This window comes from Doryrhamphus excisus, chromosome 21 (assembly GCF_030265055.1).
Source record: "Doryrhamphus excisus isolate RoL2022-K1 chromosome 21, RoL_Dexc_1.0, whole genome shotgun sequence".
In the NCBI taxonomy this organism is placed as follows: Eukaryota; Metazoa; Chordata; class Actinopteri; order Syngnathiformes; family Syngnathidae; genus Doryrhamphus; species Doryrhamphus excisus.
Genome location: NC_080486.1, coordinates 1,215,550 through 1,359,728, shown reverse-complemented (window position 1 = coordinate 1,359,728; position 144,179 = coordinate 1,215,550). Strand labels below are relative to the sequence as shown.

General features: G+C 42.3%; 3 protein-coding genes across 14 annotated transcripts; 2 read left to right on the top strand and 1 right to left on the bottom strand.

The window, feature by feature from the left end:
• Window positions 1-50,840: 50,840 nt before the first annotated feature.
• rnpc3 (RNA-binding region (RNP1, RRM) containing 3) lies at window positions 50,841-58,292 on the bottom strand. 4 transcript variants are annotated; one of them, XM_058059998.1, is made up of 16 exons: window positions 58,230-58,292; window positions 57,820-57,977; window positions 57,705-57,752; window positions 57,515-57,624; window positions 57,348-57,440; window positions 56,698-56,809; window positions 56,121-56,189; window positions 55,905-56,047; window positions 55,543-55,668; window positions 55,098-55,234; window positions 53,941-54,120; window positions 53,766-53,860; window positions 53,538-53,596; window positions 52,578-52,710; window positions 51,978-52,055; window positions 50,841-51,137 (listed from the first exon to the last, which is right to left on the bottom strand). In XM_058059998.1, the coding sequence occupies exons 2-15, from the start codon at window positions 57,970-57,972 to the stop codon at window positions 51,987-51,989; spliced, it is 1,527 nt and encodes a 508-aa protein (XP_057915981.1). In that variant the 5' UTR covers window positions 57,973-57,977; window positions 58,230-58,292; the 3' UTR covers window positions 50,841-51,137; window positions 51,978-51,986. The 4 variants fall into 4 exon arrangements, with proteins under 4 accessions (XP_057915981.1, XP_057915980.1, XP_057915978.1 ...); XM_058059997.1 differs by having other exon boundaries at window positions 50,842-51,137; window positions 53,941-54,132; window positions 57,348-57,437; XM_058059995.1 differs by having other exon boundaries at window positions 50,845-51,137; window positions 53,941-54,132.
• A 10,110-nt stretch (window positions 58,293-68,402) lies between these two features.
• Window positions 68,403-122,102, top strand: col11a1a (collagen, type XI, alpha 1a). Of its 2 annotated transcripts, XM_058060306.1 has the most exons (67): window positions 68,403-68,893; window positions 74,376-74,540; window positions 75,361-75,574; window positions 80,227-80,389; window positions 86,740-86,865; window positions 88,977-89,072; window positions 90,465-90,560; window positions 92,654-92,938; window positions 94,009-94,074; window positions 95,152-95,193; window positions 95,280-95,342; window positions 97,052-97,126; window positions 97,197-97,280; window positions 98,183-98,239; window positions 98,912-98,965; window positions 99,205-99,258; window positions 99,706-99,759; window positions 99,834-99,887; window positions 100,432-100,485; window positions 100,666-100,710; window positions 100,854-100,907; window positions 100,999-101,043; window positions 102,017-102,070; window positions 102,523-102,567; window positions 102,652-102,705; window positions 102,955-102,999; window positions 103,081-103,134; window positions 103,218-103,262; window positions 104,066-104,119; window positions 104,201-104,308; window positions 104,384-104,437; window positions 104,737-104,790; window positions 104,884-104,928; window positions 105,012-105,065; window positions 105,150-105,194; window positions 105,411-105,464; window positions 105,548-105,601; window positions 106,677-106,730; window positions 107,246-107,353; window positions 108,231-108,320; window positions 108,456-108,509; window positions 109,433-109,540; window positions 109,618-109,725; window positions 109,800-109,853; window positions 109,922-109,975; window positions 110,462-110,569; window positions 110,734-110,787; window positions 110,883-110,936; window positions 111,064-111,117; window positions 111,247-111,300; window positions 111,421-111,528; window positions 111,608-111,661; window positions 111,774-111,827; window positions 111,973-112,026; window positions 114,514-114,567; window positions 114,635-114,742; window positions 114,876-114,929; window positions 115,033-115,086; window positions 116,473-116,580; window positions 116,859-116,912; window positions 116,999-117,034; window positions 117,105-117,158; window positions 117,244-117,490; window positions 118,763-118,875; window positions 119,301-119,369; window positions 119,961-120,194; window positions 120,960-122,102. In XM_058060306.1, exons 1-67 carry the CDS (start codon window positions 68,785-68,787, stop codon window positions 121,104-121,106), a joined length of 5,430 nt encoding a protein of 1,809 aa, XP_057916289.1. In that variant the 5' UTR covers window positions 68,403-68,784; the 3' UTR covers window positions 121,107-122,102. The 2 variants fall into 2 exon arrangements, with proteins under 2 accessions (XP_057916289.1, XP_057916290.1); XM_058060307.1 differs by lacking the exon at window positions 92,654-92,938.
• A 2,528-nt stretch (window positions 122,103-124,630) lies between these two features.
• On the top strand, window positions 124,631-136,778 carry olfm3a (olfactomedin 3a). Of its 8 annotated transcripts, XM_058060478.1 has the most exons (12): window positions 124,631-124,719; window positions 124,788-124,852; window positions 125,017-125,114; window positions 125,275-125,402; window positions 126,148-126,304; window positions 126,976-127,238; window positions 129,501-129,616; window positions 132,852-132,995; window positions 133,060-133,215; window positions 134,514-134,733; window positions 135,049-135,155; window positions 135,765-136,776. In XM_058060478.1, exons 5-12 carry the CDS (start codon window positions 126,285-126,287, stop codon window positions 136,440-136,442), a joined length of 1,704 nt encoding a protein of 567 aa, XP_057916461.1. In that variant the 5' UTR covers window positions 124,631-124,719; window positions 124,788-124,852; window positions 125,017-125,114; window positions 125,275-125,402; window positions 126,148-126,284; the 3' UTR covers window positions 136,443-136,776. The 8 variants fall into 8 exon arrangements, with proteins under 8 accessions (XP_057916461.1, XP_057916460.1, XP_057916463.1 ...); XM_058060477.1 differs by having other exon boundaries at window positions 125,017-125,402; XM_058060479.1 differs by lacking the exons at window positions 124,631-124,719; window positions 124,788-124,852; window positions 125,017-125,114; window positions 125,275-125,402; window positions 126,148-126,304 and adding exons at window positions 128,391-128,510; window positions 129,348-129,397 and having other exon boundaries at window positions 127,094-127,238; window positions 135,765-136,778.
• The last annotated feature ends 7,401 nt before the right edge of the window (window positions 136,779-144,179 follow it).

Sequence of the window (144,179 nt, the reverse complement as noted above, 5' to 3'; positions counted from 1 at the left end):
TGGCCGGGCCAAGATAATCATTTCTTCTTCTGTCTTCTCGCATGGAGCGAGGCGCGGGAGAGTTTGGCGAGCCGGGGTTTGGATATTACGCTGACTTTTGAAGAATGCATTGCAAACAAAAGGGTAATGGTGGAAGGACGGGAACTTGATCTTCTCTTTTTTTTTTTTTTTTTTTGTCTTATATCTGCAGTGGCGGTTATGTGCAGCATCTCCATGACACATTTCACACAGAACATTTACCTATTAGCCAGGTTATTCCACGAATTTCAAGTGGGGATTCATTAATAAATGTATTCCACTCCATTGTGGTTTATTGCTTATTGGTTATTCATATTGGGTTGCATTTAGGGCCCGGAAAACCAGACTCAGACCTGACAAAGGAGTCCAAATTTAAAGTTGAATCTCCGCCACATGATTAAAAAAAAAAAAAAAACATAACTTCTGGGTTTTTTAACCTGGAGTCATCTGGCTTAATTGATCTCTCCTAGAAGGTGTTCACGGTGTTAATTAATGCCATGCTAATTAACAAGCGTGACGGCGATGGACAACAAAAAGTAATGATTGTTATTGGATTTGCAAAGAAAAATAGTTGCAAATAAAATATTCCACTCTCCAAAACATGCCAATTAGAACAATTATGATGATCGGACATCACAGGGTTTTTAGATATCAATACATCATTAACTTAAGCTTCTATTCAAGGCGCTTGCCGTGCTAATTAACAGCCTGACGGCGCCGGGCACCGTGATTGTTATTGGAGTCCCAAAGTTGTGTAGCCGTAATTGTGTGCAGATTTTTGCAAAGAGCAAATCATTTAACAGAACCGGTTCATGTCAGCTACTCAATAAAAGGTGAGATTCCCGTCAGGTTTTTCTTCAATAAGAAGGTAAAAACAAGGTAAAAAGTTTACAGTACCGTGTTAAATTCCGGAAAAGTAGTGAAACCTCGCACATTGCAAAATAAAATAATGGCCAAAAAAATGTCATAGTACAGGGATAGGTATACAGGTATAGTATAGGTATACAGTATATACAGTATACAGTATATAGTATAGGATAGGTATACAGGTATATAATACAGGTATAGCTCACACCTTTCCTGGCAGAGCTAATCTGTTTAGCATCTAAGGGCATTTAGATCAACAAAAAAAAAACAAAAAAAGAAGTAAAAAAAAACATAACAGTTGTGATGGTTGGACACCACATGACTTTAACATATGGCTACATATGTTAACTTATGGCTTTATATATGTGGAGTCATTAGGCCCGATAACCATAGCCTAGCTGGTGTATGTTAGAAGCATACGCTAACGCGCATACCAGTGGACACCAAAGTTAATGATCCTGTCAGGTTTTTGGCATGTACGGCCATTTAGATCAACAACAAAAAAACAACAATACAAAAAAAAGAAGTTAAAAAAAACCCATAACAGTTGTGATGGTTGGACACCACATGACTTTAACATATCGCTACATATGTTAACTTACAGCTTTATCTACGTGGCGTCATTAGGCCCTATAACCATAGCCTAGCTGGTGTATATTAGAAGCATACGCTAACGCGCATACCAGTGGACACCAAAGTTAATGATCCTGTCAGGTTTTTGGCATGTACGGCCATTTAGATCAACAAAAAAAACAAAAAAAAGAAGTAAAAAAAAAACATAACAGTTGTGATGGTTGGACACCACATGACTTTAACATATCGCTACATATGTTAACTTACAGCTTTATCCACATGGAGTCATTAGGCCCTATAACTATAGCCTAGCTGGTGTATGTTAGAAGCATACGCTAACGCGCATACCAGTGGACACCAAAGTTAATGATCCTGTCAGGTTTTTGGCATGTACGGGCATTTAGATCAACAAAAAAAAAAACCAACAAAACAAAAAAAGAAGTAAAAAAAAAACACATAACAGTTGTGATGGTTGGACACCACATGACTTTAACATATCGCTACATATGTTAACTTACAGCTTTATCTATGTGGAGTCATTAGGCCCTATAACCATAGCCTAGCTGGTGTATGTTAGAAGCATACGCTAACGCGCATACCAGTGGACACCAAAGTTAATGATCCTGTCAGGTTTTTAGCATTTACGGCCATTTAGATCAACAAGAAAAAACAACAAAACAAAACAAAAGAAGTAAAAAAAAACCATAACAGTTGTGATGGTTGGACACCACATGACTTTAACATATCGCTACATATGTTAACTTACAGCTTTATCTACGTGGAGTCATTAGGCCCTATAACTATAGCCTAGCTGGTGTATATTAGAAGCATACGCTAACGCGCATACCAGTGGACACCAAAGTTAATGATCCTGTCAGGTTTTTGGCATCTAGAAGATACCTACTGGAATCTGGTGACCTACTGTGGTGAACTACCTACGTTCACCACAACAATTCAGCCCAAATGAAACTTAACATAATTGAAAGAAAGATATGTTTTTGGGTCGATATTTGATACAATATTTGAACATGATCGCAAAAAGGTGACCCGAACGCATCAGACTGAGAGCTACGAATTCCAACTGCCTTTAAATTGGTCCTTAACTTGAGTTCATGAATTGAAATCCTCTCATTTAAGGAATCATAACAATTTGACTTTTTCACCCCCATTCTGTCTACCCCCATTCTATTTTCGGTGAGCATTCTCCAGCTACGTTCCATCGAAATTCAGTGGGGGACCTGCTTCCCCGCAGACATTTTGATTTGTCATAGCGGGAAAAAGCACAGGCGAGACTAACAGCATTAACCTTGGCTGGGTTTGAAGGAAGCCATACTGATGAAGCATTATACACAATATCAGCGTCGGGAGTTCCGACGCCACCGTATCGCTCTCATTTGATACCGCCTGCTAACGGCTTGTTGATATCCTACGGGAAAAGATGATGAAATCTTCTTTAAAAATGAAAATTCCATCAAAGCCAACAATAGATTTGCTCACACATGGAAGTGCGTCCCGTGGATCTTGATGGAAAAGCGTTCGGACCGAGGTGAGCTCTGGTCAGGGTCTTTGTGCCAACTTAATCCCCTCTTCATACACAGGGATGAGAGGGCGGTCGGAGCAGAAACATTTTAATTTGGGAATGGTACAGGAGTAACACTGTTTTCATGTTTGCCAACCCCCTCCCTCCCTTTTTCCGAAAGGCTTTACAGGAAAATCATCTTCTAAGCTCGGACCACACAACAAGCGAGTCAATTTTGATTGTGAATTACGGTAAAAGCTTTCTTCCCATACTCACCACTGAAGACAATTACATTGCTTTCTCCGTGTATTCCCATTTTATGGAAGCTCGGGAATACCTGCTACTTATAATCATACCGACTTGCTACCAGACGTTTGCTTTCACATATCTAAGTCATGATGACACCTTCTGATATATCTCCGTCATTCACACGCAACCCTCGCTGTGATTGTGCTACGTGAGTGTGTGCCAAAAGGAGCGATTAGCTTGAATGTATTGGTGTAATAATATGGAAGATAACTGAATGTAGCTCATTGAGAGATGTTTTGGATGACTGGAGTGGTTCGTGCGGCGTAAATGTGCAGTAGGAGACGCAGCTGGAGAGGCGGGCCACGCTTCATGTTTTCCGTGTCCCGTTTTCCGTTCCTAACTTCATTATGCCTAATTACAGTCGCCGTGCCGCACCTCGTCTTTTGGTCGCGTCTGATGACTGGTTTTACTTCTTTTTTTTTTTTTTTTTTACGCTTAAATTTTGGGCTTTTAATCTTCCCACCATATGTTTTGCCAACAAGTTTGGCAATAATAAAGCTAATTAATTACAGGTGTCTACACTTTTTACAGCGAGGGCCACATCGTGAAAAAGGAAAGGAATCAAGGGCCACTTTCATATTTATTTTTTATTTATTTCAAGAAATATGAAAACGCATTAATATGATCTAAGATGCCCACATCCCATTTTTATTTGTTTTGTTTTATTTTTATTTCAACTTTCCAGAATATTTTCAATATAATATGTATATGTAATATGTATAATATAATGTGTATAATATGTATATAATATATTATAATTAAAAAATATAATACAATATATTAATTTATTATAAATAAAAATTATAATATAATATTACTATAAAAATATATTTTTTTATAAAACAAATATATAATATAATATAGAAAAAAGACTAATATAATATAATATTGTATTCTTTATTCCCATACATATGTATATAATATTATAATATATTATTATAATATATTATAATTAAAAATTATAATACAATATATTAATTTAAATATAATATATAAAAAGACTAATATAATATAATATTGTATTGACTTTATTCCCATATTTTCCCCCATAATCTAATTTCCCGTATTTTTTTTTATTTCTTCTCATTTGAGTTTATGCCCATAATATTTTGACTTTTTTTTATTTATTCTTGTAAAATGTCAATTTTTGCTGTTAAAAAGACCATGCCCCCCCCCAGGCCTGTTATGTAGCCTGCATGAAGTGTTGAGTTGAATTGTTTGACTGTATTTGGTCTCCATGATGGTTTTGTTTGCCCCCCCCCATGCACCTGTCAGGTGACGAGTGAAATGCAATAGGTGGCTTCGAAAAGGGAAATTATAATAATTTGTGTTTCTTCCCGTGTCTCCCCAGAGGTCCGTCTTTGTCGTGGCCTTTCCGCATCTCATTCCACGGACTGTCAAAAAGCATGGGCCCCCATTTTATCATTCTCTCATGAACCACTTTGAATTCTCATCTACCTTCCCAGCGTTTCACAAAACAGAATTAAAAAGCAGACAACAAGCGTTGCAATATTACTTCAAGGACTTTTTTTTTTTTTTCCACTTGGCCGGGCTTTTATCCAAATGATCTGTACATGTAAAAGTTGCAAAAGTATGAAATAATATTCCAAGTCTTCCTCACTCGGAGTGCAAGTAAGTGCAAGAATGCTTCGGGGAGGAAGGTCATATTCTTTTAGCCGGCTAGCCACGCTGTGACACTTCCTTGCGTTACTAATGAGGCAGGCCGGGCGAGGGGGGCTCGCTGCGGAGATAAACAACCTGGCAGCATTTGGCCCCCAGGGTTTCTCCCGGGGCCTTGGGTCCATTTTGCCCATTTCAAATAGCCTGCTGCTGTTTTATTGCATGAAGCTGAAAGTCTGCACCGTTTCCACAGGTTACACGCACTAAAGTGAAAGTGAAAAATCATTCCAGCTCCTAAAAAGGCTCGTCTCCTTGAAGCTGCGAGGATCATACGTAAGCACAACAACTTTCCCCCATCACCTAAAATACATTTAAACAGCCAAATATTTAAACTCTGGTTATTAATAATTTGTGATTTCTTTAAATTCGGTCTCTCGGTTGAGTGCATTTTCAGTCTAAAAGCTTCTCGCTGACACACACTCACATAGCACAACTAAAGTTGCTCAACTTAGCGGAGAAGATAGTAAACACAGACACTATAAGCATACTATTTTTAGACAGCCTCTCTCAGAAAAAGTTAACCTTCCCGAAGAGTTGGACCAAGTAGCCTGTGAAAGGGAAGTCTGCCCCCCCCCCACACTCCACAACCAATCCCAGATAAGTGGTAGAAGATGGATGGATGCAATTGTTAAATTACTGAGACGTAATAATGAGAAAATGAAAGCCGATAACGATAGCTACCTTTCGTGTCCTTCGCCATCGCACGTGTTATTCAGCGAGGGAAGCATCTCAAATGAGGCCAAAATGACTAAAATAAAATATTGATATCTAAAAATCATGTGTTATCACTTTTGTGAGTGGAAAGGTTTTTTTTGGCCAGTATTTTTTTCATAAACCTAACATTGTTATCTTTTAGCCGTGCCAAAAAAGAAGCAACTTTTGAGTGCAACTCAACTTTAAATTCAGACTGATAACATATCATGCTGTTCCATGCTTGAACGCAGCCTTTTTTTTAAACAAATTTTATGTACTTCGGGCCTGAATCAAGCAGAATTTTTAGCATAAAAAAATGGCAAAATGAACTGAATTTAACAGGACACAGAGACGTTGATGAAATGTAGTACTCAACAATGGCCACTAGGTGTCAGTAAAATTCAGTGAGACACAAGAGAGCCAGAGTTGATTGCCATAGGTTTCAATTACAGTATCTCAAGCGCAATAAATGCTACTGTTGCAATTGTTCTGTACACAAAGTTGACTCTGAACCCCCAATGTTACACACCAGCACTTATTATGTCTACTATAGGGGTGTTGTTTCATATTTACAGGACTCTAATAACATTAAAACCCGTATTTAGACCTTCATAAACAGGTTTCCAATGCTCTAACTGGGGAAATATTCCATTCCTAAGTAAGGACTATTACTTGGCTAATATTGACGTCTTAACGGTTGGTCTGGAACCAAGGTACGCATCAATACGAATCTTTTCTGTAGCTAAACTGGCATCATCTTCAGATTGTTGGTTCCTTTCAGTGCAACAACATAAAATAGCAAACATTTCCCGCCCACGCAACTACACGGAGAAACCTTTTTCTTAAATGTGCTGCAATGGCGCGCAGATGTTCACATGCGTCCTTCAAACCACGCGTGGCGATACGGCTCAGTAGGTCCGCCGTGTTTGAATCTACAGTGGACCAAAGCCGGTTTGCCACCGGTCTATAAATGCAGGTGGGTAGCGAGTGACCTCTACCCTGCCGTGGCGCCATTCTCCCACCTTCGGAGGGGGCATGTTGATGAGATGAAAAGGAAGGCCGGGCCGGGGCACTCAAGCAGCAGGGAACTAGGAGTTAAAGCTGTGGATAGAAAGGCCACCATTGATTTTCCTCCACTGCCAGCGCCATTTATTTTACATCCCATATTAGCAGAAAAACGACACAGCAACCCACTAAGAAATATTTCAGGAGATGAGAGTTCAGCGTGTGTCGTTTTTGGACTATTTAAAAAGCAAAGCACACCCGCTGCTTTATTTGCACACTTATTTTGTTTTCGCTTCGCTTTACTTCTGTCCGCTCTGCATGGGACAACCCCCCCTTATGGGCTGGCGGTAGTATATGTACAGTATTTATTATTTTGGCATGATTTCTAATTATTTGTATTGTATTTATTGAAAAATTACATGCTGGCTTTATTATGATAATTTTTTTAATTTGGGCAAATATATGAAACATTACAGTGCATTTCTTACATTAATCAAAATATAACTTTCCATTATTGACATTTGTATTCAACTATCTGATCACAAGCCCAAAAGGAGTAGGCTGAAGCAAAAGCTAATTAATGCCTTTTTGCAAGATATAATCATATTCATGCTACAGTCTTGTTTTCCCCTGTTATTATTATCATTGTAATATTATTATTGTTATTATCATTATCAATTTATGATTATAAATGATCAATTTGGTCATTTATATGTGCATGCGCATCCATCGCCTGAGAACAAGCAAGAAGAGAAAGTTTAGTCGGGTTTCAGCACCTTGGTGCGTTTATTGCCAAAAAACAACGACAAGAATTTCTCAGTCATACAGTCTCGATGGGTGTGGGCGGGTCTGCTCACATACACACAGCGTGTAGCCCCATAAGGAGCAAGGCAAGGTATATAATAACATATACAAAGTAGTATAGTATAGTACAATATAACAATAATGTAGTAGCGACAACCTTAATAAATAATGGTAATGGTTTTATTTCATCAGATTCCAATTGAGTGCATCCCATAATCAGTTCCCAGTTCCACATGTCCAAAAGGAGTAGGAAGAAGCAAAGCTTATTAAATCCTACCCCTCCATCTGGTACTTTTACAATCAGTAACTGTTACATTTGGTCACTTCCTGCTTTCCATAATACAGTTTAAGTTTTTTCTTAATACTTTTATAATATTTATACAAATATTATATTAATATTATATATAATAATTATAAATAATAATTTTAATATATTTTTTAATAATGTCATATCACCTCTTACTTTGGTATGAGGTGATATGACTATACAATGACATAATGGGTACCATAGTAACTGTCAATAATAGAACACTTGGGGAGGGGGGGGGGATCACAAAAAATGTAAGTAAACCAAAGAAGCCCCCCCAGACAGAGGTTAAGGTTAGGGTCACCCGTACCGTTGCACCCACTCCATAGTTTTCCGCATCTATAGGCCGGCAGCAGGGAGCCAATCACAAACATGGATGTCTTAGTACATCCGTACCAGCAAAAACTACAACTTGCAGTAAAACCACATGAATTTTTTTGTGTAAAACTTCAACAAAGCTTAAAATGCTGAGTTGTTCTGGAATCTGGTGACCTTGAGGCCAAATAATTACCCACGCAGAGTTTGTGTGTTTTGCTAGCATATTAAAGCAGCATGCAATAAAGTGGCGGAAGTCTTGAACAATCCAAGAGACGATGAGAGAGGCGGACTTTTTCCCAAGCAGAAAAAATCATCATCATCATCATAATTGCTTTTCATACGGCAAATTTGCTTTTACTTTTCCCTGGTAATGAAATTAAAGCTGAAGATTTTTCTGATTATCAGCAGGTAGAAATAAAAGTGGATGGCTGCTGGATTTCTTCATTCCATCTGAGCAAACAAGCAGGAGAAAGAGAGAGGGGAGGGGGGCGTGGGGGGGTTGGGGGGGTTATGTCATGAACTGATTGACAGAGTTCCATTACAGGGGCTTATCAGACCCCTGTCTGCAATTATCTCGGTTCAGTGTGGCGGCGGGATTTGATTTTGCGGCAGGATTATCGTCAGGGAGGACGTGTGCAAAAAAAGGGGTGCCGCTCCCCGGCGTGATGACCCCGCTATGATTCTCATTTGCATTCTCTTGTCTGGGGGGGGGGGGCGGGGGGGGCACTCACGGTGCTCTGGTTTGGAATTCATTTGCAAAGTTGGAGAGTTAGACGTTTGTGAAGCTATCTGGGAGGTTCAGAAGACTATCTGTGGATGCATGGCATTTGTATGTGCACACACACACACACACACACACACACACAAACATAGGCGAGGGGCGTGCCCGGGGACCCAAGAGGGTCGGGTACCATTTTCACTTTTTTTTTTCCCCCACAGAAAAAAATGAAGTGCTGCATGGTAACAAATAAAAGTGATGAAGGCTTCTTGCCAACTTGGTTTTATTGTACTGAGCCGCCAGGACAGAAACACGTGCCGCCGTTTCCAGGTCAACGGTCGCCATCAGCGCACTTTCCTTGACTCTTTTGGAGTTCTGACGTCTCCCAAGATTTTGTGACCTTTTGGTGCGACACCAAGCATGATGGCAGGTCCACCTCCATGTTTGTTTTTCCCCAGACAGACACTCTCCTTCAAACATGGAGTTCAAATATATCACCTTTGTGGGGTCACGTGCGATACCGAGGATTTTTTTTCAGAGTAAAATTCAAGCTGGTATTTTTGATATTGATACTTCAAAATTTAGCATATAAAAAAAAAAAAAAAATTTGCATATAAGACATAATTATTTTCTCTTATTATGTCTCCTATATTAGGTAATGGGAGCGTAAAGGTGACCCCAGGTGTGTTATTCCACATGCTCCAACTATGAAATATTATATTAGTACATGAATATGGAATTACCACACCACGGTCATGTCTGGAACCGTTTAAGCGACGTCAGCATCCTTCCAGCAGGCTGAGCGAATGACTGCTCGCCGAAGAACTGCCACTCAAACGGCGCAAAGAGGAGGGCGTGGATCGTTCCGACCCGTTTGGGTCAGCAACACGTCGCTCAGAACCCGCTTCTTCGCTTCCACAAAAGCGTTAATGTAAATGCAGCCAATCAGTCATGAACAGGAACATGTAACATGACATAGCTAGTTCCACATTAGCATGAATAAACAGTTGAAGTAAATCCACATTTGCAGCTTAAAGACGCGTCTCTGGGGGGTCTCCACGGAAACCAAGGACTACAAAGAGTAAAAAATGTAAATGTTTTTGTCTCGTAATATAAATATGCATTCAAAATGTATTTCCATAATGACTCCAGCTCGGTGTGCATATGGGATGTTTGCTTCCCTTCAGCTGGTACTGCATGTAAAATGAGCTGCCCCCCCCCCCCTGCTTCTTTTATGAACTCTCCGGGGCCGCTCTGTCCGCTAACGCTCGCTGACATTAAACGCGACGGCGCTAAGCCAGACAGGTGGGGAACTTGATTTCACATTCACGCTGTCTGGAAAGCCCAAGATGAGCGAGGAAGGTCGGAGTTAGTATGAGTGTTATGCTATGTTTATGCTATGCTATGCTATGTTAGCATGGTGATGGCTAATATAACATCTTCATGGGAGGATGGAGGATCCAACCAGCCTGAAGCCGACCGCTATACCACATGAGCCATGTGTCGTCTTATATTCATGTGTCGTCTTCTAGTCATGTATCGTCTTATATTCATGTATCGTCTTCTATTCATGTATCGTCTTCTATTCATGTGTCGTCTTATATTCATGTGTCGTCTTATATTCATGTGTCGTCTTATATTCATGTATCGTCTTGTATTCATGTATCGTCTTATATTCATGTGTCGACTTATATTCATGTATGGTCTTATATTCATGTGTTGTCTTATATTCATGTGTCGTCTTATATTCATGTGTCGTCTTATATTCATGTATCGTCTTATATTCATGTATCGTCTGATATTCATTTATCGACTTATATTCATGTATCATCTTATATTCATGCATCGACTAATATTAATGTATCGTCTTATATTCATGTATCGACTTATATTCATGTATCGACTTATATTCATGTATCATCTTATATTCATGTATCTTATATTCATGTATCGTCCTATATTCATGTATCGTCTTATATTCATGTATCGTCTTATATTCATTTATCGTCTTATATTCATGTATCGTCTTATATTCATGTATCGTCTTATATTCATGTGTCGTCTTATATTCATGTATCGTCTTATATTCATGTATCGTCTGATATTCATTTATCGACTTATATTCATGTATCATCTTATATTCATGCATCGACTAATATTAATGTATCGTCTTATATTCATGTATCGACTTATATTCATGTATCGACTTATATTCATGTATCATCTTATATTCATGTATCTTATATTCATGTATCGTCTTATATTCATGTATCGTCTTATATTCATGTATCGTCTTATATTCATTTATCGTCTTATATTCATGTATCGTCTTATATTCATGTATCGTCTTATATTCATGTGTCGTCTTATATTCATGTGTCGTCTTATATTCATGTGTCGTCTTATATTCATGTATCGTCTTATATTCATGTAACGTCTTATATTCATGTATCATCTTATATTCTGAAAAATGAAAGGATACAAATCACAAGAAGTTATATACACTATATTTAAAAAAAACTGCATTTAACTTTTGAGATATACATACGGGACATAGTCTGTTCCGATCGTCACCCCCCCAATTTATTGTGTTTTTTCTACCCAAATAGTCAACTTTTATTCTTGTAATTATGACTTTACTCCCGTATTATATAATTAATATTATATATTATATCCTGTTATATGACTTTCCATTTTCACCTTGTTGAATTAAAAAAAAAAAAATTAAAGCCTCAGGTCCCAAACGGCCCCCAGACCCGGGTTAAAGTTTAGTCATTCAGAACGAAGTTCCAAATCCGTTTCCCATCATGCCACGGTTTTTCATTTAAAGCGACACAATATGGATTTCTGTATTCATACACAAACGCTGCTTTTTTAATTCCTGCCTTACAGGAAAAGTCAATAGCGTTTCCTGGCTCATCAATAAAGACATTTCCACCGGAGCGCCAGCTTACGTTACAAAGGAATGGCGACTAATTATCCCAGGTTGATGATATTGACAAGACGCTTGTGCTGCAGATGACGCAGACACGCCAGCAAAGCGATATACGTCTGAATTATTAATGACGACAAATTAAAAATATGAAATATCTTTGTAGGTTAACTTACGAGTAAAAACAGCAAAAGTTGGTAAAGAAACGAAAAATGCTCTTCAAAATAAAGGCTGCTAATGAGCTGGTCAGAGATTTCCATCGCTTGATGACAAAGCATTGTGGGTAAACCCGCCCCCCGCGGCTCAAGGTTCCATCTGTGATGAGTTTAGGTCCCAATCAATCCCAGTCTGGGAGGTCAACAGGAACGCCATGGTGTCAACCAGTTCACCAAAAGCTGCTGTTGTGTCCTTGAGCAAGACACAAGACACACGTTTATGTCAGGGTGTCACCAAGCGTCCCGCTAATCCTAATCCAGTTTTTCAGACGTACAGGATGACAATGTAATTACGTCATACAGTAAAAACCTTGGCTAAAAAAGCTGGCTTTCACTTCCGAGCCCCCACCCCCACTACACTCCCACCCCCCCACCGTGACATTACCAAAGCCATTCAAGGACTTTGCTTCATTTTGAGTGAAAGCATGTCACATTTGATTGATTGAGATGAGATAATGCTTGCCTCCGCTTCCACACGACGGTCATGAAAGTAGGATGACAGCTGGGCCGATACTTCATCGGACTTACACAAACAGATTTATCTGCCGCACCGAGTCCGACATCGTATTAAAAATATGTAGCGAGGCTTTAAAGGGACACGGGACGCACGCCGCACCGCGAAGATGGTTCACTTCTGAGCAGGGGACAACGCCGTGGATCGGCGCTGAGGTAGAACATCATTGACTGACCAATCAGAGCCTAAAAAGCCGACAAAATATAGCCTCCTCCAACCCCCCTAAAAAAAACCTAACCGTCCTTGAGACCCATCTGTCCCCCGACCACGATTCTTTGTGCTCAGCACTGACACCGGGGGGGTCAAAGAGGTCACCAGGTGATGACAGGGGAAATAAAGCAAGAGAAGCCCAGAGGAACGGAACACTTAGAAAAGCTCACGCCTCATCTCCTGCCGGATGAGAATCAACGCCATCAACGCCATTAATCCCACGCACCTTCAGACAAACACAAGGGCGCGCGATTGAAACTAATTCCGTTTGGAAACTCATCTATTGGCAACAGCGAGCTGGTTAATTGTCTATTACTTGGCACTGGTAGCGCTTTTCCATGACATTTAACATTGAGGAAGTTCACCTGCAGCCGGGATTCGTACGTAAGACTCACAACTCGGTCAAAGTAATGCATGACAAAAAAGTAGGGCTGTAAAATCTAGCATTTATGTGGCAAAATTTTGTATTGTAATGGTAAAATCTGTTGTATTTTAATGGTAAAATATTTTCTCTATAGAAAATATGAGAAAATATCTAACTTTTACTGATAGAATGTGTAGTTTTTGTTGCATAATCAAGCACTGATGAAGCTAAATGTTGCATTTAAGGACCAAAATGTGGACTAATGGTTCAAATGATAGGATTTCCAGGCCAAAATGCATCATTTTAGTGACAATTTGTGGCATAAAAATTATTTTAATTATTTAATTAAATTATATTTTTTAATAATTAATTTAATAATAAATAATATATAATTTTTAAAATTTAATTAATTAATTATTTAATTATTTTAATTAATTTACAGTGACAAGATATCCCATTTATTCAGGTTACTGCCTTTGATGCGATGACCTACATCAACACCGGGAGGCATTCCTCGAAAGAAAGACTTTGGCAAACTCCTTGATGCCGTCAGCCTTTGCTTTTTCCCGATGACGCGGGGTGTCAGTCATCACAAGTTAGCACATGAAAAGGTGTAATGGGGTAATTATGTAAACAATGATTGGCAGCCTAAATAGTATCATTTCTTGCAGGAGAACCTTTGAAAAGGGTGCTGATTTGCATAAGCGCTGCCTAAGAGGCTGGATTAACACGGCGGCAGAGCAGCTGCTCTCACCGGGACGTCTTCGGGATAACTTTTACTGATTTGGTGTAATCAGTCAAAGTTGGGGGGCGGGCGGGGGGGTTGGATTTTAGAAAATGTGAAAATAGGAAAACTTGGGAGGAAAAAAAGTAAATCTCGACAATGACTTCTGTATGTGCATAAGTCTTGGGTCGTCTTTAGGTGGGGGTTTTTTGTTAATTTTCTTGTCATGATGACATTATGATTATTATTATTATTATTATTAACATTTGACTTCATTCGGGTAACATTTCACAAGCTTTCCTGTTTTAACTTTGTGCTATTATAATACATTTTCCCCCTAATATTACTACTTTTTAAAAGTTTTCATCCAGAATTAAAATTATAATGTACCATGGGTCAAAGTAATGCACGACAAAATGTAGGGCTGTAAAATCTAGAATTTATGTGGCAAAATGTTGTATTTTAATGGTAAAATCTGTTGTATTTTAATGGTAAAATCTGTTGTATTTTAATGGTAAAATCTGTTGTATTTTAATGGTAAAATCTGTGGCAAAATGGGGCTCTATAGAAAATATTAGAAAATATCTATTAAAATACATTTTCCCCCTAAGATTACTATTTTTTTAAAAGTTTTCATCCAGAATTCAAATTTTAGAATGTACCATGGTTCAATAAAAACAAAAAACAGTAAATATCAAGGCTCAGTTTCAGATCGGGTAGGATAGGTTTTTCCTGTGTCGAATGTATTTAGAGGTGAAAACAACATGAAAACCAGGAAGCTGTAAAACTGGAAAAGAAGTGATACCTTCACTCCTGTCCTCTGATGTCACCATGTGGTGTTCATGGAGAGCTTCCTGAGGACGAGTACAGTGGCTACATGTATGTCACATGACATAACTGATAAGCTGATGGGATTGGATCAACGGGATACGCCAGTCGAGGGAAAGTTTTCTGAAAGTAAGATTCGGTCAAAAGAAAGCATCCTTTAAACACAGAGTTGCTTTTTTTTTTTTTTTTGCGTAAAGCAAAACATGAGACCTCCCCAAGATTGAACCCCCCCCCCATCCATCCATCCATCCTATACGCGTATCAGACCAGTAAAGTGTGTGACATATTGCCATTTGACACGTTCTTCCTTTCTTTTGGCATTTCTAATTTGAAGTAACGGAAGCAGGTGTCACTCTCCGCCGGTCCCGACTCCCCATCTGGCTTTTCATTACGGGTCGGGATTGCACCGCAGTGGGAGATAAATTGGTTATGTCTAAAGTCAAATTATATCCAGGACTTTGCAATTCACTTCACTTATCGAAGAGGCGAGCGAAATCTGTTAAAAGGCGTGTTCCAATCCGGCCCCTCGAGTAAAAGATACATTTACAAAAGAGCTAAGCGGAAAAAAAAATTCCTTGGACTCGAACGCCTGAATGGAGCGTTTTACCGCCATTTATGCCGCCTTTGATGGGAAGCGGGATGTTTTCAAAATAGAACAGTCAAGTTCCTTTCTAGTAATTCTTTGACGCCTACAAAGCTGCCGTTGAATGGCGGCGACGTGACGCTGTCATTTTCTCTGTGTGCCGTTCAGGCGGGAGCGCTTCCTTTTCCATTTTATCCGTGCTACTCATCTTGTGACCCAGATCGGGATGAAGAGGAACACCTCGTCTGTGTTCAGCCGGTAAAAAAGTGATGATTCATATGATTAATAATCATCTTATAGAAACATAAAGACTGGAGGTGCTGAATCAACACTTAACTCATCAAACGAGGATGAATGACAATAGAACCAAAGTCTCCACGGCCCTCGGACTGGGTAGGATCCGCCCGGAGCTCCTTAAGGCCTGGATGCTGAGGGGGAGTCGTGGTTGATGTGTTCAAATGCTGTTGTGCCATAAAAATGTCACATTTGTCATGAAAATGTGTTATTTTTTCACCATAAAGCTCAGTTTTGCTACAGATTATCGCTATTATGTTGTAGTTTACCACAAAAATTTGATTTTATGCCTGACTTTTTTTGGACATTTTGTCACTAAAATTACATTTTCCCATAAGAGGTTGGTGTTTTGACAATATAAAGTTCCGTATAACCATATATTCTGACAAAAAACTGCAACACATTGTCACAAAAAATTTTGTGCCACAAAAAAACGTTACATTTGGCTTAAAAATGTGCTATTTTGTCCCAAAAGGCTCAGGTTTGCCACAGATTGTCACTAAAATGACATTTTGCCATAAGAAGTTGGCGTTTTGACAATATAAAGTTCCATATAAACAAATATTCTGACAAAAAACAGCAACACATTGTCACAAAAATTGATGTGCCACAAAAAAAAACGTTACATTTCGCTTAAAAATGTGCTATTTTGTCCCAAAAGGCTCAGGTTTGCCACAGATTGTCACTAAAATGACATTTTGCCATAAGAAGTTGGCGTTTTGACAATATAAAGTTCCATATAAACAAATATTCTGACAAAAAACAGCAACACATTGTCACAAAAATTGATGTGCCACAAAAAAAAACGTTACATTTCGCTTAAAAATGTGCTATTTTGTCCCAAAAGGCTCAGGTTTGCCACAGATTGTCACTAAAATGACAATTTTCCATAAGAAGTTGGTGTTTTGACAATATAAAGTTCCAAATAACCATATATTCTGACAAAAAACAGCAACATATTGTCACAAAAATTGATGTGCCACAAAAAAAAAACGTTACATTTGGCTTAAAAATGTGTTATTTTGTCACAAAAGGCCCAGGTTTGCCACAGATTGTCACTAAAATGACATTCTGCAATAAGAGGTTGGCGTTTTGACAATATAAAGTTCCGTATGACCAAATATTCTGACAAAAAACTGCAACATATTGTCACAAATTTTTTTGTACCACAAAAAAAAACGTTACATTTGGCTTAAAAATGTGCTATTTTGTCCCAAAAGGCTCAGGTTTGCCACAGATTGTCACTAAAATGACATTTTGCCATAAGAAGTTTATGTTTTGACAATATAAAGTTCCGAATAACCATATATTCTGACAAAAAACAGCAACACGTTGTCACAAAAATTTTTGTACCACAAAAAAAACGTTACATTTGGCTTAAAAATGTGCTATTTTGTCCCAAAAGGCTCAGGTTTGCCACAGATTGTCACTGAAATGTTGCATTTTACCACCAAAAATTGAATATTTTTGCCTAAAAATGGTAGCTTTCCTTCAAGTTTATCACTAAAACACAACATTTTGCCAGAAAAACTACCCAGCATTCAAGCCTGTGTACGCCATGATTCACCGATGCCCATCACTCATGGACTCGAGCATCTCCAGGGCCCAAGTGGAGGAAAGCTGCCAGCCGACGTACGACCCGCTCATGCTAGCGGCCTACAATGAGTTGTGGGGCTCGGCGCTCCTTAAAAGGCTTCACTAAAACACGGAAGTAGCGCCTGGGGTTGGGGAAAGACAAGAGCGAGCGTCGATGGCGAGATCCGTGGGACTTCCAGCAGAGGAATGCTTTCTGCTGGGCCAAAACCGAAGCTCCACCTCCAACCTGTCATCTATTGTCAGAGCCCGGGCAGCCTATTGATAGGGCGCATCGATTTCCTGATTAATGGACCTCTCCGCCATTGGTGTTTACCGCTGCCGACATCATTTTAATGTGTGCGTGATCGATAGCTCCATCAGCGCTAAGAATATCCTGCCGTCAAGCTACGGGGGTTTTTGTGTGGCCCGTGTTCCCGTCACAATGATCATGGGGAGATGCGAAAGGCCACGCCGTTTCCACTCTTATTATTTATGCAAAGGGAATTGAACTTGAACTTTTGAGCTTAGCGGCCACACAAATCAGTCAAATTTGATTACAGGATGTTTTTTTCCTCATATTATTTGTTAATATTTTTGATTATTCTCTTAAATCTCAATTTCTGCTGAATATTTTTGAAAATTTCTAATTTTGCCTTTATTCCTTGCTACCCATGTTACCCCCAAATCCAAATCCATCAGTCAAATCTTATTAATGTTCCTCCCAGGCTAGGATCCTGCTTTATTTCTTCACACCCACTTTTTTTCCACACTTAAAACCAAGCGTGTTTATGCTTCCATCCTTTCATTGGGGTTTTAAGCCCAGCAAATGAAAAGGTTCTTTATGGACGGAGCCAATAGCGGGACGCCAAGTCGGCGGGGAGCTTTTCAAGCATAAAGCGACGCTCCCTTGAAGCTGCCCGGGTTGTTGAGCTGACTATTCATGGAGGCCTGGGCCTGAGGACATTCGTCTGAACGGCTCTCATCCCTGGATTGTGGAGAGGAGGGGATGCTGACTGCATGGCGGAAAGCTTCCAGAGGGGGGCGGGGCGAGGGGGGGTTTGGGCAGCAAAGACACAAAAAAGGGACTGGCCCGTTGCGATATCGCCCTGCACCATCTGGTTCTGTGCGCCCATACATAAAATAACTACAGTATTATGACGTGTTTTTGAGGTACAATGATGATGCAAATGCATAATCATAATCATGAGCGGGGACATCACCTGTGAGCAACAGGTACTCAAGGTCAGAGGTCAACAAGGGTCCTACTGGCCCATTCCAAATGTCCTCAGATCTCATGAGCTAAAATTGCAATTCCGGTGAGGCCTTCGTTTGAAGCCTCACCCCAACCGTCTTTGGTTCCGTTCCAAAAGTACAGTCGGTTCTGCCGAAGTCATCGATTGGCCGTGTCAAGCGGCGAGCATGCAAAGAGAGCTTGAGAAAAGATCTATATTCTCCATTAGGAGGAATTTCTGGTCTGATCATTTGCTGAGTAAACACGGAGTCCTTCCAAGGAGCCCATTAAAAAAAAGGAACTCCCAAATGCAAAGAGTTTTGCAGGCAAAAAATATGCAAATGTACTGTACTTCGTTCTTAGTTAACGCCAATGCATTTAAGAAAGACGGACTACGCTATAAACGTTCTCCTTTTTTTTTTATCTAATGGCTCCATGACATGCTTTATAGGCCATAATTATAGGCGGATTATTGCGTGCCTGCGCTGTTCTACTGGAAGTCCGGGGTGTCGACAAGCACAGTCAGCTCTTTCCGCTCCACGTCTCTGAATCACGACTTCATTGGTTGTTAAGTGGAGCATATGGATCGCCTCCCGTCACAAAATACAGAGTCTGGCAAAAAAAAAAAAAACAGTGGCATGTGCAAGCTGGTAAAAACATTTACACATGCCAAGCAGCCCATACCAAATGACAGCAGATATGCACGGCTGTAGGCAACCGCGTTCATATTTCCGTGGATAATAATAAACGGAGAAGGTTTTTCTGTTGTACGTATTCAAGGTTGATCCTCCGCAGTGGGGGCCATTAGTAACAACCTTTCAGCAGGACTGATTGGAAGAAGCGGTGCTCTGCATATCAACAGGAAGTAGAATCCCCCGAGGGGGGTAGTCTGGTGGCAAAAGGTGTGGAGGCAAGCTGACCGAGAGGGGGGGGGGCACAAAAGGAATGAGACGAGACGACAGGAAGAGGTAAAACAAGATAAAGGACGTTGATGATAATTAAGACGTAATCTTTTTTTTTTTGTCTAACAAGGTTAAAGGGAGAGTGGGCGTGGAACTCCGAAATAATCAGAAGTGACCCCCCCCCATGAATTTGTTAATGACTATATTACATTTTGTGTGCATGGATAGCACATTGGAAACAAGAAGCTATTATTTTATTTTCAAATTATACACATAAAAATTTGTTTGTCCCACAGTCCTTGAACGCACCATCTGACCAGCTAGATGACTATACCATATGTTTTCATATTTGGTCCCAAATGCTGATGTTGGAATATATAAGGGTAAGGTTACTGAGTGAATGTAAATATTTGTCCGATTCACATCACAGTTAATTCAACTAATTAATTAGTTAATTTTACAATTGTGTGTCATTTCCGGTGTCTCTATTATCAATGAATGAGATTACAAGATTACAAGATCTCATGTCATAAGATTCAAATGTGACAAAAAAAATTGTGGCCGCTAGGTTTTGGATGACAAAGAACGATTTAATTAATCACACAATAAATGAAAATTAACTCGATTTTGCCGGCCTGTTTTCCTCGTCTTACGCCTCCAAACAGACAGGAAGAGGGTTCGCTCTGGTTTTAGCAACTTCTCAGTGGGCGGAGGCGGGGCCCCTTGCATACACACAGAGTGCAGAAGACTAATGTAGGAGAAATTAAATATATTGCAATATATTGTCACTTGATCTAAAAAAAAAATCCAAACACTGACACTAAAGATTGAATTTAATATCTGTATATCTTTTAACCTCGTGCAGCCGCCATGTCCGTAATGAAGCTTAGTCAAAGTAAGTTTGGCTGGATGGAATGAAAGTGCTGATTCTTCCAGGGTCGACCCCCCGGGGCCCGCCTGCCCACGGATGTCAAATCCTGAGGTAACGCTCGCACGTATTAACGCCGCCCCGCCGCGCTATAGGAGGCATCGATTCAAAGCCGGAGAAGATGTCGGCGGGAAGGGAGTCACGAGTCACCGAGGTTAATACTTTGCTTTGTGTCCGTGGAAAGGACCCGTAGCCGGCGTGTACAGTACACAGTACACTCAGCACGCTTTGTACTCTCTGGACCCGACCGGAGCCGCCACGCTCGCTTTACAACACTTTGCATCGGAGTGCATCGCTACCATAGATGACAAATCCGAGCTAAAAAGACCCCCCCGCCCCCTCACGCTCTCAGCCACTGCAAAGCAGGGAGCTGACAGGCAGGATGAATTGACATGCCTCCAACAGGTTGTTCTCTAATAACATATCGATCCGACAGGCCTGATATGCAAAGCATCTGCCAGCGTGCGTTCCCGGCGAGGTGAGACGAATGCCCTCGGAATACTTTCAGCCCGGCCGTGTTGATTAAAGGCGGTATTAGAGTCGTGATGGCGTGGAGCGACTGTCGGGCCTTTGCACGCCGAACCATGCCGGAGCATGTCTTCATTAGCCGATAACGTATTCCACGGGCAGCGGCAGCGGTGACATATTCACACAGGATGTCCATAAATTACCAGAAATCAATGGCCAGCTTCTTGTTTTCTGCTTTGTCATTGATCTCTTGAATTCAATCCAAAGAAAATGTTTTCTTTTTCACATTAGATGCATGTTGGATGTTTAAGTATCGCAGATGTGCGGGTCCTCATGAAGGTTACCATCACGTTCCGCATCAAGTCACTCACACTGTACACAAAACACATCTAATAGTCATAAAAACAATAAGAACAGGAATGACAATAAAAATTTAGTTTTGGCTCATTTTTGTTTTGGGTATAAAGCACCGATTTTCAAATAGTGTAGCTAGGACCCCTGGGGAGGGGAAGCAGGGAGGACTGTCAATATTGGGGTGGCAGGGAGGGGTCCCTTAACCCCCAAAAAAGCACATAGTGTATTCTTCCACTGTGAGTTTCGTGTTAATGGAGAAAATAATTTTTTTAATTTATGGGAGTGAATTTGTAACCACTAAAGGTAACACTGGTTCGTAACACAGAACCAGGTAAACTGAGAAACAAGTGCAATAGCAAAACATTTAATGCATAATTCACCTATTATTAATAATATTATACATGACTAACATTTTAATGTTACACTAATTTCATAACAAAAAATAATAAAACTGTTTTTTTAAATCATTGGCATGGTTGCCCCTATTTGTACATGTGTTGTGTTTGAATGAAATTATGGTAATGGTTTTATTTCATTTGAACATACATCAGATGACAATTAAGTACATCCCATAATCAGTTCCCAGTTCCACATGTCCAAAAGGAGTAGGAAGAAGCAAAGCTTATTAAATCCTACCCCTCCATCTGGTACTTTTACAATCAGTAACTGTTACATTTGTTCACTTCCTGCTTTCCATGATACAGTTTAAGGTTTTTTTTTGTTTTTTTTTAAATATTGCACCTCATACAATTCAATGAGGTGAATTATGTATAGAATTTTTTTTTTCATATTATGTTAAAATCTGTACACCTATTAAATGAATGTTATTGCCCTTCGACAGGTGATACTCATCAAAACAGGTCGCCCCCTAAGTCCCCGGATTGGTTGCCTGCACCCATCGGGGACATACATATATGTGTTTAGGGCAGAGATGGGATTCAATATGTCTGATGAAGGTCAAACGGACCGAAACGTTACCTAAATAAACTAATGAATGCGGGAACCTCTTTTTGAACACAATGTTACACTGTACAAATAAACTTGCAATTAATGACGAGGTAAGTCAGTTCATTAAGGCAGGCTTGCAATCTAACCTTAATATATATACGTATATAGATATATACACACACACACTATATGCACTCACACAGGTGCACACAAACACACAGTACCTGTCTTTTTTTCTCCCTTTTGTGTTGTCTGACAATACACTTCCCGTCTCCTTGAGCACCAGAAGGAAAAAAAAGGCTAAAATATGCCAAGTGGTCCATGAAAACTAGTAGTGACAAGGACATTCTTTTACTCCAGCAGCGTCCCTCAAAAAGGTCAGACAAGACATTCTACTTAAAACAAACCCAAAATTGATGCGGGTGAGGGAAGATTTCAGGGGGGAGTTTTGTTTGGGTAAACTTGAGTGACACCGTGTCGTCAGCTTTGTTATCTGGGACGAAGGTGAAGGAGTTTGCACCCAAATGCATCACAAATGTTAAAATATACAAACATTGGAGCGCTGATAAAACACGGAAGTACACACATTCATGTCAGTTGGTGTACCATAGGTCGGCTATCTTTTATGTACACGTGATAGTACAGGTAAAAAATGTACCCCCAATAATGTGTGAGTCTACATTATGTCTTATTTGCTTTTATTATAATGGTTTAATTTCATTTGAACATGCATCAGATTCCAATTGAGTGCATCCCATAATCAGTTCCCAGTTGCACATATCCAAAAGGAGTAGGAAGAAGCAAAGCTTATTAAATCCTACCCCTCCATTTGGTACTTTTACAATCAGTAACTGTTACATTTGTTCACTTCCTGCTTTCCATAATACGGTTTAAGTTTTTTTTTGGTCATTTTTTAGGTCAAATATATAAATATTTTGTTTGTATCAACAATGTAAATCAAGTCATCTCAACTCGTTTTCAAATCAGGTTAACAAATTATTTCAATTAATTTCAATTTAATTGTGAGTTGAATTTACTTGAGCTAATTAGTTAGACTAAATTGCTAACTATAATAACTTTTTTAATTGTTTTAAATTTTATTAATTAATTTAAATTAATAATAATATTTTTTTTATTTTTTTTTTTAAATAATGTACCTCGTACCGAAGTACGAGGTGATATGACCATACAATGACATAATGGGTACCATAGTAACTGTCAATATGTCTACTAAATTGTGTAATAGGAGTATAAAGGTGACTATAGGGGTGCTATTCCATGTTTCATTCCCAACGATTGTGTGCACGCACATTTATATCATCCATTCATCTTCTATACCACTTATGCTCACTCTATGCTGGAGCCTATCCCAGCTGCAGCCAATAGAGGCGCTGTCCAAATGTCCGAGCAGGTCAAACTAAAAACCGAGTCACCATTGAATTCCAATGATCTTTCTCGTCAAAACGGCTTTTCCCTTTTGAAATTGGTCATACGCAATTTGTCCTCGGAGCAACTCTAAATGAGGCGTGACTCAAATAGTCGTGTTTCCAGTTCCAGTCGCGTTTGTGCGGCTGTGATGACAAAAAGAGCAAGCGAGCAATCTGCTCCTGCTGGCTAGTTTACAAAGATACTAATTAAAAGTCTGTCCAGTGTGTAGTTTTCCCAAACAACTCGTATTGAAGAAGAGAGCTGGGAGCCCTCTGTGTTACATTTTGATGTCTTCATCATTGTAATTGCTGGTTGAGTTTCCCTTGCATTATTGATGAGACCATACGGTGAAAAGCAACCAAACAATATGAATGCTAAACCAATGCCCTCTGGTGTGTTAGGCTGACACAGGCCTTCACTTGTCATAGCTCCAACTTACGTATGCGACTTCTAGGCGAATTAAAACCAAATGCCTTTGGGGGGTTTTATTGTTTCTGATGGGCCAGGAGAGCAGGGGGGGGCAATTGTATGTGCATTTCTGCTCTCCTTTGTGTCATACTCTAAAGGGCATTTCATGTACACAATCTTGCATTAAACAGGGTGGAAGTCATTCACAGACTCGTATCGTGGTTTTGCTAAGGTAGGTGGAATTAGGCACCGAGCCAAAGCATCAAAAGCTGGTGCAGAAATTCTGCAGAATTCCCAAGGGCGGAAGATGCGGGAAATCCCAGCAAAAGACCAGTGAATGGCAAACAATGAGTAATGGATATGCACATTATAATGTAACAGCCCCCCCAACACTACTGCTGGCTTGACAACGTCGTTGTTCACTGATTTTGGATCAACATTTGCAAAAAGCTCTAAATATGCCTCACAGACAAAATACAGCTACTAAAAAACAGCCTATTTTTCAAGAAAAAAAGTGACTAAGAAACTTTTTTTGTGACGTTAAACCATAAAACAAAACAGTGCACCAAATTGTGACGTTTTTCACCCACTTCGGTCAAGGGTGCGTTCGGGTGGACATATTGGCTAGTGATATCTACATTCTAATCAAAAGGAACAAGAGGGAAACGATCATTGCAGTCATTAAATGTAGATTATACTAAAGTTGTATTTTTTTATATATATATTTATTTATTATATATTTATTATTTCAAGAAAAAAAGTGATAAGAAACTTTTTTTTGTGACATTAAACCATAAAACAAAACAGTGCACCAAATTGTGACGTTTTTCACCCAGTTTGGTCAAGGGTGCGTTCGGGTGGACATATTGGCTAGTGATATCTACATTCTAATCAAAAGGAACAAGAGAGAAACGATCATTGCAGTCATTACAAATGTAGATTATAGTAAAGTTTTATTTTTTTATTATATTTATTTATTATATATTTATTATTTCAAGAAAAAAAAATTTAACTAAGAAACATAAAAATCATAAAAATGAAGGGAATTTGTGCATTGCAAGCAATGTACATTGATGCAAATACAACCCAGTACTCGGGCCCACTGCCAGTTAAGGTGCTGCTCAGGATTTAAAGGCAGAAACTTTTCATGCATATTGAGAAGCCAGCTTCCACTTCACACATGATCAGGCCCAAAAATAGCAGCAAAAACCACTTGAGAAAGTCCTATTTATGTGGAACACTGGGTTAAAGCCGATTGATAATTGTTTATGCCTTTGGCGGTGATGAATATGTGTATTTTAGGAAAATTCACCAGAGCCGGAACTCCAAAGAGAAATAGGAGTGTTAACCAGCGTGCAGAGGTGGGTGGCAATAACAGCCTGTTTGGAAAAACACACTGTGCTCCCTCCCCCCTTGCAGCTGCTCTGCGGGGGGCCGAGGACGGGGACGGCTTGAAGTGTGATGCTGCTGAAAGAGAAATGTCGGAATGACTGCATAAATAACAACTAGAGTTCGGTTCCCGTTAATGATTTCCACACGGAATGGCGGATTCCCAAAAGACACGGGATCAAATGTGAAGCGCCGTATCGCATCGCCATTCCCAACCCCAACAGCGCTGGAGACAAGGTTCATATATTTGTTACACAGATTAGAGTATTTACTCTTCGGATGGTTCCATGTCGGTGCGGTGCCTCTCCGTGCCGACACGACGTTGCGTTGTGTAGCCCACAGACAAATAACTATTGAATCACCACAACTTCCAGTGGGTAACCGTATCCGCCCTTCTATCAATAGCACGGTCTTGGACCAACCTCAAAGGTCACGAGTTGACTCCAAACATCTTGGCCCCCTTAGGCCTTAGTCATAACTTTAGACCGAGCCTCCGTGAAAATGGATACCGAGCCATGATCAATGCCTCTTCAGAGTGCCACCACCCAGAAGAGAGCCAAACCACATGTGGGCGTCCTGCTGCCTGCCCCCGATCCATAACGCTCCCTTTCTGTATTTACAGCAAATGAAACATTCTGGCGGAAGCACTGCCGCCATCGATTGGCTGGTGGGAACGCTATTTGGAATGTCATTTCATAAATGAAACCACATTGGGAAATAGCAATAAGCTAGTGGAGTTGGTGGTCAAATTGAATACGACGTGATGAATACTTTTCCAGGTGGATCCACGGATGTTCCTACCCACGTTTATGGTCGTTAGGTTTGACTTGGGACTGAAAGGACAAGGATTGAAACGAGTTTCTTCTATCGGGTGAGGAGCACTGTCATCCGGGTAGATCTGGTTAGGATGCCTCACTGGAGGAGGGGGTTCAGGGCACGTCCAAAAAGTAGGTGTCCACGATGAGACCCTGGACACGTTAGACTAGAGAGGTTAAGACCAAATGATGTTCATTTTTGGATGAGCCTAGGATGAGGGGTCCAGACCTCCCCGTTTCCCCGTCTCCCCGTGTCCAGCTCTTCCCAGGGCATCCTGAAGCGATCCCAGTTGGGAAACAACCTGCTCTTGGTGTTCCTCCTACTGGTTGGACGTTCCCTAGGGAGGTGTCACCTCATCTGGTTCCTCCCAGCGCAGAGGAGAAGCTGCTCTACTCCGAGTTTCTCCCACATGACAGTCATTCCCACCTTAACTCATTTCAGCAGCTTGCACCCGGAATCTTGTCTTGTCAGTCAGAACCACAAGTTGATGACCACAGCGGAAGAAGATCCATGGACGGATGGTGAAGACACATTTACACCAGAAGACCCTTTGGAGACGTTATGAAGTGCAAACGTTAATTAATAAGCGATGCTCAACTGTGGGGACATAGTTGTACTTTTCCACAACTCCAGCTTCCTGATGTGCCGTGAGATTGACCGGACCAGTCCAGGACCGACCCTGTTCACCCGAAGTCACCTGGGATAGATCCACCTGCTCCCCTAATGACACCAAGCAGGAAATTAAATGGACGGAAGACAAGGACAACGTGTGGGTCAGCAAACGTTTAGTATTCCGACTGCGCACGAAGAGCCAGATTCCGCATGCTGAAGCTGTTAGGGAACGTCGGCGCCACTTGGGTGACCGGTACCTGTAGCCAAGCATTTCTTTGGAGGTAGAAAGGTGGTCGACTCGGGAAAATTTGATTAGTCACCGCTGACAACGCAGAGACAAGGAAATTACTTTGGTGTGCATATCATTGAAGAGAAATCGATATGATGAATGCGGTGGGAGCCGCGGCTATTTATTGCGGCCGAGGCAACTTGTGCCGGCATCCTGTTATTGTATATTATCACACTTTGCCCCCCCCCACGAGTTGCCTGATCTCACACTTGTCTACTTGTTACAGGATTGGAATTACAAGAACATACGAATACGAGATCAAAGTCAAGAAGAACACAAGATGATCAAAGCCGAAAGCCCGACCAAGGGATCCGGGTAAAACCAACGGATGATTCTGGACAAACCGAAATCTACCCAAAATATTCAAAAAAATATTTAGTCCTCTTTTAAATAAACAGTGACCGATTGCCACAATGGCGGACAATACAAACAACCCCAAACTGCCGTCATCATAAAGGCCATCAAGCAGACGCCGATGGACCGTTGTTACCGTAAGTCGCCACAGGTTACCCAGCAACATAAAACATGTGATGCCTTCCTGATGGTCCTTTTGTAAAATACACTTCCTTCCACCGTCTGAGACTGTCGACGAGATGCCAGATCTTGTTATTGGAAAAGGGAAAGAGTTCATCCTAAAGATTAATTGGTTTTCGGAAGAAAGGAGCCGTGTTTCTGAGCTTGAGGTATGACATTTTCAGCCAACGAGGGAGTGAACTTCATTATAAAGATTTATGAAAGTATTCCAGACTATTCTTTCCGCCGCTTCCTATTATTAACGTAATATTAAAAAGAAAATTGAATTAAGTGGTGCATTATTCTCCTTAATTATAAAGGCCATTTTAGCCCTTTCATAAAAGGTGACCGATGCTATTGCTAAGAAATGAGAGCAAAACAGCAAGGGTACCTGAACCCACCGATACAGTTCTAGTCCGAGTCCCACCAAGGAAATTGGTATTATAGAGGCGTCTTGTTTGTTTCTCTAAAAGCCAACTCTGGCCATTAGCACACCGGAGACTTATTGATCCGCTATCGACTGCTCACTGGGAAAGTCTGCTGATTTATACATCGTGCTTTTCCGAAGCCGGCAACATCCAAGCATTCGGATTGCCCAGTTCCACGGACATATGTTGGACTTTTCACAGTCCGGGACATTCGCTTCCGTTTGTCTGATGTTTCGACATCTGACATACAAAAAGTGACGTAGCGCCTTGTCCCCAGGGATGCATGCGGCTGCTTGGGAATGCTTTCGGAACGGTGAACTATTCCATCAGCCACACAGCAACTGCAGTCTGGGTGGGGATGGGCTGATCCCAACTAGTATTAGTATTTTTACTTTCTTTATCGGAATTTGATGATTTTACAAGAAATTAGGTTGAATTAGTTGGGGAAAAAAAGCTGTAATTTGTAATGATTTTATGTTCTTTTGGAATAATCTTAATTCTTTTGCACTTTCAATTACCTCGTGTACGAATGGGGCTCTATAAATAAACTTGTATTGCCTAATTTCATGACTAAAGACATATTTTAAAAGACAAAAAGTTCAATTTTAAGAGAATAAACTTGGAATATTACAGATGGAATATTGTTCAGGAACATCAATCATGCAGCTGAGGACAGAGTACAAGACGGAATGAATACGTCACATAGAAAAGAAGTCGTTGTACCATGTGACAAGGTGTATCGTATGTTGTCATTTGCATGCCCACATTCTCACGCCCACACACACACACACACACACACACACACACACACAGACACACACACACACCAACCCTGACACACATGCGACGCGGTTCATTTCTCCAGTTACAAAGATAGTGTTATTGATGTGATGGGTCACATTGCAATTTGGAGGCAATTAAAAGGTAATGAATGTGCTCAAATGAAACCTATGCCTGGAGGGCAGCGCCGTGATGTGTGTGTGTGATGTGTGTGTGTGTGTGTGTGTGTATGTGCGTGTGGTTTCAAGGTAGAATGAACTACAACTAAAGTTGTTTTGCTCATTTCAAAGCTACTACAGGAAGAACCGCTGTGTTTGCCGCCTCCCACCATTTAGCCCCCCCCCCCGCTCGGACTTACGGTACCGGGACAGACCTGCCAACATGGATGCAAGTTTAGCAAGTCCTCCACATGCTCCACGCCTGATTCAAATATCTTTGTGTGTCTGGGCATGTGAGTCTGCCCTTCACTGTCTCTAGCCCTTATAGGATTTTAGCAGAAATAGTTAGACATTTTCTCATTATTATAATTTTTTTAGTCTTTTTTTTTTAGAAATATACATAGTACGACAAAGTGAAAGTGGTCATAACATTGTTTTTTTATGCTGAACAATGTTGGTGCTGGCAACTCAAACAGTGGTTTCTGTCCCCTAAGGGGGACACGACAGGAAATAACCATGGAGAACCACCGTTTCAGCCATGTCTCCTTGCAGGATACCACATTTAACGTCAGATTTGTCATCCCTGAGCTTTGGCTAGCAGATATGTCCTCCGTATTTAGTCCTTTAACATGACATCACATTTGCAGCAGCGTTTTATTGTCGCCGTTACAAAACCGGCGATCCCTGTCATGTATTTGCAGTGCGGCTAACAACCGAAGAGACGATGGAAGAATCTTTTATGGCTTGTTCATCCACCCCCCCCCCCCCAGGAGACAATGCCTGCCAGCGCTCAGGAAAGACTGAGGAGCAGTTGTACACATTTTCATGTTCATTAGATCTGCCTAACCTTAGAAACCTAACCAGGCATTACTTCCTAACAGCTCTCCTAGGTGTTTTTAATTAGAGAGGATTCCTCGTTATGTGAGGCAGATGGCCCAATCCTCGATCTTTTGTTCAAGTCCCACTAATTAGGATTCTCACAGAAGACGCGTCCAACCAGAATCCTTAATCAGGGAGACTGCTTAGCCAAGTAATAAGAAACCTGATGTGCCTCCACAACAGTGCTCACCTTGAAACTTAAAAATAGATGCCCGTCACTTTTCCAGGACGTGCTTTGTTTTTGTACGGAACGTTTTTTTTTCCCTGTGACATACGGCTTAAAACAGATTAGTCATAAGCGCCTATCTAGAAGTCATCGGGTAAATAAAGCAGAGTCTGGAAAGGAAAGCGATACACGCGAGAATTGATGGCTGGCTTCTGCGGGGACGGAAACGCCCGACACATGAAACGTCACACATGTCACTCTTTTCTGCGTCTTCCAGCACTTTGAAAGACAAAGATATGGAAAAGTTCTCATCCCAGCCCAGATACCTCCTTCTGAACATGCACAGATGGCAAACAAATCTCGTGTTGGCTTTCGTGCTGAAAAAGGGGTCTGACAAAAAAATGATTCCGCCTCTGGGTCTCGGTACTAATCATGAATAAATACTCTTCTATTAGCTTCTATTCATGTATCATTTTACTTATATAATAATAATATAACCAATACAGCCTCATATTGTGTTTGGAAGCCCACTTATGAATGGACCTTGCTCATTTATCAAGAATACTCTTTGAGAATAACCTTCACAAATATTCCAATATGGCCGAGGCCCTGCCCTCACGGGAACGCTCTTGGGTTTAAATTAATACTAAATAAAAGGCGTCCCCATCAGTAAATAGGCACGCCCACATGAGGATCACCGGGTTTCAGATACGGGGTTTTAGGTCAGGGGTGTCCACACTGGAAAATGAAAGGAGACAAGGGCCACTCATGTTTTCTATGCAAAGACGTTATGTACTGTACATATTTCATTAAAAATGCATTTCAGCTTTCTGATATGCAAAAGTTTTTGCTGTTTTTTTTTTATTTTACAAATATTTAGAAAAATTATAATACTATCATGGACGGCACGGCGATCTAGTGGTTAGCGCGCAGACCTCACAGCTAAGAGACCAGGGTTCAATTCCACCCTCGGCCATCTCTGTGTGGAGTTTGCATGTTCTCCCCGTGCATGCGTGGGTTTTCTCCGGGTACTCCGGTTTCCTCCCACATTCCAAAAACATGCTAGGTTAATTGGCGACTCCAAATTGTCCATAGGTATGAATGTGAGTGTGAATGGTTGTTTGTCTATATGTGCCCTGTGGCTGGCCACCAGTCCAGGGTGTACCCCGCCTCACGCCCGAAGACAGCTGGGATAGGCTCCAGCACCCCCGCGACCGGTAGAAAATAAGTGAATGAATAATACTATCATAACTTTGTTTCTCATGTCAAAGTTTTTTTCTTACAATATTTCAACTATATGCTACCTTTCATGCTTGTTAGCTTATGGGCCATTTGCCCAGGGCCGCCCAAACACGCCACTCGCCCCAGCCACTCCAGTCGACGCAGTCATGGAGAGATCAAACCTTTCCATTTCCGTTTGCTGGCTTTTATTTGCCAAAGAGTAACCGCAGTTGTCCACAGCCGTGGGATTTCTCAGCCTGACTTTGCCTCCAATCATCACTCCCTCACGTCTCGGCCACCCTCTCAGCCGGGATCTCCTCTGGAAAACACACTCCACAGACCCCGGCTTCCACTTCATCCACACCAAATTGCTGCTTTAGCTTTGATGCGACCATCTTGTTGTTCTAGTCAGCCCTTCATTTAAACGCAAGCTGCAGTTTTCTTCTATTGTGGAGGAAATGTGAAGCACCGAAGCTGCTAAAGTGGGCGCCTCCAAACCTGAACGGTGCTGGTTCGATCCTCGTTTGGATATTGAGGCAGATCTGGAGCAAAATAATGCTAACACATCAACCCGCAAGGTATGCTGGTTAACCTTGCAGTAGCTCCTCTTCCCTACACGCTCATTAAAAACATACCGGTACACAGTTATTTTGAACCGCCATTAAGTCAAATATTTTGGAGAAATGAGTTGAAAACCTCCCGTAATTGGGGATTATTAAATGCTGATGGTGTAATCCCGCGCTGCGGTAGACCTGCATACCTGAACCGTCGCTACCTTGGAGTATTGCAAAGCACGGAATTAATTAAAGTCTAATATAGTCTTGTCTGGAGAAAGTGGCAGTCTGAAGGGTTGTTAAAAGCAAATCAAGACCGCGGCCTCCTCCCGGACCTAAGAAAACACTTCTTAACTGTAAAGTGCAATTAAACCAGCGAGCGGGATAACCTGGTAGCAAAGGTCTGGGGGGAAATCACCAGTGAAGGCTCAACTTTTCCCACTCATATCTCCGTTATTCCACAGTGCTGACAGCTAAACGGTTTCGGCTTTGAATAACTTAGAGGGGTACAAGCGTTTAGTCATGGAGACTGACGTTTTTAATTTATGAGGGCATTTTATCATCAGATGCTACTTAGCCCAAAGGCACTTTATCAGTGACTGGGTGTTGTGGCGTGGATGCTCGTCCATTGGGAAGCTGATCCGTATGAATACGAGTACGATACTGACCGGTTCAGCTATTTTTGTTTAGATGTATGATATCCAGATGCCTGACAAGGCGACAGATCCATTCCTAAATAAAAGTTGGATAAATCCAATGTTCCATTCTCAGCCAGCCATTTCGCGAGAGGCTCAAGCGGTCTTATGTTGTGATTTTCTTTGCTTCTATCCGACTGATTCGTGCGGCTCAAGCGCTCCTCCTCCAGATTACAAGTTCAAGGGAGAAACTTGTCTTTTTGGAAGCAGTTGGCGCTGCAGCTCAGTTGATTCCGAACGGGAAGGACTTTGATCAAACAAGCTAAGGAAAGATAACCGTGAAGATCCGACACTTTAGTGTGACCGAGGCGGGAAATTATAAATATGATATATCAATACCCAAATGGAAAATTGGTCTTGTTGAATATTTTTTACACACTGCTTTTGTCCAGTTGGTTGGTCGACTGTACCTATCAAAGGACAATCTGCTGCTAGCTCCAAAATAGACAAGTTCTTATGAGAGTTACAACTTCATCAAACTGGCATCCAAGGAGACAAATCAAAACACCCTGAACAGACGTAGGTAATCTCCCCACCGTGACTCAGAAGGAGGAGTTCTTCTGAACAGGAAATATCTCTGACCCAAGAAGGGGAAACAGGATTAGAATAAATATGGATGAGAAATTACAATACCATGGAAAACTGCTCATGAAATTCGTGCTGATTTTCCATTTTTGCTGTTTTTTAAAATTTTTTTGCAATTTGCAATGGACCAATAAAAAACAGCCATGGTCCGCAAACGGCCCCAGGACTGCATTTTGGACACCCTGCTGTAACCCACCCCATGTTCCACAATGTTACCATTGTTTGTTTGTTTTGCCCAAGCTTAGCCAGTCTTGGTCTGATGTAATTGCCCCCCCCCCCCAAAAAAAAGAAAAGTTGACGTGCCGCAGAGCCGGAGGGGAGTTCTGTTCCTGGTTTAGGGAATATCCTTCAATCAAGCATTTGATTGATTGCTTTGCCACTGCAGTCTGACTGTCAGTCACATCTTCATCTCGCTCGGTGAGACCCCCAGACTCCAAGCCTTTGTAAATATAAATATTAATGGCAGCTCGCGGCAGCTCTTTTACTTTGGTAACTTTCCAGTGCCCCCCCCCCCAAATTGACTGCTGCCTTTCAGTCAAGAGGCTATTGTACAGTAATTCATGCTGATTGACCATGGGGGGTCGTACATGGATGGTTGGTGGCAATTGCTTCTGAAACTACGACACAGCAATTTCAGTCAAAATCACAGACCGAGGATCGAACCAGCAACCATCAGTTTGGGGGATGACCTACGTACGACCTTAGGCATGCCACCGCTGAATGTTACACCTACTGTTAAATGTAAAATGGGTTTCCAACAACAACAAGATTACAAAAAATATGGCCAATTTGGAATGCTGGAATGTAAATGTAAAAGTTGAAATGCATGAATTTGTTGACGATTACATGAGGAGTGAGGATGGAACTAGCAACCTTCATGTTGCGAGACATGCAAAAAACATGCGGAATGTTACAGTACTGGAAAATGTTTTCTCACCAGTGGGCGGCACCATTTAATTAGTCTAATTGTTTTTAACAGACTAAAAATGTCTTAATTTGAAATGGATTGAACCAGCAACCAACAAGATGGGGAAACAACCACTCTCCCTCGTGAGTTATGTCACCCAATAATGGAAACTTATTTTTGCCAAATTTCAATGGGAAAATTGTCACAGAAAATCTGAAATTACAGTAAATTTGGGAAAAGTCCTGAATGATAGCCAACAAAAATATCGGAGGAAAAAACACAACCCAAGAATGGTGTGAAATTTCCCAGGATGGAAGCCCGCACAGATCATTTCGTTCTAACAGCCGTTAGGTGAGTCTAGGACTCAGCAGCTTTTCGGTTATGGCTGCCAACGAGTGCACGCGGCGTAGCAAGATGCAATCCCGTGACAACGACGTGAAAGCCCTCCGTCAGCTCTCGTGATCGCACGGCGCTTCAATAATGCAGCCCGTGTTGTGTGATCCGCTTGGCTAATGCACGGCCCAACGGCGACTGCACAGCGGAGACCAGCTGGCATGCAAGGAGCCTTCTCTACGTCAGGGACTTGAAGTCGAGTGAATACGAAACCCCGCCCACCAGCACCGTCCATGACAAGCATATATATTATTATCCTCAGCCAAAGGTATTCTATACAATTGTGCATCACCTACCTATGTATTTTTTATGAGTGTAGTAACGTGATGTTGGAATATGAGCCGCTCTCTATAAATAACACCAATGCCCCCCCCATAAAAGGTAGTTATTGTTATTAAGAATTCATTGCATTCAAAGCACGATGGAAGACAAATGTTTTGATTTGGATTCAACTCACTAAAGCATGCAACTTTGGTTTTTGGACCTCCCGGTTCTCTGATTCTACAGAAATAAAGTCAAAATGTTGAGGAAAAAAAGTTGTAATTCAACAAGAAAAAGTTCTAATTTTCAGAGAATAACAATGAGGAAAATAATATTTCAGTTGTATACAGTTGAAATATTAAGAAAATGATGTTATTTTAATAATAATATGAGTAACAATCGAAAAAAAAGTTGTAATTTTAGGAAACTTATGATACAAAAATCAAGTCATTAACTGTCAGCTGTGGAGTATTAAGTATAAATATTACAGGAAAAAAGTCAAAATGTAATAAAATATTGAATAAAAAATATATAAGTAGTAATGTGAGAAACAAAGAAGAACAAATAAAGTAATTTCTGTTTAAAATAAATTACCGGTAGGTTGCAGAAAAGGTTCTATTGTTATGAGAATGAAGTCAATATATAAAAGTCATAATTATGAGGGCATAGAGTTGAAATATTGAAGAAAATGTTTGGGTTTTTTTAAGTCGGAACATAATGAGAACTAAACGTTATAGTATTTGCTGGCGGTACTCCCCCAGCACAACAAATCCTTATCAGTATTGTTCCATTATGAGCTCTTATCTCCATACTAGATTCCAATGAATTTATCCAGATAGTTTTATGTTTTATGTATTTATGTACAGTAAATGAATACAAAAGAAAACACCGCCCTCCCGTTTTCTTCCATTCTGCGAGCTTTGGCACACTTCCTGTGGCGGCATGCATTCCAGCAACCTGTTTATTTATCTTATTCATATTCGAGGGATCAAAGACGAGAAATCCTTCATCGGGTTTGCCAGCCCGGTGCTGTTATTCCATAGGCACATTTCACCGTAACCCTTATCTCCGTAGAAGCTGCCCCCAGGATGCATCTATATTGAATTAGCGCACATCAAAGCCATGGCGCGCGTCTTTTAGGATTAAATACTCTTTGAATTCCAGGACAACAAGCAATTAGCTCAACTGGCACACAGGTCGTTTCCATCCTTGGTCTTTTACGGATTGGAACATTTCAGCCTGAAGTTCAAGCAGAGCTGCTGTGAGGGGATGACAGCTGAGCAGGACGCATATTTAACTCTGTCAGTGGACCGGTGTGTGCTGGGGGCCTGGGGGGTGGAGGGGGGCGGGGGTCCAAGCATGCCACTGTCACTGGATTACTCCTACTTGTCGCTCAGCCTGTCAAGATTGCCCACACCTTCCCACTCACCTCCGTGAGAAGGAATTGGTTGCTCCATGTGGGAGGAGTGGAGACCGTGTCCCGCCAAATATGCCCAATGCTGAGCGTTTATGTGCCCCCCACCCCTGGATAGGCCCACTTGCCTCATCTCGATAAACGGGACCGTTTTGGGAAAGGATCCAGGCTTCCATTGCAGAGCACCCTGCACACGTCCGTTGGACGAGCCGCTTTTAAAATTAGCTGAGCAACCTAAAGTGTCCTGTCCCCTTCTCAACTTCTCCCCCTCAAACTCCCACTTCTTCGCTTGTCATTAAGCTGCCAATCAGCGCAGGAGAGGCTGGGGATCCAATCCATCAGGCTGATTGGTGGTGTCAGAAAGTAGCTGCAATAAGCATGCAGGGCTTTGCCAATCGCAAACAGCGTTTAACTGACACAGCTCGTTTGGCCATCATGATAATTACGCCAAAGTCCCTGTTCATCTCGCCTTTTAGTCTCCAGCTCAGAGCAACCTGGACTGCAAATGACTCAAAATGCCGTCCCCGTCCCATCATGACTCCATCGAAATATTTGTCATATGGCACCAAAATCTAATTTCATGTCCACGGAGACCAGATAGAACAGCACGAGTACCGCCCAAATACCGCTGAGAGACGTCTACTTTAATGTGAGTAACATGGAAATATCACCGCTATCATTGATGGTAGTTCCTGACAAGACCCTGACGAGGAATCATCGCTTCTTCGAGTATCAATAAATAATATTTAGCATTTTGGGATTTAGCTCACGACTCCAGTCCCAATCACTGACAATGATGAAAACCATTTTAAAAAATCCATGTATGAATTTATTAATTTAGTATCTACTGTTTGATCACGTTGTTGAACTAGTTGAACTAACCTAGCCCACTTCTAATGTACGATAGTGCTCACATTTCTGTCCGATATCCAATTAAATTCTAATGAGTTGGCGGATTTTCTTTGATTAACTTGAGTCGGGAGTAGGATGCGAGCCACTTCTCTATCTCGCTCGCTCGCTCGCTCGCTCCTTCGCCCCACCAGTGCTGTCTGTCTCCCTGTTACGTCAATAAAGCCTGATGAGCCTTTTAGAACAGTATCAATATTTAACCAGCCTCCCCCATTGACTCAGCAATTACTGTCTCATCGATTTGAGGTTGATTATCATCAGCGCTATGATAGCCGTGTTGGTCAGCGTCAAGTGGCGAGAAAAACACTCAAGGCAACCAAAATAGCGATATATATAAGTCAAAATTATGAGATACACTAAGTCATGATTATGTGATAGTCAAATAGTAGTATATAAAATTCAACAATAAAATTATATACGTACTCCACTAAAATGTGCTATATTTGCACTCGTAGTGAATGCAATGTGTTTTCTTATATGAAGTCCTTTGTGGAGAAGTCCTCCACATGCTTATCACCTGATTCAAGTTGCCTTGTCTATCTGGGACATGTGCGTCTGCCCTTCACCTCATCTCGATGAAGAGGAAACAATCAACATTTTAGCATGAACAGTTTCTCCAGACGCCGTCTGTTCAGGTTTTATTGACGTGTCTCCTTGCATCCCAGTTTGATTAGATTGGACCTCATTATTACCTCACAGAACTCATCGTGGCTCGCATCTATTTTAGAGTCATCAGGAGATTTTCCCTTGACAACATCTTATTCGGTAGTTAAAAAGGTGCCATCTTACTTTGTGTCTTCCTGTACGACGGACCTTTCAACAGCTGCATCGTCGTACGCGAGGTTCAAACATTACTGCTTCGGGCTGGGTTCCATTTCGTGTGGTCACTCGCACTGAAATGACAAAAGTCTTTTAAAATGGCAAGAAAGACTGAAGAGAACGCAACCCCAACAGATGGAATTAACTACATTAGCTACAAGCAGCCATTGACATTGAAGACAAACATGCTAGTTTTACACTGAAACTGTTCTGTTGTTCTGCAGCAACCACGGACAAAAAGAACCAGCCATTGCGACTCACTCATCAGCTAATTAAATAATTAACTTAGACGCCAGCCCAGTGCCATCCCTCCTCAGATGTAGACTGCTTAGTAATTATTGGGATGACCCGAGTGGACGCATCTTGGAGAAACACCTCCATCCACGGCAGCAGTAATGGCCCAGGAAAACACGCTTCTTTTCTTAAGGAAGCGGAAAGATTCGGCTCTTTTTAAATAAGGAGCCGAACACTCTGGTCTCTTTTGAGAGTGGGAAGAGCCACCTCTTTCTCGGGGGCGTCTCTTTTGGGCAGCGAAGGAGAGCTGAGGGAACCACCCCTTCTGTGGGAACATAAAGACCCGGCTGTTTTTTAGGAAGCCGTGTTAAGGGAGCCAAAAGATACGACTCTTTTTAGGGAGCTGAGGCAAAAGAGTCGTGTCTATAAAACAGCTGAAATTCCCATCACTCAGCCGGTTAGTGTGACTGCCATTAATCCTGCCATTGACTGCTTTGTGTTTTACACGCCAGGCAGGATGTGGGATTGTTTGTCATCATGAACACTCAAGCTATAGAATGTTTTTGGAGACAAACCGAATCATTTCACAGCTTCATTTCTCCCCGTAACTTCCTGTAATTCACTGATGTCCTTCATCACCCCCCACCTCAGTTATTCCTCTTTAGGAGTAATGCCAGGTTGCAATGTCACATGACTCAAGTGTGCCCTCGAGGGCAAGTGCTGTCATTTTAAAGCTTTGTGTTCATTTGCCCACACCATAAATAAGGAGGACGCACCCGCAGGCACAAATAAACGTCCCAAGGATAGCCGCCGCAGAAAGAATGAAAATATTTACTTTTGGGAAGCAGGCAATAACAAGGGCACAAATACGGCACGTATGCCATACACGGCTGTCATTAGGAGCGGAGCCTGAAACGGCAAAATCAGACGAAAATGCAGCTTCTTTAAAACGAAAGACATGTCAAACGGGAAGTTAGATTTTTAAATGTTAATCTTATTGATGAAATAAAAATAACTCCATGTATGAACAGATAAAGATTTTAATGAAGGCACATCATCACGTCTGGTAGAAAAAGCCAAGTGGATAAAAACGTGCTGTTATTTTTTGGCCCATTAGCTGCTGTGGTGGGTGTAGTGCTCATTAAGCAGTGATATAACGCTCAATCTTATAATGACTAAAGAACTGTTGTCTGCTAAGCACAAAAAAAACGATTGATTCGTAAGCAGAGGAAGGAGGTGGAGGGGTGGGGGGGGGGGGGAGAAAATTATAATGAGAGTGTGAGGGAGCAAACGAGGGAAGGAGGAAAGGAGGAAGGGAGAGGCATTTAGTTGGCAGACAGCTTCCTGATTCAGGCAGGCTGGGGAGCAGGCGGAGCTGTCTCCTTCCATGTAACTCATCTATCACTGCCTATTTCCAGGAGACTGACCCCCCCACCACCACACACACACACACAGATGCTGGAGTAGTGAGAATTCAATCTTTCCTTGCCTCACAGTCATCTGCGGAAATGCATTCGCTCACCTTTTGCAGCATTGCCCAAAAACCTGCCAATAATCATCCGCCACCGAGGCGGGCGTAGTCGGACTAACCGCGAAGAAGCGAGCTCGCCGCCAATCTGTGAGCCCCACAGGTAGATTAGGAACAATGGGAAGGAGTGTTGTGCCTCCTTAGTGTGTGCGTGTGCGTGTGTATGTGTGAGGAAGACAAACATTTACCATGAAAACCATGGAGCCTCCACTCTGCTGGTGACGGCCGATCGATACCGATGGAATCCAGACAAGCGTGATGAGAGCAAAAAAATATCAGTTCTCTTCTGGTTATTTATTTAGTTATTTATCTGGTTATAATATTTGTGTTTCAGTTTTTTGTTGGTTTTTTTTTTTGCACAGTTGACGCTAAGATTTTGTCACATCGTTGCATATTTTTGTACATGGTAGGAAAGCAGGACTCTATAAATAGAATATTTTCATTGTTGGAGCATAGAAAACATGTTTCTGACTTTATAAATATGCTTTTTTTTATATCATTGGAGCCCTCAGGACATGAAATAACACCCCTATAGTCACTTTTACACTCATAATACCCAACATAGTAACGAGAAAATAAGACGTATCAGACATCAATAAGACAATGTGGGCTCACACATTCTTATTGTCTATTATTACTAACACCTAGTAGCCAGTGTGGAGTACTACACATCACATGTGTCTTCTGAATGCCTTACATGGGTATTTTACTTCATGCTTGAACATGCTTCATTTTGGCAAGATTTGCTTAATGTGCATTTTCTGGACTAATTAATACAATTTTCTAAATAACTAATTTAGTAAAGAGTCAGTTCAAAAAAAACGATCAAGTGAAGCGGCACACATGGATCCAAGGTCATTGTATTCTCACAGCATTCAATCGATTAATCAAGTAATAAAATAACCACTGTGGTCCAAATAAATCAATAAAATCCAGTAAAGGTGCTCACCCATTGAGGAGGTTGTTTGCGGCCTATCGTAATATGGTCCAGAAGATGGCCGATGTTGTGCTGAGCAGTCAATCATGCGTCCCGCCGCAGCCGCCACTTGCCGCCTCATTCCTTTGTGTGTCATGAGTGATGATGACGTTCCATGGGCGGAGCCACCGCTGCACACCTGTCAGTAATGTGGACCAACCAAGATCATTGACACGCTCCTCAAATGTCTATTTCTGAAATATAGAATTTGCAATTAGTGACTCATCAAAAATTGAAAACTTTTTCCACATCCACAAAATCCACAAAAAAAGAGATGCACAATATCTTTCCTTTCATATCGATAACTTTAACTAAGCTTCTCAAGACGGAAATGGTTCAGATAACTTTTTACAATGTAGACTTAGAGTGTAGTTTCTACACACCCGGGGGTAAGAAGGGGGGGGGGGACAAATTAGGATTAGACCAACTCTACCTGTTGATTTGTCCTCATCAAATATGACGACACTGCACGGTGGTAAAGTGGTTTGCACGCGGGCCTCGCAGCTAGGCGACCCGAGTTCAATTCCACCCTTCCATCTCTGTGTGGAGTTTGCATGTTCTCCCCAATTGACCACTCCAAATTGTCCATAGGTATGAATGTGAGTGTGAATGGTTGTTTGTCTATATGTGCCCTGTGATTGGCTGGCCACCAGTCCAGGGTGGAACCCGCTTTTCAAACTTAAAACTCAACTCCGAACCTGACATTAATTCCTGTTTTACGTACTATGTCTACCAAATTGGGTAATAGAAGTGTAAAGGTGACTATAGGGGTGCTATTTAATGTCTCAAGGACTCTAATGTTAAAATCTGTATTTAGATGGTTCTGTGTCTTAAATGTATTATTTTCTCTATGTATACTATATTGGGTAATAGAAGTGTAAATGTGACTATAGGGGTGCTATTTCATGGTCAGAGGGCTCAAATGTTAAAAATCATATAAAATGTTGGCTGCTCTATTAAAACACCCTACTTTGAGGAAATTCACTTATCACAGCCATAAACGAGGGACTACTGTACACCGATCCAAAGCATCAAGTAACTCCCAACCACAGCCGCCACAATTTAAGACTAAACTCTTTACCTCTGACCAACACAAGTTTGCTGATGTCCAGATTTTTTTGTCCTTTCCCTCCCTGCTCATTTGTATTCATTTGCATAATCCCTGTGAAAGTGCGATTAATAACTCCAGTGTGATTTGCATAGCTATGCCTGAAAGGACAGATATTCATGGTGCATAAAGTCCAGCAAGAAAACGACAGTCCCGTGTGTTTTAGCGAGGATAATAGAGGAAAACAAATTGTAGATGGACTTTTGTGTGTTTATAGACAACGCTGGACAACACTTCCTGGTAGTGCTTGGCTTATAATGGCGACATAGAAACTTTAACAGCAACAAAGATAATGATGCTCAGTCTCCATCGACACTCTAATATGTTTGATTTGATGGTTGTAGTTTGCAGTGGTTCTACCTACACCACTACACAGCACACTAATGGACATTTGTTAAATCAATTATCTCTAATTGTTCTTAGAGCATCTGCATTAAATAGCATGTTAGTGTTTAAATGATCATTCTAATAAGTGTGTACATACACACACTGTACTACTTCATTATGGCAAGGTGATCTCATGGAAAAAAATGGTGAGCAGATAAGACTCTGGAGGCGTACTGTGATTGCTTCAACAGTGACCCCTGGTGGAAGAAAATATGATGGTTTCCATCGTCGTTCTGTTCACTTCAATCAAAGACAACACAACAGCCATCATAGATATTTTTGTCATTTAAAAGAAATTTCCAACAATAACATTTCTGCTGTTTTTTAAAGAAACTTACCAAATTTTCCCAATAAAAAAACATTTGCTGTTTTGTTTCTCCCAATATTAGATAATAGTTTTAAATTCTGTTACACAATAACTTTTTAATAATAATATATTATATATATTTTTACCATTTCTTCTTTTTAGTTTTCCAAATATGTCAACTTTCTTGTAGATTTTCTCCTTGTAACATTTTGACATTATTTCAGTAAGATTTTGACTTTATTCCTGTAATATTAGACCTTTTTCTCCAAGCAAATTTTCTCCAAATTCCAACTTTATTCCTTGTTGTTGTTTTTTTTTGTTTGTTTCTCATAATATTATGACTTTCTTAAATAACACCAAAGTCAGCTGGGATAGGCTCCAGCATACCCCAACCACCCTAATGAGGGTATAGAAGATGGATCGATAAATAGCATATTTTCTTCTTTTATGCTACTAAAATGACACAACTTTTGTCCCTTAATATTTTGGCTTTATTGCAGACCACAAATGGCCCCCCGGCCACACTTTGAACGTGCCTGGCCCATGGCAACAACCAGGATGTTGCTGAATACAGACTTGTACATTTCAACCCATTTTGCTTGGTTTGCACAAGTGACCAATGGAGGTAGTCCATAAAAGTGTGGCTTCTAGCGCTGGTCAATGCATATTCATGCAAGTATTGTATGCTAATAAGAATCACCGCGGAGGGTTTATTGGTCTAAGAATCGGAAACGGGTTTGTTCAGCCATTGAGATATTCCAAACATGCAAGGATGAACTGTCCTTTGTTTTGTGAGCTTTAGGCGTTTGTGTTGTGTGACTTCCACACACCTTGACACACACGTGCATCCTCGCAGCCCCCGGGAGAGCAAAGGCAGCAAATGACAAGCCAGCAATGAGGTAATGACATTTCCGCCTGCATAATGTGGCAAAAGTCATCTTGCTGTAGCCCCAACAACAACAGAGATATCAGGCCGGCGCCGGCCGGCGCCCGGCTCTGTTCTAATCGGCAGGTAAAGCTTTCCCTGCAGCTCAGGGCCCAACAGACTAAGAGCTAAATAATTGAACAGGTGCAATATGTTCAGGAGGGGGGGTGGGGGAATCATCTCTGCAGTGTCCTCTGCTTGGGGAAAAAAGTCATCAAATGTTGGTTTGGTGAAAATGTCAAAGCACTTGGCTTACATTTGCTGGTCTAGGAACATGCTAGCGCCCGGGCTAAGGTATGGACGTCATGGGAGGACGTGGCCACGCCTCGCTGATATTTATTCCGACATGAACACGTGTATCACAAACACGTCTTTGGGAATAACACTTCCTCATTCTGGAGGTGCATTCAGGGACGTCTTTACTATACATGTACTATATATGTGGTCTAAATCCAAATATCGAAATAAAGAAATACATTAATCAGGATTTATGTGTGATTGGAAATCGTCAGAAAATATACTCCAAATATGCAAATGTATTTGAACGCAACCCTGAGTTGCATAATAAAGCGGTTGAAACGTTGACGGTCCAATTGTGGTGGGGGTCAAACGGGGGCCGAGTGCTTAGCATGTTGACCGCAGTTTTCCGGTTTCCTCCCACATTCCAAAAACATGCTAGGTTAATTGGCAAATGCTGATCGGTTCAATTGAAAAGCGATTCAAAATGGTAAAATTGGACAGCCCAAGTAAGTGCAACACCCTGTCCGTGTTTGATTCCGGAATGCTTCGTTTCCGAAGAAGAACTTCAGGGGCCACAAGCGAAGGTGTTATGTGACGATGACTATATTTGGCTTGTTCCGACGCGTGCCTTTGTAAGTTCAGTCTGTTGCCATGACAACAAATCAGGATGTCACGGCACTTCCACCTCGTTTTACCCAACACTTGACAGCAATGCCGATTCCTGATTTCACAGAAATGCCCTCAAGTATTTCATCCCGGGAAAGCCAGAAAGGCAGGTGTGGGAAGGTGTGGTCTGACCTTGGGTCCTGTTACCGCTCCGGGGACAGGGACGGACGGACGGATGGATGGATTCAGTGAGCGAGAGAAAGATTCGGCGAAGCAAGTGATGCACACTCGGAGCCACACATGGCGAGTGCCGCTGGGGCAGTCATCTGAAACAGACGCGGGCTCTTTATGAAGGCGTGACGCCGCCCTCTGACATAAACAGCACCACGGTGGTACGGCTACACGGATCTCTGTGGACAGGACAACAGGTAAACGGGTCAAAGATAAAGGCCTTGGAGAATTTGGGGGGGGGAAACACCTGCTGTCAGACTGCTATGCATTGAACAATATGATTATTAATGTAAGAAATTCACAGCAGAAGCAATGGCACGCCTTAGTGTCTGGAAAACTACAGGCTTGTCTGTGCATAAAAAGCACGGTTTTCCCAGCTAGACCATGCTTCCAGTCGTGCGATATTCCTTTAAGAAGGCCCATCAAAAGAGTGATTGTGGTGCAGACCTCCACCGGCCTCAAAGAGGTGTCACAGCAAGCAGCAGTGTCAAAGACTTGTCATTGTTGGCTGCTTGAAAGCATGAAAAATACCCTCTCTGGGGATGAAGCTGGAAGTGTGCTGAAGAAAGAGCGTTTTTTTATGTGCGTGTTGGCCTTGACTCACTCTAGCCTGTTGCATCAACCCTTGTCAGTCCTCCAGACAATAGGTCCCCGTCTGCACGGCAGACAGATTTCACCTTCAAGGTTGACAACTATATTTTTCAGCTTGACAAGTGGCGCCAGGAGATCAAAATATGTGCCTTTATAAGTCAACTGACAACTTCTGTACCTGTATGACCGAGTACAGGGTGGGGACTTCACGTGACGCCCGCCCGACCGACCGACACACAGCTTCAGATATCTGCTGGAGGAGAGCACACCGTGAAGAGAGGAGAAGTTTGGAGTTGAAAAATTCCTGCAATCTGGGTCAGCGCCTGTCACGGAGAGGGCGACGGTGGGTCCCGCAGTCAAACCAGTTGAGAATGCTTTACAATAATTTGATGTTCTATGGAAGGGAAAAGACAGAAATGAAGTACATTAATATAAAAAAAGCCCAAAGCTTGAATTTGGTAGCAAACGCCAAGCTTCGCCCGAGGCTGTGCAGGAGGAGGAGCCAACCTATGAAGCCTACTATGATGCAGTATAATTCAGGCTTTAAGGGATCCTTACATTTCCATTTTCCAATACCACACATAGTTTCAATTAGTTATATTTTCATAAAAAAAAATTCTGCAAATGTATTTACTATATCCCATAACTAAAAAATATGTTTATAATTGGTCTATATCTTAATGGCGCCGGTACAGAGAAGATGCAGGCACATGCGGGAGGTGGCCATCATTAAGGTGTGATGTTTGGTGATCATCTACATTTGGCTCGCGGTGCCTTCAGTGTCCTCCAGTTGTGCAACCCACAATATAGTTAAGGGAATCACGTCGAGGTCACCAACTGTCGATATATGTATTATATCAGAGTATATACTTAATTTTAGCATCTCCATGACAACAGAGCAGAGTCCAGGAGACTGAGTGATGTAATGGCACGCACGCCAAGGTCCCTCCACGAGCACCTTCGGTGGTAATTATTCTTGATATAAGGATTAATATCCAATTTACAGCAGAAGCCGTGATGACTCCTGTTATTAACTTGGCTACAGCGGGGGAGAACCTTTTTGTTGGATGATTTCTATTCAATGATTACTTTTGGCCCAACAGATTGTGCTGCTAAGTTGACTCACCTCATTGATTTCCTTGTTAATATCGTAGCTGGAGCTCCCTCGGCGTACCGCCCGCTCTCACTCTCTCTCCTGTAGGGTCTGGAGGTCCATAGATGCTCCTTACTGGGAGACTTTGCAAAAGTACACGTTTTAGACGAGAAAGTTGAGAAAAGCTGATAAAGTACATATATTATGTATTTATTTGTAGTTATGATTACTAAATAAGTCATTAAAGGCATGTTTTTAAACTCCATCTGTCGTATCGGTTTCTTACTGTGTGGCTGTAATTCCTCTGGTGGTCTTTCCAAGCGTATATAACAAAACATTTACAGGTATATTAAATTTACCTTGGTGAGAACTTGAGATTGATAAAGTGTGTTTTTCCTGCTCCTGTTTTTTTTTTAGCAGAATATTCCATTATCGCCGCCTACACAACTGGAGTGGAATATTAACCTAAAAATGTGTTTTGTGGCGTAACTGTGTTAGTTAGCAAAGAACGACGGGCATCATAGATGGGCCACGGTGCTGATATATTGCCATATTGTGCCATATTGTACACTAACCAAAAAATGTACGCAAACCAAGGAAAACTATGGCAAACTTTTCCAATGTTAACTTAAAAGCATGTTAACCAGGGCGTCTGCTAACCAAGGTTCCACTGAGCAGCCAAAGTATGAAAAAACTGCTAGTTTGTGTGGAAAACGGAGTAAACAGCAGGAGTGTCAAAAGATGTCACCAGATTAAAATTATTTTTCATTTAGAAAAATAATTTTAATTATTAATTAAAATATATTAATAATTTTAATTATTAATTATTTTAATTATAATTAAAATTATTTTGAATGAAAAATAATTTTAATTATTAATTAAAATATATTAATAATTTTAATTATTTTAATTATAATTAAAATTATTTTTCATTTAGAAAAATAATTTTAATCTGGTGACTGGGCACACGACCAGGGATGATAATAAATTAATAAATTAAAATGAATAAATGAAAATGAACCATTTAACACTTTCTTACAGAATTGTTTACCTCAGCGCTGCTCGGCCAAAACAATCCAGGAAAAAGGGTGCGAGTTGTAAAACAGCCACCCTTAGCGTTGCTGAGCCGGGTCCCAGTTGGGCTCCGGCTAATGATGCTGGTAGATGGATGGCCGGTCTCACTTCAGCCTCACTTTAGAGGCCAAGGCCAGGTTGGCCGTAATAAAAGCACAACATTTATTGACTTTTTATATTCAGACATATTTGTGTAGCTTAACAAAAGGTGAAATATACATTCCATAAGAAATAAGCAGAGAAACTGAACCTATTGGAGCACAACAGCGTCGTGGCGTAGCGCTGTTTGGCATGCGGCTCAGATTTTGCACGTTAGCCTGACAGAGTCACCCGGGGAATACTTTCCAGCTCTGCTGATCACTGGCCTGCACCTCCTGGCCCTGAGAAATCAACAGCCAGGATTTATAGATTTACCTTAGATTGGCTGGCCCACATTTGTACCCCCATAAATACTTTTACAGCTTTGCTAATGTCACTGTGGGGAATACGCAAGGTTACTGTGGTGGTGGGAGAGGCGCCTCAGACGAGTCACAAGAGGGATGCTGGAACTTGCATGGAGATGAACAAGGTCTAATGTGGTACTCCACGGTGAGTGTGAGGTTTTACTAGGCTTGGCTTTCCAAATATCTGCTAGAAGTTTGTTAAGATGCTTAAATAAACCTCCCCCTACTTAAAAAAGGGAATGACCTTGGTCCTAATTCTCATTCCAAGATGAATTATTGACGCACATGACTTCCCTTCAGCTTTAAATGCGACTCATTCAGACAACTTCATGAAACTTGCAGGCTTTAAGTGCATGAAATATGCATTGCAAAGCCATCACTTTCTTCATAATGAATAAGCGTACCTTAGAATCGACACGTCTGCCTTCCGAGTGACTTGGACTCCCAGGATGCACGACGGCGATGACAAAGTATTGTGTGTCGTCTGCTGTTTGCAACAAAAGGGGCCACTTAAGTTGCTTCCTGCATGACTGGAAGACAATTGGCTGAGGGACAGAAGAGGCGTGGGAGCGTTTAGAAAGGTGCTCATTCATGCGCCGTCGGCTCATCAAAACATGACATCAAGCAAAGGTGCTTTTTATAAGTAAATACAGAAAATAAAATAATTGGATAAAATATACTTTGGTAAAATAAATCAAATGTATTCTCCAAAAATATTTTTTCAAATGGTAATATGATTAATATTTTACCAAAAAATCACTGCCATTGGCTGGCGACCAGTCCAGGGTGTACCCCGCCTCTCGCCCAAAAGCAGCTGGGATAGGCTCCAGCATACCCGTGACCCTAATGGGGATAAGCAGCATAGAAAATGGATGGATGGACATCCCTAATACTTTATAAATATGATTTTAAAAAGGCCCACAATTTACCCGTTTATGTCCTTATGCTTCACTTAATGTTTTTTATAAAGTGTTGAGAATTCGTACTCTCGTCATTGGTCCTTGAACATACCAAAGTTGCTGTGGGATGCCAAAGTGACATTTGTATAGTACAACTTCTACACAATGACCCCGATTCCGTCTGTTCACGGTTCATCATAGTTGATTCTTCATTTGGATTTATCCAAGTTATCCTTGATTAAAAAATCACATGAATAAATAATAAAATTGTATAGGCATATTTACGCCTTACATTTGCTGTGTATCGAGCATTTAAACGAGCATAGTTTAACCCTTATCCCTTAAGTTTGATTTTTAACAAATGTTGTGGAAGATCAGACTTCAGCTTATTTTTTTTCTGGAAATTCTCCCTCGCCCTCAGTGATCTTTGCTGCAGAGGCCATTGTCAGTCTGCAGCAAAGCGCCCCCGACATGGGCATATAAGGCATGTATTTATCATTTAAAAAGGTAAACATTCACAATAGCCATCCATTTATTGACGCCTGAGAGGCCCACAGGGTCAAGGGGATTGCAGCAGCGGAGAAAAAGGCACTTAGACAGAAGCGGTTTATGTACTGGCGTGGAACTCAAGTTAAATGCTTGTCATAATTGCTTGCATTTCTCTGAGATTCCGTACTGATGTCAGGGAGGCATCAAGTACCTTCAGTCTATTGAAATGTGTTTATTAACTGATAATGCAAACTCCTTGTCCGTGCATTTTAATTGCGGCAGAAACATCACATGCTGGTCTGAAAAGGTGCGGAGCCAAATCGGGTTTTAGTGGAGTAGAATATGTTAAGTATTGCAGTTGTGGTTCGCAGTGGATGGAAAAATACTAAATATTACAACCCATAAAATCCAATTTTCATTTTTCTAAACACTACGACTGAATGACCAAATTGTGTGACGTTAATTTAATGTTTCATTAGACGTTAATGGGAAATGGATTCCATCTATCCTCCCTTTTTTTATGCCGCTTATCCTCAATAGTGTCGCGGGTATGCTGGAGCCTATCCCAGCTGTCTTTGGGCTGATTTGACAACCACTTTTCTGTGTAGACGACCACGAATGTACCAACGTACAGTTGGGGAAAAATTTGCGCACACAGTCGAGCAAATGGGAAAATGCAGTCGCACTTTATCTCGCTTTACTTTAGCATGATGACTGCACAGGTAGACATTGGCTGGCCACAATAAAAGGCCACTATATAATGGGACAACCTGAAAGTCTGAGCTACGGTTTTTAGGCAAAAGGAGCGGAGATCAGTCTCTTGTTAAATGGAAGATTTAAAAAAAAAAAAAAAAAAGTGATATTCTAATGAGGAATATGCAGCCCCAGCAACAAAGAGAGCAAGAGCAGCGCATACATCTTCATCGGAGTCTACTTACAAAAGGTTAGCGTTCATCTTGCTCAAATCTTACCTGATAAATTCCCCGGTAACCCAATATTTCCACAGCAGGGGAGGGCACATTTGTCATCGTTGGGATGGCGGGCGGAGTCGGCCACAGATGGAGACCCCTCTCCCCCCCCCCCCACCATGCGAGATTTGAGGTATGAGCTGCAGGTCAGACCAGATGAGCACATGTGATGGATGACCCTGCTGCTTTGGATCTGAATCACAGAAATGTAATGAAGCACACGGGGAAAAAAAAGGTGCAGCACAATCCTGCTAGACATCACAGCGTTCACATCGTGGGGAAAATGCTAAGTAATGATCAGATGGCATCAACGTTAGGTTTTTCCGGTCTCAATCTCAGATTTCAAATGAAAACTCACCTTCAAAAATCTGTTTTACTCCAAATGAACAAATGACAAACTTGACTGCTTGTACACCAATAGACATCTAAGAATGTTTGCTGCATGCTTTGAATGGGAAAAAGTACACCATCTTGTGGACAAATTCTAATGTAGCAGTATAAATAGAAATATATAAGGGATATTGAAGCAGTAGAATGAATGAATGAAAAACAAAGGATACACAAAAGGCCACACCCCCACTCCCAGTACCTTGTTGGCGCTTTGTATGGCGTTGTGGACTTCTATGGAGCCGCTACACATAACCTGCACAGAAAGCTTTCTAGATCTTCCAGAGTGTGCACCTCTTTCCGCAGTGTTTCCATGACTTCCTGCTTCTGACCCCGACGGTCTGTTTACTCCTCGAGGTACCCCACTGCGCTGTGATCCGATCACACCGGCGTCAGCAGAACTCTGTAAAAACAAGCAGAACATCCATCTGCAACCCCCCCTCACCCGCCTTCTCTAATATTGAAGATCGAAGAAGACATTCCAAACTTTAATTCCTCTTCAGCAGCCACGCCACCCAGTTCATTTCCACTCTTACCCGTCAACCCCACCCCCACCCACACAGAGGACAAAAACCAATTTGATTTCCAAATCCTCCGATTTTGACGGCTGCTGAAGGGGAAAGTTCACTCTCCGAGGTTTACTCTCATAAAGCGGGTTTGGTGAGGCGGGATTGTAAAGGTAAGCTTAAGCAGTCGCAGCAATTTCCCACGCACTTCACTTCCTTTTCTTTTTCTAACTGCCGACCATCTGCACAGTCAATCTCGTACTTACCTGGAAAGTACCGCGGAACACGGCCATGTGTGTGTTTTTGTGTATGATTAAAAACGACATGACCTCACTTTAATAAAATACTATTTTTTTATTAAATAAAAGATGAAGAGGACATCTGACGATCATCACCTGAAATTCAGTGAAACGAGGTAGAGAATATTTTAAAAACAACATTTCCGCAAAGAGCTAGAAAAACAATGGCACAATGTCCTTGTAGATTTAGGTCAATGTGCTTAAAAGGTCAATGCAACATGTTCCCTTTCTTCCACAAATAGAACTGACCCCTTTTTTTCTTTTGGTATTTTCTTTCCAAAGGATATGCTCAAATAAGGATACAAATGGTTCTGCTGGCCCACAAAATCAAGCCTTGGCATCTTGAATGAATAAAGTATAAACACAAACGCAAAACAAAGTGTTACTATGTACTTTTGTGGTCCTGACAATTCTGGAAAAGAAAAAGAGTGCATCATATAGGGTCACTTGTGTACCTGGTAACTATTTGGGTACAAGTGTACTTTATTATATCCACTCGGTCAAACACAAATGGGAAACAATGCAAGTCAACTCCCATAAAAATGGCTGCTCAAGCCTTGGCTCTATTTGCAATGGATGTGCTTGACATCTACACACATGGCTCACGGAATAGAAAGCAACCAGCCTTCATCACTCACGGTGCAACCAAAAGCTGCAGATTTCATACTATGTATAACCCACAAGTCATGCTGGGTAACCCGGGGAGAGGTTTGGTGCGGCTGCATTGTGTGTTGCACCGTGAGCAAGGTCGGCGTTTGCTTCCACGCGCTCCTGTTGGTTATTGAAGAGCGAGTGCGGGTGTAAATGTCAAGCTGATTCAGTGCAGATAAAGAGCACTTCCTCAAACAAGCCCGGCTTTGCCTCTGGCTGCTTGCTGTGCAATTCACGCTTTGCACCGTGTGCTGCCTGTCAATACGTTTGGAAAAATCGGGAAACTTCAATAAGAGCAGCAATGAAATATGCCAATATAGTTCAGACTCCTGTTGGTTCTAGTTTAAAATTGGACTTCACTTTTCGTTGTCATGGAGACAATAAAACAAACAAATAAGAAGATTCTAATAAACATAGCATATTTCATTCGTGTGAAATTGAAGCCCAACTATTTGAGGAAATTCGATAAATTAACACGTTCATCAACAACTATACTTACAGTCAACAGATGGTTTTGGAATTGCACATACCTGGCCAGTTTAGCGCTGCTTTGATCCTTTCTTGGCGTCTGCGGCGTCTTGCTTTGGCCTGGCGGATCGAGCAAATTGCTGTGATTTGTCGTCAAGGCCCTTAAACGGATTACCGGGAGGCGAAAACCTTTCTTTGACTATTCCTAAAGTCAGCAGCCTCGATCACGTCGTGTGTGGAATGCCCGGTTTGTTTAACAGGGTACGTTTTGTCAGAGGTTGGCCACCGTATGCGGCAAATTTTGGATGCGGCAAAATGCGTTTGGTGAACAATGACGTGTTCGACTCCCAGGTGTTGAGACTCCTCCTGTCATCTAGTCTCTCTCTTAGAGAGGAGGAAAACAAACATGCACGCCCATGTCAATTTAGCAAGGCCGGCAAAGGTAGTTTTAATTAAATTGATTTGATTATCGTGACAGGCCTATGTACAATAGACTAAGGACCACTCCTCTCTCACCATTAAGCTGTCTTAAGAAGGAAAGAACATAAACATCTGCAATGATTGTGCTGCGACACCAAATATGAGCTGTTGGTACGTTCCATCAGCTCTCATGGAGTAGCACATACGGAGTGTTAGTCTGGAGGTTAAAAAAAAAAGGATACAACCACGAGGGGTTTGTCGCAGAGAACGTAGCCGTTGGTTTCCCGCAGGGCTTTCTCGGCACTCTGCTCGCTGGGAAGTCCGACAAAGGCCTGCCCTTTCATGCGGCCCTCCTTCATTAGCAACACGTCGAACCTGCCAAAGAAACAGGCAGCGGGGGGACACCTCGTTATCACTTGCCGCTAACAAAAAAAAAACGTCCCTTCATCCACAGCAGACACAAGCAGGGAGCCTTGGAAGAGAACGTCTGCTTGGTCGACAACAGCGGTTATTTTACCATGAATACGGGAGCAGGAAATGGAAAAGCTTTACATTTTTTGCAATTAAAAAAAAACAAAGCATACCGTGATAAGATGCAACCACAATGATGCTCTAAAGCTTACATGTGAACCTGTGGAGCATGTTCAATGAGTGGATATGGGTATTTCATAATACTCCAGTTATTTTGAAAATATGAAATGTTTTTAAAAGAATTGTTTCAGCAATTAAATATATTCCCACAAACTAGTCGAGACTAAATCAACAGCACCTTGGTTCAGCATGATGTAGAACATGCTTGCACCACTGCAAATAAGCTCATCTCTTTAAGTATTGCATCGGATTCGACTGCTGGTGTACCTAATGATTTGTCCTTGCAAGTGATGCGTGCGTGGCTCCACCCTGAAAAGAGGCTGGCTTTGGTGTCCCCCGGTGGAATATTCACTTAAAGCACTGCTGATGCACCAACATAAAAAGGCATCCCCCCCTGATCCGTGTGTCAGGGTGGATCCTTTTTTAATAACGCAACACCAAGTCAGCATGAATTACTAAAATCTCTCAAGAGAAAGTGACAAATTGCTTGAGTCAAAAATAGCGGCCGGAGAGGAGGGGCTGCGTAAATAGAAAGGATTTTTTTTTTTGCTTCTTCAGCTCCCATTTGATCAAATCAGTCTTAAAAACGTAACGAGAGAAAAGACACCTACATATTTCGCTCGGTTTCAGACAAGGGATCGATGTATCTCCCGTAGATGTACTTTAGGTCCTGGAAGACAAACGATGAACACAAAAACAATAAATAACAGATGCAGCTAATTATGGAATTATTTTACCCTGACATTCAACAACACGACAATGTGATGACTTCAGCAATAAACGCAGGCAGTGCATGCAGAGGGACAAACAAGTGGGTCGAGCCGCAGAGAACAACCTACTTTCTCTTCCACTTGCTTGGCGATGTTCTTCACATACAGCCTGCAGGTCGGCTCACCCGGCTCGTAATTCTTAAACACAGACATCCTTTTTATCTCTGTTTGCAAAGAGGGAACAAAGTTTGAGGTCATATTTGAGAGTGTGTGTGCGCGAGTGCGATTCTCATCTCGCATGTACCGTCTTTCGACAGGCGTCCTTTCTGGAGTTCTTTTCTTGAGATGACATCAGACGGGAGATCCTGCTCTTCGTCGCTGTGCTCCTCGCTCTGCTGGGACGTCTGAGTGCTGGGGTAGATCTTTCCGAAACCGACCACAGCGTCCGTGCCGTTGTTGATGGCGGCCTCGCTCTCAGTTGTTTCTGAAGGGCGCACTGGTGCCGTTGAAGGAGCAGGTTATTAACTTATGCATGTGTGTGTATCTACAGCCCGTGAATCAATAGCTCAAGAAGGAGCCCTTTATTCAATATGGAATATTTAGTCCAAATAATGTGTTCAAGCTATGAGAATATTCCATTTAGAAATAAGGAATCCTACTTTGAGGAAATTCACTCAGTCTGGTGTGGACCCAATTCATCCCAATAAACGAGTGCCTGCTGTCATGAAGATGTACACGGTTGGGGATACAGTAGTCAAAAAATATCATGGCATCAAAAATTGAGTTTTTTGTTGTTTGTTTTTACCCCAGGGCATTGTGTGACAAGGACAACAAGTCGTAAACCTACACTGGAAAGCCAAAATCTCATGACAGGTGCAAGTGCGAGCTTACTCGAGTGACACATGTTAGTACTGCTGCTTATCTAGCCCGTAGCCTCCGTCCTCTTTCATTTAAACGACTTGTTTATCGGACAAAACAAGACTAATCCAAAGCCACCTGCCATACTTTATCTTCCTCCTCTATGCCTTACGGAAATTTGCCATGTTTGACTTTGAGATTTGTTTTACTTCTCTGTGGAGTTTGCCGGAGAGTCGAGTTGTAGCGAGCAGCCAGATAAGGTGTCAAAATATATAAATAAGGAAGGAGGGGGACGAGGGGCTGGGGGGGGGTGCACAGCTGACAAGTAACACAGACGGTGCCCCCAAATGACATTTCGTCACGCTGATAATGGCAACACCTTTTTGGTGCGACTTTCTACTGTGATATATATTGCTGCTACAACTTCTCACACAGCCAACACTAGTACTATATCTAGCTACACACACACACACAGTCAATTAATTCCATCATTTATTTGGTTAATTGATTGATGATCACTGATTAACTGCTGCACCAGATTATTATTATTATTATTATTATTAAGAGTATAGTGGAGGTCTAAATGGGGAAATAAAGCCTTACCCATGGCTTCCGTCTGACCAGGCGTACTTGCTTCCACCCTGGCTGCCACCTCTGGAACTGAAATGTGGAATTCTATTTTCTTGGATCCAGCTGGGTTAGGCTGCTCAAACACGTCTGATGGCTGCATGACGGGAGCGCTGAAGACAGCAGAGACAATCGCCACATCCCTGAACAGACTCCTCTTTTTAAAAAAAAAAAAAACCTGCAATAAAAAACCGGCTCCTGCACAGCTACACTGATTTTTTTTGTTCTGGTCAACCGAGTCAATTCCCGATGTGCCGACATGCAGTCGGGAGACAGCAGGCCCCCGTGCTCGTATACTTCCTAACACAGCTTGAGGTGTGCCATTAAGGGAGTATGTGCATCCAACTGGTCTTGTTTTCATGACAATTATGTTACCTGGAGGTGTTTTTGGCCTTTATATTTAAAAAAAGCAGCTTTGTACCTTTGAAGGTCAGGTTTGGTCACGTAGAGGAGATCCTTGATCTTGGGCTTTTTTCTCTTGGAAGACGTTTTTGGTCTAAGGGGTCTCTTGCATGGCTGGTTGACCAGGCCCATCAGGCGAGCAATCCTAACATGAAGAAAAGATAATCAGCATATGGCCGAGGTTCTTTGGCCCCTAAATAACAACCGGTCACATTTCTTGAAATACTGTAACAAAAAGCATTTCTGTGAACGCACACAAGGTGGTGCTGTTCCGTTTGCAATTATATGGCCAACATCTCAAACAAGTGTTAACTGTTGGAATAAAGGCTTTGCATCTTGTGTGTGTATACCCCCCCCCCCTCCGCCAGATGCTCTCCCCACCTCTCCTTGTCTTCATCGTCTCCGCTCTCGTACTCGGATTCTTCATCCCCAGACGTGCCCATCTCTTCGGCGGGTGTAGGTGGGAGGTCAGGGGGGAACGGAGGAGGCATGGGGATGGGTGGGGCGGCAGGCAGAGTCTCAAACTGCAAACGTCATGCATCATGACTTTGCTTATAAATGCTTCTGGTTTCAACGAACAAAGAAAAAGAGGCTCACCAAAGGGGGTCTTGGTGTGACCGGTCCAAACGGACACGGTAAATTCATCTTGTTCATCAAATGCAGAACCTGGAAATGTTCAAACTAAACTAAATCATTGCTGGTCAACATCAAGCATCAAGCATCAGCGCCTCCAAACAGACTGCAAAGCTTTGGAACTGCGATGCTCAATGCACCGAGGAGAGACTGGGGCCATAGTGAGTTCAGACCCACGCTGTCCATGCTGCAACAGCGCCATCAAGTGGCCGACGCTGCAAACAGCTGCCCTGAAAATCCACATCAGCCAGCTCCTAGGGAAATGTTAAATCCATAACTCATGCTTCCCACTTAGTGCTTATTATTAACACTGCTAATATTGAAATTTAAAAAGGCAAATGTTTGCTGGATGATTTTTCAAAGGAGGAGTTCAAAAGGCTCATATTTTCCTTTTATAATGACGCCTCCCAAGGCTAAAAGCACTGACATTTCATGCTTGTTTTGGTGACAAATCACCGCTTTTGGCATCAAATTTAAACAGCTGGGAATACGAACGGGAAAGCTCCACAGGCTAAGGATTAATGGAAAAGGTTTTACTCACTTGAACATAAAACTTGGGCACACACATGAGGGTGTGTGTGATATTTGTCAGAACAATATTGGAAGGAGGTGGGTACAAATATCTCAAGGTGGGATTTGGGTGATACTTCAGCCTGTAAGAGAATACAACTGTCAGTCGGAGACAGTAGAAAGGTAGCTATAGAAAATACATGTGTTCAGTGTGTGTGTCAGTTTAATTTTTTTTTTATTGGGGCATTCTTAATTTATCACATTTGTTAGAAAACATAACTTTATGGGTTGGAATTTTTTTGTCAAAAATTCTTTTTTTTTTTGTAAAGTAATTTTCTTTGTACATTTTTGCAAAAACATTTCTGACAAAGCTTTGTTTTTAGTTATTAGTACCAAAATTCCTAATTTTTGTCTTCACATTATTTGCTCTTTAACTCAATTGTTCCATTTTTTCCCCCCGATATTGTCCCACAAGCCAATATAAATGACCCCCAGGACGCACTAGGAACCCCACTGTGTTAAATGATGGCTTAGTGTTTGAGCTAAACACAGTATTGTTTCATAGACATGTTTCTTCTGTGGTTAAAATATGCATTTATATCTGTTGTTTCCTCCAATTAAATTGTGTGTTTGTTACTTTAAAAATGTGTTACAGCATTTACAACATTTACCCATCCTCACCCAAGACTTGGAGCGACGCCTGTCTCTATAAGAGGAACATTTGGCTGCTTCGTTTCCCGTTTGGTCTTTGCTTCCTTGTCAAACTTCTTACTGCTGGACAAAAAAACACACAACAAATTTCACATCATAAAGCTCACAAAGGTACGACCGTCACTGCAGTCACGTACCTGTCCGTTACGGGTGGATCCTTCAATACGGTGATATTATCTTGGCCTCTTGCAAACTCCACGATAAGCTTTCGATTGAGAATCTCCAACTGATGGAGCCGGGTGAGAGCCTTTGGAAGAACAGTATGAGTCAATTAAAAGCATTTCCTTCCTTCCAGTGACGTCATATAGAGGTCATATAGGGGCTCACCTTTTCTGCAGCTTTTTCACTGCGAAAGGCCGCAAATGCTGCGTGTTTCTGTGGAAGAGGAAGATCGGCTCAGAATGGACGCAAGCATTCAAAGAGTCAGTGAAGCAGATCGTACCATGCGGCCAAAGTTGGAGAACACTCTGACGGACTCGGCTCCAAAATACTTGAGCAGGTCCTCCTTCTCATCCTCAGTCAGCTCGGCCGGTAGATGTCGGACCAGTAGAGTCTTGCTGCCGCTCTTCTTGACCGGATCCTCAGACGTGTCCATTTTGTCTGCAGTTCGGTAAGCAGCTTTATTAAACACCATCGCCATTATTACTACAGAGCCACATCATAGCCAATGGACAACCACAATGGAATGATGGACAATTAGCTTAGTGCTAAGCTAACACTAACATAACAAACAATTGGCGAGTTTCTTGACATTTTTACCGTTATATCACCAGTTCTCAATCTAGACCACTTTCCGACACATGCAAGCATTTTATCACCTATGACACAACATAAACGTTACTTAAAGCTCACCTTTATTTGGATGTTCACTATAGTACCGTGCTGGGGAGAAATCAACTTCCGCCCTTTTCTTCTTTGGATAAAAAGACGTGAGTGATAAGCAGGAAATGCAGACAGTCGCCCTCTTCGGGTCATATGTGGAACGTCCATGCCAATCGTCCCCTTTTCACGTTTAAAATTATACATTATAAAATAAAAATCACAGTTTTGTTTTATTTATTTTTTGAGTACATATAATATCTTTATTAAACGTATGAATGGATAACATGTAAAGCTGAGTGTTTGAGTACGTTAATGGGTGAAGTTTATTTACATGTGTTGTCTTCATCGGAATAGAATTTCAATTCCAGGTTTAGGATTCTTTAGACTAAAATTCACCGTGCCAATAATATATACAGCACAAATTGCATGAAAGGTACAGGAAGTAAAATTAAATTAGTGCAGTACAAGGACGGTAAAAGTGACTGAAATGTGTACCCAATTACAGGAAAATCAACGTCAGCATGTTTATGCTGTTTTTAACCAGCAGGGGTCACCCTCAGCACATGAAATATCAGCTGCAGCAGAAAAGCCACTTGTTGCAGGACACAGTGAGGGTCAAATACTTTTAAAAGCATGGTAGGTCACCTCATGTCAGGTTATAAAATAAGGCACATCTGAATTATGTAACATGGTATTCTTATCAAGTCATTTTTTATGAAATTATAAATGAATAGTAGCAAAACAATTCATTCAGGTTGATATGAATTCCACCTTCTCATTGAGAAGTATCACTGACTGAAAGCAGGAGTCCCTTACATCTCATCTACCAACCTTCTCATAACCATCCCCTACAAAATGTCTAACACTTCTCAAGATGCCTCCAAATTCCTGGTCAAATGAGGCCTTTTCTTTGAGGAGCGACGCAAGGGCATTCCTCATCAGGGGGACACAATGCCCCCTTTCACTGGGGCCTGACTCTGAAATTTCACAGGTGAGGGGAGGAACCGTGGACACTCGATCCTCCTCCTTCCCTTCCGACGTAACGCGCCGGAGTGAGAAGAGTCGGCAGAGATGCTGAAGGGGAGTGGGGATGTTGGGAGAGAGGAGAAGGAGTTTGATGGAGGAGTGACAGAATACTACACAATTTGAGATGTTTTGACACAAAGCAAAGGCACGCTTGAATGGGTTTGGTGTGGAAGTAAGCCACCAAGCCAGCCAGCCAATCAAGGGCTTCCACTGTAATGCACAACACTGTTTGGAGAATTTTCATTCCTATCCTAAAATGAGTTCCCGGGAATGAGGTGTTGCCCCTGGTGGAGGAGTTGAAGTATCTCAGGATCTTGTTGGGGCAGCCGGTTGTTGTACCAGACCATAAAGGTGGAAAGAGCTGAGGTGGAAGGTGAAGCTCTTGAATTAACGTTCAGTCTACGTTCCTACCCCAACTTACGCTCATGATAATTGAGACCAAAAGTGTAGGATTCAACCGGACAATATGAGTTCCATCCAGGGTGGCAGGACTCACCTTCAGTGCTAGAATTAGGAGATCGGTTTTGCCCCAGGTGGATCAGTTCCAGTATCTAGGGTTCATATAAATGAGGTAAGGATGGAGTGTGAGGACCATCATGGTGAAAAGAGTTGAGTTCCTAGGGTGGTTGGACTCGCCCTGAGAGGTAGGGTGTGGCGCTCGTAGACCTCGGACACGCTGAAGGGATTATGTATCACAGGTGCCCTGGGAACGGCTCTGTGTCCCCCCCCCCTCACAGTGGAATTGGAGACCGGGAAGTCTGGGCCTCCCTTTGATCCGGACCTGGATGGGAAGTTGGGGAAAAATGAATGAATGTATTTGCCACCACTTTACAAGTTTTTGGGTTCTCTATTTCTGAAGCCCACCTGACTTTGAGTTTTTCACTATTTCCCGTCAACAATATAGGCTCGCGTCCTGATTGGCCATCGGCCCGTTCCACATGACAATCATGGAGTCCGTGACTCAAATAGAGAAACTGGATCTTTGATGATAAATATTGAACATGTTAAACATTCCCGATTGTCAGTCTTGATTTTTTCCTAAAGAAGTTGTAGACGGTATAATGACTGAACAGACCCCCCCACCCCACCCCACCCCACCCCACACCACAGGCAGTCTGTCAGCATCATCATTTGGGATGTTGAGCTTGACGTGATCTTTACAGACGTACGCTGCTATCGTGGTTGGTTATGGAATCTGTAAAGGAAGGGAATGGATTCCTGTATTGAACAACTAGAATAAGAAAATGATTCCAACACAGTCTTGAGCAGTTTTCCCTTCACGCATTCTCAAGTCGTGTCAAGGGTCCTGTACAACAGGGTCCTACAGTCCATTTCGAGCCCCGTACAGAGGCAAGGTTCATATCCCCGAGACAGTAAAAGTCATGTTGTGTTCAACCTCCGAGCTTTTAAATCGACTCTTTCACTATTTGGAGCGATGAATGTGTCGGCTATTTCCAGCCGCCTGCACGGAAACTCTCCTGAATTCATCATATCATGTGGAAATATAGAAAGGCTTGTTTGTCCAAGGAAGCTTGCTTAGTGTGAGCGGACCTTCCATTTTAGGGCGTATTATATCGGGCTGTAGTGGCCAGAATATACCGTATGTAAGTCGCATCCCTTCCTCTTACCGCCTGCCTGTCTGACCCCCCCGTGCATGTGAGTGTGTGTTTGACAAAGCCGATCTGTCAGATTGGTGTGGAATGCCAATAAGTACTTACTTGGGTCTCGGGTCTCCGTTTCCCTCCCTCGCTGAACAGCTGTGATCCTCAAGTGCCGGCGTATGGGAGCGCAAAAGCTTACAAGTCGTGCTGATTGTTTGTGAAAAAAGTTGGAGCTTTCATCTCATGATGCTGACACCTAAACCGCATCCAGGCAGGGAAGGGACACAAATGGGATTTCATCATGCATTTGCATAATTGTTGCAATATTCATTGATAATCTTGGGATTTCCAGAACAATTTGACTCTATATTCCAAATAAAGTAACCAGAGACCCCCTGGGGGGCTTTTTCTGAAGAAATTCATCCAAACTGTTGCCATCCTGAGAAACCTTTGCAGATCCTGAGTTTTTCAGTCCTTTGTTTACTTGGAGTATTTATTTCTGGGTCAGCTGCTGCACACGGTCATGGAGGAGGAACTTCAAAAACTTAGCCTTTCCAAGCATTTTCAGGTTCTCACTCATTTTTCTCAGGATCTTACAAAGGATTTATTGCAAATGTTTCTCAGGGTCTGAGAAGTTTAAGCATCTCGCAAAAGTTTGTCATGATTTTGCAATAGTTTTTCATAAACTTGCAAAAGTTTCTTAGTCTCTCGCAATAGTTTCTGTGGCAATAATTTCTAGGGGTCTTGCAAATGTTTCTCAGGGTCTCGCAATAATTTCTAGGGGTCTCGCAAATGTTTGTCAGGGTCTCGCAATAATTTCTAGGGGTCTCGCAAATGTTTCTCAGGGTCTCGCAATAATTTCTAGGGGTCTCGCAAATGTTTCTCAGGGTCTCGCAATAATTTCTCAGGGTCTCGCAAATGTTTCTCAGGGTCTCGCAATAATTTCTGAGGGTCTCGCAAATGTTTCTCAGGGTTTCGCAATAATTTCTGGGGGTCTCGCAAATGTTTCTCAGGGTCTCGCAATAATTTCTAGGGGTCTCGCAAATGTTTCTCAGGGTCTCGCAATAATTTCTGAGGGTCTCGCAAATGTTTCTCATGGTCTCGCAATAATTTCTGGGGGTCTCGCAAATGTTTCTCAGGGTCTCGCAATGATTTCTGAGGGTCTCGCAAATGTTTCTCATGGTCTCGCAATAATTTCTGGGGGTCTCGCAAATGTTTCTCAGGGTTTCTCAATAATTTCTAGGGGTCTCGCAATAATTTCTGGGGGTCTCGCAAATGTTTCTCAGGGTTTCGCAATAATTTCTAGGGGTCTCGCAATAATTTCTAGGGGTCTGGCAAATGTTTCTCAGGGTCTTGCAATATTTTCTGGGGGTCTCGCAATAATTTCTGGGGGTCTCGCAAATGTTTCTCAGGGTCTCGCAATAATTTCTCAGCATCTGCTAATCATTTCTCAGGATCTCATAATAGTTTCTCAGGTTCTCACAAACGTTCTTCGGGTTTAGTATTGCAGTAATTTCTCAGGATCTGCTAAACCATTTTTGGGATTTTGCATCAGTTTCTCAGGGTCTTGGACACATGTTTTAGAGTCTCACATAATTTTGTCAAAGTTTCACAGGATCTGGCAAAGGTTTTTCAGCATTTAATCAGAGTAATTTTTTTTTTTGCTGTGAGCTCTGTAGATTAAAAAAAGCACAATTATCTGACAAGTCTTTTTTTACTTATATTGAATGAGAAAAAACATCTAAAATGAATAAGCATGACAAGTTTACATAATTATGTAATAAAGCAATAAACCGGAACACAATCTAATTTTCAGAGATGCTTCTTTCCTGTCTGCATCCCCTCAAAGAAGAGATAAGGTTTTAATTAACATGAGTTTTCAAAGCCTCGCTGGGACTTTATTCTGAAAAGCAAACATCCCCGGACGACTTTATTTGCACCTAAAGCGCTCAGACACAACATGTTGTCGACATGAAACAATTACAAGCTTTTGTGAATGGATTCCAGATTCAAGCCAAAAGATATAAAATGTATTGTATTGCATAACATGTGGAGGTGCGCTACAACCGAAGCCTCATCTGGCCGCCAGATGTTGGATGCTGACATTTATCATCATTTCATTGTATTTACCTTGATTGTCTGATCCCAACAAAGCTAAAGGTTTATTGCACACGCACATCCCCTTTGTGCAAGTTTGCACTCGCATTCTTTACCAGACAGAATGAATGACTCAGAAAACACTGGAGGGAATAAAAGCTCAATTCCACAAAAACAGGGAGGAGGTGTTCATCGCCAAAGCGGAATATTGCGGACGTGAGGAAAACGTTAATTACCGCGGAAGGCGAATTTTCGTGAGGTTCATGACAGATTGAAGTTGAACGTGGGAAACTTTACTGAACGTGTTCATGAGCCTGTCAGTCAAACGCAATCAGATCAGCTTGTAACGTAGTGCGCTTGTGCAGGACATGGCATTTAACATTGAAATATTTATCTAGTTCATTTCCTTTATTTTCAAATCCAAATATTGACAGTTAAGCATTTGATCTCAAATGTTGTGTATGTACATTTATATGTACATTATATTGTCTTATTGACTGTTTTTATTGTTTGAAAAGACGTCCAATAATCCAATATCAGCATCGGCGTCATTAATACTGGTCCTGTATTTATCGAAACCATTATTAGTATTGGATCGATACCAAGTGTGCAGCATTACCCAACCCAGTACAACACAGACATATCTTAATTTAGCTACATCATTTTCAAGAATGTTTAGTCCTTGGGTTTGAAACTTTTAAACCCCAGTTTTCATTGACTGCATGAACCTTGGTTACTGCAAACAGGAACAAGGAAACAAGATCATTTACTTCCATCCAATCCTCCAAAATATGCTTGTAGCAATTTTCTGTATGATTAATAGTAAAAGTCGGCCACAGTTAATGCAAACTGTTTTCATACGAGACAAGTTTCAACCAGTTCATGTGTTTACTTATCTGCTCTCTACAGAGCCACGTATACGCAAAGGTTCATGGAAGAAGAAGAAGTGTAAGGATCAAACGTGGTGTCACCCACTGGGAGAATGCCAGGAATGTCGCTTGCAGATTTGTGCACCCGGAACCGACCGCCACAGAACGATTTACAGAGTAGCGTCTTAGGGTCAAAGTAATTGCATGAGTGACAGAGAACTGGGTGCCAAATGTGTGAAACGGGCGTTTAGACAATATATAAATGATGCAATGTGAGGGCGGTCCAAGGGTGGACCCCACACCCCGGATTTTGGTTATGCCCTAAAGATGGGGTTCTCAACTGGTTTGACCGAACCCATCATGAATCATGAATCATGAATGACGAGTGATGACCAAAAATGACTGAAAACGGGTCTACAACCTACAAGTTGAGAGTCAATGCCCTCAAGTCTGTTGGGGTACTCTCCATCCCCTTCAGGATCCAGATCCATTCAGTCCCATACAATCAGGATCCTCAAAGCACTTATCAAAGAAATCCATAAGACAAGAAGAACTGCTTGGAGTTCATCCTGACTTGAATGTTCTAAATTGTCTAATGATCCAGACGTCTCCCTTCATTCTTCCATTTCTATCTCCTACATGAACATGAGCGTTCTGGCCGCCTCAGGGGGCTTCAATGGATGACTTGCTGGAGCCTGACGCATGAGAGAAATCCACTTGGACATAAGTGCTGCGGGACTCGGATTTGTCTTGAGCGCTGTGACCTTTTTACCCAACTTCCGAAGGGGTGTCAGAGGTCAAATATGGCAGCTGTTCATGACAGTACATCCTTTCCTATTCCGGTCACACGCCTTCCTATGTGGTCATTTTGTTTGTGGTACCTGAACTGTAGCAAACATTCAATACGGATTCATATGTATTGTTGCATCCGGATCATATTTACTGAATATGCCAGCGTTTTATGGTGACACTATTGCATATATTTGAGGCCAGTATTGTTTTTTCAGCGCTCAAAGCCATAAGAGTGTGGGAATCAGGAATTCAAGATGTTTCAGTGACCAGCAGGCTGATGGTTTTACTTATTGCAAGTTGTTTCGAGTGCAGAAAGTCAACCCAGTCAAAGAGTAGAGGAGGAAATATATGAAAAGACGCTCTGTGAATGAGACTGACTTGACTTTGTCTGGCTGCAGAGTAAACCAGGAACTGTGGGCGAGAATATTTGAGTCACTGGCTGCTCTGAAGACCATGGACACGTGGACCAATTCTGCTGAAACACCATCGTTGGACAATCACGTGAAGGAAGGCAACAACGAGGAATATCAATCAGTCAAATTCCAGGCATGTATTGTTTTTCCACCGCATAAAATCACTCCAAATCAAATTCTTCATTAATTGATGTCAATCAATCAAGTCAATAGTCTATTGGTTCTACCGGTGTGACACCAGAACCCAGCTTCATTTTGAATCATCATAAAAAATAACTTAAATTACAACTTAAAATTAAGAGTTGTGTCCTTTTACAAATGTCCAAGGCCACCAGTTTCCACGCACACCAAAACCAACGTGCGTCCAGTTCTCCTTTCATCTGCTTTCTTCAGCACTTCTTAACAAAAAAAGACCACCTGAGTCCATTTTGACCTTTCAACAACCACCCGTGAACATTTTATTTTTTCATCTCCACCCGTAGAAAGTATTTGCTGCACAATAAGACGTGTTTTTCCCCCCAGCTGCAAACTCACATACCAGCTCTCCACATTCTCATCCTGGGGGCTCACTGGAGATCTCCTGAGACCAGGTGTGAAAGTAATACTTTAAATCCATCCATTTGTAGGACCGGCCAAAACGTCGAGCGGAACAGTAGGCGCCTCCTTGTACAGGAAGAAAAAAAATGTGTTGTAGTCAAACTGTCAATCACTGATCATACGAAGATATCGCATCGTGCCTTACAGCGTTTCTGTGAACTTACCAAAAATACCGTTAACCTGACATATTTTATGGATATGACACAGGAATGAAGTTCTAAAGAAAGGGGCGAGTACTGAAGTTCTGGACAATATGGGGTATCGATGAGAAAGCCATCATGGCGCATATCTACGCATGCTCCAGTGATGTCTTACAGAAGCATCACTCGCTGAAGGCATCACGAACATCTCCAGTAGTGTTCTCACACAGCGGGACATTCCTAACTTTCAGAGACAAATAAACAGCTTGTCGCATGTCAGACTGCTTCCTCTTCCTCCGCTTCAGAATTAGGCTACTTCTTATGAGAGACTAATGTGTTCCTTTGCTTAAAACCCATGGACCTGGTGTGCGAGATCATCATGTCATCATGCGTGAACAGATAGAAACGGCAGGTGCATTCACGTGCATCGCGTCAATGACAATGAATATGAACTTTATAAAGGACAAACTCAAGGGTCTTACACACGTTCGACTGCTAGCGCTGCATCGTATGCTACGTCAGCAAGGCAAGCGTCATCTTGTCGGTGTGTTTAGGGTCCTCCTGTTGGGTAACCACCATGCAGCCCAGCTTCCCATTGCTTCAGAATGTCACGGTACACGTTGGAATTTCCCCCAAGAAACCGCAGCTCCCCAGCTCCCGGCGACAGCACTTGTGCACCCCCAGACCTTGGCTGTGCTACCACGCTTCATGCAGGTGGACACATCTTTAGTAGTTTAAAATATGTGCATAAATAGGAAGCATTCTTACATACGGTACATACTCTATACTGGAAATGACCGATTGAATCCATGCAATCTCATCTTATGAAGTCTTTATGTGATGCATGTGTATGAGCTTATGATTTTGGACAGCAGATGTTCATATCTATCCACAGCAAAACATCCAACCGAGGCCTGAGAGTTCCTGGATGTATAGCAATTGATGTAAGATAGCGTATAGTGTATTTATTCTTATAAATACACTATATATAAATATATTCTGTACAAGCCAGAAATAATATTGGTGACTGTACGCTGAAGCGAGAGGAGAGAAAGGACTCTTTATACTCCGCCGTGTGTAAACAGTCACAGACAGTGGCCGGCGGCTGGTGGGAGCACGTCTGTGAAAAGCGCTCGTCTTTTGATGCCATGTCGGGTAAATGGCTAATTTACAAGGCTATAGTGTCTTTTTTTAGATGCAAATAATTGATCTTCATTCTGTATGTGACTTTTGGATCTGTTGGGGATTCTTGTTGGCGAAGACATCCATGAGTGGAGGGAATCTACTTTGCCATGAATTCTTACTCTTTTCATAACCATGGCAGGTTATTTAGCAGTTGCACGTAGTAAAAAAAATCATAAAGTGAGTCAACCATGCATCAGGCACTCGATTCCACGGAAAATTACGGTACAGGTTTGTTACACACCATATTGTACCATAACCAAAACAAAATTTGGTCGATTTCGCCTGTAACTGATCCTATATTTAATTAACTTTTGATGGAAACGGTTCATGATGGCTCATGATCAAAAGCACAGGATGTTCGATGATGACCGGTTCATCCCGGGAAAATGACTCTGGACTCTGTGATGCCTCCAGGGCATGGCGGACCAAACATCTGATAGTATTTTCACTCGGAACCAAGAGCCAAGTCAGATCCATCCCTCGACTAGCGCACCAGGCAACGCATACAAGGAGCCGACTGTCCTCAAACTGCCTGGAGACGAAGAACTCCTCAAGGTTGTTCAGATGGACGTTTGTCATTTGGTCTTATGTAGTGTTTAGTTTTACAGTCGTGATGGCCAACAATCGAATGGGATCCAACAAAACAGCTTGATATAAAAATGCAAAATGCATCATTTGTCATAAAGTAAACAATACTCCACTGTTGGAGTTTTCATCTTCCGCTAGTCTTAAAGCGACTCCACCTTCTTCGTCTTGAGTGTACGGTATAACGGGACCATTCATGTTTAAGCATCCATTTATTTCCTGACGGAAACATGAAACATTCCCAACATCACTCCAGCACTCTAAACTATATAAGCACAATAATAATGCATAGTTATAATAGCTAAAATTGAGCATTATAATCTCGTTATAACGTTCACCTGCATTTCATAACATTTTTTTTTAACATGAAAGAAAAAAATGTAGGCTTTTTAAAAGAGCTTCATAAAAGTACTTATCTGTAGTGGTCTTCTTTAGAATATTTGAAAATAAAAAGTGCATATAAAGTAAATATATTGAACTTTAAACAAAAATAATTCACTTATTTACAAAATGTTCTTTGTGCACATTAAATTATTTCATTCTAAACCAAAAAAATTTGAATAAGCTTATTTATCAAAAATCATTTTAAAGTAAAAAAAACAAATACTTAAAAAAATGTTGTTCACATGAACTTAATTTAATATTTAAAAAAGTTCCACACAGGAAACAAGTGGTCAGAAAAAAGGCTGAATTTGCAACTTTTGCATGATGTGCGTTTTACTATGCCTTCAAGTCCCCCCAGGGGTACTAGCACCCCCATTTGAGGAGCCCAGGACGCCATGCGTATTTGTAGAAGCCATCATTGAGGACGATGCTTTCTTTCGCGGCTCCTTGATAACTTTGGCCCTGTTTACCTTTCCTCTTCCCTCAGACGCACGCCGCAGGGATCCAAGGCTGATGATGGGTGGACCCACGGGAGAATTTCCAGCCCCGTGATTTGCTAATCGGGGGCCGCTTCCCCTGTCTTTCCCCCCCGACTGTAAACGTAGCTGTGCTGTGTGCGTGGATCTCGCCCGGCCCTCCTCCTCGCCCGCGGACTCACCAAGTGTAGCGACTGCACTCGGTGCGTTTTGGTTAAAGCCCGACGACCCTCACCGGGAAGGCTGGGCGCTGGGACAGGAGGATCGGGGGCCCCCGCAAGGAAGGCGGCTGACAGAAGAGGCGTAAAGAACTGCTCACTTATGGCTTTTTTCTAGCGAGCTTTCCATCATCGCTTGGGATTGTGGAAGGGACGTCACTTAAAAAACACCTCAAGTCGCCCTCAAGGTTCACTGACCACCATGGAGATGCAGAGGTGGTCCACAAGGTGGAAAACGAAAAGGTGGCTTATGGATTCCACTGTAACGACGTTGGTAACGTTAACCCTGGTTCTACAGGCCACCGCAGCAGGTAAGACGCCAAAATACCCAAACCCGCGTAACTTCCCTCATACTTCATTAACTCATTTAATTTCTCTTCATGCGTATTTGTGCATGTTCAGGAGTTACACTAGAAATTAAGGTAATTCATAAAAAAAACACTTTGCTGCCCTCTAAACTAAATTTACCACTTTTACGCATGAATGGGAAAAGTGCGCGTAAAGTCGTCCAATTAAATTCATCCAAAACCGCTTGGATGCACAAGAGTGTCCGGAAAAGGAAGCTCACTCTTTGTTTATGCATGAAATTTGGCTGGTGATTGTCATGCATTTCTACCATACAGACGGTAGGGGGGTGGGTAGATCGATATCATATTGATATCGATACCAACATGGTGTTGATACAGTTTTTTTTTTCAATTTTCTTGATGCTTGTTCTGAATAATATTCATGTTTTTGGTGCTATTGCCAACAAAAACAGCAGAACCAGAGCCACTGGTACTTTTTACACTATTTGAATTTATTCCCCTAAAAACTAACTGTAAAAAGTAAAATAAAAATAAAATAAAATGAAATAAAATGAAATAAAAAGTGCATATATTGTGGATATTGTTACATTATTACATGTTGCTGCATTTATATCTTGTTGTATCGCTCACACCAGTCCTCTGGGATAGGCTCCAGCATACCTCCTCAACCCTAGAGAAGAAAAGCGGAAAATGAATGAATGAAAAAGAAAATAAAATGAAATAAAAAGAGGATATTTTGCGAATATTGTTACATTATTACATGTTGCTGCAATTATATCTTGTTGTATCACACCAGTACTCTGGGATAGGCTCCAGCATACTTCCTCAATTGATGAATTGCCCACAAAAGTGTCGATAAAACCATCCAGTCATCTTAAGTAGGAGTCTGGGTATCGCACTGATATCATCTCTGTTATTCGGTAATATCATTCGGAGTGCATTGGGTTCATTGGCCAGGACGCTTCACCCTATCACCACAGGGGCCCGGTCCGCACCGAAGGCCAAAAGCAGCCTTCGGTGACCACCCCTCAGACCACCCGCCCCCCCCCTCCTCCACCCACCGTGGTGCCCAGCTCTTCTTCCTCTCAACTTTGCACTTAGATGTTGCTTCGCTGGGAGCCGCACGGGACAATGTGTGTCTTGTGTGGGAATGCTTCCCCTCTAAGTGGTCGAGCACTTATTTGATGATGGTCCTTGTTGCACTTCCCTATGATTTCAAAGCCTTCAAAGAGCACAGACCCGTATGCGGACCGAGCCTACAGCCGTAAAGGCTGCGAGTCGGCTGCGAGTCGGCTAGCTTTCAACTTCCATAACTTGTTCCTCAAGTCACTTTTACATTTGAGTTGAGTTCATTGAAGATTGAGGACTCCGTCTTCGGTGCGCTTTATGACAGCTGAGAGCTGCTCCTGCAGGGTGCCCTCTCCATCTAGCAGTGTACTGACACGTTTTCTCAGCCCCCGGGGCGCAAGTTCAGATGTGCATTCCACAAGACAAAGCTAGCATTTGCAGAGTCCTCGGCCCATAATGTGCTGAAGCGGGGAAACAAGCAGCTCATCAAGCTCCTTGTTTGACTCTTTGCTTCTTCCTGGTAGAGCGGCAACAAGTACGTCCGTGATTCATCGATTATCCGGTTTCATCGACAACGAAAATATAATTTAGCAGGAAAACTAAACACATCAGTAGTCATTTTACAACTTTAAACAGTCAACAGTCAAAATTGAGCAAAAAGTCATAATCAAATAAAAACAATTTGTGATTTTGCAAGAGTAAACGTTAAAGTCATTTTAGTTGAAATGGTTGGAAAAGTACAAAAGAAAAAACTAATGGGAAAAAAATGCTGTAATTTCATGAGAAAGTTGAGAAAAAAGTTGTATTCCAACGAGAAAAAAGTTGCATTTTTCTGAGAATAAAGTGGTAATATATTATTTCATAAAATAATAATGTTATGGGAAATAACCAAAAGAAAGAAGTTAGTTAAAGTTAGACTTGAGTCATGAGTACTAGAAAAAATACTAGCAGATGTATGGTCTGTCTGGAGCTGAACTGAGCAAGCACCAGATTAATCGACTACAAATTAATTGTTAATTACAGCCCAAATGACCTAAATATAGTATTGGAAAATAACTTTTATTGGCATATGCTAGCATACACGACATGCAGGACTACAGTTGGTGTGTTAGCTGTGGAAACCGCTGAGGTCCCCCTGGGTATCACACCTGCATAAAGATGTCTTGTTTGAGCAGTCAGGACGGTGGCTTGGAAGTTTAGGGAAGGCGAGAGGGAGAGTGTGTGTGTGTGTATGGGGGGGGGGGGTATAGACAGAGAGGCATTCTTGCTGAAGATATTATTAGAGTCTCAGGGAGCTGCAGGTGAAAAGGTCCTCCTCCGTTTACGAGCCAATTTCTTGAAAGATGCACGGCCGGGGAAATGACAGCAGTACACGCAAGTCTTTGTTTTTAAAGTTCATTGATGGCACCTGTGATGGGCGGGACATCCTGTCCATAGGATGCAGCCTACCTGCCCTAATTTGCATAAGGATGTCTGAGTCGGGTTGTCATTTGGGGGCCTGAGGCAAACCCAGTCTCTGGAGGCCCCCCATGTCCTGACTAAAGTCAGTCCGTCAGTTCAGTCTGCTTTTCCGACGCTTTCACTTTAACTGATGAGAACATGAAGCATCTTTGTGATGAAAGGAACACGCTCATCTGTAGAACTGCATTCTCCACAGCAGTGCTTCTGTGACTGTAAAGATGGTAGACACCTACGTCTGTCCCTGGTCTGAGGAAGAGGAAGTCCTCCTTCTGGCTGTTCAGAGAATCTACCCTTAAATGCCACCCCTGCCCTTGTTTGAGTCAAATTGGTAAACTCACACCCGCGCATCAGATCCACCCCTAAAATGTCAGCACACCGGCATAAATGAGATGATTGACATTTTCCCAGCACCCCAGTGTGAGGGTCGCAGCCCGAGCACATCTGGGACACGCCAGCTTTGGAGCGCTGAAATCCAACTCTGCAGGATCTCACCAGGACTTCCTCAGTTTGCTCTCCAAAGTAAAGTAGCGACCCCGTCTTCAAATGTAAGCGGTTCCAATCCTCAGTGATGCCATGGTGTCATCTTTCAGCCCAATATTTGTCTTGTCTCCCTGTGGACCGCTTCCTCTTTGTCCGCGAAGACAGCGTATCCTGAACCTTTTCATCCCGAATTAGAATCTGGCAAAACCTTGTTGGATACTTTCTCAAGCAAGGCAGAGCTTTTCTTCCAGTCACTCACATGACCTGTAGGCACACGCCTGAAAAGGTTGAGCAGAGGCGGAGTTGTGATACTTTTAAGCGTGGTTTTAAGATAATGGCAATCATTGTATTACTGATGGATGGATCGATACTGAAATATCGATACTTCTGATATCAGCTGTTTATGTTATCAAATAGGTTCTCAAATCAAAATATCAACACCCGGTACTTTAATACTTCAGTCTTTTAAGGTAGTTTTTCCCTGAAACTTTTGTTGAAACAGTGACGGATCATAAACGTAGCCATGTGGGAATTGTGATATTTGCATTTTAAATAAAAAAATTATTGATCAAATACCAAAATAGTTGATTATTTTGAATATTAATGAATGATCGATTCTTCGATAGTCTCGGCCAGTTGCACCTGGCTCGTTGGTAGGGGTAGGAATACAACTACCAACCTAAGCCATCACTCTGAAGTGAATGTGTGCATTGAGGACGCGTGATCCCGTGCTTCTGTTTGCCGAGCGCTTGCAGCAGCCGTCGGACAACATCCATATTGAAACGGGTACTTGTGGCCGAACCGCAGGCTTTTCTCCAAAGAATAGCAAACATCTCCTGGATCGGGTACTTAAAGAGACCCTTAGAGGGATATATATATTTGGCCTCTCTAAAAAAGGGAGAACTTTTGTGTTGGTTTGTTTTTGAATGAAACTTTTACAGATTTTGTTGCAATATTTTGCTCATATTTATTCATGAGTTATACTCAAAGGTGTAAAATGTTTTCTATGATGCCAAAAGGCTTCTAGCTCTCAAATTTTGTTCACAAATCTGTCTAAATATGTGTTGGGGAGCATTAGTGTACCTGTGCAATAATCATGCTGCCTTATCAGCATCGTGATATGGTAGATGAATTATGAATGTTTGACAGATATTTGAGAGGAAAAGGCCTTTTGCATGCTTAGAAAGTGTTATGTTTGTGTGGTGAAGCTAACTGCTCCATTAACTGAGTGTTTATTTAGGTCATAAAACAGGGATCACGATTATGGACCGGGACCTGTAGCCAATATGTTATTTGGACCAGTACATCATTTTGAGAAGATACGGTAGCACCTGATGAGTTCAGTTAAGCCATCCCACGTGATTCCACTCCACCAATGACACCTGAAGCTAGAAATGAGTGATAGATACGGATAAAGAGGACAGCGAGATGGGCGGTTGCGGTGAAAGTCTTAGCTGGAGGACATTGTCCTGTATGCGGACCCATTTGAATTTGAGTTGGAGCTTTCCCATGGGTCTCAGGGGGCATGGCAGTGCCACACAGGCTCCTTTATGCACCGTGAAAACTCTAGGAGACATCTTATCCGGGTAAAACTACCCTGGTGCAAGAATGGAGCTCACTTGGCACATTGTTTACTTTGCTCTTTGACTGCCCTCGTTGGCCTTGCTGGTTTTCCGGGCGGCAGGAATCGGAGGTAATGAGTGTAGCGTTTTAATACTTTTGTTTGGAATGTTGTTCCTACTTACATTCCGAACCTCACCTACGGTCATGAGAATTGGGTAGTGACCGAAAGGACACGATCATGGGAAAGACCCAAGACATGTTGGAAAGACTGTCCCTCAACTGGCCTGGGAACACCTGGTGGATGGTCTAATGCACCACGGTGTCGGGTATGAAAGCACGGTGATACTTTTTGTAAGAAATAAAAACTCAAGTACTACTGTACTTTGGTACACATGGCCCAAGGGTCAGCGCTCTCGACTCCCACTCCTGTGGTCCTGTGTTCGAAACCTGCAGGGTACAATGGCGTCTTCCTTTCTCTTCCACCGGTGCAGAAAGGAGCCTGTGTGGCACCGCCATGCCCCCTGGGACCCATGTAAAGCACAATAGCAGAGGTAGTCAACTCCAATTCAAATAGGTCCGGAAAGGTCAAGCGAAGGTCACTCATCTCACTGTTCTCTTTATATGGAAGCATCGCTCATTTCTACACACAAAACTGTGGCAATTTGTCTGTTCCATACCCAAAAATATGAACAAGGAAGTGACGGCAAGAGGATACTCAAGTTTTTTTTTTACTCTTACAGTACAGGGAAACAGATTGTTGTTATGTGTAATATCGGACAAATCTGAGACAGTACAAACTGATGAACATTTGGTGATATCACTCTTACGTTAGTTAGCAAGCATCCCGTTTCACGATGGTACCACCACCTCCGTGTCCTAACGAGACCTAACTGACTTTTCTTCTTCTTCACAGCACAGCCAGTGGATGTGCTGAAAGTTTTAGATTTTCAAAATTACCCCGAAGGAGTGACAAAGACGTCTGGATTTTGCACACACCGAAGAGCATCGAAGCCGGACGCTGCTTACAGAGTTGGCAAGCAGGTCCAGATCAGCGCCCCCACCACGCAGCTATTCCCTGGTAAGACAACCTCCGGGAAAGGACCATCGGAATATACAGTTGGTATTTTACATTTATTAGCACGAGTTTCATGCCAGCAGCAGAGCAGGGCGACCAACGTTTCATAGCATCCATTCCCAAGTGGCGGGCCGTTTTTAGTGAGTTGCAGGTCTTTGCAAAAAAAATAATGTAATGTAATCTGTGCGTGACACGTTTACAGGTGACTTTTCTAAGCCCGAGTGACAATAAAACACAGGTATACCATCCATGCGGCACACAACTGCAGTATCTGCTGGAGAAAGACAAACAGTGTCTCACCACTGCAGCTCATTTTGTGTTGCCGGCCCTTTAAAAATAAGATTCTGTATCTGAGAAGTGAGGTTTCTGCAATTTGGCACACAAACCACTGCTTTAAAACACATGTAGAGATAAATAACTGCTAGATACCTCGCATAAACAAAACAAAAATATACATCAAGAGGTTGCCCACAGCCACAGATATGTTTTTGACTAATTTTAGATTTGTCCAACTAAACAATAGAAGCACTATTGCTTGAACTTTGTACCGACAGGTTGCTTGATCTTATCTGCAATCTGCTGCTTGCTTCACTGAGAAGACTAGATTGACGGCTGCTGCAGCCAATTAGATTGGCTAGATTAGATCAAATTGATTGGCGCATTTATGGTATTTCTACAGCCTCGTGTAGCATATATGGACGTGTGATATCATGCAACATTCAATATTTCAACTTGTTCTCACATATTAGGCCCAAAATATGAGAATCTGGATAAAATGTGCAGACACAGGAATTAATTGTCTGCAAACTTTTTTTCAAAACAGAAGGTGTTTTCCCCGAGGACTTCTCCATCCTGACTACAGTGCGCCCCAAGTCTGGCCTCCAGTCCTTCCTGCTGTCCATTTACAACGAACAGGGGGTCCAGCAGCTTGGGATTGAAGTGGGACGCTCGCCTGTTTTCCTGTACGAGGACCAGACCGGCAAGCCCGCCCCGGAGGACTACCCTCTCTTCCGTACACTCAACCTTGCAGACGGAAAGTATGTCCGATCCTACTCGTTTTTCCATCAACATATATAAAAAACACACCGGGAGTGACAAGACCGAAAGCTCAGGGGGAAGACATGCAGGGAGTGGTTGAACACATACCGATATTACAATTAAATGCTAAAGGGGGAATGTAATTGCACATTCAAAGACAGGTTTCATCACAGTCCCTGAACTGTACCGGTGCCAGAAACATCGAAAGTTACACTATACTGTATGTTAATAATAATTCATTCTATCAAAGCTCAGCCAACTTCAAATACGGGATGGGGTCCTTAGCCAAAAATGTACACATATGTACACATGTACACATGACACAGCTGCTAACTGAACACAGTCAGACCCTTTTTTTTTCTTATGACCCTTATTGTCTTTGTCTAACTGCTGAAAAGTGCTCAGTGAAGGCGTGCACCCAACCAAAACACTCCACGGGACGCCTGTGCTGTTCAAGCCTTTCATCAGGGTCCACTTTGTGGGGGTCTGTGCATGTTTTTCTGAACAATATTTGTCTGTTTGGTATGGTGCAGAAGTCTTAGGTCGACACTAAAATAATGACAATTTTCACAATAAAACAGGGAATAATCATAGAGGGGCTGCACGGTGGTTGTGTTGTTAGCGCGCAGACCTCACAGCTAGGAGACCAGGGTTCAATTCCACCCTCGGCCATCTCTGTGTGGAGTTTGCATGTTCTCCCATGTGCATGCGTGGGTTTTCTGCGGGTACTCCGGTTTCCTCCCATATTCCAAAAACATGCTAGGTTAATTAGCGACTCCAAATTGTCCATAGGTATGAATGTGAGTGTGAATGGTTGTTTGTCTATATGTGCCCTGTGATTGGCTGGCCACCAGTCCAGGGTGTACCACGCCTCTCGCCCGAAGACAGCTGGGATAGGCTCCAGCACCCCCGCGGCCCTCGTGAGGACAAGCGGTAGAAAATGAATGAATGAATGAATAATCACGGAGTACTAAATTTATAATTAAACTGCTTTTTATTTAGGGCGGCACAGTGGTCTAGGGGTTAGCGCACAGACCTCACAGCTAGGAGACCAGGGTTCAATTCCACCCTCGGCCATCTCTGTGTGGAGTTTGCATGTTCTCCCATGTGCATGCGTGGGTTTTCTCCGGGTACTTCGGTTTCCTCCCACATTCCAAAAACATGCTAGGTTAATTGGCGACTCCAAATTGTCCATAGGTATGAATGTGAGTGTGAATGGTTGTTTGTCTATATGTGCCCTGTGATTGGCTGGCCACCAGTCCAGGGTGTACCCCGCCTCTCGAGTACTACATTTATAATTAAACTGCTTTTTATTCAGGCATGCGATAGTCAGGACAAAACGTATAATGTGCTACATTGTATGTATGCTAACCTGAAAATGTACACAAAATGAAGTACTTTTTGGTGTAAAATAAAAAACACTCTAACCACGGGGGACGCTAAACATGAAATTCAAAGTTTAGTGTTTTTTGGACAAAAAAGACAATGTAGATCTCCCCATTGTTGCGCCATAGGTGCCTATCACTGGATTATCCGTCCCGTCGGGGGTCTTTGGGCACAGACAGGCGAGAGACAGTGAGACACTGGATTACTGGGGCGCAGCAGGGACTACAGTGGGCAACCTGACCTCATCCATGAACTCGCCGCCTGTTATTTTAGAGGGAGGGTTGGAGGAGGCCATGCTAAACTTCCCTTTTTTACCCCCTTGGATTACCTCACCCAACCAGGAACAGCGCTGCTAACCTTTTAGCATAAAACTGATTATCTGCTCCCGGGTTCAGAAATCCAAGTTCTCACAAAAGGCTTTGCCTGAGCTGACATGAACCCTTGTGCAGGGATAAGGGAGAATAAATAAACAGAGAGACTGCTGAGAAATTAATCTAGTTTTGAGAATCGGTTTTTGGCCATGTTACTGGAGATATAGAATTTACCTCTTTTTTTGGGGGGGGGGGGGGTCCTGAAACCCCCAAAATCCAGGGAGTTCCCCAGCTGCAGAGAGGGCACCAACAGGCACCAACATTTAAATGTAGTTTTGAGAATCTGTTTTTGGCCATGTTACTGTAGATATAGATTTTACCTCTTTTTTTGGGGGGGGGGGGTCCTGAAACCCCCAAAATCCAGGGAGTTCCCCAGCTGCAGAGAGGGCACCGACATTTAAATGTAGTTTTGAGAATCTGTTTTTGGCCATGTTACTGTAGATATAGAACTTACCTCTTTTTTGGGGGGGAGAGGGGGGTCCCGAACCCCCAAAATCCAGGGAACTCTCCAGCTGTCGAGAGGGCGAAAACATTCAAATGTAGTTTTGAGAATCTGTTTTTGGCCATGTTACTGTAGATATAGAATTTACCTCTTTTTTTGGGGGGGAGAGGGGGGTCCCGAACCCCCAAAATCCAGGGAGCTCCCCAGCTGCCGAGAGGGCGAAAACATTCAAATGTAGTTTGGAGAATCTGTTTTTGGCCATGTTACTGTAGATATAGAATTTACCTCTTTTTTTGGAGGGGGGGTCCTGAACCCCCAAAATCCAGGGAGTTCCCCAGCTGCAGAGAGGGCACCAACATTTAAATGTAGTTTTGAGAATCAGTTTTTGGCCATGTTACTGTAGATATAGAACTTACCTCTTTTTTTGGGGGGAGAGGGGGGTCCCGAACCCCCAAAATCCAGGGAACTCTCCAGCTGTCGAGAGGGCGAAAACATTCAAATGTAGTTTTGAGAATCTGTTTTTGGCCATGTTACTGTAGATATAGAATTTACCTCTTTTTTTTTGGGGGGGGGGGGTCCTGAACCCCCAAAATCCAGTGACTTCCCAAGCTGCCGAGAGGGTGCCAACATTTAAATGTAGTTTTGAGAATCAGTTTTTGGCCATGTTACTGTAGTTATAGAATTTACCTCTTTTTTTTGGGGGGGGGGGGTCCTGAACCCCCAAAATCCAGGGAGTTCCCCAGCTGCAGAGAGGGCGCCAACATTTAAATGTAGTTTTGAGAATCTGTTTTTGGCCATGTTACTGGAGATATAGAATTTACCTCTTTTTTTTGTGGGGGGGGGTATTGAACCCCCAAAATCCAGGGAGTTCTTTAGCTGCAGAGAGGGCGCCAACATTCAAATGTACCACAAATGCCATATTCCTGCTTTGACTATGCAAAATAGTGTAGGTCTAACCATAACTATTATTTTGGTATAAGTTATGCTTTTAAACCGCTATTGTTAGCATACGCTAGCCAGTGCTGTTGTTCTTATATTTTGTGGTTTTGTGTATTTTGTGTTCTTATAAGTTGCAGCCAGTCCTTTGCACAATTTTATTGTTGAAACTTTACTTACTTTGTTTGAGTTGGAAAGTGACATTTTCAGTCAAATGACACTAAAAGTCAGACTTTTGGAAACAAGGTCACAGACACCCATGCAGACATCCTATTATGGTATGGCACCCATGCAGACATCCTATTATGGTATCATCAGTCCAAAAAAGCACATCATCCTGACTAGTCCCATTTTGCGGCCAATTTATGCTTAAGTCTGACCACTGCCATGACGTTACTGGTCCTCTGTTGGGCTAAATGTACTTTAATGATATCATAACCATAATGTGGGTTGTGCTTTTGTAAATTTGGAAGCAGTCATCAGTGAAATGATCACTGCAAAGAACAAAAATCAAGCGTTATTCTTTTGGAAAAGAAATTAAACTTAAAGTACCACTTGGATACGTTGAACATCCAGCAGCAACACGACATTTTGAGTTGCCACTGTAGTATATACGTAGTAAGGGACCTTTAAGTTCATATGATGTAAAAGTCTTGGTTCGGACCAGCTGAAGTCAGCCATTACTTCCCGGCCATATAATGTGACAGGTAATCCTTCCGGCTGCCCGGCTAAGCCTAAAGAGTGCAGTGTTGCACGTTTATTTGCCCCAAAGCGCCATTGCGGGAATGTGCACGTATGGGTGGCGTTGGAAAAGAAAGATTTGAGGAAATGAATTCAAGTGATCCAACATGGATCTGTACCTGGGATTCAGGCCTTGTATAGCCCGGCTTGAGCCTTCAGCTGTGCCAAGTCTCATCTTCCACCTCGGAACAATGTTTTGACTGTGTGCCTCCTCCTCTGGCGAGGCCAGCCTTCCTGGATCCTGACACACACTTTCCACAATGTTCACCACGTCTGTCATGCCGAGTAACCCAGAAGGAGGATTAAGTTTGGAGTTTAATGAGTGTAATCCCGTGTTAAACAGGGCCAAAGTGTGGGGGCAAGAATGTGGTCCGCTGCTGCCTGGTATGCAATCGCTCTTCAACGTACTGGTAAATGTTCTCCAATGGAAGGAGGTGTCAGAGGAGGAGAGGAGAACCGCTGCTCCTCCGTACTGAGAGGAGCTAAATGAGGTGGCTCGGGCATCACCCAGGACACGGAGAGACCATGTCTCTCAACTGACCCGACCTCACATAAGCAGTAGAAGATGGGTGGATGGATACATTTCACAATAACTTTATGATTATCTGCTTAAGGCGAAAGTCCAAAATAAGTCCTCCACATGCTCATCACCTGATTCAAATAGCATTGTGCATCCGGGCTACGTAGCTTTTGTCTCATTATGGATCACTCCCGTTTTCTCCAGGAACCAGCAGATTTTCCCTCAACCCGTACTAACTTTTCATGGTCTGACCAGGTGGCATCGTGTGGCCATTAGCGTGGAGAAAAAGACAGTCACCGTCATCGTTGACTGCAAGAAGAAGATCATCAAGCCTCTCCTCAGAAGTGACCAGACCTCCATCAGCACCAATGGCATCACCGTCTTTGGCACCAGGATCCTCGATGAGGAGTTTTTCCAGGTAACATTTCTCATTGAATTGATAGAAGCGCTATTGCCTGCAAGTTTTCTCCTGTATGCTCTATGCTAACTGTTAGCATAAATGTGGACTTGATATGAACCATACATAGATAGAGGTGTCAGGGTACTGGTTCTCAACTGGTTTGACTGTGGGACCCACCATCACCCCTCTATGGCAAGTGATGACCCAATTTTTGGCTCTTCTCCAGCGGATATCTGCCGCTGTGTGCCGCACAGATGACACTTTAAGTCCAGACTCATTGTCCTTTCGCTGTGATACTAAAATACCTTTCCCCTCATAATGTTATTCTTGTAAAACTTTGACTTTTTTGCCTTACTTTTACTTTTTACTGATTTTTTTTTCACTTATCTGTTTTTTTAATGATTAAATAATATTTTCTAACCTGGGCATACAACAAAGTATTCAGTTGACATGGAACTGGACACTTGTCAGCCAATAATCTGCAGGGTATTTGCGTGTTTGAGCTGTTTTGCAAGGCCCGTGCGGGCTGTTGGTAAACGTCCAAGACCTTTTGTTAGCGCTTACCTTGTAATTACAAACACTTAAGCGCTGCACAAACTCTAAAGCGCTGACTCACCGCCGTATCTTCACTTGTTTGGAAATTACTTTTAATCTGTTGGACTGTTTGAAGAAAACGTGTGCGGCCATTGTTGGTTGTTGTGAAATGATCAGTTTAAAAATGAGATGATCTGTATTGTTTTTTTTTTTCTGCCAACCATGATATCGACGCATGAGTGACAGGAATTATTTCCATGTTTGGCCTTTGGATTGTAAATATGTAATCTGCAACAAAGGCTGGTGATGTGAGCCCAGTTTATAATTCCACTGCTTGGTTTAGTCTGCACTTTCTTCTACTGATGTTTGTGCCACAGAAATGTGCAACTTTGGAAAATTTATTGCTAGAAGCATTATTTCTAAGGATTCTTGATTGTGAATTTATTAATCTAATCTTTTTTAGTTTGTCTTTCTTGCATGCTGCGGAAGTGTGTGTAAAAGTGTGCAAATGAAATGCAAACAAACCCAGTCTAAATATGGCATAAATGGAACAAAGTAACCTCCATTTGACTTTAAAGTGTTCACCAAGCATCTTAAGATGGACTGTATACGTTTCCTGGTGTGGGACCGTCCCGACAGACTGTAAACAAACCTTCTTGCTCGCATGAAACACCAGGAAATATATTTACTAAAGGCTGCCGGGTCATGCAAGGATCGGGGTGAGGGACGATCAAATATTGGAAATGACTCACCTTCTGTCATTTCTGGTGGGAAGGAAAGGTCACAGAGAGGCTGTGGGGGTGGGTGGGGGGTGGGGGGGGGGGGGTAGTGTTTGCTTATAAAGGAGGGTTGGTTTGTTTATGAGCAGCCATTATTAGGATGTCATGTTTAAAAGTCGTTTGTATCTCTGGTATGTATGCCTTGCTGTTGCTACAGCGGGGGTGTCCAAAGTGCGGCCCACATGCCGACTGTGGCACTCGGCCAAATAATATAATAATAATTTTGTGAAAATAAAGTTTAAATATTAGGAAAAATGTCATGGTGACAAAAAATGTACTTTGACAACAAAAGTTTTAATTTTATTCGAATAAAGTCAAACTATTAGAGCAAAACCAAGAGGAAAAAGAACTCATTTCATTAGAATAAATTTGAAAGCTGAGCAAAAATAAGTCAATAAATCAATAAAAATAAGTAATCGTAAGGAGAAAAAGTTGTTCAACGCATGTACTAGCATGTGTACCGTACACGGGTTGATTGACAGCATGCTAGGCGTTGCATTTTGTTGTGCTAAAGCGGTTCTTGCGTCGGTTCCCCATCTGCTCGTGTCGCACTCAACAAAGGTAATCCAAGCAGGATTGGTTTGCAACCAAAGCAGATATACATAAACTGTATATGCGTACAGTCAGTTTTGATTACATTTTGGAGAGGTCCCTGAAGGCAACATCTGTATTGCACAGCGCGTCAAAAAGGCAGACAAAGCGGATGGTCTGAAAATAGGAGCCATAAGTCGGCCAACAGGGTCTTCACTGTGTGGTTTTTGGAACAGGTCTCCTGTCTGTTCTCTGTCCCTGTACTCTCTGTGCAAATCCACGGGGCCCATTGCATACTGGGATGTAAGGGGGAAGGAAATACCAAAAGTCTTAAGCATACAACGCTTACAATGAGAAAATAAACACTGAAAATGGTTCGCTGAAACTATTTTGATTTGTTAGAAGGATCCGGAGCTGCAGTGATGAGGGCTTGAAGTGGAGCTGCAGGAGGTCTAGGTAGGACCTAGGTAGCAGGTCTGCTGTAGGTACCTCTAACCGTGTGACTCAAATATTAGACTCCAATTTAAAGTGGCGTTTTGGGTTTTTTTTTTTTTTTTGGAAGCTGACCTGCATTTTGCATAGAAGTCTATTCATACCATATCTGCTCCAGGTTTGAGGTGGCCACCGTCACACAGGAATCTGCTGCAGATGAATGGGAGTCTTTCATTCCCCCCCCCCACCCCATCACTTCCTCGTCTCCTCCCCACAGTCTGTGTATTCTCCCCACCTTGAGGCCTCCCCGCCGTGCCAAAGCCATGAGACCACCTATTCATGCGAGGGTGACATTGCTCGGCCGCACTGAAGACACGAGCATACATACCTGCCTTGTTCCCCGACTTCGCTGCCTTGCTAGTGGAGGCTAAATAGGTGTTTCGTTTCACCGTGTCTCAGCTATCATTCCTTGACTAAAAAAAGGCTGCGGACGAATCCGAAATACGTGAGACGCAATCAGTTCTTTGAGAACAACGCAAGGTACAGTTAATACAACCTGAACAGACTGATTCTCCAGAAAATATCTAGCGAGACAATGGAGGGAAGACTCACATGCCCAGACACCTTAAGCTGAGTCTCCAGAAAATATCTAGCGAGACAATGGAGGGAAGACTCACATGCCCAGACACCTTAAGCTGATTCTCCAGAAAATATCTAGCGAGACAATGGAGGGAAGACTCACATGCCCAGACACCTTAAGCTGATTCTCCAGAAAATATCTAGTGAGACAATGGAGGGAAGACTCACATGCCCAGACACCTTAAGCTGAGTCTCCAGAAAATATCTAGCGAGACAATGGAGGGAAGACTCACATGCCCAGACACCTTAAGCTGATTCTCCAGAAAATATCTAGCGAGACAATGGAGGGAAGACTCACATGCCCAGACACCTTAAGCTGAGTCTCCAGAAAATATGTAGCGAGACAATGGAGGGAAGACTCACATGCCTAGACACCTTGAGCACTTTTTCACTGTCTGTTAGTTGTAAGGCAGGGGTCTCAAACACGCGGCCCGTGGGCCAAATTTGGCCCGCAGGACACTAGTTTGAGGCCCCCGTCTTGATATGAATGTTGAATGTTTGCGGCCCGCGCAAGTTTGATATGGATGCTGTATGGTATCATGTACCCAGAAAAAAATATTACGTTTGATTAATGTTCATGTTAAAGGTTAAATAACTGTTAATAGTTATCCTCCCTATCCGTGTGGAAGTGGTAAGTTTTTGGCTATTTAAATTTAAAGGAAATAACTTGAAAAAGTTTGTATATTTTTGTTTTGTACATTTGTTTTTTTTTTGGAAAACCAGATGCGGCCCAGTCTTGCCCAGACTCTAGCTCCAGTGGCCCCCAGTTAAATTGAGTTTGAGACCCCTGTTGTAAGGTGTTTCCTCAAGCTGAAACGGTACACCACTGTCATTGTCAGCAGTAGTTCCCATGCCGGTTCCCATGCCTGGTCCCGAGTAGATCCTAAACTGGTGTCCTGTATTTGCACCGACCCACAAACGGGATTCACACGTCTCAGCTGTTGATGGTGACCCTGTTTGCTCCCTTTCCTCATTGACCTCTTGCACCGCGGCCATTAGCGACACAGCCCCGTGGGACGGTTTGTGTGTGGCGCGGACTACGCCGTCGCCGGGTGGGGGGCGTATTTTAGGAGTTCTGGCTTGACTCCAAGTTGGCAAAGGCTTTTATCTCAGCAGTTCACCGCAGAAGACAAAACCCAAAGCCTGGACACTAAACACCCTTTACCGTCGCAGCTGCACGAATTCCTGCAGGTCTATCTCTGAGTCCAGCTTGGTGCTGAGTCGGCACTTTTTAACTTGTTTGGTCTTGATCTCGTCAATCCGGTGCTTCTTTGCCAAACGGCGTGGCTGCAATGTTATCTTTCCCTGGAAAGAAAGGCCAGGGTGGCAAAGGGGTTCCAAGCAGCAAGTCCATTTGCCAGCTGTGTAAATTTGGTTCTTCCTCCATTGTAAATAGTTGTAATGATTTTTTTTCTGCCGTGCTTCTCCGGTCTATTTGTGTGCAAACGGGTGGCTCACAGACGTGGACTAATTGGAAGCGACTCTAGGCCGGGTTCAAGCATTCAGTGTTGGTCTTAGGGTGACACATGAGGTAATACATGTCAACTTGAATCGAGGCAAAGCTTGATCTCTTTCTCTGTCCACTTTCCGCAAACACACCCACACCTCAAGGTTGTACGAGCCGGGGAGGAGTTTGTACTCCAGTGAGTAGTACGCCTGTTTACAGTAATGGTAATACTTATTTAATACGCTCAATGAAAGGATGTTAACATAGTATGGTTACACAATTTAAAATGACACAAAAGGAGTCTAGTTTAGCACTGGAGATTTGTCACACCTGGCAACCCTCCTGTTTTCTCTGGAATTACATGTTACATGTTCTGGATTTTCCCGATTTCCCTTCATTTTGCAGAAAATGTCCCTCATTTTCACGTGTCTGTCGCTTTCTACACTTTACACGTACAGTCGCCTTTTAAAAGAGGCTATGATGATAGGTTATGTTTATTACATAACACAACGTACAGCTGTCCCGTCTGTAGCTGACTGACAGTTTGGTGGTAGAGACTTCCATGTACAGTGGTACCTTGGTTAACGTCTGCCGCGGTTAGCACGTTTTTTGGTTAACATCCAAACTTTTTGGTAAAATGTAGCTTTGGCTTCCGTTCGCCCGCTTGTTTAGCATCCAAAATGCGATCTTGTTGGTTTAAACCGCCATCTTTGATGACAAAATGTCATGATATTTGTGATAATGCAATAATCATAATAATAATATATTATTTTTTTTATGAATTTTGTAATTATTATATATACATAATAATAATAAGTTGCACATTCATGTTCAGTTGCACATTCATTTGGAATTTTTGATATTTTCTGCATGTAAAACTATTGTTCATAAAATGTGGTTTGTATTTTCATTATTTTCTACAGCACAATTAGCCTTGGTTAGAGTTTGTTTTGGTTTGAGTTGGACATTCAGGAATGGGTTATGTTAACCAAAGCACCACTCTACCTTCAAAACTTGAATCGTGCGTAGATGTTCCTTAACTGGGGTCAGCATTTTTAACTGGCGCCCCCGGTGGGCATGTATTGTTCTGCTACACCAGGGCTTCTTTCAAGGCACATTAGATCCGTTTTTCATACCCTTGGCAAGTTGTAATTTTTACATTAGAAATAAGTTCAGTGGCAATTTTAGAATCTGGTAAAAAAAAAAGCGAAGGCTGTTTGGCTTTAGTTTGGTTTATTTCAGAAATGCCCTGTAATACCTTAATAGCTGTATCTGTAGAGAAATCAAATCCTCTTAAAATAGCATTCCGCCCCCCCCCCCACCCCCCCGTGCCGCATGCATGGGGAGGAATCTTGGGTGTTTAACTGAAACGGTGCAAGATGTTGATGGATGGCTGCACAAAGAGACTTTCAAGGGGCTCTGCAAGTCGCAGCAAATGGATGTTTATATGGAGGTGCATGCTCGGGATCCATAGATCACACTTTCATGCAGGGGTGGTTGGGGTGGGGGGTGGGGGGGGGGTAATACATGCTCACATTCTCCTGACAAGCTGTAGCCTGCTTAACTCCTCTCATCTTTAGCTGCCAATCACCAATTTGGCTCCTTGACATGAAGTCCCTGCCTACGCTGATGCAGGAGAGTTTTTGTTTTGGTTTGGGTTTTTTTCACCTTTGGGGTAGGTCGCCTCCCAAGATACTCCAACTGTAAATACATGCACCTGTATTTGGGTGTAATGTGGTATCATGCCAATTGAGTGTATAATTAAAATAAAATTGATTAAGTTACTATTTAGTTCCTATTTCCTAGTGTCTGAAATTCCTCTGCGCACCCACAAACCGTTTGTGTTTACACTGCCACCTAAAGCGGTGTCACCTGTCATTTTGCATGATGCCACGTCACCCAAGACGTGAAGGCGCAACCCGATATCTTCCTCGTCTTCTCCGTTCTTGATACGCTTTTAACTACTCATATCATGTCAGCTAAACTGAGTGTTTTTTTTTCTGCAGGGTGACATCCAGCAACTTCTGATTGTTGCCGATTCCAAAGCGGCGTACGACTACTGTGAACATTACAGCCCGGACTGTGACACCCCCCACGGTGATTCCCTGCAGGCGCAGCAACCCCAGGAAGAGGTCAGCCAACCAGGGAGGGTGGGAGGGGTTGACTTGCTTGATTGCAATACCGTTTAAGGTTCGTCGTTCTTGACATTTATATATTAAACCGTTTCATAATTCTATACAAACGTACATTCGTCTGCAGTGGACGTTACCGTCATTTATATCACGGGTCTCAAAGTCAACATACCAGGGGGCCGGCTCGAGGTGGAGTCTGCTTGAGGCTCGAGTATTTCACTAAAAGTAATAGAAGTAGTTTCAAGTAGTCAAACAAATATAACAATATACTTGTATATACAGCACTTGTTTTGCAAATAGTTGCTCAAGTTATGCTCGTAGTTATCGTAGTAGTACTAGCCCTGTGTGTGTTTCACCTGTTCCGTGTTGTCATTTTTGCCGTGATTATGTCCCATCTGTCCCTGAAAGCACCAATTTAAGTCACCGAGTGAGCCGTCTCTCCCCTCAAGCAAGCCCAAGTATCTCGGATTATCTCTTGTGGGACTTTAAATGACCACAGTATTCATAATACACGGCCTGAGTACGCGTTTGAGACCCCTGATTTACATCCATGAATGCATATTCCATCACTGGAGACTATAAACCTTGAAATCAGACGTTTCAAACAAACTATATTTCAAAGAATATTTGTACATACTTTGAAGAAAAAACCCCACATTTTAAATGTATAGTTGCAGCATGGATTATTATTGCATATATTCTGTTTGTCTGTGCCGTGTTGGTCACAAACAGCCCACCTAAACATACCTGTGCAGCATTCCACACCTGGGTGATGTCATAGCATGTGAGCTCAGTCAGCTGTCAAAGCCTGCTGGTGTGTACCTGCCGCCAAGTGTTTCCAGATGTGTGCACACATGTACACGCTTGAATAGGCGTACCCGTAGAGGAGCATGCCGTGTCTGCTGGGAGACTGGGTGTGGAAGACCCTGACAGTGAAGAGAATGTCAGGAATATCCGCCAGTAAACTTCTTGGGATGCAGATTAGAGAAATTCCAACTTTTCCTTCATTGTCTTTCTCATTTTTAAAGGACGTGCAAAGCTTAGTTAACCAGACTTGCTTTAACATTTGAACTACTCACTGATCCAAACATGTACCATCATTTCTGGACTTGAAGCTGCTCCTAACATTAAAGTCACAACAAAAGAAGACACTACAAGTTGCAGGACCTGCCAAACAAAAAGAAACGTGACTTATAGTCCAGAAGATACGATGTTAGTGCAGTTATAACCTGCTGGAAGTTGTTTGCTGGCGACGTTCAAGGCGAAACCGACCAGTTGATAGAAGAAGAAGAATATACTTTTAACGTTTTTATAAACCTTTTCACAGCAAACATTTTGACAGTAAAACAGCAAATACAAGGATAGGGGCTGTTAGCATGCCAACGCCGAACATGAAACACTTCCTATGTAACTTTGAACATAAAAAGCTAACATGCTAAAACCCTATGATATGATTGTACGTATAAAAATGGCTTAAATGCTAACATGACTGTTAGTGTTTTCATTTTAGATGTTAGCATGCTAAGTGCTTACATGCATGCATCTCTAATGGTGGCCCAATACTTTTGCACAGTACAGCATCATTATCATTTTGGTGAAACTCGTATTGCAAGGTTTCCCTAAAAAGAGCACCTTGCCACTTTTCTGTAAGTCGTCCTCTTTGTCATGGAGTTGACCTTAAAAGTCCCAAAGTATGCAAATTACACGCTTCCACTGAGAAAGTTCCATGACAATGTTGCCGAAGATGCAGCTGGCATTTTGGACTTTGAAGTTTTCCAGCGTGCCAATTTACGAGCCCTTAAACGTGCCATCTGTTGACGTGTTTGGTTGCCAACAGCAACACGACTTATGCTTTGCGTTTCTGTCATCTGCTCGCCATATTTACTGCTGATTCAGCAACTAATGTTTCCACGCAAAAAACGTGATGAATGCGGTTGTCATCCGAAAACATTTTCTCTACTTGTGTTCATTATTCTTCTGCACAAATAATGAAATGATTTGTCCTGAATTGCTAACATGTTGGTGATTGCGTAATCACCGGCTAACTCCTCACCCTTGTCGCTCATGCTAACCCCGCCCCTTCCTGTCTCCCTCTTTCCCGCCATGTGTAGTACACTACCGACGAGTTAGACTACTCTCAGTTCTATGATTACGCTGAGGGAGCCACAGACGTCGTTCCCACCGACGACGAGTATTCAGAGCCGCAGGTAAATGAACACAGGACAAGAATTGTGTTGTCTTTGCCAACATGTCCTACCCGCACTTTGTCTCTTGTGTTGCCTTCACGGTACGTTTGCGTGCGCATTTGTTGAGTGTGTTGGGTTGGGGTCGGTGGGCAGCGGATCCCCGCACATTCAGCATTCACGTCACGGCTGATAATCAGAAGCTCAATAACACAATAGCCCTCAATTCTTACTTGTTTATGTTGTCCGTTATGAGGGAATTACGATACACCAATAAATTCCATAATTATAAAACAAAACAAAACGCTCCCGTAATGTGCAGGTGAGGAAATCAAACGCTCCTTTTTTCTGCTACCTGTGTGTCCTAATTTCCCCTAACCGCAATAATTACTGTTATGAAACAGTGTTTACCTGATAATCAAAGTATTGGACATATCAATATTACACCAGTGTGTATTTATATTTGCCGCATGCACGTATATAATAAATGTAAAAATAATTCTATACAATAATGTTATATGGAAAATAATATTTTTAGAATTAAGTCATACTTAAAAAAAAAATTAAAATTTGATATTTAATGCAAGTGATGCACTAAGACAATTATGTGACATCACTATCAATATTTTTCCTCACCCCAATTCAACTAAAACACTTGAAAGCACCGCTAATGTGACAAAATATCACAATGACCCATAATGTCATGAAATTCAAACAGAGCGTTACTGTACGCACAGGCGCTCGTAGAGAGGGCATGCCCATTATGCAATCAAATTGAAAGAATAACAGTTAGAAAACCCAAAATAATCGATGATTTGTGGAGCAGTTAGACGTGATGTGCATGCCGTCCGGCTTCCCACGGTAATGTCCGTAGGTGCGAGCGCTGTGGGGATGCTGTCGTACGGTGGAGCACATGCCGTGTCATATTTGGGCCGTGCGGCGTTCATGGATTGTGCCTGTCAATCATTCCCACTCCTCAATGTTCCATGTTTGTGTTCTGTCGCCGCCCCCCCTCTTCCAGAGAAAGAAACGTAGTGTCTCCATGAAAAAGAAGAGGACCCGAAAGTCCCTCAGTAAAACTAAGGCCAAGCCCTTAAAGTTCACGGCTGCCAAAAAAACCCCGGCTATGGCTAAAAAGTTTGCCGCTAAGAAGAAGCGACAGATGCCTGGCTACCAAGCCACAGCGCCGGCGCGACCCAGAGGCGGTTTTAGGGTAAAGGATCAAGTGGAGAAAGGAAACACCTCATCCAGATTTTAAAGGGAAAATCTGCGATGGTGGACCTCCCTCGCTCCACGTAGAAGTAGCAGCGTCTGTGTAGTCCGCTTGAGAGGACCCCTTGAGCAAATAACCCCGCGAGTCAAACCTTTGTGTTAACCCTCGCTTTATGCTTCTTTCCTTTTCCCAACATGACTCAGCTAAACAATGTAGAAGATTACAATACAGGCATTGACTACGGAACTGTAGATTCTGCTCAGACTCAGTCCCCCTTTGCCACGCATGGAACCAGCCAGGTAATTTTCTCTTTCATTCTCATGTATTTCACTTTTTCATAAACGTTTTGAGGACATTTTGCCCAGGCGGATACACATCTGGTATGGAAAGACACAGCTTTTCCAGTGGAATTGATGTGTCTTTTAGCGTTCATGGGATACCGACGTAGTTTCTATTTAGAAGTCAAAGGATTTTGACCGATTCTACCTCTGTTGTCAAAATCTATTTGGGCTGGTTGGATGGATCCCCTTGCTCATGCAGGTCAACATGTTGGAATGCACCATCTACATCAGGGGTGTCCAAAGTGCAGTCCCAGCGGACATAGTGGTCCACTGCTGTTTTTTTTTTACCGGGCCATGACACACAACCTAATAATAATAATCTAAACTATTAATTAAAAAAAGTTGTAATATGAGACAAAACAAAGAATGAAGTAACTTTGAAGAAAATGGACAATAACTAATAATATTTTTTTAAACAGCAGAAATGGTAAAATTGAGTTTGAGAGAAGTCAATTTGATGAGGATTAAATTTTTTTATGACATGAGAAATTAAAAATAAAGTTGTAATTTCTGGAAAATATGAAGAGAAAAACGGTTGTAATCTAAAAAAAAGTTCTAATTTGTAATAAAAATATTGATGGTAAAAAAGATGGTGGAAAATAATGTCATACAAGATTGAAATATTCAAGAAAAATGCATTTTAAGAAATTAAAAAAGGAAAATGAGGTTTGGGGGGAAAAGTACTATTACAGGAATAAAGTCAAAATATTAGAATAAGAACATCTTAGCATAACTACATTACAAAAATCTCAGTGTCCCTTGCATGCATCATTTTTCCATATATGGCCCTTGCTGGAACAACTTTGGACCCCCCCGAGTAAGAGGTAGCTCCAAGTATGACCTCTGATTGGCCACACTGATGCAAGACAGTGCTGGAATAGACAGTAGAGTACATTTGACATATGCCCCGCCCCCCATCGCGTAACCAGCTTGGTTGTGATTGAACCGTGATCAACAAGCACCAAAGCTTCCCTCCAGCCTTGCCTACTCTTGCCTACCGCAGCATCTGATGAAGTGCTTGTGATTACACACGTCTGTCATTGGGCTACAATGGATTAGCGCAAGCTAACCTGTGTAATCATATTCATTGTCTTTCCTCACCACAACTCAAGTGGGAGTGAAGCGATTTCCAGTTTTTTCTGATTGGGTTATGTCTTGCCATTCCAGCCTTCTTTTGCAACAAGGACAAAAGATGGCTGAAATGGCATGGAGGCTGTCTGGACGTGTGTGATTAACATCTTGTTGACTGATTTATTGGAAGACGACATGACAACACCTTCCGTATCCTTTTGCATTTCTCAAAAATGTGCAGTCGTTCCTCGTTTGTGGTTAATCAGTTCCAGTTCGAGAAGTTAATTTCTGTGATTCAAACCTGCTGAATATGGTCTTTAACATCATTAGAGCCCTCTATGCATGAGATAACAGCCCTATGGTCACCTTTACACTCCTATTACTAATAAAGTAGACATAAGAGAAAATAAGACATCAATGCAAATTCCATATAGAACACTACATATCAATATCTGAGCCCCCCCCCCCCCCATTTGTATTTTTTACTTCCATTAGTGCTTCTAAATACTTCCTATAGGTCATCCTTGGGGAGTTGTTTGCCATGAGGTGCCTGGTTGAACTTCCAGTGATGAGTTTGGGTGCCACAAAAGCAAATTTAACCCACCTTTCACCCCATTCACTTTGGGCTGTACTTTAGCGATTAATATTTGTGAGTTATTTTCAGCAGAGATTAAATTTAAACGCTTATAGATTAATCCCTCGTTTGTTGATCCCTAGAAAAACCTCTGTAAAGTAGAATTTCTTTATGAATGGAATATTTTGGTAGAGCACAGTAAATCTGTATACGAGTTTCCAAATACACTTAGAGCCCTCTAGAGATGACATAGCACCCCTAGTTGAGGCGCACCGTGGCGAGGGACGACTGAAATTGTGACTTTTTGGGATACCGGAGGTGTTGCCATGCTTCATTTGTTTCCAAGTCCAATTTGCTGAACTAACATTCTGTTGGCCGTCCTTTGCTTGTGCAACAACCCTTTAAGGCTGCGGAGGAGGATGCGGTCGGTGATTATGTCACCGAAGCCCCTCCCGTTGCCCCGGAGCCCGCCGTTGTCCCGGAAACGGCAGAAAGCCCGGACCCCGGTGCGGAAGCATATGACTTGAAGGAATATGACCTAAAGGAGTATGACTTGGGCGAGGGGGACAACAGGTTGTATGATTACGGGGCATATGACGAGTACGGCACCGCCCCCTCTGTACCCCCGGCCGCCTACGACGAGGAAGTGGGGCCCGGGGTGGCTGCCGAAACGGACGTTTCAGAGAGCGCCGTAAGTACCACACCCTGACCCCGGAAGCTGAGGGGTGTGTGCATGCGTGCACTCGGGAGGGGGGGTGTTCTTTCTTCCAGTGCACATCTTTTCCACTTGGCATGGGGGAATCGATCATTGGCATGTTGAGTGTGACGCCTGACAGGGACACATGTAGCTCATTTTGGGGGGTGTAATAACAGAATACTCATTGCTCACATCTTTCCACGGCTAACCACCCGTCAGTCCACGTACCCAACAAGCACAACCGTTCTGTCAAGCCCCCAAATTAGACAAGAAAGGAGATGAGAATTCACTAAATTAATACAATACACTAGAAAATGTCTGCTAATTCCTGCTAAAATGTCAGATGTCAGACAAGATGAAGGGCAGACTCACATGCCCGGACACCAAAGGCTATTTGAATCAGATGATGAGCATGTGGAGGACTTGTTGTGGACACAAGGGGCCTTGGTGTGACATTGAAACCCTCTGGAGGTCCCAGGGAATTTTTTTTGTTACTCCATATGAAAATTTTACATTTCAAATTTGTTGAAATGGTCACTTTCCGAGGAAGACATTCCGTATCCTCGTTGTACCAAATCACTAAGCATAGACAAGACAAGGATACCAGGCAGGAAGATTTGGGTCAAACACGCTCGTTTTGAATCCATTCTTCTAAAAACAGCCTCCTTTTTTATGCCCTAATTATTCCTCATGCAATATGTTTTTTAAATGGATGAAAATAAGTGGAATATATGGAAAACAGGCCCAGGTTCCACACAAACATGTCATTCCCTGCAGTGGAATCCCACTATGTTGTGCACAAATAAGAAATGGAATGCATCCCTTTCTTCTCTCTCTCTCGTGTTTGCATGTCATCAATGCCAACTTCTCCACGACAGTAGATGTTCTGCTTGATCGCCGGTGACGGCATTGCCCGGAGGGTCCACTCTCGCTGAAGATCACTAACATTCACCCCTTTTCACTTCTTCTCCTCCTCAAGTCTTTCCTTCGTCTGACATTGGGATGAGTCCCGGTAGATGAGGCTGAGTAAAAGTGTTGCCTCTTTGCTTGCTGTGTGATGGCAGGTCGCCGGTGCTGGTGCGGCCCTCGGCCAGAAGGGGGAGAAAGGCGAGCCGGCGGTGATTGAACCTGTAAGTCTGAGAAAATGATCCACGGTGTCATTTTGGAATACAGTAATCCCTTCTTTATCGCATTTCATTGGTTCCAGATTCCACTGTGATAAGTCAATTTCCACAAATTAGGATTCCTTGTTTATAGAAATAAAATACATTCATAGTTTAGGACCTTCTAAATATGGTTTCAACATTATAAGAGCCCTGGAGATTTGAAATAAACATCTGAATGCTTCTATATTTTAGTTCATTATTTTTGAAAATGATTATTTTGACAAATACATACAATTTGTTTAAACACGTATATTTTATTTTAAAGAAATATTTTTGAATTTAATATTTCATAGTTAAAAGTTTAGAAAACCAGTTTACCTTCTACATACATAACATCATTAAAGCCCTCTAGACATGAAATAACACCCCTACAGTCACCTTTACACTCGTCTTACCCAATACAGTAGAAATAATACGAGAACATAAGACACAATATGGACTCACACGTGTTGGCATTAGTAGAGTTCCTTGTTATTGTTCTTTTTTTACTTCCTGTTCTGTTCACTACTTCCTGCGTCCCACCAATGTAACATTACTGACCTAGTGACCAGTGTTAACTAAAACATGCCATCGCAATCTCTGAATGCGTTTTTGCAATGCCTTTTAATTTTATTTTACATCATTGAACATTTTTGATTCTTAAACACGAATATTTTATACATGTATTATTTATAAATGGTATATTTTGGTAGTTAGAACATAAAAAACATGTTTACAGCCTCCCAAATATTGTTTTTTACATTATAGAGCTCTCCAGACATGAAATAGCACCCCTATAGTCACTTCTACACTGCTATCACCCAACATAGTAGATATATTAAGAGAAAATAAGACATAATAAAGACTGTACAATTTGCTTAAATATTATTTTTATTACCATTAATTCAACCACAAAATAGCATGTTTGATTCATGAATACATTTAGGAAAAACTTAAGCATGTACCCGTGAGATTCAAAGCATGCATGCATGCATGTGTTTCCTTGTCCTCCATCTTTTTCTAGCTCATGTTTATGTTTATGAAACAATATTTGTTTTCAAGGGCATGCTGATTGAAGGACCACCAGGACCCCCCGGCCCCGCTGTGAGTACACAACTGCAAAAAAAGATGTTGCACCGTCTTTATATCCTGCATGAAGTATTCTAATGTCCTGTGTTGCTTTCCAAAAGGGTCTTCCAGGTCCCTCAGGCCTACAGGGACCCCCAGGCGCTGCTGGAGATCCTGGTGACAGAGTGAGTTGGGCTTTTTTTTTACTTTTAGTTATTTAATTTTGAAATAAATACAAGTGATCTTTGGGAAGAAATGTGTTGGGAGAAAGTTTCTTTTTAGTCCTCCATTGCAGCAAAAGCCACACAAATATATGACCCTGAACGCCCCACTGTGATGTTGTTCCTAGTTTAGTGTCAAATGCATGTCTTACTTGCCTGTTATTTCAAGTTAATTAGGATCTTAGCAGCTGCTAAAGTTAATTACAGCTAGCACGGGCTTTTAATGTGTGTGCATGCTAATCACTTAATCGGTTGGGTGACCCGCAGGTTAAATCTGCTGTGTTTGCACAATAGCAGAAAAAAGGCCTTTGTCACGTCACATGAAATTCAACTACAATGAACATTTAGTCGTATTTTTTTTTCCAATATAAATAATATATATAATATCAATTCCAATATAAATGTAATTGCATGAATGGTGAGTATGTGATACTTCACATACTTTCACATGGTGCACAAATGGGCCTTGAAAGTCTGTTTCAATATTTTTCACTAGGTTATGCATATTTAATCACTGGCATGGCCTGTCAACACACACACACGTACACACACACACACACACACACACACACACACACACACACCAGCATCTATTGGCATGTTTGTTTTGGACTGCAGACGTCGGCCTCCAGATGGACAGGCCCGGTTTGTGTGCAGGAAGAGAGGTAAATGTTAACTAGACTAACAAGCAGCGTTAGCATCCTGTATTTACTGCCGCCGTGCTGCCTTCATAGGACTCGCGCAGAATTGGAATGTCGGGGTGTGTTTTGTTTTGGGATTTGAAATAGATGTGCTATTCAAGGATATGTAAATAGTGCTGGTCTCTTCCTTTCTATAAAAGGACCTGCCGTGTGTGGCAGCGTGAGCATTTCCTCTGAGATCGTTTATCTACTATTTGATATTTGAAATGTTGTGGTTGTAATCCTTACATTATTGAGCATAAAAAAATGTACAAATAAATTTAAAACAAAATCAATGAAACTGCAAAGATGCCCTCAGCACATTTTAAAATTACATTTAAATTAAATTTTATTTAATTTTAAAATTACATTTAAATTAAATGTTATTTAATTTTAAAATTACATTTAAATTAAATTTTATTTAACTTTAAAATTACATTTAAATTTAATTTTATTTAATTTTAAAATTACATTTAAATTTAATTTTATTTAATTTTAAAATTACATTTAAATTTAATTTTATTTAATTTTAAAATTACATTTAAATAAAATTTTATTTTAAAAAACAAGAACAATTAACAGCAGAAATGGGGGCGTGGGGGGCAGTAATTTGGTTGACCGTATTTTTTTTAATTGGCCCCCCAGCACATTTGAAAAAATAAAACTTTATAAAAAATTTATTTATCACATTATATTTTAAAAAATTACATAAAAACATAACATTTAAAATAATAAAATAATAAAGTTTTGACTTTTAAATGACCGCCTGAAAACAGTTTCTCTTGAGCTTCAGACTGTTTCCTCTCTCACTGAAGGAACTCAATAATTTCTTTGACATAACTGAAGTTAGCTTAGCATGAGGTTTGAAAACAGGCTTTTCTTGACTTTTGTCAAGCTGCTGCCCCCACTTGCCTCACACCTGTTCCACCCCCTCCCGTATCGGTCTGATGATTATATTTGACACTGATCATCCCCGCATGTGATCCCCTTCAGGGTCCCCCTGGTCGTGCTGGTCTCCCCGGTGCTGATGGCCTGCCCGGGCCCCCTGGTACCATGCTCATGCTGCCGGTACGTTCAGTCCCACCGGATCATAACATGTGACTGAAAGTCTTTCACCGCCTTTTTTTGTGTCCAACAGTTCCGCTTCGGCGGGGATGGCGAGAAGGGTCCGGTGGTGTCGGCCCAAGAAGCCCAGGCTCAGGCCATCCTCTCCCAGGCCAGAGTGAGTAGATTAGAACGGGGTCGGGTGCGTACGCCGGGTTTTAGTGGGCGTGCAGGATTCAAAGGGGACAAGCCCAGCAGGCTGAAGACTGACAACATAAAAAAGGCCTTGAAGGCCACTTGGAACAGATGGACGGACGGGAGAGGCTGTTAAAAATACTCCAAGGGCTTCTCAGCCTGACAGGTGGAGAAGATATCCGTACGTGTCTGCTGGGCTTCAGACGTCGTTCAAAACATCTTTACAATGTCAAAATGGGACTCTTTAACATTGCAGAACAGGACGTTATCACCAGGAGAACCCTGGTTCAGCAGCAGGAGAACCCTGGTTCAGCAGCAGGAGAACCCTGTGATTGTTTTTACCAACCAATCATACAAAAAACATCAAACACAGCCAAAACTCTATTTTCGTACTGTATTGCGGCTAATGATGTAGTCCGTTTGTAGTCCGGAATGGAACCCGCAAACAAAGTACCCTGATTCACTAAGTGTGTGACTGCGAAATAACCCACCATGGGGCCAAAGAAAGTTGCTTGTGTTATTGATATTTATTTCTAATATTTATTTTTTATTATAACATTCAGTTATAATTATTTCATATTTTTATGTGTCTATAATTTATTTATTGTGTTTATTAAATAATTACATTTGAATAATAATTATTTTTAATTAATTTTAAATAAATGTTAATCATTAATTTAATTCAATTAATTTACGCACAATTTTTGCACACATTTTGGAAGAAATTAGGAATTGCTGTATGAGGAATAATAAATAAAAATATATTTGTAACTACAATTTTGTGGGAAAAATCTGCCAAAAGTGCCAGAAAAGCTGCCTGTGACGTGTTGCCATGTGTTGTCATGTGTGTAAACATCCTAATATGACTTCTTATTTACCTGGCAGCTGGCTATGAGAGGACCCCCAGGGCCAATGGGCCTGACAGGAAGGTCCGGGCCAGTGGTGAGTAACTTTATCTCAAATATTAATTTGGATTTGGACATGAAAGTACACGTTCACAGCATTCATTGAAAAAGGAGCATACAATATTCTATTGTTATTCCACTCATTAAAACTAACAAAAAAAAAGAAAAAAAGCCCCACTAAGTTGAGCCAAGCCCTGAGGTGCCAATGAGTGGGGGGGGGGTATGTTGTAGCATCAGCACTTGCAGCTTGTTGCTATCTGGGTGCTAGCAGCTGCCTAGGAAATGGACGTGTGTCTACCCCCCACCCCCCACCTTCCACTTCCTCCCTCTCGGGCTTGTTGATACACATCCACTCATTATCTCCTGCAAGATGCACAAAGACTTTTCAAGACTCTTCATGTGCTTTCAATGGCTTTGGTCCAAGTCTTATCATCTTCATCACATATGCAAATATATTTTTGTTTACATCATAGCCAGTTTGTTCAGCCTTCATGTTCATGTGTTTTCATGGAATAAATATGAATAATCATGACAGCAATGATAGATAGAGCATGGTTGTATATTTGCTTCCCCCCACCACCAGAACTACTATGTTGGATTGTAGTGAATCAGCGCCCCCTGCTGGTGACACCGAAACAAACCCTGCCTTTGTTGGTGACAAATTTCGAGACAACTTGTTGACTTGATTTGTCTTCTCTCTTTTTTCAAGGGTCTACCTGGTTCTACTGGGCTGAAGGGTGAAAGTGGAGACCATGGTCCTCAGGTGAAACAAACTAACTAAAAATTATCCAAATAAATACAAAAATTTGATGCCTTTTTTTGTTTTTATTTGCATTAAAAAATTAATTTAAAGAGACACATCCCAGGTTTTTTTTTCTATTTTTTATTTTCATTTTAATAAATGAGAGGCTCATCCTGGGTTATTATTGGTCATTGTATGATTTAGTTTTATTTTATAAATAAAAAGATTGGTGACTGAATATTCCTGACATGCATCCACAGGGTCCACGTGGCGTTCAAGGGCCTCCAGGACAAACTGGCAAAGCTGGTAAAAGGGTGAGTGAACTCGGTGACCCCCCCTGGCCTGCCCTCGTGTGTGTGTGTGTGTGGTTTGTACTGTGAGAGGATTACCCAGCAACCCAACAAACAATGGTTTGATACGTGCTTAAAGCCCTGCACGCCTTCCACCCCAGGGACCGATGGCTGCTTTGTTAATCTGTCTGAAAATGCCAAAATAAGTCCGTCATCGAGCGGGGATGAGAGGGCCTGATTAGCATCGACATGCAGTCAACGTCTTGACTTAATTGGTTGCTAAAAAACATCAAGCGGCTCCGAGCAAGTCACGAACAAGTCAAACGTAAAAACATCTCCATGAATGATGAATGATAATGAATGGATTTGTTTGTAGCGATAGCATCCTAGCATCCTAGCATCCTAACATGACATGCATAATAACATCCGTCGCCTTCAGTGTTCAATGACCGATCACCGTCCTGTTTCCAGGGCCGGGCCGGAGCCGACGGTGCACGCGGGATGCCGGGCGAGCCGGGCAGCAAGGTACACCCGGCAGCAATTGAGAACTAGCTTTGGTACAAATGGCATCCAGCTCATCATTGGGGGGGGTTTTCTAGGGGGACCGAGGCTTTGATGGACTTCCCGGACTGCCCGGTGAAAAAGGACACAGGGTGAGTGCAGCTGCAGTTATTGATATCGTTCAACATTTATTCCTTTTTGCAGTTATGTATAATATATTGTTTATATTTATGTATTTTTTTATATTTTTTTCCTCAATATGTGATTTTGAAGCTTTTACTAATTAAATGTGGTTGTCATCATGTGGGAATCAGTGCAGACCATCCCGCAATCCCAATGTGATGAGTGAACACCTGGGGGGGGGGTCAAAAAAAGCACCTGCATGAACCTATCAACATTTTTATCGCACCCCATTGTTTGTTTTTATTAAATAAAAAGTGAATTCCTGCACTCAAACAGCTTTTACCACATCACTTATGTACATCAACACTCAAAAGTTTGGGGACACTATCCCACCCAATAACATGGTAAAGTGTCCCTAAACTTTTCAATACTCTGAAATATTTTTGTCCCAAATAAAATGACAGTGTTGCTAAAATGGAAAAATATCACAAAGCCACATGTTGATGCGGCAGGATAAGATCATATTAGTTATGTGAACATTGCTGATTATTTTCATCCCCTTGTCTTCGCCAGGGCGAGCCAGGGCCAATGGGACCCCAGGGGGCTCCTGGAGAGGATGGCCAGAGAGTAAGTACTTTGTAAGACTCATCCTAAACAACTTACTGTAGATAGCGTAGAGGAACGCTGGCCAGGTGATGACATATTGAGTCACATGATCAGATAACGCTATTGTTTCACCTTGCCCCCCCCCATGACAGCAAATATCCTGCTCTATTTCACACATAATGAAGGTTTTCCTCTCCGCAGGGCGAGGATGGCGAGATCGGGCCCAGAGGCTTGGCTGGCGAGAGTGTAAGGACTGCAGACGAGACTTTTGGATGAGTTCATTCATCCAGAAGGGAATGGGTGCACCATCTGTAGTCTCCTATTTAGCCACGAGGGGGTGCCGTTCCACTGCGGATAACAAGGAGTGCATGTGTGTCATTTTCCCGCAGGGCCCAAGAGGTTTATTGGGACCTCGGGGTTCCCCAGGCCCCCCCGGATCACCTGTACGTACGACCAGCTCCCTCACCGGCCATGAACACGTCACTTCCTGTCATTGCAATGACGTCAACCTTTATTTTTTGTCTTCCTACACAGGGTGTGGCTGGCGTGGATGGGCCTCCGGGTCCCAAAGGAAACATGGTAAGGCGCTGTAGGAATACTGTACGGTGCCTCTCGTGTGATGTAGAACTTTGCACGGTTAGGATGTTCACATTCCTGCAGGATTCACAGCTGTGAGGTCAGAGGTCATGTGTATGCCTCCAAGGAGCAAATAGCCCCTCGCTCACGTCTCCGCCACGCGATGGAGGTGTTGTTCACTATTTGTTATGACACGGACGTAGCTGTGGCACTCAAGCATGATCTACGGCTGGGAAAGTCCCGCTAGATGGAACCATGACATCAAAACACTTTTTTCATGGCATGAAGACATTTCCATCACAGACAGGCAATAAAATGTTTTTATTTATGTAAATATTTTTAAAATATTAGTATTCATGTAAACATTTAAAAAATATTTAAAAATATTTGTATTCATGTAAACATTAAAAAAATATTTTAAAATATTAGTATTCATGTAAACATTTGAAAAATAGTTTAAAATATTTGTATTCATGTAAACATTAAAAAAAATTTTACATATTAGTATTCATGTAAACATTTAAAAAACATTTTAAAATATTAGTATTCATGTAAACATTTTAAAAATATTTTCAAATATTTGTATTCATGTAAACATTTTAAAAATATTTTTCAAATATTAGTATTTAGGCAAACATTTTAAATAAAATACATATTTTGGTATAAAAAGCTATTTGTATTTTTTTAAAATTTGTTCATGGAAACAATGGCCTTGTTTTTTTTTTGTCAGAACTTTTGGAACAAATGAATAACGAAAAAAAAGATGTTGCTGTAATAGGATTCTTTTCAGGTCATACGTTAGCTTGATAGGCTAACACAACAAAAATAATCTCTACATTTAATCCGCCTTCCTGTCTTTAACGCGAGTATCTTGCCTGTATTTATCTATTTATCCTGTTGCTAGGCAGAAACCACATCCTAACACGCACAGTCCAAGTGACACTTGTTTGTTTTGACTATTCCTCGTTCCTCCTAGGGACCGCAAGGAGAACCCGGACCACCGGGTCAACAGGGGATCTCAGGGACTCAGGTGAACTCCTTCAATCGCCATCAATTCACCTGAAAATGCCGCACATGTCAAATATTCCAGGCTAATTGGGGCTGAAGACACATGTGGGTTATCTCGGATATCTTTGGAAAGGCGGAGCAAGGAGAGAGGGGGGGTGTTTTAGGGGTGGATACGTTTCAAAGCATCCTATTCATGTTGGAGGAATTCCGGCGGGGGTGCCACACCTGTCGGAGCAAGCTGGAGTGTGCTCGAATGCCACGCGACACACAAACACACGCAGAGGCCATCAAAACAGGCCAGAATCGGGATCAAACTTTATTACAATCGCTTAACGTGCACACGGGATGCTTATTCATCACACACAAGCTTAACCTTCTTCCAAGGGCTCAATCTTAACACATACCTTACAGTTTATTGTGTGTGTTGCCATAGCGACCGAGACTGACTTGTATTTGTGTGTTGTAACGTCACAGGGTCTCCCCGGTCCCCAAGGCCCCATCGGACCACCTGGGGAAAAAGTACGTAGGGATAATTCTCCCATAATTCTACATTAGAACCAATAGTGAGCCTTTTCTTAACCCTCGGTTTTCTTTCTTCTGCAGGGACCTCAGGGCAGATCCGGGTTACCTGGATTACCCGGAGCGGATGGACCACCCGTACGTGGTGTTACATTTCCCACGCAGAAATACTGACTAGAATACTACTACACGTACCTCGCAGTATACACGCATACTCGTGTCATGCAGTATGTTTGTATTAAACGTGCACATTTGCAATGAAAGTCATGCAAAGAAAAGGATGGAGTCGTTGTTTGCCAAGAGGCGTCAGACCATATCTTCTCGTTTACCCATTGGATTGTCGTTGGCGTGTTTCTGCTTGTGGTTAAAGCCGTTTGTGTTTAACAGGGTCATCCTGGGAAGGAGGGTCCAGCCGGAGAGAAAGGAGGCCAGGTAGGAGCTAATCTTTGACTTTCGATACCAAAATAATGTTACAAATATAAGTATAAGTACACTTTCCATCTTCTTCCTCAGGGTCCGGTTGGTCCGCAGGGTCCCATTGGTTATCCCGGCCCTCGTGGTGTCAAGGTACGTTCCTTCAGGAACCGAGTTCATCTTCTACTTGGTATTTGCATATGATTCTGATTCTGAATGTGCTTTGTGGCCATCAGGGTGCTGACGGCGTCCGGGGACTGAAAGGTTCAAAGGGAGAGAAAGTAAGCGATGCTTCGTCAATCACGTTTCTCTGTTTCTGTCAACCTCATTGGTCGTTATTTATGGAACCTCAGTTGTCTTAGAGGCGGGATCTCGTGCTTAGTGTCTTCCTTTTGATACGGTTTGAAGACCAAGAGGAGGTCTGAGGTGCCACCGGTTCTTGTGAATTCTCTGCAGCTCCACAGAGGTCACTCCTTGACCTCCACCAGTGGAAGCCGTCACGCTCCAGGCTTCTCCTGCTTTCAAAGAACAATTCACTTCCTCTCCGGGCGATTGAAGTGTTGCCTTTTTGCCTGTTCTGTTTGTATGTATGTGTGTGAGAATCTAAGCGACTCCGTCTTTGAAATATCGGAGGCGTTCGATGGAGATCGATGCCGCCAGCGCCGCGCCGTGTGAAATAGACGATCAGACTGTGATGCTGTTGTCTCCATAGTAACTGATATGCATGTGTGTTTCTGAATTATTAAAGCAAAAATCCAAAGCCTTGGGGGCCGGGGTTGTCATGAATAAGGGATGGGCTTTACCTCAAGTGTGTGTGGTAGGAAGGATGTGCTGCAGCATCCGTCAAAGAGAATGAAGGACGACAGGTGACACAAGCGGACGCGGACTTAAACCTTTTTCTGCAACATGAATTATTATTATTCATGCAAAACTTTAGGTAGCATTTGCTTTGTGCATTGGTTGCATCACAAGGTGTTTGCATTGGGTTATTAAACACGTGCTGCTTCACAATCTGGCCAGCAGATAGCAGCATTTCATCCTCAGTAGATGATATTATAACTAAACAAAGCGTATGTTCTTGTAGGGTGAAGATGGTTTCCCAGGTTTCAAAGGTGACATGGGAATCAAAGGAGACCGGGTGAGGAAAACGTCATTTCTCCGTGTTTCCTTCACACATCCGGGCGATATTAACTTTTATCCGGGCCTAATTGGGCATTAGGGTGAGATTGGCATGCTGGGACCCCGTGGAGAGGATGGTCCTGAGGGTCCGAAGGGCAGAGCCGGCCCCAGTGGGGAGTCGGGTCCCCTCGGTCCTGCTGGAGAAAAGGTGCGCTTTATGGATATTTTTATGGAAAATAATTCTTCTTCTGCTTGGCTAACTGCTGACTTGAATATGATTCAGGGCAAACTGGGAGTTCCAGGATTGCCAGGATATCCAGGAAGACAAGGACCTAAGGTATGTTAGTGGCGTCCAATGGCATGTCTAAAATATGATTTAAAAATGTGATTTTTAATATTTCCAATGCAACGTGTGCATTTAATTCCCTAGTTATGAAATTTGGTGTCAGTTTGATGCCAAACACATCACAAAACAAACACGAACTCCAGGTTTCTCGGTTGCTACCCGCCTTTCAGGGGTCCCTAAACCCCCAAAATCACAAGAGTTTACTATGACCTCAAATGCACAATTTATAAGACTACCGTAAATATTGAAGAAAAAAACTAAATTTTATATTTCATTTTCCTTTCCAACAGGGTTCGAGTGGTTTCCCCGGCTTCCCAGGTGCCAATGGAGAGAAAGGTGCCAGGGTAAGAAATTCACTGCGGCCCATATACTGATACTTATTCTATATAATTATCATAAGCCATACTATAAGATAACCAATGCTGGTTCTCTCGTAGGGTGTTGCAGGCAAGGCTGGTCCAAGAGGTCAAAGGGGACCAACGGTGCGTCGCGGTCATAATTCTCATGGTTTATGCACAAAAGTCATATGTATCGTTTTGTTAGAGTCTATGTTTTTCTTCTTTAGGGTCCTCGTGGGGCTCGAGGAGCAAGAGGGCCGACAGGAAAGCCAGGCCCCAAGGTCCGTTCATGATTACTCTTGTACACAAAGCGTAGATGTTGATCAAGGATTCCAAATGACCAAGCGACTGATTGTGTGTTGCAGGGTACGGCAGGCAACGACGGTCCTCCGGGTCCGCCCGGTGAGAGAGTAAGTCCATGAGTCTGATTAAACACGAGGCCATCGTAGGCTCGGTTTGGCAGTACGCTCCTGATAGTCAGATTTATACATGTCAGGGTCGTTATCATCATCATCACGCATTACTATGCATCTCCAACATATTCCATTTGTTCGCTTTAATTCCTTAGATTTACCTCCTGTGTTTGATTTTGGTACGGTTCTGACTGTCCTATATATTTATTGTAGGGTCCTCAAGGACCTCAGGGACCAGTGGGCTTCCCTGGACCAAAGGGGCCACCTGTAAGTATTGATAAGCCGGTATGTTTACCATACTGATAGTGATAATAAGTCCTGAATATTGAATGTTTTTTTGGTTCTAATAGGGACCGCCTGGAAAGGACGGACTGCCCGGACATCCTGGCCAGCGTGGTGAGACAGTGAGTACCTAAAAACGTATCGTGTTATTAGGCCACAACATGAACATTAGCATTATTGATTCAAGGGGGTCCTTAAACCCCCAAAACATACAAGAACATCCATTGTTTATATATCTGCATCCCTGCGTCACTTCAACCTGGTGGTTTCTTGAATCAAGTTCACGGACTGGTTGGCATTTATTCCATGCTGGATATGCATCGGCGCACCCTCGGTTGACGGATTCTTCCAAAAAGTTTCAACATGGCCGCCTCCTTTTCCCTGCTGCCACCCGAAAGACAAAACACTTTTCCTTCCAGCGTTAACAGACGTAGATTTATGGCCAAAAAGGGTGCGCCTCGCAGGCATCCAATACGTGGATCGATATCAGCAATAAACATGTTCACGTGTGCCTGGAACTCTGTTAGCAGACACTGCATTGCGGGAAGTGCAAATAAAAATGAAGAGCGTTTATCTCTGTCACGTCGCTCATCGATTTGTGTTCCCGCTAAATAATACATCGATAGACGTATTATATCACAATGACGGAGAGCTAAACACCCAACCGCATCAGGTTTCCAACCTAAATGCGAGCCTGACGGGTGGAAACGGTGTTGCCAGAAGCTTTAAATGAAGGTAGAGAAGGTAACCCCGTAATCCACATTGAAATATCATCTTCAAAAACGGTAAATAAAAAAAGCCATGACAGACTAGCAATGTCAATTTCCAAATATTCCAACATAACCATATAGTGTGTCTATGAAGGGTAAGGAAGGGTAAAGCGTATCCTTTAGGGACGACATCACTGCATCCGCCGATCTGTGTGACTTATTCAGCAGTTTTTTTACAACTAATTGTTCAGTAGCTTCCGCCCCCAACTCCCCCCCTCCAAACCCCCGGAGAACCGAGTGTCTTTTATTCTGACATTCAAGTTGTTCTTGAGTCAAGAAGCAGACATCCTCCTGAGATTACGCAATGCCATGGCGATGAAGTGATACTGTGAGACACTAATATATGAGGCACTGTGAGAATATTCATTCATATTTTGTTGACTAAACATAAAATGTCGCCATAGTTTGAATGCTTTTTTTCTTGCAGGGTTTCCAAGGAAAAACTGGTCCACCAGGCCCAGGAGGTGTTGTCGGGCCCCAGGTAAAAAGTGTAGTACATTAATCCCTTCTTTATCATGGTTAATTGATAGGTGAATTTCCGCAAATTAGGATTCTTTATTTAGATATGGAATATTTTCATAGTTGGAGCATAGAAAACCTGTTTTATATTAGAGCCCTCTAAACATGAAATAACACCCCTATTGCCACTGTTACGCTCCTATTAACCAATAGAGTAGACATAAGAGAGAAACTCGCATGTTATTCCTTCCTTCAATGTAACATTACTGACACCTAGTGACCAGTGTAGGATATATGCACATATTGTCTTTGAATGAGTTTTATTGTTCATTTAGCCATTTGTATGCTTCATCTACGCAAAGAAAACCACATGCAATTTGCTTAAATATGCACTTTCTTTGATTAATAATAGGGATATCTCTATAATTAAAAATGCATTTATAGACATATTATTTTCTTGATGTAAAATTAGCTACTTTTTGGCTGCTTATGTTAAAAATAAGACATGTTCAAGCCTTGCACTGATTTTCTTTGTAGGGACCCACTGGAGAGACTGGTCCTGTTGGTGAGAGAGGCCACCCTGGACCCCCTGGTCCACCTGGAGAACAGGGTCTCCCTGGAGCTGCTGGCAAGGAGGGAGCGAAAGTAAGTCCAGACAGGACGGACTATATTAGTAATCCTGTTAATTAATTTCTTTCTGAGTAAAAATAGATCTCAAATGTCCCACATTATGTTAGCCATTGAACCTCTGCTGTCTTTTATTATGTTTTAATATTAACTGTATGGCCGTCAAACATACATGACTAATTCTCTGGCCGGCCTTTTAGCGCCCATTAAGACACTTAAGTCACATGGAACCTCCCCTGCATCCATCCCTCCGCTCACAAGTCTTCTGCTTTCTTCCATTTTCTTGCCTTCTCCCCTTAAAGCAGACAATCTAATCACGTCTGTCAGATCGCTCTAAACACTTTGCTACTCGCAGACCCATTTTCTTGCCTCCCTTCCACTCAGGTCCAAGCTTTAGTATGCTGGGGAGACGCTTGGAGAGCACACACCAAAATCCTCTCCAGTTTCAATATTTTTGACATGGTTATTGATAATGCAAAAACATGAATGCAATAATGTGATGTATAGTAGATCCTCGCACAGTTGTGATTTGGCTTTCCTGGTCCCAAAAATGTGCAGCTTTTTCCAAAAATATTAATTTATATTTATATAAATAAGCCATTTTTCCCGCTTCATTGATCATGTTTTTTTTTCATTAAGTGTTGAGATATTGCACCTCGTTAGTCGCTTTTTGAAGGCACCCTTGTTGCTGTGAGACACAAAAGTAAAAATAGACATTTTGATGATGGTATCAATTACTTGCAGAATTTCCAATTACTCGCATAATTTTTTCAATATAAAAAAACTGAGAAAAAGCTATTGACAGTCCTTTTTTTCAATTCATGGACCATCAATGACCATCTTACACTGAATACTTCTTTATCAATCAAATTTGCGTCATCATTTCTGTGTTCAGGGAGACCCCGGACCCCAGGGTTCATCCGGCAAGGACGGTCCTCCTGGCCTCAGAGGCTTCCCAGGAGAGCGAGGTCTGCCTGGCGCCACGGTAAGAACGTGTTTTCATGGCCGCTAACTAAACACAATAAGAAGTCCCAGCCCTCATTTTTCATCTCGAGGAAATTTCACACATTTTTAAATGAACGTCAGGGAAATCAATAACTTTCTTCCTGTTCATCTTCAGGGTCCAGCTGGTCTGAAGGGAGGAGAAGGTCCCCAGGGTCCACCTGGTCCTGTTGTAAGTTTTTGACATATTATGAAATATTGAACCCTTAATTATAACTCATACGGCACTGAAGAAGCATAATGGAGGCATTTCTCATCATGATCACAATTGAGGAATATTATATTAGTAAATCACTGCCTTCTGGCATGTATCAATACAAAACGTAGTCAGTAAAGCCTACACAGTGTAGGTACCGTAAGTACTTTTGTATGAATGTGAAAATCATATGCATAACGGAGCGGCATTGGATTGAGAGCCACATGATGATTGCAACTATTTTCAAAGCTTATTGACTTCATTTTAACCCCCCCGGGGGTAAAGTGTGGCTCGCACCTAAATGAGAAATTGCTGAAGTGAAATGATTTGATAGGTTCAGCTTCATGAAATGAATGACTTATTTAGCTTTTCAACACCCCCCCCCCCCCCTCCACCTTTGTTGGGAACAAAGTTAATAAACATCTTGAATTGGATTTCCCGTCGTATTAAAGGCGTTCAAGTGAACATTGCATTGCCGCGCTTGAGTGATAAAAAAAAAAAAGGCAAGTCTTCCTAAAAAGCAGCCAGTAAACATTTGATGCCTGATACTGGATGTGCGTCCCAAGGTTTTCAGTTTTCAAAGTCTTGTGACCCAAAACACATTTAGAACAAGCTAAGGTGAACTGTCATCCCACAATGACTCGACCTACAAAGAAAAATCAATAAAGCAGCGCTAACTAATATTGCACCTAAACATAATTAGAAATGATTATAGAAACAAATGCACATCAATGACGAAATTAACATGTGCTCAAATTGCATAAGATTATCACCTATAACCTTTTTATGAACTATAGTACAGACTTGTTCACTTGAGGCATTCAGGCGCATCACGTAAATCAGTGTTGCGTGCTAATATACCTGTTTGTTACTTAGAATTTCTTACTCTCTTCCTGCAGGGTTCTCCTGGTGAGAGAGGTCCCGCTGGTTCAGCTGGTCCAATTGGCCTGTCTGGTAGACCTGGCCCTCAAGGTCCCCCAGGTCCTGCTGGAGAGAAAGGTGCACCCGTAAGTATGATTGATTGTTTTTTCCCCAGTTTTCATTCTTTCTGGTCCTTGATGCAAGCAAACGTTTCTGTGTTCAGGGAGAGAAAGGACCACAAGGTCCAGCTGGACGTGATGGGGTCCAGGGTCCTGTAGGCCTGCCCGGGCCAGCCGGACCACAAGGTCCACCTGGAGAGGATGGTGATAAAGTCAGTCAGGCCATTTTTTATCAGTTCTAAAAATAAAAATACAATGTTGACTAATTTCTGTCGGTCTTTCCCAGGGAGAGGTTGGAGAACCTGGCCAGAAAGGAAGCAAAGCTGATAAAGGAGAGCAGGTGGGCTTTGTGGTCCTAACGTCAACATCTACAAATGTCATTGATGACTAAGTTTCCGTCTTTGTTAGGGTCCTCCTGGACCAGCTGGTCTTCAAGGTCCCATTGGTGCACCAGGCCCTGCTGTGAGTATACCCTCTTATACCCCATCAGTCATACCTAACTCTGATTGGCCTATGTGAGTGTGTCAAAAATTGGGTGTTTTCAGTTGAATGTTTCAACGAACTGCAAGTTGATGTTCTAGTTAAAGTGGTCTGCAGGTTGTGTGAAGGACGCGCTTCTCTGATGTTTCTCCTGGCCTGAATTACTGTGTTGTTGTCCTTCCATCTCCACATGATGTTCCTCTCGGTGGAAACTGATAGCTGAAATATCTGAGATGGCTTTTTGAAGGCTTCACCTGTCTTCACAGAGAACACCAACGTGCATCCGTCTTTGAAATTCAAAGCTCAATGAGCTCACGGAACCCATTTGGTGTTCCAATTAATCAGTGCTTGATAGAAAGAGACGGGGGTGCTAAAATGTCCGCCCCTGTCTAAAGTTTTGATGAAATTTGCACATCCTGGGTTCATCCAATGAACCTGATTTCACTTGTGAAATATTACTATGTCCAGGGAGCTGATGGAGAACCTGGTCCCAGGGGTCAGCAGGGTATGTTTGGGCAGAAGGGAGATGAAGGAGCCCGAGGTTTCCCTGGACCACCTGGTCCCATCGGCCTGCAGGTTAGAACTGTTTATTTTAGTTTATTTTATTTGTAGTTCATATCATATGTCAATGTATGCTAGTATTTCTATGACATGGAGTAGTTTTTGTATCATAACTCATTTTAAAGCCATTTGTACAATAATGAACATCTGATGTGATTATGTGTGTTTTAAATCCTCAGGGTCTTCCAGGACCCCCTGGTGAGAAGGGAGAGAACGGCGATGTCGGCCCCATGGTAAGAAGCACAACTTTTATTATATAAACACTCAGAATACTACAGAATAATGCAGTATTTTTATTTTACTTTCCAAATGTGTGTTCTTTCCACAGGGTCCTCCTGGTCCCCCCGGTCCTAGAGGTCCTCAGGGTCCAAGCGGCGCTGATGTATGTGCAGTATGATTCAAATGAATACGGACATGTTGGACATTTATAGCATTTAATGGGTGCTTAGTGGTTTAACTGGCAACACCGATACCATACAAACTGGTGGACTTGTCCGTTTTTGCTGCAGGGTTCACAAGGTCCTCCAGGCGGTGTGGGTCCTGTGGGTTCTGTGGGAGAGAAGGTAAGCGTCTGTTACATTCGTACATTTGGTACCGAGGTTCAAATTCCTTTTGTTGTGAGAGATATTTGGCTATGAAAGTACAAGTATGAGCTCCCTACACAGTTGGATGCGGTGTGTGTCTTTCTGCAGGGTGAACAAGGTGAGGCTGGCAACCCGGGACCGCCCGGAGAGCCAGGCACTGGGGTAAGTCAACTATTAATGTATAAAACGTCTGTTGACACCAACATAAAAATGTATTAGTTTACAATGAAGTGCTTTTATTATGGTTACATTATTATTATTACCACTCGATAATTATAACAGGGACCCAAAGGTGAGAGAGGAGAGAAGGGAGAAGCGGGACCCCCTGGTGCTGCCGGACCTGCTGGAGCCAAAGGACCCCCTGGAGATGACGGTCCAAAGGGTAACCCCGTAAGTGTTGATGAAGGAAAGACTAAATACTGTCAACATATTGTCACTCATGCGTCCTGTTTGTGTTTCTTATCTAAAGGGTCCTGTTGGATTCCCTGGAGATACTGGTCCTCCTGGAGAACCAGGCGTTGCTGTGAGTGATATTAACCACATATTTATTGGATTGGTTAAACAGAGTAAAATTAATTTTATAAGCTTGTACTCTAAAGAAATTTTAACGTATATTTGTATTTTTATTTTTACAGGGAACAGACGGAGAACCAGGAGAGAAGGGAGAAGATGGTGAGGCTGGTCAGCCGGTAAGTTGAAAATAAATATATGATTCACGTAGTACAATTATAAAATATACCAATTGGGCCTTTTTTCTCTTTGCTTTACATTTTTGATACTTCCTGGAGTATATCTGTACTTCAAAATGAGTTTTTTCTTATATCTTATATGCAGGGACCTCCAGGTCCTTCAGGTGAAGCTGGTCCACCTGGACCTCCGGGCAAGAGAGTAAGTGAAGCAATGATCTGATTTGTGTATGGTCCTGCAATAATCCAGGTTTGCATGTCATATTTTTTTGCATATAGAATGGATCACAGCACATTTACATATTAATGCAAATTATGAATGTTATTTAGAAGTTCCCCGACAATGCAAGTTCAGCAAATTTCAACATAGTCGTGTTGAATCTATCCATCTATTTTATTCCACTTATCCGGGTCCGGGTCACGGGGGCAGCAGTCTAATTAGGGAAGCCCATACTTCCCAGTCTCCGGCCACCTCTTCCAGTTCCACCCGCAGGACACCGAGGCCCACTCAGGCCCGCTCAGGCCGGCTGTGAGACATAGTCAACATCATGCTAGCAGGAGGGCGGCGTGGATGGGCGGGCCCTTTATCGCCATTCACCCACAAAAAGCGGGGGTCTCCTCCGAAGGATCAGGCTGGGCAAACTCTTTGGGCGAAACGAATTGGATGATGGCAGCGTGCGTCGGCTCTCAGTCTCGTCACGCTTGAAGTTAAGCACAGGAGATTCATTTTCATTAAAAATAAAGTGCTTGGTAACAAAGTTGAAGATTTAAGGAGAAAACGCCGCTTCTCTTTGAGGAGGTTGAAAGCCGCCCCAAAGCCTGTTGGGAAATATGAGCATTGAAATTTGAAAGCTGGAATCTTTTTTTTTTTTTTTTCCCTCTGCAAGAAATGGAAAATTGCTTATCAAGAAATTGATCCAGGTGGGGTTTCTAAATCCCTGTGAATCCTTGTGAAAATGAGCGACATCGCCAGCGTGACACATTATCGATTCCGTGCCGCCTGTCTGGGGTTCGGGCCAAACTCGTGTCAAACATGATTGTTTACTTGCTGCTATGCTTTTTTGATGAGCTCATTGAAACACCGATCAAAGTTAATGTTTTTTTTTTTAATCAAACTGCAAAGCGGAACCATGTTGAATTCGATGTTTGAATTAAACGACGCCGCTTTTTCACATGTGAGCCTTCATTCCAATCTCGGTTGTTCTTATTGTTGGCCGTGTTTGAAAGGTCAAGCGGCGCTGCAGTTAGAGGAGCAGAACACTGATTTAAAGCAGCAATTTATCGTCTCCGGAGGGGTCGCAGTCTTATTTGGCTCCTTTTCACGTGTTCTTGTGTGTGTTTTCAACACTGTTAGAGAGCGGTCAAAATGATATCGATGGTGATGAAGTTACGATCTGTCATCAGTCGTTATTTTAGCTCCGCTTGTTTCTGATCGCGTCTTTAGGTGATAGGTTGACCAAACATCAGTGATGAAAATGTCCTGTTTTCATTGGGCCATTAAATTGCATGTGACATAATCCCAGAGAGGGTGCTGGATTTGCTAATTATGGGCCTGCAAGCCGTGTGACACAGGCCATCCTATTTAAGATACGCCTTTATTCGTCCCTCAGTGGGGAAATTTGTAACAATGTTATATTATCCCTAACACTACTTATGGGCCTGCAAGCAATGTGACACAGGCCATCCTATTAACCCTAATACTACTTATGGGCCTGCAAGCAATGTAGCACAGGCCATCCTATTATCTCTTACTACTTATGGGCCTGCAAGCAATGTGACACACGCCATCCTGTTTATCCCTCTTACTACTTATGGGCCTGCAAGCAATGTGACAGGTCATCCTGTTATCCCTCTTACTACTTATGGGCCTGCAAGCAATGTGACACAGGCCATCCTATTATCTTTAATACTACTTATGGGCCTGCAAGCAATGCTAAGGTCGGCAATGTGCTATTTATGCCATCCTGGCTATTCTCTTCAATATGTATTGACTCTGCCAGCTGTGTGCTTAAAAGGTCAACGGAGGCTATAAAAGTCTTACAAAGTTGGTTGTAACTTAACGTAACATAACTTGGTAACTTTAACAATAATCTTGCTTGGGTAAAAAAATAAACACCCCCACACGGTGAACTAGGTCACCGTGTGTATGGCAGTGCAACTGAATTGTCTTTTCCGCGGATGAAGAAGCCGACTCTTCAGCACGAGCAGATAAAAGCTCCAAGGCAGGGATGGGGTCAGGACGGGGGGGGGGCCTTCAGTTTCACCCCTCGATCAATAAACACCAGGGCTTTGGTCGGCCACCTGAGTGGAGAGCACTTTGGAGAGAAAAATTATTTTCGATGCGTGCGAACACAAAAAGAAATTGTTCGTGAAACAACTAAAGTCGTTTAAGGGCCCTGGATTATCAAACATTTTTAATTGTGTGCTCATTTTTATCCCGGTTGGACTCTTTTTAAAAAGGTCAGGGATGTTCAACACCAACATGTTTCCCTGGACAATTGTTGCTAGGCAGAATTCCCATTCCCCCAAAGTCCAATGAAACAATTATCATATTCCAAGCATGCCAACGAGATCATGTTTTAGAAAGGTTAGACTGTGTATAAATACACGACTTGCCAACAAACGGCGGTTACATAATAATGCCAGTTGTGTGTAAAAATGCTTAACAACCATCCTCGGTCCTTCCCAGGGACCCCCGGGAGCTGCTGGTGCCGAAGGCCGACAAGGAGAGAAGGGCGCCAAGGTAATTTATTGGATTTCACCATTGCAAGTTCCACATTTACAACAACTTCTCGTTTCCGCATCGACAGGGTGAGGCTGGATCAGAAGGTCCGGCTGGTAAAACGGGACCTGTTGGACCTCAGGGACCTGCCGGGAAGCCTGGTCCTGAGGGTCTACGTGGAATCCCTGGCCCTGTTGTAAGTCCTAAAAGCCTCCAACAAGGTTTTATGGTTTTATGTCCAGGCTGTGAGCATGTAGTAACATGTAATACTTGCAGTATTTGACCGGTCAATGAGATATAGGATAAATGTCATGAATGGTTTTTCACAGGGTGAACAAGGACTGCCCGGTGCCGCAGGACAAGATGGCCCACCAGGTCCCATGGTTAGTAAGCGTCACTTTCAAAAACCTAAAGCCATGTACTGTGGACTTGTTTCTTTAACTGGTTTCCAGTCATCCTTTTCAACGTTTCATTGATTTTACTCAGGGTCCTCCTGGACTTCCTGGTCTGAAAGGTGACCCAGGCTCCAAGGGTGAAAAGGTGAGTAAAAGATTCCCTGTTTGACTTGAAATTTTACAAGGTCCTCATAGTTTTTGTGTCTTTAAGACTGTGAAATTGTTGCTGTTTGTGTCCCCTGCATCACACGTGTTAATTAGCATGAGAACATGCTAACATACCGTAGCAGCTGCAAAGCAAGAAGCTAGGCCAGGGGTGGGCAAACTTTTTGACTCGCATTGATTTAATAAAATTGACGGGGGGGCGAATATTTTACACGTGACAGTCCATTTGTACACATATAATTTTACACATAAAAGTGTCATGCAGTCTGCTATACGTGCACTTTGAGATCATTTATTTGACGTAAAGTGCATTATAAAATTATTATTATTATTATTATTATTATTATTATTATTATTACGACCAGTCCAGGTGTACCCCGCCTCTCGCCCCAAGAAGCTGGGATAGGCTCAGCACCCCCGCAACCCTCGGAGGATAAATGGTAGAAAATGAATTATTATTATTATTATCATTATTATTATTATTACGACCAGTCCAGGGTGTACCCCGCCTCTCGCCCTAAGACAGCTGGGATAGGCTCCAGCACCCCCGCGACCCTTGTGAGGGTAAGCGGTAGAAAATGAATGTATTATTATTATTATTATTATTATTATTATTATTATTACGAAATTGATAAAACAGCTACTTCAACCATCAAAAGGTTGGCTCAAGCCATGATGCCAGGTTGTATGTTGAGTTTAAATGAAATATTTTGGAAAGAACAGGCGGGCCATATTCAAATACTTGGCGGGCCGGATGTGGCCCCCGGGCCGTAGTTTGCCCACCCCTGAGCTAGGCTATACAATAGTTATGGGGCCACATGACGCCCAGTAGTAAAATGATCATGTGGTGTCCTGTCATCATGATTGTTATCACTGACATTTTGGTGAGTGCAAGGTTTTTAAGTCTTGGTTGTACCTGAACTTTGAATTTGCCAGGTTTTAGTCTCATACTGTTTGTCACATTTGGGTGAAATTTCGCGATGAAGCGCACTATAAAATATATATATATAAAATATTGTGATAGTTCACATCATGTTCTGGCTGCCTTGAATGTGCTGGTGAAATAACCACCTCGGATATCGCCCCAGCCCCCATTACTCCATCAAAATTGCCTCCCACACGCCGACATAATAGCCTTACAGTTTAAAAGCAGTGTGAGGAATCGTGCATCGGCCGTAGCCATTTGCATACCATTAACCACTGTGCTTCAAACTACTCTTTTTATACACACAGTATATACTGTACATATAGAGACAATATATGTGTTGTCATGAAAAAATACCACCCCGGTGTGTACTTTTTATATACTTTTTAAAAGAAAGCAATCCCAGCCTTTGCTTTTATTGGACTTTTTTTTTTTTTCCAGGGACATCCGGGTTTGATTGGTTTGATAGGACCACCTGGGGAGCAAGGAGAGAAGGGAGACCGAGGTTTGCCTGGACCCCAAGGGTCGCCCGGTGGCAAGGGAGACAGCGTAAGTAGTTTATGTCCAGCTGATATCAAACAAGCCGAAAAACCAAGACAGATATGAGTAAATTTAGTTCATTTAATGAAGTAAATATGTATTTAATTTCTACTAATAGGCCGAAAAACAGTTGATAGTACTGAGTACTAGGTGGCGAGGTACTGCTGCATAGTATAGTCTTGTTTTACTCAACAGCCCAATTAGTAAAACATAACATTCCTATTGTCTCCTATTCGCTCATCACTGCTTTTATCGTTGATGGCTGCCTCCATCTTATCTTACCAAAGGGTCTCAGTGGATCATCGGGTCCTCTCGGTCCCCCCGGCCCCCCTGGTCTACCTGTAAGTCCTTTCACTCATTGGATCATTTAGATTCCGACCAAGCGCATGACTTTGCCAAACCCGACCTAATGTTTTGTCTGATTCAGGGACCTCAAGGACCAAAGGGAGCTAAGGGTTCGACTGTGAGTAAACGGTTGGGTTTAAACATCACGTGGTGTCACATTTGGTTCACGGGGTTCGTGTGTCTCTCAGGGTCCGGCTGGTTCAAAAGGAGACACGGGTTCCATCGGTCCTCCTGGTCCTCCTGTGAGTAATCAGGATCGTAGCTAAGATGTCGTGTTTCGTCATCACATCAGGAACAATTCACAAAATTGTAACCCCCCCCCCACAGGGCCCACCCGGCGAGGTCATCCAGCCTCTGCCCATCCGCTCCCCCAAGAAGACCAAGCGCTCCAGCGACATGCAGTCCGACGCCGCCGGTACTTTTATGGACTACGGCGAGGGCATGGAGGACATCTTTGGCTCGCTGAACAACCTCAAACAAGACATCGAGCGTATGAAATACCCCATGGGGACCCAAAACAACCCGGCCAGGACATGCAAAGACCTGCAGCTCTGCCACCCGGAATTCCCGGATGGTAAATAACTCTCAAATTATTACATATTTACATTTATTATTTCAATTTTGCAGCTTCACTTCATTGTGGATTTAAAAAATATATATCAAGTACTTGCTGCTTTTTATTTGAACTTTGGCTTTTTTAATAATACATATGTAAGAAATTATGTATTTTTGCCTTACATATAAGATAATGCTAGCATGCGATTGTTAGCATGATACCTAGCATGGTGTGGTGTTGTTAAACACCTACACCTGTGAAAGTAGCTAAATTTGCTACAATGCTGTATTAGCATGCTAACATGGTAGCATGATAGTGTAAAGTGTCTACTTAAGTTAATATTCATTAAAATAGAAAAAAAGTGTGTACCTATGAAAATGCCACTACGCTCATGTCAACATGCTAAAAATGCTAACATTAGCATGCTAACAGCGTCTACTTAAGGCTATCTATTTTCAGAATAAACATTGTTAACATATTTCTATGTTTCCCTATGGGTGTTTCCCTGTGAAAATTACTAAAAATGCTACTATGCTAATATTAGCATGATAAAAATGCTAACATTATAGCGTTAAGTGTCTGCTTAAGTTAATATTCCTGAAAATAGAAAAAAAGTGTGTACCTATGAAAATGCCAATATGCTCATGTCAACATGCTAAAAATGCTAACATTAGCATGCTAACAGCGTCTACTTAAGGCTATCTATTTTCAGAATAAACATTAACATATTTCTATGTGTTTCCCTATGGGTGTTTCCCTGTGAAAATTATTAAAAATGCTACTATGCTAATATTAGCATACTAAAAATGCTAACATGATAGCGTCAAGTGTCTACTTAAGTTAATATTTATGAAAATAGAAAAAAAGTGCGTACCTATGAAAATGCCACTATGCTCATGTCAACATGCTAAAAATGCTAACATTAGCATGCTAACAGCGTCTACTTAAGGCTATCTATTTTCAGAATAAACATTGACATATTTCTATGTGTTTCCCTATGGGTGTTTCCCTGTGAAAATTATTAAAAATGCTACTATGCTAATATTAGCATACAAAAAATGCTAACATGATAGCGTCAAGTGTCTACTTAAGTTAATATTTATGAAAATAGAAAAAAAGTGCGTACCTATGAAAATGCCACTATGCTCATGTCAACATGCTAAAAATGCTAACATTAGCACGCTAACAGCGTCTACTTAAGGCAATCTATTACGGAATAAACATTGTTAACATATTTCTAATGGTGAATTATTGCAGTTTTATCCAAGAAGTGTTTTTGATTCCTGTCAGGTGAATACTGGATTGATCCCAACCAAGGTTGCTCAGGGGATTCCTTCAAAGTCTACTGTAACTTCACCGCTGGAGGAGAAACCTGCATCTACCCAGATAAGAAATCCAACGGGGTAGGTGGCGTTTGCGTTTATATCCGTGACATTATTAACAAGGCGGCGCGCGTCTCATTAGCAGAGTGTGGAGCCGCACCGCCGCGCCGCCGTTGCTTCGGGGCTGAGCGCTCGTGTGCAACCGAGAACAACAAGCAAGCGGCATTCAAATGCTAATGAGAAGAATGGAGTGGAACAAAAACTATAACCTCGGGGGTGTCCAAACTTTTTCCCCATCGAGGGCTGCATACTGAAAAAGCCAAGAATAGACGGGACGAATATTTTCATATTTACATATTGGACATTTTGTACATCATGTAGATATGCTTAAATGTTATATATATAAAAAAGCCTATAAATTGACCATTTTGGCATATTTTTTGCATATTTTGGCATATTACTCCATGAAAATCAGTCTCTGTTGTGTTTGCTTTGTTGTTCCGCAGGTCAGGATATCTTCATGGCCCAAAGAGGTTCCAGGGTCATGGTTCAGCGAATTTAAGCGTGGTAAAATAGTAAGTATCCCATTTTTCCAAAAATTCAACGTCCGTCCATGCAGGTGCACGCTTTAATGCAACTCACTTCAGACTTTGCAGCAATAAAACGCGACCGTAGTCCTCATTTTGCCCTTGAACACATAAAAACGTCCTGTCGTAAACAATTTGTGTCCTGCTCAATCAGACTGGTGTCTTGTGGCTGAATAGAGGACAAACTTTCTTCTCGGAGTCGGATATAAATGCTATGCAGTGTTTTTATTATTAAAAGTTGTTCCATTTTTGTTGCTCTTGTAGACGCTGCTGTACATGACCTTGGAGTTGCACGGATAAATGTTGTTTCATCAAATCCAAGATATTTACATGAGTTATTCAAGTGTTATTCCAAGTGTTTTCAGCAAAAGATGCTAGTGATGACGAGTTAAACCACAAATGAAAACCCATCAGGGGTCTTTATTTTGTTGTGTTTTTTAAAAATAGCTGTCGTTGTGACGCAAATGTCCCCAAGGTCGCACTATGAACGCAACCATGAACTTATTTATTAAGAAGAATGCTTTCAAGGGCAACACAGACTATTTCTTATGAGTCGAGTCAAAACACTTTGCTCCGCAGCTTTCCTACGTCGACTCAGACGGCAACGCCATCAACCTGGTGCAGATGACCTTCCTCAGACTACTGACGGCCTCGGCCCGGCAAAACTTCACCTACAGCTGCCATCAGTCCGTGGCGTGGCATGACGCCACCAGCGACAGCTACGACAAAGCGCTGCGGTTCCTGGGGGCCAATGACGAGGAGATGTCCTACGACAACAATCCCTACATCAAGGCCCTCTCGGACGGATGCGCGGTAAGGCCTACTGTCACTCCAAAAGAACCCAGTCGTTCGGGGTACCGTATTTCTTCATACGGTGTAGTATTAGTAGTAGTAGTAGTATGGTATAATGCCCTCTAATGGACACCATGGGGTCTAATTAGTGTTGAACTGTAATTACTGTACGGATGTTGATTAGAAGCCATAAATCCAATATTGAAGTTGTTTTGTTTTTGTTTATTAAAACAAAAAAACGATAAATTCCGACAGTCAAGCAGTGAATGATTATGCTAAAAAAGATTATTTAAAAATTCATGTATTTAATCAGAAATGACAGCATTTGTGTAGTTTTAGAATTTAAGTTTTTTTATTTACTTTTTTTACTCTTTAATTTAATCTATTTTGTGAAAGTATTGCAGCAAAAAGTACAGTATTTTTTTCATTTTAAGAATTTAATTCAATAATAAAATTAAATTAATAATGTAATGTTTTAATTTTTTATTATAATTTAATTTTTAAATAAAATTATTTAATTTTTTAAATAAAATTATTTAATTTTTTAAATAAAATTATTTATTTTTTTAAATTTTTTGGTTTTATTATTATTTAATTTTAATTATTGAAATACTTTCAACATTGACTAACTGTCATTGACATATTGACATTAACTGTCATTGACTCTATTCCACTTCCTGTCCATCCAATTCAACATCCTGCGGGGTGGAGTCCATCCAATCGGAACGGCAAGTTGCCATCCAAACGAGTCGTCGTGTTTAACGAGTTGCCGTGTCTCTCTTGCAGACGAGGAAGGGCTACGGAAAGACTGTGATGGAGATCAATACTCCCAAAATCGATCAGGTTCCAATCATCGATGTCATGTTGACTGACTTTGGGGACCCCAATCAGAAGTTCGGCTTCGAAGTCGGGCCCGTCTGCTTCCTTGGCTAAATAGAAACACCAAAACAAAGCAAAACAACGGACTTAACGGGGGTCAGCAGGGACAGTCCGGCTGAGACGTCCTTCGCCCCGCCCCGCCCATCAGCCCCGCCCCTCCCCACCCGCCAGCTACATTTCCTACGCCACATGCAAGTTTTGAATGAGAAGGCGTCGCATGTCCTTTCCATGTATGTATGCACGACCCGGAAGAACACACGTTGCCCCCGCAGGGCGCCGACCACGCGGGGGGGCAACACAAGGTGAAGGACATTAGAAAGCGGAGCAGGACGCAGGCGGACACGGACCTCCGGACCTCCGGACCTCCTCTCTGGATTCTCAAGGTGCTGTACCAAACCCAAAGGTGCTCAAAAACACAAAAGGAATATCGAGGTGCTAAGAAAAGAAAGCTAATTCTAAAAGTGTAATATTTTGTACATTACTGTTATTTCTGGATCCGCTTTCAAAACTTGCATGTGCGACCACGTTCTCCTTTATTCCCGCTCCCGTTTTGGGAATGCTGTGTGTACTTTCTTCAGCAGGCAAATAAAGTGAGCATCCAAAGCATCCTCCGTTGCCCATTCAGACGTTTCCCTTTGTATATATTGACACGCCAACACGTACGTGGACACCCCCGCCCCCCTCCCCGCCCCCACTAATGTTGTCATCCTGGCATTCATTTCATTAATTTAATTCTATTGTTGTGGTTTTTTTTCTTTTTCTGTTTTATTTCCCTGACAGGCTTTTCATCTTGGTTGTATACCTCAGACTTTCTTGATAACCTTTTAGGATGCAAGGATGTTATACCCTGTATATACCTGTACGGTTACGCAATTAACTTGATATATTTTGGGTGGGGGTTATTTTGCCAAGATCCACTGTTCCAAAAATTATGCAATGAGACGCCCTTTAGGTGACCCATTTTTGTAACTAAAGAGAAAATGTTTGAATGTTGCTTTTTATAGTTCAACTAAATATTAAAACTGGATTCTAAACAACAGTGAAGCACATGTCTCAGTGGTTTGTGTAAATGTCGTCGACGCCTTATATTTATATATTTTACAGATATGTTATGTCCACTAAAGAGTGCAATTCCATCTCTCTTGAATCCAATAAAGTTCAGTCTTACAATATTTTCCTTTCATTCTTCACACGTGGAAATAGAAATCAAATCAGCTTTTTGTCTTTGGAATTAATTCAAATATTTGGCCAGTAAAATGATTTTTAATGTTTAATCGTTGAAAATTATATCATGATTAATCACCAATAAGCCCAATTTGGTGGTGTTTTATGAACAGAAAGATAAATGACAATTATGACAATTATGACAATGACAATTTTTATATAAAATTATATTATAGCTACATGACTCTGCAGCAACAATTGCAATCAAGCCTTTGTGATAACTTGCAATGAGTCCCTTAATTTTGGCCCACTCGTTTTTGCAGGATTGTTATTCAACCCCACTGGAGGCTTTTCCAGCGTCTGGAGGCGCCTTTTAAGGACATGTGACTCCAAAGTCTCCATTCAGAGGTGGACTTGCTGGTGTGTCTAGATCATTGTCCTGCTGGAGAGCCCAAGTTGCTATCAGCTGGAGGTCACCAACAGATGGCCAGACCTTACTTCAGTCTCCTTCAGCGGAATTCCTGCTTCCATTTATCACAGCGAGTTCTTCCAGGTCCTGAAGCAGCAGAACGTCGAGGGGGAATGTGACATGAAGTTAGGGGAAACATTCGGTTTGGTTTTCCCGACTTGACTATTCTCCTCCTCCGGAGACCCCCCACCAATGAAGGGCGACATAAAAGTCCAAGTCAAGTTGGGTTAAGACTCGGAACAGACCTGTGACACGGTATCGTCTGCACGGACGCTTGGCTGAGGAGGAAGTAAAAGATTTAGAGGCGGGGAGGTCTTTGAAGTAGCAAAAGCCGTTTTTTTGTTTTTCTTTGAAATAAATTCTGTTTCATGGATCTTATAGCATACATCGCCCGTCATTTGAAAGAGGATGAATAGGAAACACTGACTACATTTGTAGAAATGGAGGAGCAACTAGTCTCTAGTCACTCGTCAAATGGGTGGGAACTGGGAACAACCCCAACATCATCACCTTTATTATACGCCTTGTGTGTGGTCTAAATAGCAATAAAGAACGTAAAGTGGATATTATCAGCATTTACATGTGAAAATACACCGGAATCGTGCTAATAATCATGAGAATATTAAGGAGAAAACATCTTATAATCCCAAACTGAGATGTAGTACTGCCATTACTTTTATTCCATTGTCCCATTAGCACAAATAATGTTTATATGTTCATAACTGTAAAAAAAAAAAAAAAAGTATATTGGTGACATGCAGACATTCAGTGCACTTAGTGCAGTGCACTCGGCCTGGACATGCAATAGCACCACATCACTGGTTTTCTGACCTAAACATCACCTTCCATTTTTATGTGGAGAAAAAGTCTTGTATTTCAAAAACGATAAGCTTTGGGCAGAACCAAAAAATGACAAAAATTCGCGTTTATTGCAAAAGCTAAAAGGTCAGCATGAGGAGTTCGTCCTCAGCTGGCAAACAAATCAGATAAGCGACTCGATATCGTTGGTTTTTTTTTTTTAAACCCAAGACAAACAAACAGATCTCTCACGGTACCCAAAGTGCAGAACTTGGTTGGGAATGACTGAACGAGGAACGGGGAAAGTGGATCATAAGTGGGAAAAAAGCAAAAGACATTATTTGTATCTTGGATGTATCTTTATTCTTGGGACGCCTGTGATGGAATATGAAATGGTGTAAAAGCTTGCATGGAGCACAACGATTACACACGCTTTTCTACATATTTATTTCTTTATTTGTACGGCTCGGGCCCCCAAACTGTGTGGAAGATGGATTTGCATGATAACAGATAAGATTATTTACTCCTCGCTGATGTTTCCGTCTGGGACAAATTGGGTAACCTCAACAGTAGCGGCATAAAGACTCCTTTTTCACAGATATTGTTATTTATTATCTCATCAATAAGTAAAAACTGATAAATATGATTATCCACAAACACAATCTGAGTCCCCCCCCCACACACACACAGACTGCCTGTGGGACTTCCTGATAAATATGTGGTTGACGTCGGTAGATAAGAAATGACGCAGTCTGGCTTGGAATGGAAATATTATTTTTAAACCCCATTATATTCATGGGCTGGTCCGGGGGGGCTACATGAGGGCCACATTTTGAAAAATAAACATGTAGATACACTAAAAAAAAAAAAAAAGCAACATGGGTGTCTGCTTTATCAACGAAAGTGTAACTATATTTATTCAGTTTAGTGGTTAGACATTTTTCAATCATGTATGTAACCCAAGTGAAATTGATTAATTAATTAATTTATATATACTAGAATACTATATATTCTTATTTAATAATACCATTTCATATAATTATAAGTGCATATATATATATAAATAGAATGTTTTGATATCCAACACCCAGCAACCAGGTGATTTCAATCATGAGGGTTGACTCATGTGATTCTGTGCACCCAATCAGGAAATCCATGCACCTTGATCACATGACACACCTTAACCAATAAATAGCCAACAGGAAGCCACACATGGGGGAAACACTTGCTGCACAGGTAGGCTTTCAAATGTATTTCAAACCTAAAATATGTTTTTAACACTGCTGAATTTAAATGCGTTATAGGCACCAACTACAGCTGCTGCGACCGACTGTGAGCATTTCATATATTATAGATTCCGACAAAACTGGTAAGTGTTGCTAAAATTAGCTTCGCTTAGCTACACCTCATTGTGTAGGCTGGTTAGCATGAACAGAACAGCATGAACTTTCTGCAATCGGTATATTACGTATTGAGTGTGCACACAGATCCTGTGTTGATTTGGTTAATTGATGTGGTCTTGTGTTTACACAGGCCGGTTTGGTACAGGAAATTGATGGCGAGGCCTAGAGCCAGAACCGGCTTGGACTCCAAGTGGATGAACTGACGACCCACCTGCTCCTTCAGGGCTGGTAGGAGGTTGACTGCGCTGTAGCCAACCTGAACTGTTCCCCAATTTTTCCCCCTTTTTTTGGGGTCACTATCTCTCACACGAAGTCCTCAATATGGTCTAATTGTCCGCTGAATATCAGCGGAACCATTGTGAATCTCACATGTTGTGTACCTCTCCAGAGCAGAAGGTGGCAGTAACACGTGACAGGCCGCTAGCTAAGGTAGCTAGCTAACCTATACTACCTCACGACAATCTTCTTGCAGCCATCAAAAGTTAAACCATCCCTGGCGGGGAAAGATCTCAATTGGTAAGTTCACTTTTAATTCTGTGATCTTTCTTTCTTTCGTTTTTTATGTATTTTAGATACTTATGACTGCTAGTTTACTTGCTGCTACTGCTAGTTACCTTTTTAGCTAAAACTAAATTGCTGCCCATTGTGAAACACCACGTAGACAACGCATACTAGTAGACCAGTTAAAATAACTTTATTGGTATGTGGGAAATGAACAAGTGTAAGACAATGTGCTGTTCACATGCCTGTAAAAAATTAACTTAATTAAATGAACGTGCACGGTCACGTGCGTACACGAGTTGATCATTTTGTCCTCCCAAATGTACGTGCAGGTGTGTGATGAAATGGTAGTTTATGGACCTATTTATTGACATTATTTTACAAAGCGGGACATAAATCACAAGTTTCTTGATAGAGCAGCAAGCCAGATGATACATTCATATTATACAGAATGAAGACAATCCCAACTCGTAAGTTTTTTTCATCCCCCAAATGTGTAATCAAATATTAATGTTAATTTATGTGGGTGTATGAATGGTGTGTTCCTCTGTATTTGCTGAACAAATATTTTTATGGTGATGTTTCTTGAGGCAGTTTTATATTTTAATTTTTATAGAACAGCATTATTTTTTATTAAAGAAATATGTCAAACTGAGGAAAAGTTCATAACCATTTGAGCTTTTTTAGAACCTTTGACGTGTTGCTTTGATTGTTCGTCACTAAGCTGACCCGTCCTCACTCTTGTCTCAATTTATCCCAGGAACTTGACACTATGAAGATGTCCTGTGCCACGGATTAAAAGGGTCTCCTGTTCAAGTTCACCTACATCTGCCATCCACCTGTGAAAGGGACTGCTTCTTCAGCTTCATCGAACCAAAGAGTTACTGCAAAGAGAGCATGTCGTCAGCCAGTCTCAGGTTCATGAATTTCATAAATTTTGTGGCAATCAAGTCAAGACATGCATTTTTGTCAATCATTGTTTGCCTGTTTTGAAGAATAGTCATTTTACAAATAAAGTCTGTATTGTGGTCTTTTTTTTCCCAAATAAGTGCTAGTTTATTTTCCTTTAGTTTTATTTCAGTTTAACGTTTTGTCAAGTCAGCATTTAATAACTGGTGTTATTTTACCTTTTTTACCTTGTAGCTGTATAAACCCTGTAAAAATAAGATGCTCATAAACGTATAGAAGTTAATGTAACCTAAGGCAAGGATATCAAGTATAAAAATACTACCTACTGGAAGGCATTCAAAGACATGATATGTAGTATTCTATGCTGGCCACTGGGTGTCAGTAAAGTTACATTGAAAGACGATAGGAAGTACTGAACAGAAAATAAGCACCAATTTCTTGTGTCTTATTTTGTCTTATGTTGGCTAATAGGAGGTGACCATAGGAGTGTTATGTAATAACATGATCTTGTTTTTTTAATACAGGTTAACTATGATAAATATTTTCTGGAATCGATTAACTGTGGAGAAACGTTTATGACACTGATGAGGTGTTAGATTAGAAATAGATACTCCCTCCCCTGCAGCCCTCATCACAGTTGCCCCCCCCCCCCCCCCACTCTCTCCACTCTCTCTACTAGTCCGAGTCGCTCTCTCCGACTACGGAGGAGAGGTGGGAGTAATGCCGGTGAGCGAGTGGACGTTGATCCGCCAACAGAGCGCCTCTCCCCACGCTCCAAGAGCTGCGTAGACTCTCCAGGCGAGCCGTGCGGGGCTGTGCACCTTCAACAACGTTGTGGACTCCGGCTCGGAGCGAAGCCCGCAGCCAGTCAGCATGCGGCTCCTGTTGAGCCTCCTGCACCCCTTCCTGTCTCTCAGCATCTTCGGCTTGTGCCCGTCTATGGTGAGTTGTATTTCTCATCACTTTCTCACTTCTCCTGAGCTAATCTGGGAAATAACCTATCATAATCATCCTCATATTTCATTTCATAACAGTAATAATGGCACAGAAGTGGCAATAACCATCATGAAGCTACAATTCATTGTGAAATCAATTCCTTTTACAGCCAGAAGTCATTCATGCAGCTGCAATTCCATAAAATCAGCCATCAATTAGTATTATCCGCCCGTTTGTAGCACGCAAAAGCACCCCAGTTTTGCTTAAGATGGCTTTCAGTCATATTTACGTTGGATTTTGCAGTTTTTCCTCCTGCCAGTGCAGTAACGGCACAACAGGCACCCCAGCAACAGCACCACTGCTTTGGTCTGCCAGATGGAAACTTCATGCTGTGGTTACACAACAGCTTCATCACGTCTATGAAATTGCGTGTATTTGTCTTACTTGTGTTTGGCCCAAGCCCTACAAAAAGTTGACTGATGGCGGCTGGCCTCCAAAGGTCCGTTCTAATGAAGACGGATCAGTATGTTGCTCAGGGTGGTGGGTGGGGAGCTGTCCACTCTCTAGTGCTGAAACTTCAAGGCTGGCTGGAGAATCACGCACCCACTCGCTCCCCCTTTTCTAAGGTGAAAAAGTCATCAGTCATGCTAGGTGCGGGTTTCTCCATACTCTATCATTTATTTGTGTTGGAATCAATCAATATTCCGCTGCCATTGAGGAACCCGACTGCTGCACAAACTGCATGTTAATTGCTGGTGTTGCCCGAGAGAGTAGAGCGTTCTGCTTCATTGTTTGAAGATAATTTGAAAACCTTTTTATGGAATTACTGAGCCGCCGAGTATTAAGCTGTCACTCACAGGCTGCCAGACCTTTCGCAAATGCACAGCTTTGCTACTCGAAGGATTTAATTGAGCAATTTACGCCACTTCTGGCATGTCGATTCAATGCTAGCCTTAATCACATGTTTTGCCGTCCACAGCGAGCTAGCAAACAATGCATGTTCTTGTTTTGGTGCTGTTGTGGGAGCGCCAGTGGAGCTTTGGTGTTGCTCATTTTCACGTCTGCCCGGCGTCGGCCTCGATTACACTGCGACTGCTAATGACACATCATGAGGAGAATGAACGAGTGGAATTTGTGTTGTGTATGATCACACGTTAGGCAGTGCACCGGAGGACACATCCACAGAGGAGGAGGATAAAGAAGCAGTCTGGATGTGGAACGGAATAGAAAGTCTGTCATTTGGAGTTTCCTATCAGATGACCGAGGGACGTGGAGAAAGTAAATACCAGCATGAAGTGTTTTTTTTTTTTAATCGGGGTGGTCCCGTACCCTTATTTGACCTGAAACCAAGGACCCCCTTACTGCTGCACTTAACATACACCACAATAAGATGACAATAAAACAAAATGTGAAGTATTTGAATGACTAAATTGGTCCATTTTCGTTTAATTCGTTTTTATTTTATTTTTTTACATTTTTAATTTACATGTATTTTCATTTAAAATTATATATTCCAAATTAATTTTAATGTATTTTTAGTTTTACGTCAATTATTTTAATTTCAATTCCACATTCAGTCAGTTCACTTTTCAATTTTAAATTAAAATTGTAATTTAAAAATGTATTTTTATTTTTTAAATTTTATATTTTCCATTCTAATTTATTTTTCAATTTAAATTTCTTACATGATTTTAATTTATATGTCCAAACTTATTTGTTCATATCACAGTGACCAATGAACTCTCCCTTTCATTCTGTACTCCCTGCACTGCAGGCGCTGTTGACATGAGGCGTTCAAGCACACTGTGTAACAGAGTGTTAGACCTTCTGAACATCCATGAAGTGGTGCTGTTTGTCATTTTTATTCACGCAACGCCGTGGCAAATAGAATCAGGGGATTTGTGACTGAGGGGTTTTTAATGTTTGAGTCACAGCAGCTTGATAAAAATTAAGAAAAACCTGTTTTAAACATCAGGAAATAGCTTCAATTGTTTCAATTCAGTGTTGCTATCAAAGTTGGAATAGCACCCTTTGCTAGACAAATACGACTCTGTGGGATCTTCCACTTTCTAAAGGAAAAACATTTGGTTGAACACTCCCCGGTCTGTTATTCAGGCGTGCGTCCACGAGGGACCAGATAATGAAGCAGTCGCCCGCCTCAAGCAGTGAAGTGAATCCACTCCAGTTTCCTATCTGATCTAAAAGCATAACATGTTCTGGGAGAAGTCCCATGCATGACTAAAGGCTTTCTTTTGCTCCTCACATCAGGTGTTCATCAGAATTCTGCTTTCAAGTCCGGGGAGCCATCATCTTGGGATGGTCGGCGTGTTCCAGACCATTTCCATGTACTATTCTTCCATTCAGAGAAGGCGGAGTCAGCTGAAGTACGCTTTGTGTTGGCGGAGGTCAAAGACAAGTGTGTGGCGCACCTCTAAGAAACTAATCTTCCCACACAGCTTTCATCAAAGTCACACGTGTGAGAAAGGATCCCGTGTTTTGTTCTCCACACTGCGAGTGTTCTCTTTGTCACCGTATTACCGCAACCCGTTTGATGGCCGCGTTGCTATGGCCGACCGTCTTTCGGGCGTTGCCATTCATCACGGCTGTCTCGGGTTGCCTGCCTCCGTCTGATTACAGAACGGGCTGCACGTTGGAGTTCATCTTCTGCTGCCATTAGAGCTGAAGTGCTGCTGAAGTGTCTCCCCCCTTAGGTTGAGCAATCATCAATAAGGGTAGAGCACATTCGACCACCGCGGCTTGTTTGGACAAGCGGATGGATGAGTGGATGGACAGCATCTGCGCCGGTCTCCATCTTGTCTGTGTCAGTGAGTTCGTCTCTCACCTGGTGGTTGGGATGTCTGCCTCACAGCCAGGAGGTCTCTGGGTTCACATCTCAGTGTGGACCTCTATGGCTGGGTTGTCTTCATCCCACCAACGTGTTCGGCTAATTGGAGACTAATTGTCCATGGGTGTCGACAGTGGTTCTCAACTGGTGAGAAGTGAATTTCCACAAAGTAGGGTTCCTTATTTATAAATGAAATTTTTATAGCTGGAGTAAAGAAAACCTGTTTACAACTTTATAAATACAGATTTTAAACAAAGTTAGAGCCCTCTAGGCATGAAATAACACCCCTATATCCACCATTACATTGGTCTATGTACAGTACTTCCTGCTTGGGCTATTGTCTCATTAGTGTAGCATTAGTGACACCTAGTGACCAATGTAGAATACTACCAGGAAATATCTTTATTCTGGCGTGGGGCAACGCTATGTTTGTTTAGCTTAGGCAAGCATCAGGCAGTAGTGGTTGGAGTTTGATTCCTGGCCCTTCACACTGGACTGTTTTGTGATCATGGGCCAATACCAACTGTTGTCTTTCCAACGTTAATTCTTTATGTTGAAGAGTCAGAGCAAGCTGTAAATAACAATTTAACAGTGTCTTAACTGTTTCGAACAAAAGGGTTTCGGCAGCTGTCCGGAGGTCCTCGGGAGGGCTTGTATGGATTTGGCACGAGCAGATCGGTCACAGATGGCAGATTGTTTGGGCGGGAGGCAGGAAGTGCATGGAAACACGGCAGGAAGAGGTGCAGAGTCTGGAAGATCTAGAAGGATTCGTGTGTGCGGGTTATTGTGTGTAGCTGCTCTGCAGGAGTCCACAACTCAATACAAAGGTCCCCTTTAAACATCACAAAATTGGACTTGAAATATCCCGGTCCAGTTCATGCAAGTGGCGGAGGTATTTGTCCAACTTAGGAGGATGTTAAGTCGACACTTTTGTCCAAAATATCTTCTGTGAGTTCTTGCCAACAGGAAAGTCATTTGAGACTTGTTGCCGCCGCCCAACAATAGAGACTTGTGCAGACAATGGGATGTTCACAAAAGCATCAGCCAAGACAAAAAGTGTGGTAAATTACACGTTGACGGCGCCATTCATTGCATGTTATCCCAGAAAAGGTTAAACCCAGCTCAGCAGTTACTTGGCTGCAAGATGCTGGAGGGCGCTTTGCATCCAGTCAGCACATCGTGCCGTCCCCCGTCCTTTTGTGTAGCGTGTTGACTGCTAGCAAACAAAGACAGACCACCTTGGAGAGCTGCTGGAAGTGGAAGCTGGGCTCTTGTTTGACTGTTGAAGATGCGGAATAAAACCTGCAGAACGGCATGGCCTGCGGCACAAACGACACTGTAAGAAGAATTAATGAGCTGACCTAATAAGAACACCGTGGGGGTGTGTTTCCCCCATTCATCTGTTGAATGGGAGAAAGTGTGTGAATCCGCTCGGTAGGTTTGTGTGCCACGCGATAGCAGATGCTGATGAAATCTACCGTCATCGTTCTGTGGAATCGTCTTCCCAAGTTCAGCCGCGTTAGTGAGCGTTCTGGGGATTTGTCAGAAGGTTAAGTCGTGTACCAAAATGTCCTCGCCGTTCAGAGAAGCGCTGTCCAGAGAATCAAACAAGATTGCCGAAACCAAATACGAGTCTCACCTGAGCTCTGGAGTGTATTTATGTGCATGATGCGCTTTGTCTTCCGCCACCATTGAACGGCAACAGAATCAGCTGCAGGGATTATGAGGGAAAAGTGTTCATGCACGGTGTAAAGTGCAGTGCAAAGTAGGATTCCTTATTTTTAAATCAAATATCGTCATAGTCGGGGCATAGAAAACATTCCAAATACAGTTTTTAACATTATTAGAGCCTCCTAGAAATGAAATAACACCCCTATGGTCACATTGACACTCCTATTACCCAACATATGAGAAAATAAGACTTATAATAAGAGTTGAAAGTGCCGCTCCGGTAGTCAAGGTGCTTGTGTGTCTCACCCAACATTATCGTAACATTACTGACACCTAGTGACAATGTAGAATACTACATATAATTACAATGCATCCTCTGAACGCCTTGAAGTTTGTATTTTTTTACCTCATGTCGCCATTTATGCATGAAAAATACTTAATTTAGTCAGAAAATTCCATCAAAATTTTCCTACATTTACATAATTTTTGACAAATAGGCCACATTCAGCCACAAAACAGAATTATCTATCAACATATTGTGGAAAAAAATATGGCCTAATGAAGCATAATGCATGAAAATGCTTCATTTATGCTAAAAATGTAATTTAAAATTAAAACGTTAAATGTAATGATATGATATGACGATCGGATCATACCATTTTTCATTTGGTGGCATTGTGAGTCAAATGGCGAAAATGATTTGTGGTTCATGGAGAATGTTGTTGGGATTAGACGCTCAATTTGCATCCTGGGAACAATTCCATGTGACTGAAAGTAATTCGTATTTTTCTACGGATTCCATGGGTTCTCTTGCTGCACGTCTGCCACTCCCCCACATGAACAAGGGGGTGTCGCCTTGGCATAAATCCTGCTCTATGATTGAAAAGAACAGGCTGTGGAGGTAATGGGACTCCATTATTGAGGTGTCCATCACTTCTTCATGTGGAATGTGGATGTGCAACGTCCTCTTCTTTCTCTCTGATTAATACAGGTCACTAGCACATCTTCAGTGATGTTGCTTCCATTACAGAGGAGGACAACTGGAGGAGGACACACAAGATTAGATGACACTAAAATGACTAACGTCGTGTTTGTTCTTGCAGACCCTCGGGCCGAGAGAGGGCTGGCAGGTGTACAGCTCGGCCCAGGATGCGGACGGCCGCTGCATCTGCACCGTCGTGGCGCCGGAACAAAGCCTGTGCTCCAGAGATGCGAAGAGCAAGCAGCTCCGCCATCTCCTAGAAAAGGTAGAGTCAGCACCATGACGATGGTTTAGAACTCTTCTCCAGGAACACAGTCTGCCTTCTATAGGTGCAGAACATGTCTCAGTCCATCGAGGTGCTCAACCTGCGAACTCAGAGGGATTTGCAGTACGTGATGAAGATGGAGAACCAGATGAAGGGCCTGAGGACCAAATTCAGACAGATTGAGGACGACAGGAAGTCTGTCATGGCCAGAAACTTCCAGGTATGCATTGATACTTTGCAGCATCAATTCCCATCTGTGACGTCCGAGACAATGAAAGTACGAGGGGGTAGTACTATGGTAACTGTCCAAAGATTCTACATGAAAAGATGCTATTTTAACACTTGTTGGGTTAATGTCATGATCTCCTTTCATATTTACCCACACAATTTCTGCTCCACAAAGTACAGGAACTTTGGAAATTCAATAACTATAATAATATCCTTCGTGTCCATGGCTATCATGCGTGTTAATTAGTGTTGGACACTTTTTGAATGCCTTCTGTTTTGCTTCTAACGCACCAGGAACCGAACAAAAAGCTAGACTAGAGTTGTGGGCCAGATGATTCCACCACAAAATGACACCATCCTCTAAACCAGAGGTAGGGAACCTATGGCTCGGGAGCCAGGTAGGGCTCTTTTGATGACTGTATCTGGCTCTCAAGCATTTACCACAATAAAAATGTATGTTTGCTAACATTTTAAAGTAAACATCACAGAAATCACTGTTAAAAATATTAAAAATCAACAACTTTCTTATGCATTTTAATTCGTTCATCTATTTTCTACTGCAATACGGCCGACCATATCTATCTTTCCTGATGATATTTTCCAGGTCAAACACCAAAACTCGATTATTACTGGGTAATGCGGTAGTGTACCTCGGTCATTAAGATGTAAATGTAAACTTTCCTCCTTTAGTCAAATAGTCACCTAGCTAAAGCTGCAGAACCAAGCCTTCTGGCGAAGATAGCCGAAAGAATGAAATATACCGAGTACGGTGCAAAACTATGCAGCAGCAGAAGTTGCATTAATGGCAGCAAGTATTTGATTTATTATTAGACACTGCGCTGCTCACAAAAGTGTGCTGGCCACACCCCCTTGGCGTGGGGTAGTGTGCCTGGTCTACGTAATTAGAGCCCGTTATATCTAAAACTGTTGGTCTTACATAAAAATGCACACATTTTATTGCATTCAATGTTTAAAAAAATGTATATGGCTCTCACAGATACACATTTTAAAATATCTGGTCTTCATGGCTCTCTTAGCCAAAAAGGTTCCCGACCCCTGCTCTAAAACATTTAGGTATGGATAGACAAATGATGGTGTCCAGTCATCACTGCTGTTATCACTGACTGTGCATAGAGTCATATGTCCATATTCTCTCGACGCTGCACAAACCAGGAGAGTTAGGAGAGCGCTGCTCAACTTTAAATATGCAGTTTCCCATCACCCTGGTCAGGTTTTCAGTCAGCGGGTTCAGAGAATGTGGCACATTCATTTCTGTTGCTGTCACATTAGGAGCTTAAAGACAAGATGGAGCAGCTGAAGCCATTGATCCCCGTGCTGGAGCAGTACAAGATGGATGCCGCCCTCGTCTCCCACTTCAAGGAGGAGATCAGGAACCTGTCATCGGTGTTGACGAGCATCCAGGAGGAAATGGGCGCCTACGACTATGACAAACTCTATCAGCGTGTACTGCGACTGGATAACAGGCTCCGAAGCTGCATGGGAAAACTAAGTAAGTCAGCGCTGATTGCAGGGACGCCATTAGCGATCATCGGTGATCTGGATTTAAACAGGCATCATGATAAATGAATTTTTAAAAATGGGTTCATTACACTGAACCGTTGGCCTCTTTTCGCTTTCAAAGGGTAAAATGCTTCATAGTCAGAGTGAGGCTATTAAAAGTAATTCTGCTCAATAAAGCAAAAGGATGACTATAATATAACAATATTTGGTATTTACAGTCGCTAGCCTAAAATCCAAGTTAATAGCACCCCCCACCCCCCAGTCCCAGCATGTTTATTCCACTGCTGCATTTCTTTATTAACAGCATGCGGAAAATTAATGAAAATCACCGGACCCGTGACCATTAAGATCTCCGGGACTCGGTTTGGGGCATGGATGACCGACTCGCTCGCATCAACAAGACACAACAGAGTGAGTGGAGATTTCCCTTTCAATTCATTTTGTTAGATGTTTGCTTTCTGTGTATTGTGTTCATATTGTTTTCATGTTTATGGCACATTTATGGATCTGGAACACAAGTGAAAGCAACTGGGTTCAACCCGATTCTGATTTAGTGCATACAGTCAAACTTTGGTGTTCAAAAGGTCCCAATTTTTTTATGTTCGGTTTTCATTTCAAGTATTTTGCCTCTTTCCGTACACGGTTGAATTGATGGTAAAGGAAAACCAATCCGTCCATTTATTAGATTAGATTCAACTTTATTGTTATTGCTCATGTCACTTGTACAGGGCAACAAAATGCAGTTAGCATCCAACCAGAAGTGCAATTTTTATCATCTAAAAGTGGCGTCCATTTGTCACTTGAACCATGTGGTGTAAATCCAGCGTCTCAATGCAGTTTCACAACTGAATCCTTAGCCCTCAACTTTGTATTATCGCCCTCAAACTTGCTTTTCTTCTGACGTCGCTTGGTTTTACTCACGGGATTACCACTTCCACCCACCCATCCATCCACTGAACCGACCCACCGAACCCGTCCCCGCTCATCCTTCCACCCATCCCACCAATCTGACATCTGTAGGTTTGGTACATGGACGGTTACACCAACAGCAAGATCGTCCGAGAGTTCAAAACCATGGAGGACTTCACGGCAGGAGTGGTGGCTCGCACCTACAGCCTTCCGTTCAAATGGGAAGGGACCAATCACGTCGTCTACAACGGCTCCCTTTACTACAACAAGTACCAGAGCAACATCATCGTCAAGTACAGCTTTGAGACCGGCACGGTTCTGGCTCAAAGAGCTTTGGAATTCGCAGGCTTCCACAACATGTACCCGTACACGTGGGGCGGCTACTCCGACATCGACGTCATGGCGGACGAGCTGGGACTGTGGGTCGCGTATGCCACCAACCAAAATGCCGGGAACGTTGTCATTTCCCAAATCGATCCCGACAACCTGCAGGTCCTGAAGACTTGGAACACGGAATACTCCAAAAGGAACGCGGGGGAGTCGTTCATGATCTGCGGGACTCTCTACATCACCAACTCTCACCTGTCCGGAGCAAAGGTTTATTACGCGTACTCCACAAAGACGTCAACGTATGAATACATCGACGTTCCTTTCCTCAACCAGTACTTCCACATCTCCATGCTGGACTACAACGCCCGAGAGAGAGCGCTGTACGCCTGGAATAACGGACACCAGGTCATATTCAACGTCACCTTGTTCCATGTCATCGAAACAGACGACGGCTCTTAAACTTTTGTCGACATTTGTGATGATGCTCGTTGTTTTGTCCAAAATGGCTAATCGTGTTGTTTTGACTGAATGGCGCATGGACACCGATGTCTGGATTCCGTCCTGGAGAACATCTTGCACATTTTTACACCGCTCGATGGCATCACTGTCGCTTTTGCATGCGGGTCTACTGTGCACTTTGACTGCAGTGATATTTCTAGTGTCTATACCGTGCTTGCGTTCATTGCACATCAGCGTACTTGCTGCAATATGCTCTAAATATTATTACCGCATTCTGTTTCAACGGGTGTTTTTTTAATAAAACTGCGCAACGTACTCTATGTTTATATTCTGCTGTTTTGTGGTTTCTGCACATTTTTGTCATACTTTTCGACTTATGACTTGAGTTTTTTATGAGTTTTGTATTTTCCGTTTTTCCAAACACATGATCATATTGTCAAAAATCGTAGTAAACATAACAAAAATAATGGGGACTAATATGAAAAAACTACTACAAAAATAGATTATAATAATAATCATAGTAAACAAAAAAGAAAAAAATATGCATAATAAATACAAGAGGGAATAATCTTTTACTTACATTATTATTATTTATTTAAATTATTTATATTATTTGGGCAATTTACTGTTCACGCTGCACTTTACATTATGTTGTTCATATTTGGTGTCTATTCTATCGATTTATTCTCCACATTATTATTATTATTATTATTATTTATTATTACTTATCTTCTTTTGTGTCTGTTATTATATGGGAGCCAGGCAACGACATTTCGTTGGCAATTTCACTACTGTGTTTTTGTGCAATGACAATAAAGGGAGTCTATCTATCTATCTATCTAATACTAAAACTACCACTACAAAAAATAAATCGAAAAAGACAATCATAAGAAGAGTAAATAATATCATAAAAATACTAATTATTGATGAAATATGGACTACTACTATAAGGACTAACACTATTACTACCACCACAGCTACTACTAGAACAAAATAATCATAAATCATAACAAGCACATAATAAAAAAAATGGCTAATGGGAATAATAAAGGCTGCAGCGTTGCACAAAGCATCTTGTGCAATGTGGCAATTATGATGGCCGTGTTGACAGACCTCCTCCCAGAGGAAGCGGGCTTTTGGATGGGTCTTTCTGCTGGCTGCAGAGTCGCTTTAATCAGTCTGAAGTGTTGTGGTAAGTACCTTCAGTAAAAGCCATCAAACGCGGCAGAAAGCACGCCTTCAGGCACAAGTGCTGCTGATTTGTGATTCTTATTTCGCGGCCGCCGACCACAAATACTTGAAAGAACAACACAACAACAAAAAAAAAAAGCTTCCATTGAATTCAAAAATGTTTCATTTTGGGACCTTGATTGGTATCGATCCAGCCCGAGAACACATGTGGCTTTGGGAACTTTGAATTGATTGCACATTCAAACAGTGTGGAGGCACGCTCGCTGGTGTCAAATTGCATTAAGAAACACACATCGACTTAGCAACAGTCATTTAGCGCCCCCCCACCCCCCAACACAAGAAATGGTGCTTGCAAGAACACACAAAGCCCAACATGGAGCAACCCAGACCAGCTCCAATCAGACCACTTAATAGACTTTGTCTCATTGCACAGATGAGACTCAGGTGTGCTGATCTTGAGGGCATGCTGGAAGCTGATTGGCTGACACGGCGGGAGCCAATCTGCCGGTGCCGGCAGAACTGAAAATGAGCAAGAAACAGATAAAACCAAACATAATACCCTCCCCGAAAAGACAACACTCGTATAGAAATGAGTCATTTTTCCCTTCAATATTTAATCCAATTTAAAAACTGTCACTGCAAATATTGATTAGTGTCTACGTACATATTTCCCATTCAGAGCTGATGTTTTTCCCTCTGGCTACGTGCCGCAGCACATCAATAAATCTGACAGCTCGCGTCATGTGCTTTCTCTGCTGTAACTCTTCTCTTTGGCTTTCATTGATTTCTGTCACATTTGACACGGAGGCTGTCACTTTGTCCGTAAACGTTGTCGACCTCCGTCAAGACCACAGCGGAACCGGTCGTTTATTTCACGGAAATATTTCAACAAAATACAACTAGACGTGAACATATAATATTTCATATTGAATGATTTATTTGTATGTATTCTATGATTTCAGTACACTATGAATTACTGATGGCGGCACGGCGGTCGAGTGGTTAGTGCGCAGATCTCGCAGCGAGGAGACCAGGGTTCAGTTCCACCCTCGTGTGGAGTTTGCATGTTCTCCCCGTGCATGCGTGGGTTTTCTCCGGGTACTCCGGTTTCCTCCCACATTCCAAAAACATGCTAGGTTAATTGGCGACTCCAAATTGTCCATAGGTATGAATGTGAGTGTGAATGGTTGTTTGTCTATATGTGTCCTGTGATTGGCTGGCCCCGCCTCTCGCCCAAAGACAGCTGGGATAGGCTCCAGCACCCCCGCGACCCTCGTGAGGAAAAAGCGGTAGAAAATGAATGAATGAATTACTGATATATTAATGCAAAGCAACGTCCTACGATTTTCAACCACTGTTCCGCAGCAAGCTAGTGTGCCGTGAGGAATTATCCAATATCACTTTTTGTTTTTTAATCTTTCTTTTATTCCTGCCAGGAGTGTCATTATGTAACATTTTTGGTTAGTGGTGTGCCGCCAGATTTTCACAATGTAAAAAATCATGCCGTGGCTCAAAAAAGGTTGAAAAACATTAACATAGTGGGGGTGGAGGTGGGTGTTTGGTATAGTTTTATTCAAGCTGCATCCTGATTGGCCATCAGGTGTGCCTGATTGGTAATCAGGTGGCGCTCCCATAAATAGCAGACGGCATGCCGTGGTCTCCTCTTCCTTCTCCGGCAAACGTTCCCGAGTGGGACCAAGAAGTGTTGTGATTGCTGTGTTGATTTATTGTGTGTAAAAGTACCAGCTTGAGAAGTACATATACTACCTGTTTTTGATGCGTCCTTGATTGTATTTGCTACTTTTGCGTCACATCCTGATTTTGAGGGTTGGTTTTTGTTGTGCTGGAATTAAATACTTTGCATTATGATACCCACAAACATGTCCGTGTTGATGCTGCATTCGTCAGAGAGTGGCACGTGCTTAGCAGCCTGGGCATCTCCGTAGACGTCTCCCACAGAAAACGAGGTGACGAGGGACCTTGGGTGTTTCTAATATCGGGTGGATGAGTAATTCCTTGGCTAATTAAATGTGACTCCATATTTATTTGCCTGTACTTGGTATTCCGGGCACACTTGAGCTCCGTGTCAGGTTTTACGAGTAAATACCCGCCGGGTTAACTCTTATTTCTGTTATCACTGCCATGGAATAGTAGTCTTCACATTTCTGAGCTGATTCCATGCAACTTTATTTGTAGAGATGACACTCACAATCACAAAAACTCACAAAGTGTAGGGGATAGATTTTCGAGTTCACTGACTCGCGGGTGCTCGAAGAAGACTCGTGTTTCACTGATTCATGGGTGCTTCAGGAAGACTTGAGCTTCCCTGATTCGTGGGTGTTCGACAAAGACTCCGGTTTGACTGATGCAGGAGGTACCCAAGAAAGACTCGAGTTCACTGACTCATGAGTGCTTGACAAAGACCTGGGTTTCCCTGATTCGCGGGTGTTCGACAAAGACTCCAGTTTCTGATTCAGAGGTGCCCAGGTGCCCAAGAAAGACTCGAGTTCACCGACTCATGAGTTCTTGAGAAAGACCTGGGTTTCACTGATTCGCGGGTGTTCGACAAAGACTCCAGTGTCTGATTCAGAGGTGCCCAAGAAAGACTCGAGTTCACCGACTCTTGGGTGCTTGAGAAAGACCTGGGTTTCACTGATTCGCGGGTGTTCGACAAAGACTCCAGTTTCTGATTCAGAGGTGCCCAGGTGCCCAAGAAAGACTCGAGTTCACCGACTCATGAGTGCTTGACAAAGACCTGGGTTTCCCTGATTTGCAGGTGTTCGACAAAGACTCCAGTTTCTGATTCAGAGGTGCCCAGGTGCCCAAGAAAGACTCGAGTTGACCGACTCATGGGTGCTTGAGAAAGACCTGGGTTTCACTGATTCGCGGGTGTTCGACAAAGACTCCAGTTTCTGATTCAGAGGTGCCCAAGAAAGACTCGAGTTCACCGACTCTTGGGTGCTTGAGAAAGACCTGGGTTTCACTGATTTGTGGATGGGCCAAGACTCCGGTTTCACTGACTCTCATGGGATGATAAAGACTCGAGTTTCACTCATTCATCTGCACTTGATGAAGACTCGAGTTTCACTGACTCTCATGGGATGATAAAGACTCTAGTTTCACTCATTCATCGGCACTTGAAGACTCGAGTTTCACTGACTCACAGGCTGACAAAGACTCGGGTTAGACTGACTCACGGGTGCTCAAGGAAGACTCAAGTAGTCTCTTGTCTGCAACTTGTTGCAACGGTACCTCAGTGAGCGATTCATAAGAACCCGAGTCAGTAAAAGTATTTGCGTTTCCCATAACCGCCATAAACAGTTTTCAACATATTTTTCACAGACGGCTGAGCGTATTTCACGACTTTGTGACTTTGGTTTCAGAAGAAGGATTAGCAGTCAGCGTGCCAATGCGGGATTCTGGCATCTGTCCTTGACAATCCAGGAGTGCATCGTAGCGCATCCTTGCGCTTCCACACCGAGCAGCGTAATCATGCTAAATAGGAGAACAGATGTTGGGGGGGGGGGGCTGCTGAGTGTTGATAATGAACACTGGAGTGTTGGGAAGCAACACTAAATGCTAATATTGCATATTTTCTTATTCATTAAACACCAGATCGTTAATCAATCACTTGGTATTCATAAGATGTTTCATACTTTTATGGACATCATTTGGAGTTCCAGATCGTCCAAAAGACGCTAATATGAATAATAATGCAGTTCTATTCTCAAACAGCCGGGGTGCTTTTGTTTTTTCATTGGCAACAAATGAAAAAGTAAGAATTGGATATTTTTTTTTAACCAAGTTGGACTAAAATCAGAAAAATACTACTAGAAAATATTGGCTACTGCCAAAAGACTATTTTACATGTTTGAAAAGTATCGTATTTTCTGGTTTATAAATTGCACAAGGCCAAAAATGAATAATTAGATAGAAAAAAACATACATAAGTTTATTTTTAATTTAATTTAATTTAGAATTAAAGTAATATCTTAAGAGTTTCTGTACTTTGTTGTTGCTGATTATTAGTAAAACCTGCGTCATTGTGAGTCAATCAGCCAATCAATAGCAGATTAGTCCACCATTTTCTGCTCATGTTGTTTTGCTGATGAATTACACTAATTGATCTCATGCATGATTACAATCAAATACATGAAAGCAAATATATATTATTAAATAGGAACATACTGTAAGTGCATGTTGGTAGTAAAGGAATACTGAGCAGTGAAGTGACATTCAGTTGAAACGGTGCATCCGAATACACGAGTATTTCATCAGGAATTATGGTTTAGCCGCGCTAATAAATCCCATAAAGGCTGCCCTGCCCAGCCTGTCACAATAGGAGCATGAGAATAATAAGAAAGCTCCTTTTCCATCATTCTCCAGCGTTGCCTTCAGGCCATGCTGCGTCTCTCTCCTGCTTGGCGTGCATGAAAAGTATCCTTTCAATTGATAGCATATTTCTAGGCTTCACTCTCGCTGACACGCTCACATTTACTAGCGGATGAAAACAGCAGGCTAGCTCTGGCTTTGTGGTTGGATAGAAAAATACATCAACTTATAAAAGTTGTATTACCGCTACGGATACAGTTGTTCATTTGTCAAAGTTGGTACCTGAACACATCATGAAGAAGCAGAACGTCCACTAAGCGATGTTCTCTTATTGGCCAGACACAGCTGCAGGAATGTGCAGCTCCTTTCAGCTTTTGTTCAATGTATGTACAATTTGGGGGTTTAGGGACCCCCCCATAAGTTGAGAATTATATTTTAGAATGAGTCTTTCTGTGAACCGAGGTTGTTCAACAGTTCTACTTTCATGGCATTCATTCATTCATTTTCTACCGCTTATCCTCACGAGGGTCGCGGGCGTGCTGGAGCCTATCCCAGCTGTGTTCGGGCGAGAGGCGGGGTACACCCTAGACCTGGACTATGGACAATTTGGGGTCGCCAGTTAACCTAGCATGTTTTTGGAATGTGGGAGGAAACCGGAGTACCCGGAGAAAAGCCACGCATGCACGGGGAGAACATGCTAAGTCCACACGGAGATGGCCGAGAGTGGAATCGAACTTGGGTCTCCTAGCTGTGTGGGCCGCTGGCTAACCGCCATGACATGTTTGCTAATTTCCTTAAGCGTGAAAATTTCCAATTTTTTTGCCCCCAAAATGAAATTTCTCAAAACCATTCCAGGATGAAAACATTTCAGGTTACAATTTTTCACATCCACAAAAATACAATTTTCCCTGTAATTTCAAATTTTTTGTTTCTGATTGAGTCTTACTTTTCTCACCTCGATCAAACCATTCCATCATCAAGACAGAGATGGAAGGACGTACCTTCTAGTACTGCCCCATCATTTGTTACTTGGAGTGTCCAAGATTGGTTCTACTTTCCTCTGGAACGTGAAAGTTAAGCTTGTGTGACGCCGATAGCGTGTCTGTTGACTATCTTCTCCTCGTTGTGTGGGTGTCATGAAGGCATCCCAATAAGATGCACTGAGCTACCAGGCCGAAGCCAACAGTACAAGAACGATATCAACCACGTCAAAGTTTCGGATCCTAACCTTGGCTTTCGCAGCTGAAGTCGAAGCGCCTCTTCCTGCTTCACCATCGCACCTCGGCCGAGTGCTGCCACTGCAGATAAGTCCGTGCGCTTTGATATTCATAAGAAAGCACCTGGCCATCACTCCCGCGTCAAACTTTTTGACGGTGTGTCAAATTCTGAAAGGAGCATCGGTGATGAACTCTGACATCCCGCTGAGACGCCGTTGTCCTTTCATCAACAGCGAGGACCCGTGCTGCTGCTAAATAAACCATGGAGGATTGGAAATGTGAGGCACACACACGCGGAGCCGCCCCGGGCGATGTAACAGGGATGTCTTACTGTCAGGCCCAAAGGAGTTAGCTGTGCTGACAACAGCAATCAAGACGCTAATACGCTAGTAAGCCCTTTCCCAAATGGATGGCGGTCCCTCGGAAATGGCTAACGTTTAACATTCTACCCACGCCGTCTCCTCGTCATCGCTATTAATGTGTATTTGCATGAACGAGGACCCCGCCTCTAATTGCCTGTTGACTTTTCGGGGACGACATGATGAAATTGGTAGCAACTCGCATCGTGATCCGACACGGCGCTGGATGGATTTTTCTAACGAGAACACGGAAAAGGAGGAGATGGTTTAAATACGGAGCCAGATCAAACAAAAGCCGAGTTCTAAAAACTGCAACAGTGACTCACGATTGCGTCGATGCAGCAACTCGGAAACGCGTTGCAGCTACTGTATATCCTCAGGAAGGGGCTGCCGTGTTTCCGGGAGGAATTTTTGCCGTTTACGGAGGCAGCGTCCCGCCTCGGTTCCGGCTGTGATGCAACCTTGGAAAGCATTTGGTTCCATCCGCCATTTACAGTATTGAAGAATTCCCTCGTTTTTCACGGTTAGTCGCTTCCACGTCCGACCGTGATGAGTCAATTTAGGATTCCAGTATTCTAGTATGGCCACAGGGGGCAGTAATGTTACATTGATGAGATTATAGCCACCGCAGGAAGTTT

Excerpts from the sequence above, each read along its gene's own strand:
- rnpc3 (XM_058059995.1), bottom strand. The coding sequence starts at position 57,972 with ATGGACACGTCTGAGGATCCGGTCAAGAAGAGCGGCAGCAAGACTCTA. Across the intron at positions 54,133-55,097 it reads TGGTCAGACGGAAGCCATGG|TGCGCCCTTCAGAAACAACT; the intron begins GTAAGGCTTTAT and ends CAACGGCACCAG. Across the intron at positions 53,597-53,765 it reads CCAAGCAAGTGGAAGAGAAA|GACCTAAAGTACATCTACGG; the intron begins GTAGGTTGTTCT and ends TTTGTCTTCCAG.
- col11a1a (XM_058060306.1), top strand. The coding sequence starts at position 68,785 with ATGGAGATGCAGAGGTGGTCCACAAGGTGGAAAACGAAAAGGTGGCTT. Across the intron at positions 97,127-97,196 it reads GTACCATGCTCATGCTGCCG|TTCCGCTTCGGCGGGGATGG; the intron begins GTACGTTCAGTC and ends TGTGTCCAACAG. Across the intron at positions 107,354-108,230 it reads CTGGCAAGGAGGGAGCGAAA|GGAGACCCCGGACCCCAGGG; the intron begins GTAAGTCCAGAC and ends TTCTGTGTTCAG.
- olfm3a (XM_058060478.1), top strand. The coding sequence starts at position 126,285 with ATGTCGTCAGCCAGTCTCAG. Across the intron at positions 129,617-132,851 it reads AGAAGGCGGAGTCAGCTGAA|ACCCTCGGGCCGAGAGAGGG; the intron begins GTACGCTTTGTG and ends TTGTTCTTGCAG. Across the intron at positions 135,156-135,764 it reads CATCAACAAGACACAACAGA|GTTTGGTACATGGACGGTTA; the intron begins GTGAGTGGAGAT and ends TGACATCTGTAG.